Source organism: Gopherus evgoodei, chromosome 1, assembly GCF_007399415.2.
Source record: "Gopherus evgoodei ecotype Sinaloan lineage chromosome 1, rGopEvg1_v1.p, whole genome shotgun sequence".
NCBI classification, from domain to species: domain Eukaryota; kingdom Metazoa; phylum Chordata; order Testudines; family Testudinidae; genus Gopherus; species Gopherus evgoodei.
Window position 1 is genome coordinate 2,292,909 of NC_044322.1, and position 143,587 is coordinate 2,436,495.

The 143,587-nt window shown below is 46.4% G+C and overlaps 2 protein-coding genes and 1 pseudogene across 5 annotated transcripts; 2 read left to right on the forward strand and 1 right to left on the reverse strand.

Moving 5' to 3' along the window:
- Window positions 1-4,763: 4,763 nt before the first annotated feature.
- Window positions 4,764-66,413, forward strand: NUP98 (nucleoporin 98). Of its 4 annotated transcripts, none has more exons than XM_030555920.1 (33): window positions 4,764-4,898; window positions 13,283-13,386; window positions 14,271-14,372; window positions 14,497-14,676; window positions 16,261-16,400; window positions 17,586-17,693; window positions 18,481-18,658; window positions 20,489-20,655; window positions 20,868-21,011; window positions 22,385-22,520; window positions 27,106-27,198; window positions 27,927-28,067; window positions 29,206-29,339; window positions 31,045-31,232; window positions 32,398-32,514; window positions 34,050-34,357; window positions 34,825-34,938; window positions 35,983-36,121; window positions 36,475-36,652; window positions 37,372-37,536; window positions 42,190-42,366; window positions 43,209-43,365; window positions 44,230-44,653; window positions 45,632-45,861; window positions 46,344-46,613; window positions 47,682-47,839; window positions 48,587-48,730; window positions 54,336-54,478; window positions 55,365-55,586; window positions 58,224-58,465; window positions 62,347-62,501; window positions 63,116-63,227; window positions 64,756-66,413. In XM_030555920.1, exons 2-33 carry the CDS (start codon window positions 13,311-13,313, stop codon window positions 64,971-64,973), a joined length of 5,460 nt encoding a protein of 1,819 aa, XP_030411780.1. In that variant the 5' UTR covers window positions 4,764-4,898; window positions 13,283-13,310; the 3' UTR covers window positions 64,974-66,413. The 4 variants fall into 4 exon arrangements, with proteins under 4 accessions (XP_030411780.1, XP_030411799.1, XP_030411807.1 ...); XM_030555930.1 differs by having other exon boundaries at window positions 4,765-4,898; window positions 22,385-22,469; XM_030555939.1 differs by lacking the exon at window positions 27,927-28,067.
- Window positions 66,414-93,125: 26,712 nt separating this feature from the next.
- CHRNA10 (cholinergic receptor nicotinic alpha 10 subunit) lies at window positions 93,126-98,562 on the forward strand. The gene is made up of 3 exons (XM_030550629.1): window positions 93,126-93,691; window positions 97,937-98,172; window positions 98,338-98,562. The coding sequence occupies exons 1-3, from the start codon at window positions 93,184-93,186 to the stop codon at window positions 98,560-98,562; spliced, it is 969 nt and encodes a 322-aa protein (XP_030406489.1). The 5' UTR covers window positions 93,126-93,183.
- Window positions 98,563-116,488: 17,926 nt separating this feature from the next.
- LOC115645671 lies at window positions 116,489-118,327 on the reverse strand (annotated as a pseudogene).
- Between the last annotated feature and the right edge of the window lie 25,260 nt (window positions 118,328-143,587).

Here is a 143,587-nt window from a genome sequence, read left to right on the forward strand (position 1 = left end):
CCCTCGGCCTGCCCCACTCTGACCCTGCATCTGCCCTCCTGCTCTTCCAGCCCTGGGCCTGCCCCATGTTGCCCCCGCTTCTGCCCTGCAGCTCTGGGCCTGCTGCACGCTGCCCTTACACCTGCCTGCTCCCCCACGCAGCCCTGGGCTTGCTGCATGCTGCCCCCTGCCCCTGCCCCTGCAGCCCTGGGCCTGCCCCATGCCACTGTAAGCCACAGTGGGCCTGCAGGTAGTTGTGGCCCTTGGGGGCAGAGTCGCTGGGGTGTCTGTGGCAGGAATGCCCCCTCCTGCCTGGAGCCTGGCAGGAAGCTGTGTGGGCCAGGAGCCCTTCTGGCTACATTGGAGCTTCTTTCCACCAGCAAAGAATTTGGCCCTATGCCTCCTTTGCTCTTCCCTCCCTCATCTGTTCTCCCTCCCTCCTTCCACCACCTTGTGCTTTTCCTTTATAGGGCCCTGCCAAATTCACGGACTGTGAAATCTGATCTTTTGTGTGCTTTTACCCTATACAGATTTCACAGGGGAGACCAGCGTTTCTCAAATTGGGGATCCTGACCCAAAAGAAAGTTGTGTGTCGGGAGGTGTTGCAAGGTTACGTTAGGGGGGTCAGGTATTGCTACACTCACTTCTGCGCTGCCTTCAGAGCTGGGCAGCCGGAAAGCAGCAGCTGTTGGATGGGCCCCAGCTCTGAAGGCAGAGCCCTACCAGCAGCAGCGCAGAAGTAAGGGTAACAATATCGTATCATGCCACTCTCCATCTGTCCAGCTCTGAAGGCAGTGCCACTGCCAACAGCAGCGTAGAAGTAAGGGTAGCAGTACCGCAGCCCGTAAGAATGGCCATACTGGGTTAGACCAGTGGTGAGCTGGAGCCAGTTGTTAAATTTAGAAGCCCTTTTAGAACCGGTTGTTTTGGGACAACTGGTTCTCTAAGGGCTTTATTTAACAAAAGCTCTAGCAGCTGTCCACTCTGCCCTGGCCCCAGCTCACTTTCTCCTCCTCCCTTGAATGCTCTGCCTCCCTTCTCTTCCCCCTCCCCTGCTTCCCGCAAATCAGATGTTCGCGGGAAGCCTGAAACAAACAGCAGGCACACGGGTAAGCTGGGGTGTGGGGGTACGGCCGGCCCAGCCCGGCTGAGTAGCTCCCTCCGGTCTAGCACCTTCGACTGACCGCCCCTAACCCCAGTCTGGTCCCGGCTGAGCACCCCCGGCCCCAGCCAAGGGCCCCTGACTCTAGCCCCGCGGCTCCCTCCAGCCTGGCTCCTGGTCCCGGCTAAGCAGCCCTAGTCTGGTCCTGGCTGAGGGCCCCTAGCCGCATCCCATCCCAGCCCCAGCTGAGCACCCCCAGCTCCGGCCCTGCAGCTCCGGCCTGGCCCAGGCCCCAAGGTGCTGGTGCTGGGCCTCGCCGAGCGCCCCCAGCCCGGCCCCAGTCCCTGCCGAGCGACCCTGTCCTGGGCCCACCCTCGGTCGTGCAGCTCCAGGCAGCGCGGTAAGGGAGCAGGAGGGGGTGTTGGAAGAGGGCAGGGGAGTTTGGGGGGTTGTGGAGGAGTGGATGGGGTGGGGCGGTCAGAGAGCAGGGAACAGGGGGATTGAATGAGGGCAAGGGTCCCGGGGGGGCAGTCAGGAAAGAGCAGGGGTTGGATGGGGCGGTGGGGGGCAGGGGTTCCAGGGATAGTCGGGGACAGAGAGAAGGGGTGGTTGGATGGGACAGGTGTCCCAGGGAGCCATCAGGAATGAGAGGAGGGGTTGGATGGGGTGGCAGGGGACAGTCAGCGGATGGGGAAGGGGGATGGATGGGGCACGAGTCGGGGGGGCATCAAGGAACATGGGGGGTTGGATGGGGCAGGAGTCCCGGGGGCATGGCCATGACCCCCTCGTGGGGTGAGGAGAAGGGAACCTGTTAATATTTTGGCAGCTCATCACTGGGTTAGACCAAAGGTCCATCTAGCCCAGTATCCTGTCTCTCTACAGTGGCCAATACCAGGTTCCCCCAGAAGAGGGAATCATCAAGTGATCCACCCTTGTTGCCCATTCCCAGCTTCTGGCAAACAGAGGCTAGGGACACCATCCCTGTCCATTCTGGCTGATAGCCATTGATGGACCTATATTCCATGAACTTATCTAGTTCTACAATAACCTACAATAACCTTGCAGACTCTTCACAACTCCTTTTTGGGTCAGGACCCCTACAATTACAACACTGAAATTTCAGATTTAATAGGTAAAATCATGAAATTTACAATTTTTAAAATCCTATGACCGTGAATTTGACTAAAATGGACCATGAATTTGGTAGGACCCTATCCATTTGCCTTCCTTGGACTTAAGTTGGTTTTTAAATGGATTCCTTTAGACTGGTACAAATGGCAGTGTGGTCGCACTGAAGTTGGTTTAAGGCCTGGTCCATGCTCAAGTTTTGTACTGATTTCATTGCGTGCATGCGTGTTATTTTCTAGCAAGAGTTACATTGTGGTTATGTTGGTTTGAAGGTGCCTTATACAAGTATAACTTGTTCCCGGGGAAGGAAATACACGAACAGATTTGTTGACTATTACCTGTACGATGCTCATAATCTTTCAGAGTAGACTGGACATAAAGCACAATGCGACCACTCCCACCCTGCAACCCATCACATAATGATAACACCTAGCTCTTATGGGGTCACACCTGTTAAAGTTAAATGTTCATAAAAGCTTGCAGGATGGGTTCTTTAGCTTCTCAGCTCCTTGGAACAGGGGCCCCATCTGTTTTTCATAGAATCATAGAATATCAGGGTTGGAAGGGACCTCAGGAGGCAGGGGCGGCTCTAGGTATTTTGCCGCACCAAGCATGACAGGCAGGCTGCCTTTGGCGGCTTGCCTGTGGGAGGTCCCTGGTTTCGTGGATTCGGCGGCACGCCTGCGGGAGGTCCGCCGAAGCTGCGGGACCAGCGGACCCTCCGCAGGCATGCCGCCAAAGGCAACCTGCCTGCTGCACTTGCGATGACTGGCAGAGCGCCCCCCCGTGGCTTGCTGCCCCAGACATGTGCTTGGCTTGCTGGGGCTTGGAGCCGCCCGTCTGGAGGTCATCTAGTCCAATCTCCTGCTCAAAGCAGGACCAATCCCCAACTAAATCATCCCAGCCAGGGCTTTGTCAAGCCAGACCTCAAAAACCTCTAAGGAAGGAGATTCCACCACCTCCTTAGGGAACCCATTCCAGTGCTTCACCACCCTCCTAGTTGTTGGCCAAATAGGGCCCGTTTCCCCCTGGAGCTTACCTAATTACACCAAGGAGGCACGGAGGACAAGAAGACGGGTACCACACCTTTATTCTCGTTCAGCTGAACGGGTGTTTCTTCTCGACTAGTGCCAGAGAAGAACACACCTTACATGGGCGACATGAGCCCCTTTTATAATCAGCAACAAACAACTTAGTTTACGTCATTATACTGACCCATAGATAACAGGTTACACAGAATACATGGATTATTTTGGGGAGGGGGATACAAAAGACATCTGTTGCGGATACATTTATCATTTTGAAGGGAGTGTAAGGTACACATGCCTTGAACCCTGGCATTGAATATCTTTGAAGATACATGGGAAAACAGCTGCATATACTTTTGTGCCAAGCGGGCCAATTAGTAAATAGCTAACATGGTTAAATGTAAGATTAAATGCATGCCCTGTCCTTGATTCCCAGGTCCCGTCTATTATTCAAATCCCTAGGCCCATCCTTTAGCTAAAAGCAGAAAGAGCAGAAGTCGAAGATGCAGGCCTTTTAATTCTTAGGCCTTTTCTATCATAGTGAAATAGTGTTTCCTAATATCCAACCTAGACCTCCCCAACTGCAACTTGAGACCATTGCTCCTTGTTCTGTCATCTGCCACCACTGATCTCTCTATTTTCATAGTGCACTGAGTAGACTGATGGTGCTTGCGAAACAATGCAAGTGTGGTTGCAGGCGTGTCGGTCCCAGGATATTAGAGAGACAAGGTGAGACCAATTTAGTGGGATAAAAGCTATTCCCTCGCCTACCTCACCTCTGTGAGGCGATGACACACTTTCCTCACAGGAGGATCATGAGGTTTAAGGTGCATTCGGAACAGGGAGGCTGCAGAGGCGCAGTACGAGAGCACTGAGGGTGCTAGTCCCCGAAGCTTGTTTTTGACAAAGCGAGGCATCGGGCAGATCAGGCACTGGCAGGGGCGCTGCATTGCAGGGCTGCAGCTGGCTGCCTTGGGGTGGCAGCGTGGTCCAGTGGTTAGGGCAGCCAGCTGCTGGGGTTGTGGGGCTGCCTGTGCTGTGGGGTGGGCCAGGTTTGCAATGGGGGGGCTAGTTTACTCTGGGGCCCTTGGGGGAGCTACTGGCTGCGTTACTGTGGGGGTCACCCACGTGCCTCAGGAGCCCCACTCTTCCCTGCTGACGGAAGCAGCCCCCGCCCGGAGGCCTGCCTATGCTGTTGCCATGGGAACGCCGGGCTGCCTTCTGATTGGCGACAGCAGGGTTAAGCCCCACCCTTCTCCCCGCCCTTTAGAGAGGTGACTGAATGACCCGGATGTGGGGAAGTACCATCCGCTGGAAGAAGACGGAGTCTGGTCTTTTACCCAACAGCAACCGCTCTAGTTTTGACCAATGAGAACCCGGCACTCTCGTGACGTTCTAAACCCCCTTCCGCCAATCAGCAGGAGGAGCCTGGCCAGGGGTGGGACCTGCCTCGCTTTCAAACGGCGGCAGCCAATAGACTGACGGATCGGGGGGTGAGGCGGGCCAATGGGGCGCGCGGGGAGGCGGTGCGCGGTGGGAGGTAGGAGCGCGAGCGGAGTGTGACGCAGTTCCCCTCCCCGTGAGGCGACGGCGGACGTCGTGGCGGTAGCGCTCGGTCTCGGCGCGGTCGAGTCGCTCCCTCAGCGGAGCCCGGGTCCTCGGTAAGGAGCGGGCGGGACGGGCTCCGGGGCCGCGGGAGGGTCTCGAGCGGAGCCTGGCGCCCTTCTGGCTCCGGCTCGGACCAGGCCGCCGCGCCCGACTCGCCGGCCGAGCTCGGGCCTCTTCCTCCTGCCCGGGGGCTGGTCTCCCGGGTGCTCTGGCGCGCGGGACTCTTCTTCCCGCAGGGGAGGCCGAGGCTGCTCCGTTCCGGGAGCGGGGAGGGGGGCGCTGCTGAGTTTCTGCGGCGGGTCGTGCCTCCCCAGGGGCAGGGAGAGCTGGGGTGCGGGTAATGGGTGTGTGTCTGCCCCAGAACGGGGTGGGGGCTTGGCGGTGTGTTCTGCAGGAGGGGCTGGGGGTGTATATCTTGGGGGGGGCTTGGCGGTGTGTTCTGCAGAAGGGGCTGGGGGTGTATATCTGGGGGGGGCTTGGCGGTGTGTTCTGCAGAAGGGGCTGGGGGTGTATATTTTGGGGGGGCTTGGCGGTGTGTTCTGCAGAAGGGGCTGGGGGTGTATATGGGGGGGTCTCCTGTGGGGGGGCTTGGCGGTGTGTTCTGCAGAAGGGGCTGGGGTTGTATATTGGGGGGGTGTCCTGTGGGGGGGCTTGGCGGTGTGTTCTGCAGAAGGGGCTGGGGGTGTATATCTTGGGGCGGGGGGCGGGTCTCCTGGGGGAGTGGTGGGGGCTTGGCGGTGTGTTGTGCAGAAGGCCCTTGGGGTGTATATCTTGGGGCGGGGGGGGGGTCCTGGCGGGATAGTGGGGGCTTGGCGGTGTGTTCTGCAGAAGGGGCTGGGGGTGTATATCTGGGGGGGGGCTTGGCGGTGTGTTCTGCAGAAGGGGCTGGGGGTGTATATCTTGGGGCGGGGGGCGGGTCTCCTGGGGGAGTGGTGGGGGCTTGGCGGTGTGTTGTGCAGAAGGCCCTTGGGGTGTATATCTTGGGGCGGGGGGGGGTCCTGGCGGGATAGTGGGGGCTTGGCGGTGTGTTCTGCAGAAGGGGCTGGGGGTGTATATCTGGGGGGGGGGCTTGGCGGTGTGTTCTGCAGAAGGGGCTGGGGGTGTATATCTTGGGGCGGGGGGCGGGTCTCCTGGGGGAATGGTGGGGGCTTGGCGGTGTGTTGTGCAGAAGGCCCTTGGGGTGTATATCTTGGGGCGGGGGGGGGTGTCCTGGCAGGATAGTGGGGGCTTGGCGGTGTGTTCTGCAGAAGGGGCTGGGGAGTGTATATCTTGGGGGGGGGGTTTGTGGGGGTGACAGTGGGCTGTTTTCTCAGTGTGGGGGCGTGTATAGCTTTGGGGGGGGCGGTGGAGTGTCTCCTCTGAAGGCATCTGTGTTGTTGTGCTGTGGTTATTATGAGTCTTCTAGCTTGCACCCTGTGTCTGGTGAAAGCAGCTTGAGTTCCCCCATCCTGAGTACTGAAATGGTAATGGGATGGTAGCTGTAGGGCCCCTCTCTGACCTTGTTGCTTTTTTTTTTTTTCCCCTCAAATCAATGAGGATGGTTAAGCGGATCTTAAGGTCTATTTGTGCAGGTGTTTGGTTCTGATGAGGGGATTGGTCATGCTACAATGATTATCGATGTTCTAAAGATGAGTAACCGTAATTACATGTTGCCTTCGGGGATAGTTGTAGTAATCATTTAAGCCTTGATTTGTGTGGTGCTGTACAAGGTACAAAAATAAAAATTTTCAGCACATAGTAGCTTCTGGTGAAAAGCTACAGATGGGATGCAGTGGGAGACAGAGAAGGGATGTGCAGAAAAAGTTACATTAGCTACTCACTACTCATGAATGGCACCAGTTTTTAAATGAGAGAGAATGGTTACCTAGATAGGGTGGATTAATCCTGTGCATTTAAAGAGAGGATTTGGTTAAGTTTGTGCACCAGAGTACTTTTAGGGGTGGATAGGAGACTGTCATCTTCAGCTCATCTAGGAGGGAGCCTGGTTTAAAAATGAGGTTGGTTGTATGTTAAACCAGTTGTGGAGAAAAGGAGCTGAGAGATGCCCTTAAGATTAGATCAGGGGTCAGGAACCTTTCAGAAGCAGTTTGCTGAGTCTTCATTTATTCACTTTAATTTAAGGTTTCATGTGCTGCTAATACATTTTAATGTTTTTTAGAAGGTCTCTGTCTATAAGTCTATATATTATATAACTAAACTATTGTTGTATTGTAAAATAAGCAAGGTTTTCAAAATGCTTAAGAAGCTTCATTTTAAATTAAAATGTTGATCTTATGCAGCTGGCCCACTCAGCCTGCTGCTGATCTGGGGTTCTGTTCACCTAGGCCGGCAGCGGGCTGAGCGGGGCCTGCGGCCGGTACCCCAGCTGGCACGGATCTGGCAGCTAGAACCCCAGACCAGTAGCGGGCTGTGCAGGGCTGGCGGCTGGGACCCCTCGGCCTGCTGCTGTTCTGGGGTCCCGGCTCAGCCCACGTACAGTGAGTACCTATCTTCTTCCTGGTTCTGGTCCATTCTCTTCCTCTCTGCACTGAGCTGAGGGTGGGAGTGCACTGAGCACAGGGCTAGGGTGAAGGAGCAGCGTGGGGGGTGGGGTGAAGGGTCTGGCCAGGAGCTAGAATTAGGGAGGGGGCTCAGGGATGGAGCAGGAGGTTTGAGTGTGGAGCGCTTACCTGGGCAGCTCCCATTTGGTGCAGGTGGGAATGTGGGGGATGGAGTGTAGGAGCTCCTGTTTGGTGCTCAGGGTGGGGATGTGGGTAGTGCATGGAGTCTGGGGGGGCTGGATATGTGTGGGGGTGCCAGAGTCAGGGTTGGGGTCATGGGAAGGTGAAAGAGTCAAGCAGAGGGCTGGGTGTGTGTGAGGGGGGGTCTCAGGGCAGGGACCTGTGTGTGTGTGTGGGGGGGGGGTCAGGGCAGAGAGCTGGGGAAGTGTGGAGGGGGGTCAGGGCAGGGGTCTGGAAGGGATATGCTCCTATTCCCTTCCCCTTCCCTAAGGCCCTGACCCTGCTTCTTCTCAGGTAGCACGCTGACTCCACTCCTCCCAGAGTCCCTCCCTCCCAACCCCTGGATTAGATAAACTCAAGGGTAACTGTGAGTTAGGGGCAAGGGAGAATTGAAAGGCAAGTGTTTGTCAGTGGTTTACTGGAGGAAAGAGAAGTTATGTTATAGACATGGATGCAGCACTATTGAGTTGTCAATGTTTGAGTGGCAGGAACTATGGTAAAAATATAAATCTCCGGTCAATGGAATGTAAGCATATTTTTATCACCATACATAGAAAATAATTTAGTGTGGGTGTACTACTAGCCTTTGGATCTAGACCCTGATGGATAAGTTGGAACAGGCAAAATTTTTCAAGATTGATTGACTTCAACTAAGCTTGGAGAAATTGGTTGACTGTCATTTAGGAATATGGTTGGAAGCCGCACAAGTTTTTGTTTTTTTTTAAAGCTGTAAAAGATGATTGGTGCAGATTGTTCTGGAGCAAAGGAATGGCTGTTACTCATTTAAATCTTGGTTTGAGGGTCCTGTCTATGTAAGGAGAATTTTTTGAAACACCCCACCTCTCCCCAAACATCAGTTCAGCTCCATCAGTGTTTTATTGTTAACACCCTAGTGTAGATAGGCTACTGGCTGCTGCCACACTCAAGTACTTTGACATCAAGCTATTCGGAGTAGGGCAGTTTGGGACAATGCTTAAAACAGTGGCAGGACCCAGTGGGTATCTTCTGAGTTGCTGATGCAGGAGTTAACCATATTAAGAACATTTTCCTAGTGGAGACATGGCCTTAGTAACCCTAATTATCATTCTTGTGTGATCATACCAAGCAATACTACTGGCACACTAAGCTTCAGGAACAGCTGTTTCCGGAAAGTGAGGAAGCCAGAAGTCTAAAGGGAAAAGTTATGAGGTTGAAGTTGAATTGACATTTAGGCTGCTTAGGTGCAATGTAATCGAAGAAGGAATCTTGAACTTCAGAATTAGGAACCAAAGTTGATACAAAAATTAGTATGTACAGGAAGATATACAAGGTTGGCCTAAATAAATAAAAATCCTTTCAAATGAAGAAAAATTCACTTTTGAAATAAATTAAGCTAAACAAGAAAAAAGACACTCATTCCGGAATCAGAGTGTCCACACATGGAGTTACTCTGGAATAGCTGATCTGGTTTAAATAAACACCCTGCCTTATTCTTGAATAACTTTCATTTGTAGACAAGCCCTAAGAAGCCTGTAGAAGTCAGTGAATCGTTCCGTGTCTACACTAGAGTTTGAACTTGCAGTCTGCATCAGTTTTGGATAACTTTCCCACTACTCTCCTAAAGTGTACTGGTGGCTGTCTGAAATCTAGAATGCATTGCTTCTGGAAACTCTGGGTTAGGTACCCATAAAGTGCTGCAGTTGAGACAGTTTAAAATGGCAGTAGTAGGAGTATGTAACAATTGAATTGCTTCTGAACATGAAGTCAGCATGGCTAGAGTGGACGCACTGAACTATTTAAACTGGTACCACTATAGAATCAGAATAATAGAAATATATGATTGGAAGGGACCTCGAGAGGTCATGTAGTCCATCTACGTGCTCTGAGGCAGGACCAAGTGTGCCTAGACCGTTCCTGATAGGTGTTAGTCCAGCTTGTTTCTTAAAAACCTCCAATGATGGGGATTCTACAGCCTCCCTTAGAAGCCTGTTCAGCAACTTAATTATTCTTATAGTTAGCTTTTTCTAATATCTAACCTAAATCTCCTTTCCTGTATAGTAAGCCCATTATTACTTGTCCTTCCTTTAGTGGGCATGGAAAATGATTGATAGTCCTAAAATATGTTAAGGATGGGTGTTATCAGCTCCCCCCTCTTTTCTCAAAACCAAACATGCCCAGTTTTTAAGCCTTTCCTCACTGGTCAGGTTTCTCTAAACCTTTTTTTATTGCTCTCCTTTGCACACTCTCCAGTTTATCGATACCTTTCTTAAAGTGTGGTGCCTGGAACTGGACACAGTACTCCAGCTGAGGCCTCACCAGTGTTGAATAGAGTTGGACAGTTACTTCCTGTAGTCTATTTGGGTGTGTGTGGGTGTGTGCACACACATGGGAGCTTTGTGTGTGTCATGCTGGCTCTGCACAGGTAGCTGTCCCAGCAGACCTTGATCGAACTTCCCCAAAAGATCACAAATGTGGTTCTGTATTGAAGGCACTTGGCCAAGTTTATTGTCAACAAAGCATGGTCCTAGCTGCCTGGATCATTGTCTACATTTGCATTAGCACGTGTGTCTATGGCAGTGTACGTGGCTCAGTGAATGGTAGGACTTTCCAGTCCCCCTTCAGCTGGACAAAGACACACACCCTCTGCGACCCCTTTTCTTGTACACTGATACAGATAAGTTACGTATTGCCCCTCTGATGTAGTTATTTACCACCCATTACCTTGTACATGTTGATTTGATCAAAACATCTCTATCCATCACCCTATCATCCTAACCTTATCTTTAAGAGAGGCCAATGTGTCCCTGTATCACCTTCAGGGCGTGTGTTTACACCATAACTTCATTTCAAGGTGTTCTGGTCCTACTCTTCTGGCATGTGTTTCCTTGAAGACTTAGTGCCTAAGAGCACTTGTATTTTTTGCAACACTAGACCTGTTGTTGACAAGTTCATGTATTGGACAGTGAACCTTCAAGCAAGCATCTGCTTCGTAACTGGACAGGGCCTGACTTGGCCTGACTCTTGCTCACTCTATTTTCTTTCAGGAAGGCTTGACTTTACTTCAGGCCTAGCCTCTCTTTTGGTAACAGCATCATAGCTGTGTAAGAACAGTTCAGTTCTTTTAGTGTAGGTGTGGCCTTTCATCACAAGGGTGTAAAGGAGACAAGCAGAGGATAAGGAGACTACAGAGAAGCTAATATTGCTATGTGTGTCTTCATCATACAGGATAATAGGAGGAGTGGGGGAAAACATGTCATCTGCAGAGAGTAACCAGGGGATAGGCAAAGGTGAGACTTTCAGAGTTTTTTTTGAAAATGTTAGGGAACAACTTAAGAACTTGGCTGGCAATAAATTGCTGTGAATGGATGTTCCTGATGGGAGAACTTTGAAGAAACTAAAGAAGAAAAAATTGTTGAGCTGCTAACAGTTTATCATTAAATTATACCATACATTCGGCACTCTATCAACATACTGACTATGAATTCTTCTTTAGAAGACACCTGAGGTAATGGGCATCTTTGAGGTGTACCTTCACTGGGAAACATTAGAAACAAGGTAGGTGAAATAATATCTTTTATTGGACCAACTTTTGTTGGAGTGAGAAACAAGCTTTTGAGCTTACACAGAGCTCCTCTTCAAGTCAAGCTTTGTGTAAGCTCAAAAGCTTGTGTGTCTCACTAACAGAAATTGGTCCAATAAAAGATATATTGCCTCAGTCACCTTGTCTCTCTTGATATCCTGGGACCAACATGGATACAGTAACATTGCATACAGACTAGGAAAGATTAACAGTCTTCTGCACCATTGTACACTTAGTTACCAGTGTTAGAAGTAGGAGCACAGACAGAGCATAGGCATTTTTTAATGACAGTGGAAAAAACACCTGCACTCTGTCTATGCAGCAGCTTCTCCAGTTGGTAGCGCTGGTGCAGAAACATTTTGTAACTTTCTTATTGTGGACAAGGACCTTGGCTGGTGAATCTGCCATGTCTTTTTTTAATCAAAAGGTTAAGTTTATGCTTAGAATAATCTGCTAAATGTTATCTTGGTATTTGGGGTGCAGTGGGATTGGAGAAGCATTTCCTAGCATGTAGTAAATAAAATACTAGGGATGACGAGGAAAAATCAGGCCTGTACCTGTTAGTCTTTAAGGAACCAACTATGGTTATAGTTCTGTTAGGCTTTCCAAAGGCGATTTCCATAGTTCTTCAAAAGTAGTTAAGGAAATTCTGTAACAATGGGGTGAGTAGTAAATTCCAAAAGGTATCACAAAAGGAGGTCTTTCATGAACATAATGTCTGTAGAGTGCTTTTTCATTTCCTGTGTCTTGTTCAAGGTAGTCAACAAATAGAATGCTTGGAGTAAGAATAGAGAGAGTCAGTTCTCATTATAGAAAGCTTTTTATTAGTATGTTTAATATGCCCACTTCAGTCAAGTTATGTATATCACCACAAAGAAGTATATTTGAATGTTGCTAGTTCTGGACCTTGCACCTGGGGAAATGGGGTGGAGCAAAATAGATGGTGTTCAAAATGTTAGATGAAGTCCTGGTGGAAATAGATTGGATGCCAGAATTCAGGTGAAGTTGTCAGAAGAGGTGGAAAAAATATAGCTTACTCCTTGGTTATCATGGTGTACATTTAAAAACAAACAAACGAACAAAAAAGCCCACAGAAAACTTAGCAGACATCTACTAATCTTAAGTAAGAGTTATATGAATGGGGCCAAGCATCACCACTGAAGTCCAAGGACAGCAAATGTCCTAGTAAAGTTCTGCCCCCTGCTGTCCTCAGATGCTAGGAAGGTGGGGATGGGGGTACTTCTGGAATTTCTGCCATAGTGCTTGGAGGGCTTTGGTTGTTTTGTATCAGCTTTTAGCTAGTAAGGGTCTGAAATCTGAACATCCTCTTCTCCCCACAACTGCCTGAAAGGACAATGAGGTCCTTCCTTATTCCCAAAGTCTCCTGGAAGCTCTAAGGAGAGTGATCTTAGCCTCTTTTTTGGGGGGAGGGAGGAGGAAGGTTCCTCCTACCTTGTGAGTAATTACAGTGCCCGCCTCTGATGATTTGTCCAAGGAAGTCTGACTGTCATGATTTTACAGTTACTGCTGCCCATAGTGATCTAAATAGCACCACTGAAACTGCCTAGGGTGTCATTAATTCACTGTTTTGTAAAGCTGTGAACAGCAACTGAGGCACTAGAGATTTTTGTCTTTGGACCAAGGAGAATGTTGTATTGACTATGCTTGTTTCACATGTAGAGGGTTCTTGGTAACCATAATTAGACTAAAACTCTTTTGATGAAAGGTTAAGTTCTACATAAACTGATATTTTAGACTCATGAATGAAGCTACTTGGCTCATTGCAGGTTGCAAGTATAATGGACAGGAGCAGGGTCTATAAAAGTTTTAAGTGGAACTTTGTATTGGTCTTGCATGACAATCTGGTAACATAATCCACTTAGCTTTTTCACTGACTTTTCAAAGACTGAAAGTTCCCATGATCAGGTTATGTCAGCTTTCTCTGATTCCTACCTCTTAATTGAGTTTCTGATTGTCCTGAAGAATTATTCGTGCATGAGGGTAATGCAGGATTTCATCTTGGGTTGATGTATTTTGCGACTTAGGTACTCAAGTGTTCAGAACTTTAGTGCCACTGACTGTGGATGTAAAGAAGCTGAGAAGTTATTTCTCAGAATTGGGTTTGGACGTATCACTGAATTATCTGATTTCTTTCCAGGTTTATGAAAACCTGAAACATCTTGAAAATGTTTAACAAATCATTTGGAACTCCATTTGGAGGCAGTGCTGGTGGCTTTGGGACTACTTCAACATTTGGACAAAGTAAGTAATAGAGCTACTGTTCATTTTTTCATGAAGAAAAATTACTGGTAGTGGAAATAGTGGTTGGAAGTAATCTGCAAATTGGAACTGTAAACTCCAGATAAAGAGAGATGAATGGGGGTAGGAATTAGTTGGACATAATAGAATTTTGTATTCTTTAACTGACTCATTATACTGAACTGGATTCAGAAGTTGGTTTTCATAAACTGGCAAACAAATTAAGTGGATGCTATAATAGTTCTGTAATTCCATGTATACTCAACAAAGTGATTACTGGGTAGCTGTAGTAGTGATTCTAAGCTTGGGATAAGTCCAATCTTCGAAGGCAGTTCCTTCATGTTGGGGTTGAGGTACATTAGAAAGACAGTGAAGGAGAAGGGCACACTGCTGCCCGTGGTGAAGAAACTTTAGAATCTGCTGAGCCTATCAACCAGGATGCAAAATAGTGCTATTGTAAACAGGACATGCTTATCCCTTATGGATTTCTGATGTTCTTGTACTGGCTTAATGGCTGATAAAATGCCTTGCAGTGTTTCTAAATTTGCATTAATAAGTTTTATGTCTTGCTGCCTGTCAAGTTTAGCTATTCATTTAAGGAGTGAAAGTAATGCCAAATGTTAAAGTAAACAATGGAAATCTTGACATTTCAGTATGGAACAGGAATCTTTGTATTCCAATGTAGATGACTGACACTAAACACTCTTGTAGTACTTCATTTTTTCTAGAGTGCTGTAAAAATGTTAAATTGCATCACGCAGGTGGAAAACTGACACTGTGACTTGTTCATAGTCCTGGAACAAGTAACTAGGGAAAGCGAGGAGTACGTGGTTTCTGTGTGTATGTGCCCTTCTCATGATACAAGTTCTGTTGTTGTTGTTGTGTAGATGCAGGCTTTGGTACTGCCAGTGGAGGAGCGTTTGGAACATCAGCCTTTGGGTCAAACAATAACACAGGAAGCCTCTTTGGGAACACACAGACTAAACCAGGTATGGCTGAAATTGCTGTATAATTGAGTCCTCAGTAACCAGAATTAATCACTCTAACTTGTTCACATGGTGGTGTTGAAAATAGGTGTTTTTACTTTAATCCTGTTGTGTATTCTGGTTTCAGGAGGATTGTTTGGTTCAAGTACGTTTAGCCAACCAGCCACCTCCTCCACAAGCACTGGCTTTGGGTTTGGAACATCAACTGGAACTTCCAATAGCTTGTTTGGGACTGCCAGCACTGGTGGAGGTCTCTTTTCTTCCCAGAATAATGCCTTTGCTCAGAATAAACCGGCTGGGTTTGGAAGTGAGTAGAAACTACCGCATGTTTTCCAGCTCTGGTTTCTTGCTTTAAGTAGACATTGAAGGACGATGGTTAAACTAGCATGAAACACATGGCTGAACAAATGGTGCAGATTCATTATGACAGCTGTGCCTTCACTACCTTTTCCCTGAAGCTTTGCCAACAATAGCATTTACTGAGATCCACAGTACTCATAGGTGAACTGTTCTGCTCTTTATATAATATCTGTAGCTAGGACTCTGGGACATGGATCTCAAATACATTGGCTGATATTACTGTTTGCAGCTTGTCCAGTTACAAGACTCGATCTTCATACTGGATTCATTTCATTTTAGTTTTTAATCCCTGCAACAGTGTTCTTTCTAGTACAGGAATAAAATCACTCTTCAGTCCTCTGGCACTAGCATGTTAGAAACCCCTTTTATGAAATGTGCTATAAAGGAAGCTTTTTGCTATACAAGACAGCCCCTGCAGTTGCTGCCACAAACTCTTCTGAGCCAGAGGAGTTACTCCTTGCCCCTGCTTCCCCAAGGGACCAAGCTAATTCCTGAACTGCATGAGAGTCACTTCCATTGCCTCTTGAATTAATCTTCTAGCAAGAGCTCCATGCACATAGCGCACAACTTCCCTAGTTGTGGTGCCAGAAGCAGAGTGAAACGAGCTAGGATTGTTACTCTTTTGTTCTCCATTGCTTGGTATGTGGAATGTACTGAGCACAGGCTTGATTTCTGCTATAGAATACTGCTTCAGGGGAATGTAAATGCAGGGTTCCTGCGTTGGTATAAATCCCCAGCAGCAATGTTTTTACTTATTCCACTGATGCTCCTTTAGTGCCTTATGAAAAGCTTTCACAGAATCTCTTGAAAGGTTCTAGAGGATCAAGAAGCTTGTAGGTAATACAGGGAGTGTTAAACCAGGAACTTGGGGAGTTTTCCAAACAGGAGATGTCATCAGAGAAGCAGAATGACATCTGTGCCAAACAAGATTAAACTTGAGGCCTGTTTTCTTAATATCATGATGGTAGGAAGTTCTGCATCATCTTGAATTAGTTTGTGGCAGATACTTGATCCCACCTGTGTTCATTGATTCTGGCTGGTCTTTGCCACTGCAAGAGCACTGTTTGCATATAACTTAAGGCAGTTGTATCACGGTCTCCCACAATATAGTCTCTTCCCCAAAGAGGTTAACCTAAGTTAGGATCTAACGTGAAGAAATAGTGTCACAATAATGGTTAGGGGGGTGCAATCTGAATAGCTAGACAAGGTCATATGGCTGACTTGGTCTGTTTTTACATCTTTAACAACTGTTGATCTATAGGTTATATACATGACTGTCTCATGAAATCTATCCCAAGTTTGTCCTCTGCCAATGAAGTTGTGAGCTATTTCAAAGACATCTAAGTGGTATATGAAAGGAGGAGACAGAAGAAAAGGCTTTAAAATGCATGGTTCTGAAACTTAACTCTGTGTCTCAAATCTCAGTACTCTAGTGTGATTTGAATAAAATAATTGAGTTGTAATTCTTAAACACATTTGGAAATTCTCTAATGACTTTCATTTTAATATGGATTCTTTTTCTTATTTACAGACTTTGGAACAAGTACCAGCAGTGGAGGTCTCTTTGGAACCACTAACACTGCCTCCAACCCTTTTGGGGGTACATCTGGCTCTCTCTTTGGGCCAACTAGCTTTACTGCTGCTCCAACTGGGACTACCATTAAATTTAATGTAAGTGCTGTTTATTTTCTTAAAGTCTAACTTCTGCTTATTGTAGGGAACTTTACATTCTGCTATTCTTTACCTATGGAATAAAATAACTGATTCATAGGCAGTTGTAGAAGGCATCTGCACTTCAGTAGAACTATTGTAGTGGAGGCAGCTTGTGCAAGCAGTTGTCCAGAAATAATTCACCAGCTTGCTTTGGTATGGAAAAGTCTTGAATTATTGTATGGGAAACATAGATTAACTTCTCATCTAGATTTGTTAGAGCTGCATAGACCTAGAGTTTGTGTCTGAATTCTTGCCAGACAGACTTTATTACTAGCTGTCATTTAAAATAGAATTTTCAGAGTGCTGACAAATGTTAAAATTCTATTGCAACTCTCTTTATAATCAAGACTAAATTCTTGATTACAAATCAAGACTAAATTTTAAAATGCAGTGGAGACTAAGCTTTGTTGGTATGTTAGTGGTATGTTGTCCCCTTCGGAGTCAGTGCAGCTCTAGAAAGATTGATTGAAACACCAAGAATCTTTCTAGATTACTCTTTAGGATGAGGCTCCTTTAAGAGGTGCCTGGAATAAATAAACCTGAAGATTCTGTGGCAGTTGACAAGTGAATGATGGTCCGAAAGAGGAGAAACTGCAAAAATGGGGTAATAGTGAAAGATTTCAACCTCTGTCTGCCCTGGAGGGCAGCTGAGGATGTGGCTCATCCTGCCAGACACTCCTGTGACTGATCTTTACAAACTTAAAGAGGGCTGAGGGTGCACACAACGTACTGCAGCATCCTAATAGAAATGGAGACTTTTTACTGAAATCATCTCTCAGGAAATGATGAACTTCAACGGAATGGACAGAATAGTGAAAAGAAACTTGAGCATATGTGATCCTCCCTAGGATAGGGAGAAAGGTTGTTGGGGATAACTCTCAAAGGGTTTAGAGAACTATATCAGAAGTCTGGGGACATGTTGCCTTTAAGAATTACAAACTAAAAAGGCAAATTGCATTGAGTTCTGAGAATTATTGGGGGGAATTCAAGGCCACTGCTGCGCATAGCGCAGTGCTGTGCCATTCCAGTGCCTGTACTAAATGTAGGCATTGCATTTAGGCAGTATGTATCTGGACAGTAGACATTTACGCTTATAAAAACATAGGTGAACATGAAACAAATTGCGTATCTCTTTTCTTGCAGCCACCAACCGGCACAGATACTATGGTAAAATCTGGAGTTAGCACTAACATCAGCACTAAGCACCAGTGTATTACTGCTATGAAGGAGTATGAAAGCAAATCCCTAGAGGTCAGTCAAATCAAAGATTTAAACTTTTTTGCTGCCTCCCTCACTAAGCTTTGGTCTTATGACTTATATGGTACCTGAGCATCCTGACATTAAAATATTTAATTTTCAGTGCCTGCATTATTTTAATGATGATGTTCTTTGAAGGCTGTTCACTTTCTAAAGTGATATACCTGTGGCAGGCTGACTTGTCATCCAGTAGAGCAATTCGCTTTTCATTTGCCTCAGCTGGGCTTTTAAATGCTTAACGTGGCATCCTCTACAGATCTGAAAATAGCTCTTAGACTATCTTGGGATGAAAGGGAGAAACATACTGTAAAGAACAATTCTTCATTGGAGAGAGAATGAGAGGGTGATTAGCATGTAGGGGCTGTGGAGCTCTCTAGTATTCTTCTCTTTGGGGTCTTCGCTCTGAAAGCTCTTCACTTGAAAGGCAAATCGTTTGTAAAACTTCAACAAGTCTCCTAGTCAGAAGACCCTGTTAACTTTACAAGGTGGGTCATTGTTTATTTAAAAAAGTTTAACATGAACTAGCGAGTGTACTTAAGGAAACCTACTGTCAGAACTGGAATTGACTTAAGCATTGAATATTATTGAAACCTGTAACATCTCTAAAGTGGTAATACATTTTGAATGTTCCCTCTGTACATGTCGGAGTTTTTTTTTGAGGGGGTGGTGGGTGTCCAGTTCCTGAGCTTAATGCATTTAAGAGCTACAACGCAATTGCTCAAACTTGGTTTGTGCGACATGGTGTGACTGTGTAAAGAAAACTAGTGTGTTTTTTGGTTAGGAACTCCGTTTGGAAGATTACCAGGCAAACAGGAAAGGGCCCTCAAATCCAGCGGTAGCAGCGGCGGGGTTATTTGGATCCTCCACAGCTACATCCAGTGCAGCTACTGGACTGTTTGGCTCCTCCACCACTAATGCAGGTTTTTCATATGGACAGAATAAAACAGCTTTTGGAACCAGTAAGTGTTGACATACCTACTAGCTTTACTGTCACCATAGACCTTGCTACTTAGGAATTCAAGGCTACTTACCTTTTCCGCACTTTGCTCTTCGGGCAATTTACATTAGTAAACTCACTTTATACAACTAGATTATGACTGTTATCAAACGTTGGTTGTTAAACACTTGTGTTAAACAAATCTTGCATCAGTTCATGCACCAGTGTAGTGTCTTTCGACAAATATTGAGAGGGGATCTGACATTACAAGAAAGCTTACAGTCCTTGTGTGCTGTTAACAAAAAAATCACTGATAAATAGAACTCATTCATGATATTGGTAGTGTAATCAATCAAACGCATAGGAATGAAGTCCAGCCCAGTTCTGCTAACTAAGTTAGGACAAAACCCCCAATAGAAAATGTACTTAATGCTTGTAGGAACTTCCTTCCTTCATTAGAGCAAAATCAGGGTAACTTCTACTTCATTAGAGGAAAAAACCGTAGCCTCCTGCTGCCCTCTTACCACAAGCAGCGTGTGTGTACCTCCATTGCAGGGGTCTCTTGGCCAAAGAAAATAACTGAAAACCAAGCGAATGTAATTCACTTCTGTGACACCACTTCCATGATTTAATTTGCCCTGTGGAGTAAACAATCTTGTTAAAAAATCAGTGCTAGCGCAAAACGGAAATGTGTTGATGGGAAGAACAGCTCAAAGAGATTAGCTTGGTAACTAAGTTGCAATACAGAACTTCTGCTAACATTTCCCTACATTCAGGTATGCAATATTAGGGCAGACTTGTATAATTATAAAATCAGTGACCATAAACTCAAGATGGAAATTGCTGCAAACCATTGTATAAACACCAGTGTATGCCTGCCCCATCAAAGAATAAGATTTTGCTTGGGCACATTTTAAGGTTCTTGTGGATTGGGTTAAGTCAGCCATCCTAGAGTATGATTTTTGTACACAGTTCAAAACCTCCCATGAGATTGGCCATAGATTATTTTCTCTGTGGCCATGATGTCCCATGATGTCCAGAGGAACATATCAGGAAAGGTGGGGTTATGAGCACAAGAGACAAACTTTTATGAGAGCTGGAGCTAGACTAGAAATTATTGAAGAGATAACAATGGCTGTGAACTTTATCACTTTCCAAACAAAGTGCAAAACTCATTTCTTTGGATGTGGCTTGATAAGTTTTTGTGTTTGTGTGTACTTTCAGAACTTCCTGTCAGTCACACGCAAGCAGAATTAGTCAAGTTGTTTCTCCTAGAGGCTGAAAAAGAATAAAAAATTAATGTTTGGGAGGAGTTTAGACAGTCCTATGTATTGGCTGCTGTAGAAATTGCTAGATAATAGTAGACTTTGAACTTTTGATGTTGGGTGCCATCTGTAAGAATTGTTCCTTTTGCTAGCCTTTTTTGGTTGCCTTCTCTCCCCCGATGCATCAGGCTAGTCGGATGTTGACACCACAATCCAAGTGGTACAATACAGGTCCAGCTAACCATGTAAAACGGGTCTTTGGTCAGTCAGCTCTATGAGAGAATATGTATCACATTTGTAAGCTGTCACTCTGGAACAAATCCCAGGATTTGTTTAATACTAGCACTGATGATCACAGGCAGGTTTAAAAAAAAAAATCACATCTAACAGGTTACATGAACCATTAACTTTTTTTAAAAATTGGGATACAGTATTCATGATTTTCCACATGACACTGTTACTTGATTTTGAATTCAACCATCTATTTTAGATTACTGGTTTCTGCATTTATCTTACTCGACTCCAATGCATCAATTTGACTCCGGGCTCTAAGTCTGTAATCTGTGCTCTCATTTCCTTGATCATAGGTACGACTGGCTTTGGAACAGGAACAGCTGGGAGCCTTTTTGGTCAGCAGCCTCAGCAGACTACCAGTCTGTTCAGCAAACCATTTGGCCAGGCCACCACAACGCAGAACACTGGCTTTTCTTTTGGGAACACCAGCACTCTTGGACAACCAAATACAAACACGATGGTAAGAGAGTGAGAGCTAGTTGTATTTAAATTCTTCTGTAATATAGGTTCGTGAAAATATATTCCATTCTGCATCAAAGGGTTTATCATGGATTCTGATTATTAACTCTGATCTTCAGAGCTACTTATCTTTGCAATAGTCCAACAAGAGTGCAATAACTGTTCTTTGGAGTTAGATACCGGTCCTTTTTCAAACAAGATTTATGTTTGCAGGGTTTATTTGGGGCAACCCAAGCCTCGCCGTCTGGAAGCCTTTTTGGCACAGCTGCCAACACAAATGCTGCCACTGGATTTGGAGCGGGAACGGGAACTGGTCTCTTTGGACAAGCCAACACAGGATTTGGTGTTGGCGGTTCGGTATGTCTGTACCTTAGTAATGAAATTGACTAAGGATGTAAAAACGTCATTATTTTTAGAGGCCTGCAGCAGGTTTCTGTGCATCAATGTGCCCCTGCAAAGTAGTGTGATCTGAACTGTCAGGGTATTTCTAGTGACTTCATAAAACCACATTGCTTTTATAATTTCACTATAATCCCAGGGAACTAGAGCCTTAACTGTTATATTAAGGGTATAATATAAAATACATAGAATGAACACAGGTCCCATGGAGTTGCTGAGAATGTTATAGGAACTGACAGGCAAATGGCTAGTACTGTCCAGAGATGTTCAAGATGCTATAATATAGTGTCAAAAGCACAAATGACAAAAGTGCCCGAGTAATTGACCTATAAAATGATTGGTATTGAGTGTACACTTAGAGCTTGTCTTCTCTACTGGGGAGATCAGTGCTGCTGCAATTGATGCAGCAGGTGTTGATTTAGCGGGTCTTCACTAGACCTGCTAAATCATTGGTAGAGCACTCTCCGGTCGACTCTGGTACTCCAGCTCCCTGAGAAGAGTAAGGTAAGTCGACCGGAGAGCTTCTCTCATCGACACAGTGCCGTGAAGTCAGCCTAAGCTTCGTCAACTCCAGCTACGTTATTCACATAGCTGGAGTAGCGTAAATTAGGTCGATTTACCCTGGTAGTGAAGACATGCCCTTAGACATGACTAGAGTTGTTAGCAGATCCAAACCACTTCATGTCTGAGTATCTTTGTACTACATATGACACAAGAAATAAAAACCCTATACATATGTGGAAAAACTATTCTTATAAAATATCCTTAACTTCTAATATCACTAGTTCACATATGAATTTAATTTTACTTACTTTAATATATCGGTAATGAACTTTGCTCTAGCATTTACATGCTAACACTTGACTTCAGGCCCTTGGGTTGCTAAATGAACCGAACTGTAGCAGGAGTAATAAAGAATCTTGAGTGTCTTAGCTCTGCGCTTCTTCAGAGCATTTGTAGGTGCTCATAGTGCTGTGGTGGGCACATTATTTAAAATAAAAACTAATTCAACAGAATTTGGCATTCTGTTAGTGAGTTGGATATCAAACACATTGCTGGTTTTTTTCTAATAGACTTGTTAAATTCATTCAGCAATAGAATTCTCTTAATTCCATCTCACTGTAGCTGTTTCACTGTTTTCCTGACAGCCAGCTAAACCAATGCCCAAGTTTTGTGCGCAGTAGATAATGGGCCTCTCCTAATTTTGGATCAGGAGATTGTTTCCTTGGCAGCCTTAAATGTACCACGTGCATAGGTGCGTTTACAACAGATTTTCATAATAAGTGTAACATGGATGTCAGAATTTTAAAAGCATGTTGCTCTCCTTTCAGACCCTGTTTGGTAAGCCTGCTGGATTTGGAACCACCACGACCAGTGCTCCTTCGTTTGGTACAACTACTGGCAGCGGGCTCTTTGGTAACAAACCAACCCTGACTTTAGGAACCAATACAAACACTTCCAATTTTGGTACATATAAGAAAGTGAGATTCAGTCTCTTAAAGTTACACTGAATATACCACACACCAGGCTACTGAATCTTATACTAAATGATTGTGAATCTTAAAATTCTCAGGTAAGCTGTGCTTGATGCATATTGCTGAAGGGGAAAGCTTGAAGTCTTGGACAATGACTTGTTCCTCTTTTGCTTGTAAACTGATTTTGCATTCTATTTGTATGGGAGTTTCAGGTTCAGTATGCTACTGTCTTCTTGCAGACTTTGTAGACAGGACTCTCTGAACCAAATAAGAGGTAGATAGTTGAGTTTTTAAAACATGCACTGTTACTTAATAGCAAATATCATGTGGTGCATGTTATATAGTTTGAATTAAAACTTGTAGGTATGAATGGGAATACAATATACAAATTCTCCAAGAGGTTGTAAAGGTCAGGGTAGAACTTTATTTCTTGTTGCAGTTTCTAACGACTTCATTTACAACTGAACTAGTAACTTGTTAAAAACTGGACATTTCATTAATGTTGGCTCCAAAAGTAGGTAAAGTTGAGTGAATAAGAGGGTTATTGTGTAAGATACCAAGTTAGTGATGTCATTCTCTTTTTAATAAGTCCCGTGAAATCTGTTGTCTTTTGGTTTTACAGAGCTGAGACCAAAGAAGCTGCATGCTAAAATTGAGAGAAATAGTGGCTTTAGAACTACTGAAATGCTGCTTTATGTTGACACAAAATCCAAGTGTGAAATATAATTCTCTCCCAAAAGACAGATTCAGGCATCAGTCAAATGAGCTTTGAGTGGACAGTCCAGCAGGCATGGGATGGATTTGTGCTGGCCAGGCTTAAAGGAGGGATCTTTTGTTTTGAGAAAAGGTCGATTTTGAGTCCTGTGTTCCAGATTTTGTAGAAGAGTAATTGTCTAGCATTCTGTTTCTGGGCTGCTAATAATCTTGGTGTTTGAAGTATATACTTTCAGTAGCAAAAAATGTTGACTATAGCAAGCTTCATTCTTAACTGATTTGTTATACTAGCATAGATGCAACTTGCAAGAGGATGATAGTTCGGTATTGTATTTCTGCTGTTAGTGCTATTACTCTGACTCTGTTGCCCTTGCATGGACTAACCACCACCTTTTTAATTGGATGGCTTCACAATCTTCAGTTTAACCGCTAATCTGCCTGTTAGATTTGGATTACATTTGATTTAAATTAAAGAAATGGAATTGAACTGTGCACTCCTATGTACTTGAGTTGTGAACTGCTTTCTCAGTAAGAATCAGAGAGGGGTGTGTGTGTGGTATAAACAGTGTAAAATGGGACTTGTTTTGTCCAGTAGGGTTGAAGAAACTTTAAAACATCTTGTTCTGCGACCACATCTAGATCCTTTCTGGTTTTCAGTAAAATCTGAAATCTTGATATCTGTAATTGAAACATATCTTGGAAGGCAATACTGTTCTGTAATAAGTGTTTTTAATTGTGCTTGAATGGTGAACATTTATTATATTACTGTTAAATTTCTTTGCCATAGCTATCCTCTTTTTTGAGGAAATTTGGAATGGCAAATGCCAAAACTGCTCACTCTAAATATATTTTCTGAAACTGGACAATATAGATTTCTCAGGCCTGCCTTTAAGTTTTTTCTCATGTATTCATTTGTATTCAGTATTAAATATATAGACAACAGGATCTTTTCACAGAAGTTAATTTGCAGATGCATAGTCCCTATCTGATGCATGAACAACTACTGTCAATCTTTGGGGCTGATTATCATCTTAGACTACAGGTGGAAAATAAGCAAATGGAATTACTTACTAACTTCTATGCAGTTGCTGTTTTTTAAGGGTGTGGAATTGGGGGCACGGGATGCGGAAGCAAGGAAAATACAAACACCTGTGTGCAGAACTCTAAATACTCAAATGGCTGAGTCATCAGTCGGTTTATAAATCCTAGATCAGGATTTTGTGCAGTGTTCGGTTAGTCTTCAACCATCCCATCTTTACAGAAAAGTCAACTTGTTGTGCAGCTCTTCCAGATTACTCATTAGCTTTTGGCTATTTGTCCGTATTTATTTACTCTTCAGTAAGAACTCCATTTTTTTTTTAATGGCTGCTTGAAGGTATCTAATTGTGAAGAGATGTTCTCACTTGGGAGCACACTTGTCTTCCTACTATGTCCTAGTTTGATTCTTTGCTCAGTGATGTCTGTCTTGCTGATGTGCTGTCAAGGCTGCTTTTTCATTGGTGGTCTGTAATAGTAATCCGACCACTCTTCTCTCAGGCCAAACTTACCCTGAGACATCTAGATAAGGTCTGTGTCTACACTACGGGATTATTCCGATTTTACATAAACCGGTTTTATAAGACAGATTGTATAAAGTCGAGTGCATGCGGCCACACTAAGCACATTCATTTGGCAGTGTGCATCCATGTACCGAGGCTAGCGTCGATTTCCGGAGCGTTGCACTGTGGGTAGCTATCCTGTAGCTATCCCATAGTTCCCGCAGTCTCCCCCGCCCATTGGAATTCTGGGTTGAGATCCCAGTGCATGATGGTGCAAAAACAGTGTCGCGGGTGATTCTGGGTAAATGTCATCAGTCATTCCTTCCTCCGTGAAAGCAACGGCAGACAATCATTTCGCGCCCTTTCTCCCTGGATTGCCCTGGCAGACGCCGTAGCACAGCAACCATGGAGCCCGTTTTGCCTTTTATCACTGTCACCGTATGTGTACTGGATGCCGCTGACAGAGACGGTACTGCAGTGCTACACAGCAGCATTCATTTTCCATTGCAAGGTAGCAGAGATGGTTACCAATCGTTCTGTACCATCTGCTGTGCCATTGTAAATTGGTTATGAGATGATGGTTATCAGTCGTTCTGTACCGTCTGCTGCTGTCATGAGTGCTCCTGGCTGGTCTTAGCTGAGGTCAGCCGGGGGCGCAAAGACAAAAATGGGAATGACTCCCCGAGTCAATCCCTCCTTTATGGTTTATCTAAAAAGAGTCAGTCCTGCCTAGAATATGGGGCAAGTACACTGATTCTCTAGTACATCAGAGAGCACAGGCACTCCGTGTCAGATTCCGCAGAAATGAAGAGCTGCATGCCATTCACGGGGGGTGCCCCTGCAATGACCCCACCCATTGATTCTCTTCTCCCCCAACCTTTCTGGGCTATCGTGGCAGTGTCATCCATTTGTGTGATGAAGTAATAAAGAATTCAGGAATAAGAAACACTGACTTTTTAGTGAGATAAAAAGAGGGGGAGACAGCCTTCAGCTGCTATGATAGTCCAGGCAGTACAGAATCTTTTCTTTAGACATGAAAGAGGGGGCGAGCTGATGGAACTCAGCCCCCAGTTGCTATGATGAGGACGGTTACCAGCCGTTCTGTACCATCTACCGGGAATGACCGGGAGTCATTCCTATTTTTACCCAGGCGCCCCTGGCCAACCTCACCTGAGGCCAGCCAGGAGCACTCACGGGCTGATGACAATGGATAGCAGTCATATTGTACCATCTGCCACCGGGTAGGGGAGAGGCTGCTGCTATTCATTGCCGCAGCACCGCGTCTACCAGCAGCATGCAGTAGACATAGGGTGACACACGAAGTCAAGAAACGATTTTTTTCCCCTTTTCTTTCACGGGGGACGAGGAGGGGTGTAAATTGTCGACACATACCCTGAAACACCCTGAACAATGTGTTTCACCCTACAGGCATTGGGAGCTCAGCCAAGAATGCAAATGCTTTTCGGAGACTGCGGGGACTGTGGGATAGCTGGAGTCCTCAGTACCTCCTCCCTCCCTCCATGAGCGTCCATTTGATTCTTTCGCTTTCCGTTACGCTTGTCACACAGCACTGTGCTGTGGACTCTGTATCATAGCCTGGAGATTTTTTTCAAATGCCTTCTCATTTCGTCTTCTGTAACGGAGCTGTGATAGAACAGATTTGTCTCCTCATACAGCGATCAGATCCAGTACCTCCCATATGGCCCATGCTGGAGCTCTTTTTGGATTTGGGACTGCATTGCCACCCGTGCTGATCAGAGCTCCACGCTGGGCAAACAGGAAATGAAATTCAAAAGTTCGTGGGGCTTTTCCTGTTTACCTGGCCAGTGCATCTGAGTTCAGATTGCTGTCCAGAGCAGTCACAATGGTGCACTGTGGGATACTGCCCGGAGGCCAATACTGTCAACTTGCGGCCACACTAACCCTAATCCGATGTGGTAATACCGATTTCAGCGCTACTCCTCTCGTTGGGGAGGAGTATAGAAACCGGTTTAAAGAGCCCTTTATATCGATATAAAGGGCCTCGTAGCGTGGATGGGTGCAGTGTTAAATAGGTTTAATGCTACTAAAATCGATTTAAACACGTAGTGTAGACCAGGCCTCAGAGATGCTTTGTAAAACTCTAGTGTGGCTTTAAAACACATTTTCACCATCTGAAGGCCTTAAATTCTATTTGAGCTCCAGAAACAGCATGTGACGTTTATTGGGTATACTAATGATGGCAAAGTTGTCCTTAGCCAGGTGATGCTTGTTTGTTTAGAATCCTTTGCAGAGAAAGTTGAATGTTACCTTAAAAGTAGTGCACTAATTCTTTTGTACTCCTAGGTTTTGGTGCGAGCACTGCTGGGAATAGTATCTTTGGAAATAAGCCTGCAGCTGGAACACTCGGCGCTGGACTGGGAACAGGATTTGGAACAGGTTAATTTAAAAAAAAAAAAAAAAAAAAGCTTCCAGGGGATGGTGTGTAATACTGAGGCATCCATAATTGGGATTTCTTTCTAACTGTCATAATAGTTCAGGATCTGTAATGGCAGGTATTGGGGAAATCCAGAGACTGGACTGCCTCAGAGCAGAATGAAATTGAGTCTGCACTCTTTGAAATGTCTTTTTAGCACTCTGAGAGATCTCTCCTCCTCCCTCCCCTTCCCAGTTCATACAAGACCTTGTGTAATAGAAGATATTAATAAATAATGAGGATTCACCCAGGAATGTTATGCTGTCTAGTTAGCTACAGGTTTAAGAAATTTCCAGTACATTGTGGTATCTAGTCCTGTAACAACTTTCAACTCTGGTTAGTGAGCGTTTGGTTGTTTATTCTGCACAAACCTTATCTATATTGGAATTGGGCTTTCCTAATGTAAAGTGTTAGAATGGTAGGAGCTCACCAATGGTTAATAGTTAACTCTATGGTTCAGAGAGTGTATAGGATTAGATTAATAATTTGCTCTAATAACGTGATCAGAACAGGAAAGTTTTTTCCCTTGACTTGTAAGAATCCACAGATAACTTACAATGGGTTCAGTAAAACTTCTTTTTGCAATTCAACAAATGACAGTTGAGGGAATTCTTAAATGCGTGGACTAAACTTAATTTGTCTGCAAGCGCGTGATGGAACCTTCTGTAAACTGCTGCTGTCCTCTGTGTAGCTCTTAGTGCAGGGCAGACTTCACTATTTGGAAACACCCAGCCTAAATTAGGTGGAACACTGGGAACAGGAGCATTTGGAGCGCCTGGATTCAATACATCAACAGCCACCCTGGGCTTTGGAGCTCCCCAGCCTGCTGTGGGTAAGAGTGCAATTTACCAAGTTTAGTTACTTCAGTCCAAGGTAGTGGAACAGTATCTCTTGCAGATCCTGGGCAAGATAATGGAGGGGCTAATACAGGAGTCTATTTAGTAAAGAATTCAAAGAGGGTAATATAATTAATGCCAAATCAACATGGGTTTAGGGAAGATAGATCTTGTCAAGTTAACTTTCGTTTTTAATGAGATGTCAAGTTTGGTTGATAAAAGTAAGTGTTTGGTGGAATATGCTTACCCTACAAAAGTCTCTTTGATTTTGTATTGCATGACATTTAAAAAAACCCCAAACCTAGAACAATAGGAAATTAACATGGCAGACATAAGTGGATTAAAAACAGGCCACCTGATAAGTCTCAAAATGTAATTGTAAATGGGGAATCACTGAGTGTGTGTATTTTTAGTGCGGTCCTGTGGCATTTGGTCCATGGCCCTATGCTGCTTAACTTTTATCAAAGGCTTGGAAAATCATCACTTATAAAGTTTGCAGATGGCTCAAATTGAGGGAGTGGTAAATAATGAAGAGGTCACTGATACAGAGCAATCTGGATTGCTCTGTAAGCTAGGAGCACGCAAACTACGTGTTATAATATGGGTAAACGTATACATTTAGGACCAAAGAATGTAGGTCATACTTAGGGTGACTATCCCAGGAAGCAGTGACTCTGAAAAATTTGGGGGTCATGGTAGATAATCAGCTGAACAAGTGAATTTCAAGATAGTTGAACCTTCAGAGAAGGGTCTTGCACCAACATTAATCAGACTTGGAAGGGATACAGCACACTGGGCTTGAAACTAACAAGTGCAGATAACCATTAACAAGTTCTGCCAGGCCAAGTTAGGCTCCGGGCTAATCTGCACAACTCCCTTCATTTTAGTTTTGCACAGGTGAAACGGATTTGAACTTTGTAAATTATTCTGATATACAAGAAAGGAATAGAATTCAGCTGGCTTTACAGGGCTGACAGTGGTAAAAAGTCACTGAAGTCAGCAGATCCAACTGTGAATACCCACAGGGGACAGATCTGATAAAGGGGACACTTCTATATTCCCTAAATGTCCTGAGGTGAGTCTGAGTACTAAATACATGGTTAGAAAAGATTAATCTCTCCGACTTTTATCTAGCATTGACAGACCCAAATGTTTCAGCTGCCCAACAAGCAGCTCTCCAGCAGCACTTCAACAGCTTGACCTACTCACCCTTTGGAGATTCTCCTCTCTTCAGAAACCCTATGTCTGACCCAAAGAAGAAAGAAGAGGTGAGGACTCAAATACTTGAAGATATTTTTATGGATAAGATTATGTTTATTGTAACTTCTCTGTATGGATTCGTTTTAAAAAATGAAGATATGAACATTTAGGGGCCCATTTTCCTAATATCATAGTCTTTAGCCTGGGGTGTTGAGAAACTAAGTGTTATATAACTAAGGCTCCATGTTTGTCACAGATTCCATAACTTACTGTGACTTCTGTAGTAGCCCCATGTGGCTGTCGCAGGAGCTGCCTGAGTAGCTTGGGTAGTCCCCGGATCAATTGCACTGGCTGCTGCTGGGGCATTTCTCAGGGTCTCCAATCAGAGCAGGAGGGGAGCTTGGGGTTGGGGCTGCTGCTTACCTGCGGGGTGGGGGGGGGGGATCAGCTCCCCTAGCTCACCATGCTGCTTCTGCCTGCAGCCAGGCACTGCCCCCAGAGCTCCCATTGGCCGCAGTTCCCAGCCAGAGGGAGCTGCAGAACTGGGTCTTGGGGCAGAGCAGAAGCAGCATGTGGAGCTCTAGGGAGCTGTGGCCGCTGCTTCCCAGGAGCTGGGTAAGGAGCCTGCCCCAGCACCTGTGCGCTCCTCCCCAGCACCCATGGTGCTTCCTTGTGTCGTGACACACCCCCATCCCCCAGATTGTGCCTCCCTCCCTGGAAAGCACCCACAGTGCTTCTCCCCCTTCCCCCCCACCCCCCAGGACAGGTCATGGGCCCATGAATTTTTGTTTACTGCCCGTGACCTGTCCATCACTTTTACTAAACATACCCGTGACTAAATTGTAGCCTTATATATAACACATACATTCTCACTATTTTATCTGTAACAGACAGCCACTTGGGATACCTAACTGCATATGTTGTGGTCATATATTAGACTTCTGTCTTCAGAAATGCCAAGCATCTGGCATTCCCAATGAGCTCTGTGGCTGTAGTAGATGCTCAGAATCACTAAGGGCTGGTCTACACTGCGGGGGGGTCAGTGTAAGATATGCAGCTTCAGCTACGAGAATCGCGTAGCTGAAGTCGATGTATCTTATTTCAGCTTACTCCCATCTTCATGGCGTGGGATCGACAGCCGCAGCTCCCCTATTGACTCTGCTTCCACCTCTCGCCCTGGTGGAGTTGCGGAGTGGACGGAGCGCGGTGGGGATTGATTGTGTCTAGACGAGACGCGATAAATCGATCCCTGGTGGGTAGTGTGGACATATCCTAAAAATCAGGCACTTAAACAATTCACAGTTATAGATTATAAATCCGTGTGTGATCTCATAACATTTGTTTGGAAAAAAATTATTATGTAAGATTCTTGCACTTACTTTACCAGTGTGGGGAAAACTCACTCTAAAGGAGCTGCAGTATTGCTGACATAACTCACTAAGTGGGGTTGATTTTTATTTCTTAAACAAGTGGTGGTAGTTTAAGCAAGTCACCTGCCAAAAGCATTAATCACACCTCAAATTGAGCTAGCACTGTTGCTGCCAAATCAGTAACCAAACAGAGAATACAGGGTGAATGTCTGTAGTTAACTTATCTTACAACATCACTTCTGAATTCTTGGTTTTTAGTTTGTTTACTCAGGGCAGAGATTTTTTTTGTCCTGACAACAATATTGGTCTAATTTCTGTGAAAATAAACAAGAAAACGTTAATCCTGTTTAGTCTTCAGTTTGAAAATCTGTTTTTTGGCTACATGAGTTTTTCTTTGTCTCAGAGACTGAAACCAACTAATCCAGCAGCCCAGAAGGCTTTGACTACGCCAACCCATTACAAACTGACCCCGCGACCAGCGACCAGAGTGCGACCAAAAGCTTTACAGACAGCAGGATCTTCCAAATCTCACCTCTTTGATGGGCTGGATGATGATGAGCCATCTCTATCTAATGGTGCATTCATGCCCAAGTTAGTTTTCTTTTTTCTTTGGAGATCAGTTTCATTCAGAAAAATGTTTGTTTAATCTTCCACCTCTTTCCATGTGGCTCAAGCACTCATAAATCAAATATGTGAGTGCACTTGCTCTCATAGCAGTTGTGTGTGGCTTCTGGCTTTTAATGAAGAAAGGTTACTACTTTGGTACCGTTAATGCATCCTATTTCATGTGTAGATGCTTGCCAACATACAACCTTAGCACCCAGACTCTCCAGTTAGGTCAGTAAATTGTCCTTTGTATAGTGCCTTCCTATTTGGTAACCATGCAGGCCCTGTAGCTTTGTTGATATGGATAGCAAAGATCCAAGACTTGCATATAAGTCTGGCAGAAAATATACTTACTGTAGTGAGACAAAAGTGGTCTATCATAAGTAATTGTCAAGTACTTTTAGAATAGTTTGTCAAACAAAATGATCCTGTGACTTAATTGTTACTGTATGGGAAACTAGATTCTGATCTATTACTTGTGACTATAAAAGTGTTGCTTATTTCAATTAATTTACAATATGAAAGACCAAAATATAAATTTTGTCTTTCATTAATAAATGTATTCTTTTACAAGTAACTTCCCTCAGATTCCTACTGGTATCTTCCCAGCCTACTGCATGTATTTAAAAACTGTCATTACATATAGAATCATAGTCAGATAAACTTAACTCTTCCCAGTCAGCCCTAGACTGTGCTCTTCTGGAGTTGTAGTACAAAATTGCAGCTTCCTGTGTCTTCCAGTTTACCTTGGTTAAAGGTCTTTAGAAATGGCCTGTGTTCAATATAAAACATAGGCTTTAGAAAGCTTCCTGTTGTATGAGGGTGGCTGTTCTATTTAATATTAGCCCTGGAAGTCACTTCCACTCTCCTCTGAAGTGGTGTGGTGGTGAGGCGGACTCAGTGTTTGTGTAAAAACAAAAAAAACCACGCCCCCAACTCCCTCCTCCCCCCCATTGGAATAACAAACTGACACCTCATTCCCCTCTTGCTGACAGAACTTTGCAGTAGTTATGGCATTGTCATGACAGGATGCTAGCTAATGTAGCTTAAAGTTGGCTTAAATATTCTTCCATCCCTGATACTCTTGAGTCAAAAGTATGGCTCTCGTGTGCTGCAGATCACGGAGAACTGTTGCTTTGGTATATTTCAGGAAGAGCATCAAGAAGCTGGTTTTGAAAAATCTCAACAGCAGCAACTTGTTTTCTCCTGTCAGTCGTGAAGCTGAAGATCTGGAACCTCCATCTGAGTATCCAGAGAATGGAGAGCGGTATGTTTATACATGACACAGCTGATTATGCCACTAGGAAACCGTATTTAGTTAACACTTTCTCCTAAATAAATAAAGCTATGAAAAAGCGCTCTAAAATCTAAATCTATATGGTACATAACCCTCTTGCTTAGAAATAAGCTCATAGTTATTCGTGGGATCCACTGTCTTCAGTAGCTTAATACTACTACGAGAGCTATTTATAGACATCTTTGCAATGCTGATGTCATGGCAGTAGGTATGTTTTAAATATCCAAATAAGAATATGGACTGATAACACGCAATTTTTGTATGACTGATTTTTTTCCATCTAGTTGAAACTAAAATTCTTAATTGTAAAACAAGCTGTGTTTATAGAGGGACTTCAGTTCTAGGAGGTTAACAGATGTTTAAGCAACAAAGATAATCAGGGTTGTGGAACAGCTTTTGTACTAGAGGTCTATAAAATCATGAATGGTGTGGAAAAAGTGAATAAAATGTTTACTCTTTCCCTCAATACAAAAACCAGCGCTTGCCCATTGAAATTAATAGGCCGCATATTTAACTCTGGAAACAGGAAATAGCTTTTCACATAGCCCGCAGTTGTCCTGTGGAGTATATTGCCACAGGATGATGTGATGGCCAAAAGTATAACTGGATTAAAACAACTAGATAAGTTCACAGAGGATAGGTCCATCAATGGACATTAGCCAAGATGATCAGGGATATAACGGCATCCTCTGGGCAACCCAAAACTTGTGACTGCCAGAAGCTGGGAGAGGATCTCAGTAACTTTTTTCTGTACGCTCTCTCTGAAGCTCTGGGTCTGGCCGTTGTTTGAAGACAGATTGCTGGGCCAAATGGACCACTCGTCTGACCCGGTATGGCCGTTCTTACGAACAGTACAGGCTTCCTCACCAGTGTATCAATTAGAGCTGGGCAGGAAACTGTTTCCCATCCCTGGAAAACTACCAAGTTTTTTTGGGGGGGAAAATTCCCATCCAGACTTGCAAGCAGACAATCAGAAATGTTTGGGTCAGATCTAAATATCCCATTTCAACAATTTCAAAACACTCCCCACCCCCCACCCCAAATCTTTTGAAACAAACTTGTCAACGCTGACCCATTTCCGCAAATAGTTTCAGGTTCAACAAATGATTCATTATATAATGCCAAACATCTTGTTAAATTCCTGATCAGCTTTAGTCTCAGTTCTGACCTGGAGTCACCACCTAGTAAGGATTAGGGAAATACATTAGCTGTGTGCCCACTCAATCTGTGTTGCTGAGGCTTCCAGCTGTTGTGAACTAGGCATCACCACCCTAAGGTTAGCTTGCTCCTTTGGGCAGCAAGACATAATTAACTCTAAACCCATTTTTCCAAACCAATGTAATATATGTTCCAGGCACTGATGTCTAATGTTACATGTGACAGTGTACCTTCACGCAGCAGGAAGAATCTGGTGTGCCCTGTTGTGAGATGAGACACAAATGTGTTGTAACACTGACACAAGATTTCTTTAGAAATTAATGTGTTTGGCTTCATTCTTTCTTTAGGTTCAACTTTCTATCCAGATCTGTTGATGAGAACCACAGACAGGAGGGTGAGCGAGAGGAAGAGGATGATCACCATGAAGTGACTAGATTTTATACTAACCCGATTGCCAAACCCATCCCGCAGACCCCAGAGAATGCAGTGCACAAACACCAGAATAATGTGGATGATACCATTGTGGCTCTGAATATGAGGGTTGCCTTGCGGAATGGCCTGGAAGGCAGCAGTGAAGATGCTTCATTTCATGATGAGTCGCTGCAGGATGACCGTGAAGAAGAGAATGAGAATGTTTATAGTCTGCACCCAGCAGGTCAGATTGGCACTGCTGTGTGGTGCTGCTCTATCTTCAGTCTTCCTCCTTCCTGATTCTCTTGCTTGTCATTTAACTACATTCTTTGCTTTATTTTTAATGTATGCTGCCCTTGAATAATTTGCAGCTTTCTCTCCACCAAATGCCGTTCCTCAAAAAACAAATCTTCTTACCTTCTCCTCTCCCTCTTACCCAAGATGTTCCATGTTTTCATCTTACCTTAAATAAGACACTCAGTGCATGGAATTTTTCACTGTAAAGTAATATAAACTTGACACTGTTAATAAGAGGTCTGGATAGGCCCATCTGTACTCTGGCTTCTGTTACTTTGTTTGCTTACATTACATTGATTCCCAACTTCTGTTTAGGGCCCCTCAGCTGTCCTTCCGTTTTCTTGGCAAATGATTAAGAAAATTTCTGAAGTTAGTCTTGTCCTCATCTATGTGCTCAATTATTTTCTACTGCAGGAATTGTTTTAACAAAAGCTGGCTACTACACCATCCCGTCTATGGAGGATCTAACTAAACTTACCACTGACAGAGGAGAGTGTATTGTGACTGATTTCACTATAGGTCGTAAAGGTGAGCATAGAATCGTTATGGATATGTATTCTCCTGCCACCAACTCTCTTTTTAGAGATTTTAAAGCCCGGGCTTTGTATTTCTTCAGCATGAATGTAAAATAGCTGCCTTGCTTGGGAAATTTATCATCCCTAGGTGACGAAAGCTTTAACAAATCTTCAAATTGGCTGCACTGTCAAGTTGCATGAATTAGGCTACACAGTGAAACTAAAATCATAGCTTGTGAAATTCCAACACCTGGTATCTGAAAAGAACAAAACTTTCAGTAGTTCTCCAGATATTGAGGGTAGCTTAGGCCCAGAACTTGGACTTAATATTTTCCATAAAACTGTCTAGCTCAGCTTTATTGGCCAAGCTGAGTACTATTCATTACTTATTCACTTCTTGAGCTTCAAACTGGATTTTATGCAAATCCAATTATAATACCGTGATTATTGGGAAGTGGAAAGATTTGAATACTTACAATCTGATACTATCCCTGGACGAAATCATAACTTTGTAATTCTCAAGTTGTGTTTGGGAAATGGGTGCTGATCACAGATGCAATATGAGCTGCCAGGTTAGTACTGTTATCAAAAACCTTATGATTTATATAAAGGAATTGACTGTAAAACTAGTTTGGTTACACACCTACTTGGGGTCAGTCTTGCTGTTGTGTATGCACATAGGATATTGTGTGCAGTTTTAGTACTTTGAATTCAGCAAGGAGACCATTAAAAATGGAGGATGGGACCACCCAAGAGGAGTGACTACCTTAAGTGATCTAGAAAAGGTACTTAAGGGCCCAAATTCATTACTGAGAGGGAGCAGTGACCAACAGACTGAAACTATCATCCTTTTAGAATGGAAAAAGATAATAGACTATTCAATTACATGCTGTCAGTGGAATAGAATAACACGTTTGGTAATTTAAGGATAAGTCAGGTAAAATGAACAAAGGGTGAATACTTACATTGGAGAGTTTGCCAATGCACTTCTCTAGGGTGGTATTACAGCATTTGCTATTGGAGCAGAAGTACAAATTGAGTTTGGTTTACTTTCCAGGTTATGGATCAATTTACTTTGAAGGAGAGGTAAATCTAACTAATTTAAATCTGGATGAGATTGTGCACATCCGCAGGAAAGAAGTTATTGTCTATCCTGATGATGATCAGAAGCCACCTATTGGTGAAGGCTTAAACAGGTAATTCAAACATTTCGTGTGTTCTCATTGGAAGGGGAGGGGGTAGCCTGGTAAATGGATTTTGTTAAACCTGTCACCCATATTGTCATCCGTAAGGACCTCTTTCTATTTTAGCTATCCCAGCAGCCCGCAAATCTAAACCCTTTTTTCAGGCATACATCCGTGTTGTTAATCTTGGACAAAGCGTACTGGTCAGTGACAGCAGTGTTTCTGAACTAAAGCATGGTACATGGCTTTTTTCAGTGTTTGAGTCAATGCTTGTGGTTTGTTTTGAACTTGATGTGAACTTTTTTTGAATGCCTCGTTTCAAAGCTCAGTGATCTCATGCCCTTCCATGGTCTACATTTTAACAGACGAGCTGAAGTTACATTGGATGGAGTTTGGCCAACAGATAAAACATCTCGCTGCTTGATAAAGAGCCCAGAACGACTAGCAGATATCAATTATGAAGGCAGACTGGAGGCTGTATCTCGGAAGCAGGGAGCCCAGTTCAAAGAATACCGTCCAGAGACTGGTTCTTGGGTGTTCAAGGTAATGTTCATGGTTACTCGTTGCTGACTGCTCATAAACTGTATTACAGAAAGATCTGGGTAGAACAGAGGTCAGAATCCCTGATTAAATCAATAGATGTCAGTGCTGTAATTCCAGTGCCTTTATTCAACAGTTTTTATACTCATTTAAGGTTTTAAAGTGCTCTTCTTGATCCATTTAACTCATGAATTGTAGTACTAAAGTTTTTCAAGTAATACGCAGATCATTCTGACTATAATAGTCAAAGTGCAAACTGTCCAAAATAACTCCCAGGTGATTTGTTAAGAACTGAGCTTGCATATATGTGGTGTTCTATACAAAAATTGAACTCCCTCAGAGTTCATGTATGCTTCAGTATGCAGTTACTCATTAGAATATTTAAGGAGAGACTTTCAGACCGAGGGGCAGCTAAACATCCAGCTCCATATGAAGTCAGTGGTACGCCTCTACCTGATATAATGCTGTCCTTGGGAGCCAAAAAATCTTACCTCATTATAGATGAAACTGCATTATATCGAGCTTGCTTTGATCCGCTGGAGTGTGCAGCCCCACCCCCCTGGAGTGCTGCTTTACCGCGTTATAGCTGAATTCGTGTTCTATCGGGTCGTGTTATATTGGGGTAGAGGTGTAGTTGTGCACCAACTCCCATCTGTGCCTTTGAAAATCTTCCCCATGTCTGCATCCCTATTAGCAACATGTTGGCTTTTATCATTGTACAGGTGGCTCACTTCTCTAAATATGGCTTGCAAGATTCTGATGAGGAAGAGGAGGAGCATCCTTCAAAAATGGACGCAAAGAAGTTAAAAACTGCCCAAGTGCCACCTCAGGGGCAGCTGATACCCCAACAAATGGCTCTAAATGGCAAGCCAACATCTCCATCTCAGGTAGAAAAAAGTGACTTGAAGTAATCCATAAAATGAAGTTTGAGGAATAGCTATTTGCCCCAAGACAGAGCCGTTACTATTGCAAATGCCTTGGAGAAAGAAGAACGCAAAGCATTTTTAGAACCGAGCTTATTCAAACTGAGGTGGTACTTCTGGTCTCCTACAGGATATTTGCAAGCTCTATGTATACTTGGCCTGCTCTTCCTTGTCCTCACATCCTTTGTTTGAAATTAGCATTTTTGCGGAATCTTGGGGTTTTTTGGTAACCTGATCACTTCTTGTTTAGATCCCAGATTTGTAGGCTATGGTGCATTTGCACTAACTGTGGAAGAAAACATGGCTTTGTTGATATTCTCAAATATGTACAATATAATTCTTGCCAGTCATGCTGCCTCTAGCACCTAAAAACAAATTGCTTTGTGCATTAGATTTTTAGATTCTGTCTGTATCTTCATACCTCATTCTGCTTGCAAACTTGTATTCTGGTATTTTAAGAATGTACTCTATTAAATAAGATCTAAAGTTTTTACAGATTTGGCTATACAACTGATTTCTTAAAATATATTAGATCAGGCTGGGATGTGGTGCAATTGTTGCCTTCTGAAGTTTTTTGTACCAATTCGTTGTTTGGTCATAGTGTATGTATGTACTTGCCTTATAGGAAGGTGGCATTTTTGCCAATTCCTGGCACCAGCGTATGTAGCTATATCCTAAATGTTGAATGGTTACAAGCAATTGTCAGTTTTAAATGAAAATGGAACACTTTTTTCCACTTTATCTGTCTAACATGGGGAAAAAACTGCCGACAGTACACTAAATTACTGTATATACTCATTCATAAGTTGGATATTTTTGGTAAAAAAGTGACGCATCAAAGAGCAGGGAGGGGTTGGCTTATAAATAGGTCTACACCAAAATTTGATTTTAAACTCTATGGAATCATTTAATTGAATATCTAATACATTGTTGTTTTGTTTACCATGAGCGTCTGCAGGCATGGAGCCCCTTGGCTTGACTGGGAACGGCAAACCGTGGTCACTGGGAGCTGAGGGGCTGTGTGCCTGTGAACACTTCAGGTAAACAAAACATCCAGGCCCCCTAGTGGCTTACCCTAATGGGCCAGGAGCCAAAGTTTGCCAACCCCTGAAATACAGGATTGGCTTATAAAAGGGTCATACAGTTTTTGCTGTTTTTACCTAACAGTCTTGGGGGTCGGTTTATAAACGAATGGGCTAATGAACAAGTATATATGGTAGGTCTTGGTGTTAATGGAGTAGAAAAGCGTTTTATAATGGAGGTGTTCGTGGTACTTGTACAACCAAGCACTTATGTCAAAAAATTTGTCAGTACAATGTAGGGCTTAAGTTGAATGCAGAATGTAAAGGCCTTGAGCAGGATTCTTCTTGGTATCCAATCCTGCAGTCCAGTCCTTGGTGTCCAACCCTATTGCTATACTCAGTCATGTGCAGGAGAGCAGAATAAAAGGATGACAATCCCTAGCAGCTGAATTGCATTTTTAAGAGAGAGGCTTTTGTTTGAGGTCATAAGCAATTTTGATATTCCACTCATTAGTGAAAGCAGATCTCCAGGCTGGCAGGTCACTCAGGCCTGAGCTTTTTGACAGGACTATTTACCATGTCTTTTTGCCCCTGGTTCTCTTGCTGCTATTTTGTGGGTAAGGAGAGGCAGTGGCCTTGCACATAGTGAAGAACAGAATGAGCCCCTTAGCAAGAAATAACTGGCATCACATAGGCTGTGTGTGGGGAAGCCTTTTAAAGTGCACACTTATCTTTTGCTGACAGTCCCTCCAGTCTGGTCGTATTCCTTTTTTGTGCTGGTGATTCTTAGAAAACTGAATTGGGAATGCTTTTCTGCCTAGGGAAGGTTAATATCAGACAGAGGTCCCTGGAGAAGTGAACCCTTCAGACTCTACACTCTGTCATAATGCAGGGTATTTGGCCTGTGAGGGAAAGTTCTTTTCTTTTCGCATCAGCCTCCCTAAGTATAACTAGCACTGATGGCTTTCAGGAGTCAGATGGCAAATCAACTCTGCTTGTCATACAGGTAAGGAGGCACCAGAGGTAGGAGACCAGCAAAGATGCAGCAGTGCTGATAGTCTGGGCACAGCACCATATTATAGCGATCAATGGCACATCTTGTGGTACTCCTGTCTTTAGGCAACCAGGCTAAGCTTTTGTATTCTGCCCTAGTAAAAGGACCCTGAAGCACTGAAGACTGCATTTTCACCTTCTGTCTTGGTTCACTGGTCACTTAAGTGCAGTTTGTTCTGGTAAATCAAACTTTTGAACCACTTAAATTTCTGAAAAAATACTTAACTGGATGACTGGAAAGGAGTCTTATAGGTCTGTGTGTGTGTGTGTTCCTATTCCCTCCTCTCACCATCTCCAACAAAATGGGAAAAACAAGGATATCTGATTTTGTGCATGTTCACTTAACCGTTCTTGTGAACATCCCATAGAAATAACTGTTGTTGTGGGCTGTCCTTTTCTGTTAGGAGCCGAGATACGGTGTACCTCTTTGTGTTTTATATTGTTGCTGTAGGTTTATATGTTGTAAAGGGCAAAAAGTTGTCCAGACTTAATATAGAAACATCAGGAGACTATATAGTATGGATTTGAAACTCCTCAAATGGTTGGGATGAAGAGCCAGGAAATAAAATGCATTTATGATTAAGGCAAAGGTTTAGGACATAGATCTCGGTTCTCTTCCTAGTGCTGTCCTAGTCTTTATGGTTATATTCTAAAAATTATTTCAGAAATGAGGTTTTTTATATCTGTTCATTGGCCTTGAGTAAAGTGTCTCAGTGTGATGGTCTGATTTTCAGGTAAGCTGTGTTCTTTCTGGCTTGTGCATCATCGCAACTAAAAGATTCTGCATGTGAAACAGATTTCATCTGATGCACAGGAAGGAGCAGAATCTAATTCTCCCTTCCATTAATGACTTGGTTCAACAGTGTGAATGCAGTAAAGAAGTAAAATCATGTCAAGTCAACTGCTATGACTTGAAATGCACAAGAGTAAGAATATGCAAGTCTTAGTAACTAGCTAATTCTGATTGTATCTTGTGTGCTTGGTATAGTGGCTCCTTCACAGGGGGGTTGAAGCTTAATTCTTCATTGTTTGTAAAGTGCTTTAAGGTCCACATATGGAAGGTGCTATGAATTGTACAAAGAAACTTACTTTACTAAAATCCTCAGCTTTTGGATGGGTCAGTGAAACTTGTGCTTTTGATCATAAACATACTTAGTTTTGCAAATCTTATTAGCACGCTGTAAATACCTGGTCATGATTACTGCTAGGAACTTCTTAATAAAAACATAGTATGTGGCTGCCTGCTGTTACAACTTCAGGTTTCAGAGTGGTAGCCATGTTAGTCTGTATCAGCAAAAACAACAAGGAGTCCTTGTGGCGTCTTAGAGACTAACAATTTTATTTGGGCTTAAGCTTTCATGGGTGAAAACCCACTTCATCAGATGCATGGAGTGAAAAATACAGTAAGCAGTATATATGTTATAGCTCATGAAAAGATGGGAGTCACCTTACTGTGTGTGTGTCGTGGTGGTGGTGGGGGGTTGTCAGTGCTAACGAGGCCAATTCAATCAGGATGGATGTGGCCTGTTCCCAGTAGTTGACAAGAAGGTGTGAGTATCAACAGAGGGAAAATCACTTTTTGTGGTGACCCATCCACTCCCAGTCTTTATTCAGGTCTGATTTGATGGTGTCCATTCTGCAAATTAATTGCAGTTCTGCAGTTTCTCGTTGGAATCTGTCTTTGAAATTTTTTTGTTGAATTGCTACTTTTAAGTCTGTTGAGTGTCCAGGGAGATTCAAGTGCTCTCCTAGTGGCTTTTGAAAGTTACAATTCTTGATGAGTGATTTGTGTCCATTTGTTCTTTTGTGTAGAGCAGTGGTTCTCAAACTGGGAGTCGAGACCCCTCTAAGTCATGAGGTTATTACATGGGGGGGTTGCTAGCTGTCAGCCTCCACCCCAAACCCCGCTTTGCCTCTAGCATTTATAATGGTGTTAAATATATTTGAAAGTGTTTTTTTAATTTATAAGTTGGGGGTCGCAGTCAGAGGCTTGCTATGTGAAAGAGGTCACTAGTACAGAAGTTTGAGAACCACTGGCATAGAGACTGTCTGGTTTGGCCAATGTACATGGCAAAGGGGCAATGCTGGCACATGGCATATATCATATTGGTAGATGTGCAAGTGATCAAGCCCCTGATGGTGTGGCTGCTGTGTTTAGGTCTTATGATGGTGTCCCTTGAATAGATGTGTGGACAGAGTTTGTTGCAGGGATTGGTTCCTGGGTTAGTGTTTGTTTTTGTGTTGTGGTGTGTAGTTGCTGGTGAGTATTTGCTTCAGGTTGGGGGGCTGTCTGTAAACAAGGACTGGCTAGTCTCCCAAGGTCTGAGAGAGTGAGGAATCGTCCTTCGGGTTAGGTTGTAGATCCTTGATGCACTCCAGGATCTACAACCTAGAGTTTAACTTGGAACCCAGAAATGACCAGTGAATACTTCACTTCACTTGCAGGTGATTGTTGAAGCCAATGAATATTTTTGCATTCTCTCTTAACCGACCCAGAAACTGCTGTCCTCTAACATGGTTTCCATGTCTCTGGTGTCTGCAGAGCCCAGAAGTGGAACAGCTGGGAAGAGTTGTGGAACTGGACAGTGATATGGCTGACATCACCCAGGAACCAGCTCAGGATTCAATACTAGAAGATAGCATTACAGAAGAGCCGGAACTGGTGCCTGCTTCAACGCACATTGCATCTTCACTTGGTATAAACCCCCATGTGTTACAGGTGAGCAACTATAGAAACAGCAAGTGATCTAAGAGAGGCCCTGCTCTTGCTTTATCCATCTGCCCAATTTCTGACAAATCACTGTGGCTTGTCTTCAAAATGGAGCATATTTATATACAACTTTGAACATTACAATGTGTATTTCATCTACCATACCCAGGAGTCTCAAAAAGTTTTACTGTATTAATCACTGGTAAAGTGTTTTATGGGAGGAGGTAAAAAAAGGTCTGTTCTGATTAAAACAGAAGAATTGAAGTAAGTACTGTGATGGCCTGTGTTTGGTGTCCAGCCAGGACAGGCTATTTCACCTGCTCCTATGAAAATCTGGATAATGTGACCCCTAATGTGCTATCTCAGCTGAAAAATAGTGCTTAAGGTGCTATATATGGGTGACCGACTATTTAGCATTTTAATATTGGATCAAAGCAAAAATAATATAACTCCCCCACTTGCAGTACCCAGTTACTAGTTGGTTTTCAGTTTGAGTACTGACAACCTAAGCAAGGTCTGAGATAACATATCAGCACCTAAGATCATATTGATCAGTATTGGATATTAAATAGAACACCACCATTGTAGTTTAGCAGGTGACTTGTGTAGAGTTAAATCACTGGTTCCTCATAAAATGAGAACTAAAAGCAATCTATTATAATCATCCCATCAGATCACTTATGATCTAATTTGAAATTTAAGTTTCAGCATGAATGGATCAGTGGTGGTTCGTATGTAACTTTTTTAAAGGTGGCTTGTCTTTTTGGGAGATACTAGTTAGACCTGCTAGCCACTGCTAGTTTATATCAAGGGGTTGTTGTGCTAGCATAGTCTTGTTCTGATTATTTTAGATCATGAAAGCTTCCTTGCTCGCTGATGAAGAGGATGTAGACTTGATCCTGGATCATCACTTTGGCAAACAGCCTACAAAAATGGATACTTCTCAAGAGATCTGCTCTCCCAGGCTTCCTATTTCAGCATTGCAAGGACAGAAAAGACACTCCTCAGGTACTGTAAGGATCCATATGTCTGCACCAGGAGATAGACACAGGTGTTCACTTGAAAATAGTTTTAGTCTGGGAAAACCCAATGTTTAAAACTTGTTTTGGGCAGCTGGTGTCTCTTGTGAATTATCCTAACTTTCTAGATACTGACTCTCTTTCAAGTCTGATCTCTTAACAGTGTTCAAACTGGGTCATTATTTAAATACCCATTTGAGAGCATTAGGATGATATAAAGAGATTGGGTTTAATACCCTTACTGGCAGTTAATTAGTATTTTGCCATTAATTACACATGCAGCTCATTTTGACACCAGCAGGAATTGTGTGCGCCTAACTGACAACTATGACCACAAGAGAAAACGTAGCTTGTATATTTAAGAAAGTTGCAATATTGCCAACATTAGCACTGCACGGTCCACTTAAGTGAAGTGTGCTTGACTGGGGTGTTTCGTAAGGAGCCAATTTTAAGTCCAGTGGTACTTAATAGCAATGCTTACTGTTTCCTGAGGCACCTTTAGGTGACGAAAGCCATGTCTGTTAAAAATCTGTCTACGGCCACACACATTTGTCTGGCACAGAGGGACATCTGTTCTTTCTCTGAGGTACTTAAACACCCTTGTTGGTGTAGTGCTTAGTTTGTACCATGGCGTGGACAATTGTGCTATAGCCTAGTATGACTCTTCATGACCATAATTGTTGTCCCATTCATGCTGCAGTCAGCTGTGTTAAAACCAGGCATGCCTAACTGTATAGTAAATGCTATTGATTACTAGCTACTCTGAATAGTTTTGGTGGAATTTCAGAACATCTTAAATGACCTGTTAAATGCAGACCTTGAGTTTTCTTAAGTTCTCCAATCTTCCTTTCAGTTGGAGGGCTGCTGCAATCAAAATTTGCAAGTGTCTCTTTCCTCCAAAGTGCTTCTCTGCCAGATTTTCATGGACCAAGAGCTTCCTCTTTTGGCAATCCTCCATCTGCAGCCTCTTGGACTGGGCTTTCCCCACTACCCTCTGCATTCTCCATGCCCAGCGCAGCCCCAGAGGTGCAACTGAAAACAGTGGGTGCCTGTAGGCAGCAGGGGCTAATACCTCTGGAAAAATCTGTTACTTATGGAAAAGGAAGACTCCTAATGGATATGGCACTCTTTATGGGACGCTCATTTCGTGTTGGTTGGGGACCCAATTGGACTCTTGTAAATAGTGGAGATAAACTGAGTGGATCAAGTGAGCCCAAGGGTCTTCGCAATGACTCTATGGAATATGGATTCTTGCCAACTCCTGTTGCTCCTAAATCGTGAGTGGTAATCCATAAGACTAAGTATCAGAGGGATAGCCGTGTTAGTCTGGATCTGTAAAAGCAGCAAAGAATCCTGTGGCACCTTATAGACTAACAGACGTTTTGGAGCATGAGCTTTCGTGGGTGAATACCCACTTCCTCAGATGCATGCATCTGAAGAAGTGGGTATTCACCCACGAAAGCTCATGCTCCAAAACGTCTGTTAGTCTATAAGGTGCCACAGGATTCTTTGCTCCATAAGACTAATTCTCCCTTGCAGATATATTGGCGTATATAGAGAGCTATCTGTACTTGTCTTTAAAATGAACCTTGTTGAATCTTGTATTGGGTAAAAATTTATGGGCCTGTGATATATAGGTGGTCAGACCAGATGGTCTAATGGCCCCTTCTGGCATTAAGCACTATGAATCTGTGGAATAAATAGGGGCCCATATCTTCCCCACTGAGTGCTGCTAGTGTGGGTTGATGTTTAGTGGTGGGAATACTGGAGCACCTCCCCTTTCAATGAAACTTTCAGAGAACTTCCTGTCTGTTCCAGCGAGCTGCAGAATGTAGGTCAAGCTTGCAATGAAGTATGCAGAGACATTAGGCTAGTGCTTCCTGATGACGTGTCCATAACTCTAGAAATGTTTTTATAGTACTTCAGTTGTCTGAGTAGTGTCCCAAATAAGGGATGAAATCCTAGGATCAGGTTTCTTCGTGTCCTATGATTGAAGCACACTGTCAGTTTCAGGATGTTTGCAATTCATTCTGTAACCACAGCGTCTGCAATATGACCCTTATCTGTTCCTGGGATTGAGTACCTATTGAATATATTGAGATCCCATTCAGGTAGAGAAATGGGTTCTGGATTCATTATCCATCTGATGATGATCAGAAACAGGAGAGGTGTGTTTCTACATAACAAGACTACGAGGTGTGTAAAATAATTCTTTAGTATTGGAGGGATACAGATACTTCTGTTGTCTTCCCCAGACTTTCAGAATCTCCCTTCAAGGTTCATATAGAGAAGCTGACCTTAGAACAAAGGAAGACAGACGGAGACCAGCAGTTATACCTCATACCTCTGGAGATAAAGCTCAAACACAGTACTGTCCATGTAGATGAACGTTGTCCTCTCTTAGCAGCCAACCCAGGAGTGTCTGCCATCCATGACTATGCTGACTGGGTTAGAGACTTTTGTGGAGACTCAGTTGAAATAGAGCGTGAGTATCAAGTTATATACATTGGGGGAGCATAGAATCTAAGTGATAGAGCAGTTTAGTCCAAGTTCACTTCAAATAACTTCAATGCTGCACAATCTGAATAAAATGAAAGGAGAATTGGAAATACAAAAACATAGAAAGGAGCAAAACCGTCTTTCTCCAGGATAGTGTTTACTTCACATGTGCACTCTCCACAATCTGTTTTTACTCCAAAAAAGGTGTATTGACAGACATTTAAAATAGTTGACTGGTTGTGGCCACCTCCTTTCATTTTATTGACTTCAAAATGGCTGGATCAGATGCACGCTGGGCTGATGCATTGTGGGGTGCTAATCAGCTGATATAAATTTAAAAGTAAGTAGTCTAATCCTATGAATGTAGGACAAATATAGGACTGATACAACACCCTCTACAGCATTTTTCCAAATTCCTGGTACGTATGTCTGTCTCCTTTTGTGACCACTTAATTTTTTGTTCTCCAGCTGTGGTTAAGTACTGGTGTTTGACATGGATGTTGTGTGAGGCAATCTGGGGCCACCTAAAGGAGTTGGAAGCCAGCTTGGAGGAGCCCAGTGAGTACATTGTAACCCTGGAGCGCAGGAAAGCCTTCTCCCGCTGGTTATCACAGACTGCAGCAGCACGAATTGAAGAGGAAGTCTCACTGTCCCAGCATGAGAATCACATAGAGGCTGTATTTAGCTACCTTACTGGGAAGAGGATCAGTGAGGCTTGTAGGGTGGCACAGCAATCAGGTAAGAAGCTTACAGCTCACAGCTGACTTTGGGATTTACAGGGACTGCTGCATTTTCCCCCCATTGTTACCAAGATCAATGTTAGGTTCAGCCTTACTGTAGAAATTGCATGGTTATTGAGGAAAGTGTACAAGAGGGGCTAATCAGATGTTTCTACTGCAAGTATTTTTGGGGGGACAGAAAGAAACCGTGGGTCTCCCTCAGGATGGAATTTGGTGCAGGGCATTTTACACTTCAGACTCTAAGCCTCTGCTGAGGCTTTAGTGACTTCCTACTGAGAGAAACTGACTACTCAGAGTTTTACTAGCTTAAGGCAGAGAGAGGAATAGCTTAGCCACTTTCTGCTGATCTATCTGGGGAACCTTACAACTGTTTCTTGTAACTCATATTCCAGTGTTATAATGTAAATATGCTGTGTTCAGAGCCTGCCTTCTAGCCCAGTAAATCTGCCTTGAACCTTGCTGTAGTAAAGCAGCTGTAATTGGGCCAGTTCTTAGCTCTTTGTTCTGACAGTGTGTAGGTAGGAAGAGCACATGCTCTGGAAGCGGTTTACTTCCACCATTCTGTAATGGCTGTAATCTGTGTGAAGTGTACGCCAGAAACTTCCTCTCTCCTTGATTAGTGCAAATAGCAATGACCACTAATATAACTGATTACGGTGTTTGTTTTTACAAGTTTATAAATTAAGCTTCTAGGGCTGGGTATTGGTTTTTGAAGCATACTTGTTTGGCTTAAATGACTACTTCAGCTTTTAACATTACTGACCTTTTTCTTGCCTTCCTGCTTCTTTCTTGTGCTTATGGTTGATTCTTAAGGAAATCTAATTAGTCTAATTTTAATCTCCATACCTGTGACTTTTTAGAGTACCAGTTACTTCCATTTTTTTAAAATCCCGTTGTTCACTTGTGGCTGGTAGTTTTTCCTTCCATCCCACTGTGCTCACAGCAGTTATTGCATAAGGAACTAGAAAACAGCCTGACTTTTCAAGCCAACCAAACTGCATGTTGTAGGACTGTGGTCTGTGATGTCCCAGAGAACTCTGCTGACATGCTATTTTATTTCCTTTAGGAGATCACAGGCTTGCCCTACTCCTCTCCCAGTTGGTAGGCAGCCCGCAGGTTCGGGAGCTCCTCACAATGCAATTAGTGGACTGGCATGGATTACAGGCAGACTGCTTCATTCAGGAGGAGAGATTGCGCATCTTTGCTCTGCTGGCTGGGAAGCCCGTAAGTCTTGCTGACAATTTGTCACGTCTGTATAATTGAAAGCTAACTACTGCTAGATAGGAAAAATAAATGACTGTCTTGTAGACAAAGGGTTCTCAACCTCTTTATTTGAGGCCTACCCCAACATGCTATAAAAACTCCATGGCCTGCCTGTGCCACAACTGTTTTTCAGCATATCCAGTAGATTAAAAGCCAGGGCTGGTGTTAGGGGGGTAGCAAGCAGGGCAATTGCCAGGAGGCCCCGCAAATTGAAGTTGCTCAGGCTTTGGCTTCAAACCCATGCAGCAGGGTGTCCATTTCATCTTCAGTGTCATGTGACGGCACTCGAGCTTTGACTTTCTGCCCTCGGCCCCAGTGACTCTTAACACTGGCCCTGCTCTCTGGTATATTTTGGCAGACCCCCTGAAGCCTGCTTGTGCTGTCCGCCCACCCACCTCCCCCCGCCCGGGGTCCTTGGATTCTTGGTTGAGAACTGCTGTTGTAGACTAGCTTTTGTTAAGTGAGGAGCACAAGTTCTAGAGTCGCTGTTAAAAGGGGTGTTATACTGACTTCCCAACGCATGCAGACCAATGGCATGTGTCCAGTCTCTTAAATACAAAGGGTTTCATTTGGTCTCTTCCTAATGCATCCTTTCAGTGGTCAGTGTTGCTCATATAATCTAGTCAGAGGCTACAAAACTAGGCATTGCTCATTCTCAGTGTAACATTCACTGCAAACCTGCTGTAACCCTTGCAATCTGTTGTTCAGGTGTGGCAGTTATCTGAGAGAAAAAGCATTAATGTGTGCTCACAGCTGGACTGGAAGCGTTCTATTGCTATCCACCTCTGGTATCTGCTTCCGCCAACGGCTTCTATTTCCAAGGCACTCAACATGTACGAGGCAGCATTCCAGGTATGTCATTAACGCCTTTAAAAAAGGGAAGCATGGCTCTTCCAGGCATTGCAGCAAAGTAGGTGTTCTGCGTGCTCTTAAGAACATGGCTTATTGTTTAAAGGGCAGCATCCGTTTCTCATGAGGCTTGATTCAGGATTAGTTAGCAAATTGTGGTGGTTCAATCCTATCTTGACCAGAAATGGGTTAGCATTACAGCTAATCCTGAGGAAACCGAAAGTCCCATTTCATCACTCCTTTTACACAAAGGCTGCTTCTTTGAACAAATATCTAAACCGAACTTCAGATGGCATTTTGTGAACAGTTGGTGCAAGCCTTTCAAACCCACGACAAACCTCTTGTTGTTGTGTTTTGAATATTTGTACTTTGCTACATTCAAAGCACATAATTAAGTTTGTCGTCTGCCCAACCCTTTCCATTATAGACCCCTGTTTTCAGGCCCTGCTTGTTACTTTGTTAAACTTTAAACTTCAGGCAGAAATTTTGTGTTGGGTGTCTGCCTCAGGCTGAAATTTTTGGAAAACGTAAGGAAAATCAGTTCAGCTGTTTCTCAGGATGAGGTTTGGGAAAAATACATTGATTTACTAAGTTCTTACGACTTTCATTGTAAGCACCTCCGTGCTTTGGAGCAGGGACTTGAAATTTGGATAAAGGGTCACTCTGGTGTAAGGAATGTATCTTGTAACATCCTTGTGAAAATTTGGCCAGGTTATGAGCCTCTGAAAATTGCCTTTTTCATGCAGACTTTGAGTTTGGCAGGTAAATTCTCTGATTCCATCCATGGTCTGAACAGGCTTTTCCCAGCAGTCGGGCTGCAGTGGCACAGCACACAGACTGAGAGTGGGGAGACTCTGCAGTGTGCTCAGTGCTCCACCTGTTGGTGCCTTGGCAGCAAGAAGGAAACTATCTGACTGAAATGCAGATGGATGCAGAGACATCCGGAGGGCTGGCAAGTGGGAGACTAGGAAGAGGAACCAGTTAGTAGGTGGTAGATGAGTGGTCCAGGGGTGGACTAGGCTGAGCACAAGCTGGAGGAGTTGAAGAAGATGGTTCTGTAATTGCTAGAGTACTCTCCCTGAGAAGGTGAAGTCGAACCCTGGATTTCTGAATCTTTGCATTCCTCTGCTGTCAGCAAATAGCTGTGAAACCTAGGGGCAAAATGTGTTTCTGTTCTAGTGCCTGACTCTCAGAGAATGACAGCCTGGCAGCTACTAAAGCAGCAGAAGTCTCTGTTATGTATCAACAGGTTCTAATCCTTGTAATGAACCTTGTGTGATGTTCCCTTGATGGAATTTCTTCTTTTAATTTGGCTTTTTTAAAAACCTAGGAAATTACACACACACACACGGTACATTAAAAAAATGTCTGCAAAGTCAAGCACTCAAAAGTTAAGAAATGGTCCTGCAATTTTAATGTAGTTCTTGTGCATATGCATTATGATTAAAGCTGCAAGTTTGTCACGGAAGTCATGGATTCTGTGACTTTCTAGGACCTCCATGGCTTCTGCAGCAGCTGCGTATGGATGGCCCAAGGGCTGTCTGTGCAGCTTGGGCAGCCCCATGGCCAGCCACTGCTGGGGCACTCGGGCCACTGCCCTCTTACTTTCCCCTTCCCACCCAGCAGCAGCAGGAGTTTGGGTGCTTGTGAGAGGGGTCTCAGGGTTGGGGGCTGAGATGCAGGAGGAGTTAGGGCTCTGGGCTGTGCTTACCTTGGGGCGGGGAGGGGGCTTCCTGAAAGCTGCGACGTGTCCCTCCCATAGTTCCTAGCTCTATGCGTTGCCTCTGTCCGCAGGCACCACCTCTGCAGTGCCTATTGGCCACAGTTTCTGGCCAATGGGAGCGGTGGAACCGGCACTTGGGGCAGGGGCAGCGTGCAGAGCTAGGATCTGAGGGAGGGATATGTCGCTGCTTCTGGGGAGCCGAAAGGAGCCAGGTAAGGAGCCTGCCAACCCCCTGTGTCCCCCCTCCACATATCCTCCCCCAACACCAGCAGGGGGTCCCAGTCCCTTCCCCTCCCCCCTGAGCACTCGCGGGGCACCCCCCCCTCGCCCCAGATTTAGTTGGATATATTTAGTACAAGTCATGGACAGGTCAGCAGCTGTGAATTTTTGTTGACTGCCCGTGACTAAAATGTAGCCTTAATTACACTGCTCTACAGTCAAAATGCTTCTGAAATAAATGTAGTCCAACTTTACTAATTCTGGGTCACTGAGAAGGAAAATGATGCTTAAAATTGTTGATTGGCTCTAGTTTTCAAGATATGCTGTTGGGTCAGTATGTACGACCCTTGACTTGGGAATGGCGGAGGATAAGTGAGTTATAAAGGGAAGAGATCTCCATTTAAACCAGAAATGACTAAACTACATCTTTGACTGGATCTATGAATAAATATATGACTGGGTTTGGACAGTACTTGCTTTTTAGGCAAAACAATGAATGATGCAATCTGAAGCTGGTATTGCGTCATACATGATATGAACTGCATCATGTTATTCCTAGAAGTCATGGATGATGCAATCATAACGAAGCTTACATCACTCTGCTGAACAAATTGCCCTAGATCAGCTCTAGAAATCACAGTGTCGTGCTCTCTTATTTGTCAGTGTTTGATTTTGCAAAGGGACACATTTCTGTTTAGCCAAAGTGAGCAGAGATGCCTCGTACTTGTGTGAACAGTGCAGATAACTTCTATGTTTGTGGTGAAGTGACTTTTGCATCACAAAAGCACAGTTTAACCACTATGGTTAAGAAAGCCTATCACCTTTATTTTGGCTGCAAAATTGGAGATCAGGGCAAGAGGTGGGCCCCACACATATGCTGCAACACTTGTGCAACAAATCTTCGCCAGTGGTTGAAGAGGAAAAGGAAATCTATGCCTTTTGCAGTGCCAATGATTTGGAGAGAGCCAACAGATCATACCAGAAATTGTTACTTCTGCATGGTGCCTCCAGTTGGGAAAGGTGTGTCAAAGAAGAAAAAGTGGACTGTGCATTATCCAAACATTCCATCAGCTATATGCCCAGTACCCCATGGAGAAGGACTACCGGTTCCTGATGCACCAGAATCATTCTCACTTGAGTCAGACGAGGAAGAGGATGAAACTTCTGGTCCTGAACCATCAATGTCATAGGACCCACATTTTCTCCCATCCTCCTCCTCTGAACCACACCTCCTAACACAAGGTGAACTGAATGACCTTGTCAGGGATTTGGAACTACCCTAGAGTAAGGCAGAGCTGTTGGGCTCCAGACTACAGCAGTGGAATCTCCTGGCAGGCTATCAGGGCAAATGGAGCCCATCAATGCTTGCAGACTATTGCTGGACAGTGACAAGAGATGCTCCGTTTAATGAATACAAGAGACAAGCCAAGAAGCGCCGAGTAGACACTGAATAGGACTAAGCTATGTACAGAATAGTTTTTTGCCTTTTGTTACATAATACATTTTATTTATATAACCCTTTTGCTGATTTTTAGTGTTACATAAACAGGACAGGTGAAATATTATCCTGTAAAGCAACCATAAACACATGAAAAGACCTAGGTTTACAATTTGATTAAAACTCTATCTACACAATAGACATAGACATAAAATGTAAAAACTTACATATCTTAGAAACAGTAGCCAATCAGTTGTTTTAATTGTCATATTTGAATTCAGCACATCAAAATACATAATAAATATCACATTTTATCTCTGAAGCAGACGACTTCTCAAAAATTGTAGACCAGTGTTATGATAGTATGTGATCATGTAATTAGACTCTTTTCCACAGATCCTCCACCTCTTTCAGTGCACAGGATGATGGATGAATCAGGATTGTGTAGTGAAGGAAACTGTCTGTAGAATCCCTGCTTCTTTTGTTATATAATGAATAGACAGAGGATTGCGGGAAGAAAGGATGGTTTGCTTTTAAGTGATTTGAGCACATACATTCCACTGCAGTTGTATGTGCCCAGTGCATTCGAGTCAGACTTTTGCCTGCTCTCTTGCCAGAGAGATCTTTGACCCTGGTACGTGAGAATCTGGGACCAGCTCCAGCAGCTACAAACTTACTTCTGGGCTGCAATAACTCTGCCATGTTGTGCTTCTTGGACTGCTCTGAAGCCCTCTGGACATGTAGCAGCCACACAATCCCAGGAAGAAGTCACCTTCAACTCCTGTAGCCACTTTGAAGCTCCTGCAGAACCACTAAGTCACCCCATGTTTGGAGTCCACAGACCAAGAAGAGCCAGTGGAGGAACCCCTGGGTATTCCTCCTCGCATATTGACAATGGATATTTACAAAGCAGCCATGTGGCCATCAGTACATACTTTTCTAGATACTCTGCCATCAGTAAAGGTTTCCAGGTGATGCCAGTTTTGGCAAGTCAGTCTCTTCAAATAATCTCAAGTCTGACCACCTGCAAGAGTACTGATGGTGTGTCACAGTGGAATGTCTATATGCACAATCACTCATAAAACTTACTTGTACAGTAACTATTCTTCAAGATGCACACATACATGACACTCCCGTCTACTTTGGATATTATTTAGCAGTGCAAAGAGTTGTAGAGGGAGGCTGCAGCAGCCACGCCCTTTTTATGCGTTCAGCTCTGAGCCTGAGGAAAGTGGGGTGCATGCACCACCTAGTGGTACTATTGGCAAAAGTCTTTGACTTGCATGCCCCTACAGTGGAATGTATGTGCACAATACATCTCAAACAGTTTCTGTACAGGTAAGTAACTGGGGTTTTTGTGATTTAGGCAGTCAAATACTGCTATGGAGAACTGTCTGCTGTCCCTTCTTCTGCCACAGGGTTCATATTTGATGCCAGGCAAGCCATCTAAACCAGACTTTTCACAGGTAGGCACTGTGTGTTCCGCAGTTTGATTAGTAATGCATCTGCCTTGTTTCTCCATCTGTAAAATGGGGATAATACATCTCACCTGAAAGGGATGTTGTGAAGATAAATTCATCAATGTTTGTGAAGCTACAATAAGTGCTATAGAAAAATCCTTGAGGAAATCAGCTCTCTGTTCAGAGAATGGGTTTCAATAGCATTCAGCTAATAAGGCCTCGAGCAACACATTGAACAATGGAGATAAAACAAAATATGGGATGCTACTCAATGAGCATCATCCAGCTTGTGTACTGACTGAGGCAGTGGTCCTGTGAGGAAGAAGTATGATCAGGTAATTTCTGTATCCTAATGCATATGCACAAGGGGGCCAAATGAAGATTGCGGTGCAGCCTTCATTCTGTCACTTCCTTACTTTGATGTGCTTGATTCTGCAGCCTTTTAAAAAAATTACCTTGTGAATGCAACTTCCTAGCTTTTTAAAACAGCAAACTGAAAAAACTTTCCATTACAATGTAAAAGAGCCAGCTGACACTGCAAGGGCATTTTAAATAGGTGGAATATAGCTCCCAGAGGCGTCTACTAAAGGCTAGCTAATGGCCACTACACTGGCAGTCTCACATGTGGGTGTATTTTGCTGAAGCAGAAAGCATATCAGACTCATAATTCACAGGAGTTGAGGTTCTGAATGTGTGTGGTGTACGTAGCAGTGCTGTTCTATTTGGTTTGCTGTCACTAAGTGTAGTCTCTGGTACAATACTCTACAGAACACCCCGGAGTGTGAGAAATATGCCTGCTGTCCCTTGCCTCCCTACCTAGAGGGTTCTGGCTGTGTACTTGAGGAAGATGACAGCACAGAGAGACCCCTGAGAGATGTCTGCTTTCACTTGTTAAAGCTCTACAGTGACAGGTAAATGGGAATCCGAACACCAAAAGAGCCTTTATTGGGTCCATCACTCTTCTTCTGCAAATATAGAATTAATTAGTCATAGTTGTCTCCTCTCCGTATGATCTGTCCCTAAGTCCAAGATGTTGGAGGAAACACCACTGGGAGTGAATACTTCCCCACAGGTCTCTGAGGTTTGATTACTCTCCTTTACACCAAATTCCCTGCCTGCTGCAGTGCAAACAGAAGTAGTTCAATACTCCCACCATGCCCAGTTAAGATCCTAACATATAGCTTTTTGGGGAAAAAGCAGCAAGCAAAATTTTCCCAGACCCAAATTTCCAGCACTTTGTTCCCCAAATAAGACAACTGCTAAGTTAGTCGTATAGCCCATTTGTGTTTGGGAGAGAAGCTGGTCCTGAAAAGAAATGAGGCATCAATTTAGCATCTCTCTGAATGTTAATAAGCCAGGCCACATGAAAGCTTTCTTTTGACAGGTTTGGAAAGGATATTTTATTTGATCAGAAACTAGCAGCCCAGTATAGAAGTCTTGTCTGTAACTATACTTGTTCTCCTGTAACTTCAGCGTGTGTTCTGAATGAGGGTGAGGTATTCTTATCTTCTGATATGCAGTTGCCTTTTTTAAAGCTGCTGATAAAATAACGCAGCAGGTGCATATTCCTTAGAGGAAACATGACACTCTGGTGGCAAACTCAAAGAAGCTTGATAGAATATTAACTATTGAACTTGTGTTTAAATAGGACACTAACTTACTTCCAGAGGCATTCAGTAAAGAAAACAAAGGAATTGTCAGGAACTAAGTATCACCAGTACTTGTATTTGTTATGTGGGCCCAATGAACTACTTGTCTGCTTCTTGTTACTTATGTCCTAAATCCATCTCTCGGCAGATGCTATGATCTCAATCAGCTGCTTGACCCCAGAAGTATTACTTCCGACCCCTTGGACTACCGTCTTAGTTGGCACCTGTGGGAAGTACTTAGAGCCTTGAATTACACTCATCTATCAGAGCAGTGTCAAGGAGTGCTGAATGCCAGCTATGCTGCCCAGCTCGAAAGTGAAGGACTCTGGGAATGGGCCATTTTTGTACTGCTGCATACATCTAATACATAGTAAGTACAAGGCAGACTTCTCTTGATGTGTACCTTGGAAGGAGTATTTGTAGATGGGTACTCAAAATGAAACTGCACAGCGATTGATCGTAGTGCATCAGTTTTAAAATATGTGAGAATTACAAAGTGCCACAAAATTTCCTAGTCTAGGATGTCATCACTGCTAGTAAGTGCTTCGCAAAATGGCATTACAATTCCATATGCTGCCCGTACAATTACAACTATGGTGCTCACAATTTAACAAAATAACTTGTTCACCACTCACCTAGATTGCCCAGTGCAGCCTGTCTTTTTTTTTCTTTTAGACTGTAAGTTCTTTGCAGCAGGATTACATTGTTTTATATTGTGCTGAGAGCATTGTTAGAACTAAATAGTGATTGCTCCTCTGTGGGTTGAAACCTGGTCTTCTAGTTGGCATGGACTATAAAAATGGACTACACCACTGCTTTGTAGAATGCCAATACTCTTAGATCTAACTTATTTGAAAGGATAAGGAATTAGGAATACACAGATGATGACATCATTAAAATGACATTTTTTAGGGATGTAGTTTTTGTTCATGAATAAACTAAGTAGTGCCAATAGTTTCCTCGTTTGAGGAGTGAAAAGAGTTGGATTAAATTTTGGCTGGTTACCAGGACTTGGTGATTTCAGAACAGAGTTGTAGAGAATATGATTGAGAGGGGTGTTTAAAGGGACATAGTTGATTGAAAAATCACATGTCTGAAATGTGTAATTTTGCTAGAAAAAGGACAAGGTGGTAATATCTTTTATTGGACCAACCTCTGTTGGCAAAAGACAAGTTTTCAATCTTAGCTCTTCAGGTCTGATTAAGTTGTGTGACATCTGACATTACTGTAATTCATAAGTTAGCCAAAAATTGTTTTCAGTTCATTAATCTACACTTAGTTTTGACCATGGTGGGGAAAAAACCCTACAAACATCAGCAAGAGAAGGTGCACTTTAAAAGGAAAGTAAAATTGAAAAGGAGTTTTAATAACTATGATATTTCAAGGGTGCTCTTTCAAATTTATTCTTTTCATACTGACCACTTAAAAAAATATAATTTGCATTTCAAGGAAATATTGGAATCCTAAAATGTAGGTAGTCAGAGTGACAAAATAATCTAACTTCTGTGACTGTTACATAACTACTCTTAATACTGCAGAGCAATGATATTCAGACCTCAGTGGTTTAGGAGCCAAATTAGAGATCAGCATTACCGAAAAGAGCCACAGTTATGTGAATTCCTGGTTTCATTTACTATTTTATATTTATATGTATATACTCACAGCAAAATGACGGAACAAATATTCCACAATTGGTTAATAACATAGTAAAAAGATCCTGATTGGTTGTTGGTTAAATCACATAGCGTTTTAATATCATGTGCTGCAAAGAGCCACAGGAGATGCATTAAAGAGCCACAGTCTGAGTATCACTGTTGTAGAGCCAATCCAGTTATGGCCAAGTGAGCTGTGGGGTCTTCATCTGTCAAACCTGTTCACTTAGTTCTCATTTGAAGAATCTCTTTATCACCATAGATAGGAATTAGAGCACAGTTTAACACTCTTCAGTGGGGTCTCCTCTCTCATTTTTTATGTTGGAATCTAGGCTTGTTGGCATTTCTTAGGCCACGTCCAGACTAGGAATTAAAATCGATTTTAGATACGCAACTTCAGCTACGAGAATAACGTAGCTGAAGTCGAATTTCTAAAATCGAGGTACTCACCAGTCTGGATGGCGCCGCATCGATGTCTGCGGCTCTCTGTGTCGATTCCGGAACTCCGTTCGGATTGATGGAGTTCCGGAATCGATGTAAGCGCACTCGGGGATCGATACACCGCGTCCAGACTAGACGCGATATATCGATCCCCGAGCAATCGATTCTAACCCGCCGATGCCGCGGGTTAGTCTGGACGAGGGCTTAGTGTCACACATTTATGGTATCACCTTGATCACTTTTGCTTGTAGGTGTTAGGAGTACTGAACTCTCAGAACTGTCTGGCAACATCTACCTTACTTTTGTGTGTCATACTAACGATAAATGGATTAATCTGTCTAAAACAGTGGCCCCCAAACTTTATTACCTTATGCCTTCCCTTATCCCTCTCCGTGTTCCCTTCCACCCCACCCTCTGAGGGGCCAGGAGTGGGGCTGCAGCTGCGGGAGAGGGACATGTGGACAGAGGTAAGGGAGCCAAGGCTGGGGCCACTGCTGGGTGGTGGTCCATCTCCAGCCCCAAATGTTCTTGTGCACTCCATAGTTTGGGGACCCTTGGTCTAAAAAATGCCTTTAAAATGGCTGCTTTCTGCTAGAACTCTATTCCAGATAACTCCGCCCACTCACTTATCACTTCTTGCCTTTGTTTACACCACAGAATAGTATCATTCCCCTCAAAAGGCTTCAGTGCTAAGAACTGATATGCAAGGGGAAATTATGTATGGCTAACATGGATTGCTGCTTATGAATTTGGGAGTCATTACTTGCGTCATAGCTATAGACATCTTAATACTAATTACAGATATTTTGTGAGCAGTCACTTGTAATATGCCCATTCCTAGAGCTCTGATTTTTCGACGTGAAACATGAAATGATGGCCTGTTTGAATAGCTAGTTGCTGTCTGTTCCCATTAGCACACGTGAGAAAGCAGTGCGTGAATTCTTAAACCGCCACTGCGTGCTGTCAGAAACTCCAGAATCCTGGACAAAGGAGACTTTCCTGACACAAAAGCTCTGCATTCCACCAGAATGGATTCAAGAAGCTAAGGCAGTTCGGGCAAGGATGGAGGGAGATAAGCATAAAGAGGCCCTCTACTTGTTCAAAGCTGGACATTGGAACCAGTGTCACAAACTGGTCATCAGGCACTTAGCCTCAGGTGAGATTCGTCTCCTAGCTTTGTCATGCGGGCTTCTGCATGCTGAAAGTGGCTGTCAGTAACATTAAGTGGGTCTGCTAGCTGTATTAAAGTAAATCTGTTGTTTGGTACCCTGATATAGAAGTCCTCCATATAAAACAGAGCATGGGGGTGATGCATACTTAACCTAATGTGCCCCAGCCCTGACTTCCAGGGATCACTTCTGGGGTGAAGATAGTGGTCCTCATTCCCATTGGGCTCCTGGCCCCTGTGGACACTCCTTTTTCTAGGAATTGAGCTGGTACAACAAATTCACTTCTTCGAGTGATTGCACATGTCCATTCTACTTCAAGTGCGTGCATGCTCAGTACACCAGAGCCAGAGATGTTTCTAATTTGTGGTACCCATCGGAGCGACAGATGTGTCTTCAGCACACTTGTGCAACTGACTTAAGTTGTAAAGGGGAGAGCTTCCCTGGATCCACCTCTGACTTCTTCTTACCGCCTGTGGTCGGTAGCTGGACCATTTCGCTTTGTTTATCTACACTTTTCCCTATCAGTGGTTTCCTGTGTATTTCTGTATAGTTAACTAGTGTGTTTTCTGATTTAGAGCTACTTGTTCCTATACATAGCCTAGATTTTCTTTCTTTCTTGTCTTAGTTTTCTGGCATCAAGTCCCTCTTACACTGAGAGGGTAGACTTCAAGCTGGAGACAGAAAAGGACAGGGAGGTGAAATTGCGCCACGTGCTTACTGAAAGCTGACTTATTGTCCCCCTTCTGAGCCTTCCTGCTCTGGGTGCAAAATAGTGTACTTCCATCTCAGCTAGGAGTGCCTCTCTGGATGTTGCTCCCTCCTCAGTCCCCGAGAAGATAGTTGGAGGGAAGGCATTGATCCCCGTCTCTGGCACTGAGGTAAAAGCACAAGAAATCCGGGGAGCACTATTCTTCTAAGTTCAGTAAATCAGATCTTGGCACCAGGAATCTTGATCTCCTGTCATTTACCAGCAGAGCAGTGGAGAAGGCTGTCAAAAAAGCAAACAGGAGGTTAGGAATCATAAAAAAGGGGATAGAAAATAAGACTGAGAATATATTATTGCTCTTATATAAATCGATGGTACGCCTACATCTTGAATACTGTGTACAGATGTGGTCTCATCTCAAAAAAGATGTACTGGCACTAGAAAAGTTTCAGAGAAGGGCAACTGAAATTATTAGGGGTTTGGAACAGGTCCCATATGAGGAGAGATTAAAGAGGCTAGGACTCTTCAGCTTGGGAAAGAGGAGACTAAGGTGGGATAATGATAGAGGTATATAAAATCATGAAGGATGTAGAGAAAGTAGATAAGGAAAAGTTATTTACTCATTCCCATAATACAAGAACTAGGGGCCACCAAATGAAATTAATGGGCAGCAGATTTAAAACAAAAGGAAGTTCTTCACACAGCGCACAGTCAATCTGTGGAACTCCTTGCCTGAGGAGGTTGTGAAGGCTAGGACTATCACAGGGTTTAAAAGAGAACTAGATAAATTCATAGAGGTTAAATCCATTAACGGCTATTAGCCAGGATGGGTAAGGAATGGTGTCCCTAGCCTCTGTTTGTCAGAGGGTGGAGATGGATGGCAGGAGAGAGATCACTTGATCATTAACTGTTAGGTTCACTCCCTCTGGGGCACCTGGCATTGGCCACTGTCGGTAGACAGGATACTGGGCTGGATGGACCTGTGATCTGACTCAGTACGGTCACTCTTATGTTCTTATGTGGACTCTTACTGTGGTGCCAACATTCTCAGGGAAGCAACCATCAGACCAAGGTCTCAGGGCAATGTGGCAGCAAGAGACTTGCTTATGCTCCTGGTAGGGGATTCTCCAGGCATGCAGAAGGTAGGCCTATTGATATTAGTTTCTCCCCACTCTCCGGCACACTTGCTGCCAGCAGACTGATCCCATGTTGTTTCCAGGTAGGGGCAGAAGTTTGCAGTACTAGTGATGATCAAGTCCTCAGAACATTGCAACTCTTACTTGTCCTGTCCAGTCCAGGGGTAAGCCTAGTATGCTATGTCTCATGGAAGGGTAAACTGCTGTTTCCTGTCCTATTCCTCTGCTCCTGAAAATACTGCACAAGCTCCAGCAGGACCAAGCTCACATAATTTTTATGGTACCAGCCTAGCCTTGTCAGCATTGGTTCTCCAGTCTGCTAGATGTCTGTCAGGAGTCCAGTACCACTACCTCAGGAACCTGGCATAATATCCCAGAACCATGGTCAGATGTTAGATCCCAACCCATGCACTCTTCATTTTACAGCGTGGATGCTCTGTGGTTAACTCCAGAGTCTGAATGTTCTGTGGACATGGAAAACAGTCTTCTAAACATCAGGCAACTGTCCATTGGATATGCTTACATGATGAAGCAGAAGGATTTCTCCAGTTAGTCTCAGCAGATGGGTATTTTGCTGATCCTGGCTATCCAGCATATCCTGGATTATTTGCTTCACCTGAAGCATTAGGGCCTCTGTTCCCTTAGAGTTCACCTGGCAGCTATCCTCACATTCCATCCATCAATAGATGACAGATCAGAGATTTCTAACCCAATGATCATCAGATGCTCAAATGGTGTGGACAGGCTGAAGCCACACACAGGATCCCATCTGTCCATGGGACTTGAATTTGATACTAGCTGCACTTGTGGAGCTACCTTTCGAGCTGGTGGCCACCACTTCTTTCTTACATTTGTTTATGAAGGTAGCATTCTTGGTGGGCATTTTCTCCACTGCGAAGATGGTGAATTTCTGTGCCCTGGTTGCTGACCCTCCATCCGTCTTTTTTTTATTAAATAAGGACAAAAGTTTACTTACTTCCTCATCCTAAATTTCTCACTAAGGTGTTTTTTTCCCTCTAAGTTTCACTTTCACTTTAGTGAAGCCATATACTTACAAGAATATGGCTTAGGAAATAAGAATGGAGAGGCTTCATAGCTGAGATGTCAGAAGGGCATTGGTGTTTTTATTTGGACAGAACTAGGTCTATTTTAAGGTCTGCACAGCTGTTTATTTCAGTTGTGTGCATAATTAACGGCTTCTCAGTTTCTTTGCAACAGATTTCATTGCGGATTTCATCCTGCATGTGTCTGTGCTATGACAGTGCCAAAGTATCCCACCAGGAAGGGTGGTAGCTCCCTCTTTTATTTTGGGTCAGGTATCCATGAGATATTTGTAATGCTGCAACATGGTCATCATTGTATACTTTTACAAGACACTGTGCTATATCCCTGCAATCCAGGAATGATGTGAAATTTGGGTGAGTAGTTCAGTTGTTCAGGTAGACACTGAAACCCTTTTCCAGTCTCAGCAGTCCATCACCTGAAATGGAATGGACATCTTCAGTCACTTAAAGAAAAAAAACTGTTAGTAACTTCTTCTGTAACCATTCTTCAAGATGTCCACATGTCCATTCCATGACCCATCCACCTTCCCCTCTAAGCATGCTAATGGCACATGAGCTTCACCAAGCGGTACCATCAAGGGAAAAAGATCTCTGGCTCTGGTGCACTAGGCATGCACACGCCTGAAGTAGAATGGACCTGTGCAACACATCTCAAAGAACAACAGCTATAGAAGAGGTAGTATGGGTTTTTTGTTTGTTTGTTTTTTTTCCTCATAGGCCACAAATTCAGTAAAAAATTTCTGATCGTTACTGTTCCTGGCCAGATTTGAACCTGGAAACTAGGTGTAAGATTGAATTTGCCATTACTAGTCCTTAAGCTACTCCCCCTTTGACTTTCTAATGTTGTTTAGCTATTAGCCTTGATAGACACGTATCAGCCCTCAATCATCCAAGTATCCATCAGCTATACTGAAGGGTACCAGTTTAGAGCAACAGGTTTCTCATCCAGTTGTCATCTTCAGATGCTATTATTAATGAGAACTACAACTACCTGAAAGGATTCCTAGAAGATTTGTCCCCTCCAGAGCGAAGTACACTCATCCAGGACTGGGACACAGCGGGGCTGGTTTACTTAGACTACATCCGGGTCATCGAGATGCTTGACAGGATTCAGCAGGTAACTGTGTAAAAATTCTGATTCTTTCAGTGTTCATGCAAACAGAGTTTTTGTTTTATTTTTAAAATAGCTGTATGTTCACTGTTTAGTAAACGCTTAGATGCTCCCTCACAGACATGGGCATGTCAGTTGTGTCTTGCATGTGTTTGGACACTTAGAAATACACTAGGGGTTCCACAGAATAAGTGGTCTCTGCCCTGAAGAAGTCTTAATTCAACATGACAGAATCAGGTGAGGGGAAGGAAAGGGAGAAAGGGTAATAACGACAAAGGGTAAAACCATGTGTTTACCAATGGGACACCCAGACATCTTGATGGTGCTGCTGCTTTACCTTTTCCTCCCTCTATTTTTGCAAGTTGGACAACAGAAGTTAGTTTTCATCTGCTCCTTACAAACATGCTGCAAAACTAAAACTCCTTTGTGTTGATGGGTTCTTTGGCTTGGATTGGCACAGTCAAGAGCTTCAGACTTTATATTCTCTGCTAAGATATTTGTTCTAACTCTTATTGGCATGGTAGCCTGGTACAGGAGGCCCCAAAGAGCCTGCAAATTGTTCTTTTTAATTGAAGCCATTCTGCTATGTAATTGACTGACTGTCTTGGGTTTGCTTTCAGCTGGATTGTTCTGCATACGAGTTGGAGAGGTTACATACCAAAGTGACATCTCTATGCAATAGGATAGAACAGATACAGTGCCACAATGCCAAGGACCGATTGGCTCAGTCTGGTAAGGCTCTTTGTACAGTGTCATAGGTGTGCATGGCAATACACAGGGTGATAGTCAAGCTTCTCAAGGCAGGGATCTTACAACTAGGGGTGTAAAGGGTTAACCAGTAAGCATAGTCTTATTGGTTAACCGCCTTAATCGTTAACTCCTGTGCCGGCTGGAGGGGTGGTGCCCGGCTGGAGTAGCCCCAGCCTTAGCCGCTGAAATGGTTAACATTTAAAGAAGGTATTTTTAATTGTTTAAATAGTAAATTTTTCAAACAGTATTTACATCTCAACTTACAGCCTACCCTGACTAATAGTGGCCATCTAACCATAATGCCAGAATTTTGCTTTGGCTTGCATTTCCTGCTGTAGGGCTGGCAGCCTTGGCTGGTGCAGGTGATACATGTAAAGCAGCCACGACAGCAACATTTATCTGGCATTTTATTTTACTCTTTTTAATTTACTGTTCATCTGTGGCTAATCTGATAGGTGTGCTGTCCCAATGGCCCGTCAGTATTAAGTCCCTGTAGGGCTCTAGAGAGACTCAAAAACAACCTGCATATAAAACTACTAGCACTGGTACAAAATAAATTGATAATTCTCGGTACCACCGTGAACGTAACCACTCAGCTGCCAGATTGTGATAAATGACTGACGACCTTCTGTGTCTTTAGTCATAGCCACAAAGGCCCTAGAGACGTAAGAGTTAGTCGCAGAATTTAAGGCTAGAAGGGGACAACCAGGTCATCTAGTCTGACCTCTGGCCACCATCCCCACCCAGCACCTGTACACTAAACTCAGCAACTGATATGAGACCAAAGTATTACAGCATCCAGGAGAACAGACTATTGTGGGACACAGGGAGAGAATAAGAGGGACCTAGGTGCACCAGTGAGTGATTCCTGGAATATTCTAATTGTAGAGCCACTTAAGTTGAATGCCACCGCTCTGTCCAAAGGTATTAGCTCTCCAGAAGTGCCCTGAGCACCCAAGAATAGGTAAAGGCTACATCTTCACTGAAGAAGGGTATTTACTCTGGGATAACTAATGCATGTTAGCTCTCTCATTGTGAAAACATAAAGCAGGCAGGGCACTTTAGTTTTACGATGAGATCAAGTAGTAGAGGTCCTGTACAGCCTGGGGTATGGGGCTGACCTTGCCTAGCTAGCTTGCAGTAAACGCTATCAGTGCCATGTTTCTCCACTCCAGATTTTACAGCGAGGTAATTACCAGCAATAGTTACCTTGCTGTAAAAAGATGGAAAAACCCCCGAACACCTTTGGGTCAGTGAAGACAAAGCCTAAGTTCCCTGCTGGGAAGAGGCAGCATTGAAGAGATCAGTGATCAGAGCAGTGGAATGCTAAAGGAAGTATTTGATTGGACACAGAAGCTGCCTGACTCCAGATTTGACTTTTGCACTGCTGTTTAAATTAACTCCTGATGGAGAGGAGGTTTTCAAATACTCAACCTGTTAGACCTCTGCTACCTTCATTCTTCTGTGTGGAAGATGGCTAAATTCTCACTGATTCTCTGCTCACTTGCAGATATGGCCAAACGTGTTGCTAACCTGCTGCGGGTGGTCCTGAGCCTACAGCATTCTCCTGAACCTGCCTCTGACTCCACACCTGACGTGCAGCGAGTCCCACTTCGCCTGCTTGCTCCTCACATTGGTCGGCTTCCCATGCCAGAGGACTATGCCTTGGAGGAACTGCGCAGTCTCACGCAGTCGTATCTACGAGAACTGACTGTGGTGACTCAATGAGGCCTGCTTGCTTCTACAGACGGACTCTTTTTTATCATTTGTTGACCTTTACCCTTGATTTTGGGGTAAACCTCCCCATGGCAGCAGTCTCTGTAGCCACAGAGCTTTTCTGTAGAGGCGCAAAGTGGCTCCATGTATGGGCTAATGCAGGAATTTTTGTAACCTGGGGGAGCAGAGTAAGACTTGGACCTCTTTGGGGAGCATCCTCAATTACATGACAGCTTTTCTAGAACTAATAAAGCACTTCTTGCAGAACCCATCTGCAAGCCAGATTGTACCTGTGGTGGAAAAGTGATAGTTTGTACATTTGGTTTCTTGGCAGATATTTACTAATCTCATTAGCTACAGCACAGAGGACAGTGAAGCACGCTTCAGGACAATGATTTGGAGTGCACAGACTCAAGCTAGTGGTGCTGAACCAGTTAAGCAGATGAATTGTTGGTGTTTGAACCAACTGGATGACTTTTTAAACTGAGCTTTGTTGAATGGATTTGTTCTGTGGGTGGGGGAGAGTAGAGGATTGTAACTTCTCTAAAGCCAGGGTATAGAGAGTGGGGTTCTCCCTCTGTTTTAGCAGGGAGGATGGAAACCTGCCAATGTGTAAACCCCCTTGTTTTAAAAGGCAGGAAAGGAAGCTTCTCTGAGTCAGGCCAGAGGGAGCTGACACAGGAGTTGCATGTGCCTTATGGCCTGTTCTGGCCTCTGAAGGAAACAGGCCCAATGTGAGTTTATCCGTGTGTAGTTTATTGCAAGCCTTCAATAAAACAAAGGAACTTTGTCTTGACATGCTGGGTTTCATGAATCCAGGCCAGGTGCTTCTAACTGAGAGCAAACTCTGTGCTAGAATTAGAACACCATCAAGGAGGCTGGCTCACCTGAAAAGCAAATAGCCTGGTTATGGAAGGCTTTGGCATTTTTAAATTCGCTCAAGTTTTTTTTAAAAGCAGCTGCATGTGGGGTGGCTTCCTGTGTAGATTCAGGTACACAACATTTACTGCACACTCACATTGCTTCAGGGCTCTTTTGCACTAAAGGAAGCAGCTGCTCAAATCAGTCCATGTGACAAATTGTTTTTAGCCCAGAACATGCTGTTTTGTTTGTGTTTGCTGTGTAGCTGGATTACATCACTGAACAGTAATGTCATCAAGCGTAAGAACATCCTGCGAGTGAACTGCTGGTAACATCCAATTTACTATAGTTTGTACAGTCTTTACTTTTACTGTGTTTAGAAACTGATTATTTTTGGAAAAATAAAGCTTGTCTATTGGTCTACTCTGTAATATTGCTGTCTGCCCACAGCCAGCCAATCATTGATAATGCTGGCAGACAATGAGGTTTAACCTGTTAGGTGCTTCTACAGATTGGCTCATCAAGGGTCTTTATGCATGTGGATTATGTAAAGGTTTTTATTAAAATTATAAATAAATGATCTAGATTATTTTCCTGTCTGTTTTTCTGAAAATACTTTCTAAAAAAATGAATAAAATGTTTATAGCATTCCAAAGTTTTCTTTGCTTTTTAAAAATGGATTGGTTCCCAGGGAGAGATCTGAAATCAGTGCCTCTAGTTAAACATGTGTGACTTTCCCCACAAGTCCTGTGAGGAAAGTTCCCAACTCCAGTTGGGGCATGGGAAGTATTCAGCAGTAGTAATCCTAAAGGCAGACTGGTGGAGCCAAACTGGCCACCTTTTTGGTCCGATTCAGAGCAGTTACAAACTACTGGTGTGTAGGTAATTAAAGAATTTCTTCTTTTCATGGCATTAGGTTCCTTGTTTAATTTTGTTCTCAACATCTCAATTTTGTGCCGAGTGCTTATCTTTCCTCTTTTGTTATTAGTTTATCACCCTCCTGACTGCTGTCATCTCTAATTTCTCTGTAATAGACTTTCTATATCCCTCATTTTCCTCTGGACTTTTTTCTTCCATATCCTCTAGAAAATGACACAGTAGTCAAAAGTATGGAATGCTGTTGACTTATAGATATTGTATTTTCCACTTGGCATTTCATGTTTCCTTTGCTTCTGAGGCATGTAACTTAGTTGCTCAGTTCCTCATGGGCTTTGTCTTGGTATGCAAGTTTAGGCCAGATCTCACTTGGATATTAATGAGTATGCACTTGGAGAACCAGTTGTCCCTCACAAGCCAGAGTCAATCAGTGGAGGGGTCTCAGTTTTCAAAATACTTGCTCACTGATGTGGGTTCTTATAAAAAATTTTGGTTATTTACCTGCTCTCTTCTCTTCTCTTCTCAGTCTTGACTCCTATGTTAATTTCAGGAGTGTGAGGTCTGGTTCTTTTATATTCAGCGCCAGCACTCCCATAGAGGTAGGGGAGAACAGGGTGTGAGTGGTGCATCATTTAATATTTGAGTTGTCCCTAGCCTGCTTGCCAGAAGCTGGGAATGGATCACTTGATGATTCCCTGTTCTGTTCATTTTCTCTGGGGCACCTGGCATTGGCCACTATCAGAAGACAGGACACTGGGCTAGATGGACCTTCGGTCTGACGCAGTGTGGCCTGTCCTATGTTCTTGTGTTGTGTTCTAAGTATAGCACGTTACTGCAGACAAAGGGCTTGTCACGTGGGGAGTTTAAACTGGACTAAGTAGAGAATGCGGTTTGAAAATGTGTACACATGACGCAATTCATTGTAGTGCACTGACTGCATTTATTGCGAATTCTGGAGTCCTTTTCAAAGCGTTAACCTTGCTGTGAATCTGGTTATTCCAGTGTATTTGTATGCCTGCAAAGCTATTGTGAACTACTTTGGCATTGTTCTATATGCCTCAAGCAGCCACTTGGAGACATGCCAATATCTCAATTTTTGTCACCATCTTGGGAGACACATCGGTGCAGGAAGTTCTGGTGGCCAGCCACTGGAATAAGGGCCTTATTGTGGACATGGCTAGTTGAATGTTTGCGAGGGGCTTATGACTGAGATGCCAAACAATGCTGGATAAAGAGCAAACAGCTCAGGAGCACCTACATGAAAATGCTGGATAACAGGAAAAAATCCAGCAGGGGACATGTAACCAGTCCATTTTTTGAGGAGCTGCACAGGATTTTACATAACCACAAGGCCACCTATCCCAGGCAGCTGGTGGGGCCTCCCCCAAGGATGGACAGCAAGACTCATGGGAGGATGAGCACCAGGAGGCCAATAGAGCTTCCTGGAAAGCCAGGATATCTTCTGACTTCGGACCCTGATGCCAGCTAGGTAGTGAGCCTGTTTCTTACCCTGCAGTAAGCCAGAATGGGACTGAGGAGGATGATCCTATAGAGGGAACTGCAACATGTAAGTGTCTTCAGAATTTTTAAAATTTAATGTTAGTTTTTTAATTGTGCTACGCTGCTGTGCTCGCTTCTGTTTCAGCTGCTCCATGGCCACAGCCACTACAGGAGGATGTGACCTAGAAACCTTTCCGAGTCTGAGGTCACCACCTCCTTCCCTTCCTTGGCCCATGCTGTCCTCTTGGCGCCCCCTACCCAATCCACCTTTCCAAAATGGCATCTACTCTGACTAAGCAACATGTCCATCTCATGCCAAAGCCCCAACAACCAACCGTTCAGGCCCACATGCTGAAAAGCACAAGCCCATGTACCTATTTTCTTTCCCCCTCTAGCTGTCACCCAGTGAATGCACTGTCTCTCCCCCACACCCCCGCCGAACTCCCCATTTGCTACCTCAAAATAGTAGACCGCCTTACGGTGCTGCCCACAGCCCCTACCACTCCCTGCCCCCCCATCCCATCCCGTCCCCCTCCCCGGTCCATGGCAGATTCAGATAAGGAAAGCATACTTGTGTGAAGTGCAAAAGTTAATTTATAGGAAAAGAAGTTTGCTGTTCTCACTTACATGGACACTGAATGCCCGTAAAGCTATGAAGAGTACATTTCCCGGGGAGGTATAAGTGCCCTGTAACACACGCTCTTCGACTGGTCACAGTGTGTGCTTCACGTGATCATTGCAGAATCTTCTCCATTTTTCTCTACGCCTTTAGCATATTTGTTGGGGAGATAAGGTTAAAATTTAAGGCTGAGGAAAATGCCTGTTTTTGTTTGGTGAGTATGATGACTAGCTGCATGGCCATCTCCCCCGACCCGGGATTGCTCTTGACTCCCGCTGCTGCAGCATTTCTGGAGTGACCCTGTTGGTGAATAACGTTGGAGTGTATCTTGCTGGGCTGCCCTTTTGTTTTAATAAGATCATTCTCTGCCTTGTTGTCACGCACCTCAGTGTAATGTCATTGAGAATCAGGACAGCTTTACAGAGATGTAGAAGGGATTACTCGCTCTGTCTTGCTCCCCCCTGATTTATCCCTGTAAGTCCTCTGACACGACAATCCCCTCCAAGGCACAGCAAAACTGCAAAGCCAGACCAGGATCATAATTCCCCTCCCCAGACTGAGAACATATTTCATACACACCCCATTCCTCCAAGGCATAACTGCAAAAGCAAACAATGCATGCACCATTTAACTAGCTCCCAGGCTCCCCCTAGCCTGAGAAGTATCTCAGCGAACTAGAGCCAGAAATGCATCTTAAAAAATTGCTGGCCCAGCCTTGCTATAATCTGAACACTTGTCATTGTTTTAATACCCCTCAGCTACAGAACCTGCACTGCCTTAGACCTTCCTCAGCAGCTGAGTAGGGGGAGAATCGGAAAGCTCCTGATGAATGGTTCACAAACATAATTCGAGTCCCAAACCACCGCCCCCCGAACATGCAGAGAGGTGGAGACAGTGGCTGAGGACAGCAGGGAATCGCACAGGGAGCTTTCCAGTGAGATTATTGAAGTGGCAAATGAAAGTTTGGTCATGACCCTGCTTTCCCTGGCAACCGCCACAGACAGCATGGAAAAGGGGCAAGGCAGAGCCAACTCCTGGAGGCATTGCAAAGCCCAAGTGCCACATTGCAGTGTGGTGTTAATGAGGGCAGTGGGCAATGCAGTACTGCAAACCAACACCCAGCCATGTACTGTAGCCCCTGGACGGTACAGGCTACTTGGAACAACCAGGGCTGGATTAATCTTTTGTGGGCCCTGGATTGTGGCACACTGCCTCCGCCCCCCGCCTGCCCCACCTGCATGCTGCACCGAGGCTCCACTTGCAAGGGGGAAGGGGCTGGGGGGGGGGAGGCCAAATGGGAGCAGTACCTCAGGGCAGAGCACAGGCAGAGAAGGGGGGTGGGGCTGTGATCCAGGTGCTGGGGCTGGGGTCCACATGCCAGGGCCCTTTGAGTGTGGGCTTGGTGTCATAGGTGCCATTGTAAATAACAGCTGGAACAGCAGCAGATGCTACCCATCTTACCCCTGCAGCAGTGCTCCCAGGGACCATTCCCTTTCCAGACCCCTGCTCAGGGTCCTGAGGACAGTGGTGCCTGTGTCCCTAACCCTTTTGAGCCCTCCATCTGTCATAAACAGATTGTTAAGGGTTAATGCCTCTTGTACCTGTAAAGGGTTGCAAGCAGGGAACTGGACACCTGACCAGAAGGCCAATCAGAAGACAAGATACTTTTAAATTTGGGTGGAGGGAAGCTTTTGTGTGTGGTGTTTTGTCCATTGTGTGTTCTTCTCTCGGAGGGTCTGAGAGAGACCAGACATTACTACAGGATCTCTAAGTTTCTTTTCAAATAGTAAGTAAAAACAGGCGGTTTAGGCTTTTTGATTGTTTTACTCTATTTGCAATTGTGGATCTGGCTGGTTAACTTTTATATGTGTAGTTGCTGGGAATATTTTGATTTGTATTGGTACTGGGGGGAAAGTCTCTTTCTGGTGTCTGTAAGCTATAGGACCCTGTAATATTTACATCTTGAAGTTACAGAGAATTCTTTACTTTTTCCTTTCTTTTATTAAAAGATTTCTTTTTAGAGAACCTGATTGATTTTTTTTTCCCCCTTGTTTCTCTTGTTTTATTCCAGGGGATTGGGATAACTCACCAGGACGGGTGGGGGAGATGGGGGGTGGGGGAGAGAATCTCTCTCTGTTTTCCTTGAATCTGTTTGCCTCTTTATGGAAGGGAAGGGAAGGGAGATGCTTCTCTGTATGGTGAATTAAGAGGTTGGATCAGTATCTCTCAGGATAGCCCAGGGAGGGAAATTCTGGGTGGGGGAATGGTTTATTTCTCCTTGTTTTAAGAACCCAAGGGATCTGGGTTCTTGGGGTCCCCAGAGAAGGTTGGGGTGGTCAGAGTGCCCCAAAACACTATATTTTTGGGTGGTGGCAGTGCTATCAGATCTAAGCTGGTAATTAAGCTTAGAGAATTCAGCTGCTAGTATCTCATTTTCTGAACTTTAAGGTTCAGATCTGAGAGGGAATGCTATGACACCATCACCCCTAGTAACTTCAAGCCTTGGCACTCAAGTCCCCCAAAATAGAAGAATCATAGAAAGGTTGGGCTAGAAGGGACCTCGAGAGGTCATAGTCCAGCCCCTGGCACTGAGGCAGGGCCAAGTAAACCTAGACCAGCTGCGGCAGGGGTTTGTCCAGCCTGGTTGAAAAACCTCCAGTGACAGGGATTCCACAACCTCCCTTGGGAGCCTGTTCCCGTGTTTAACTATCCTCCTAGTTAATATTTAGGAGAAGAAACTAACCAAATCTCCCTTGCTGCAGATTAAGCCTGTTCCTACTTGTCCTACTTTCAGTGAACATGGGGAGCAATTGATCACCTTACACTTCATAACAGCCCTTAATATATTTGAGGATTGTTATTAGGTCCCCTCATCTTCTTTTCTCAAGACTAAACATATCCAATTTTTTAACGTCTTCCTCACTGTTAAATGTGTAGAAAACATGACTGTTGTTGCTTTTCTCTGGACTCTCCAATATGTCAACATCTTTCCTAAAGCGAGGCACCCAAAGTGGACACAGTACAGCAGCTGAGGCCTCACCAATGCTGAGCAGAGCAGGACAGTTGCTTCCTGCATCTTACTTACAACACTCTGTTAATGCACCCATAATATTAGCCTCTTTTGCTACTTCAGATTGTTGACTCGTATTCATTTAGTGATCCACCATAACCTCCTGATCCTTGTCAGCAGTACTGCTGCTTAGCCAGTTATCCCCATTTGATTTTTCCTAACTCCTAGTAGTTTTTCACTTGTCCTTACTAAATTTCATCTTGTTCATTTCAGACCAATTCTTCAATTTGTCAAGATTTGTTTTGAATTCAAAGCGCTTGTAACCCCTCCCAGTTTGGTGTCATCCTCCCATTCTATAAGCAGATTCTCAGCTCCGTTATCAAAGTCATTAATGAAAATATTGAGTAGTACCAGACCCAGGAATGAGCCCTGCAGAATTCCAGGGGCAGAACAGAGATCTATACTGATCTGTGACTTGAAGCCCTGACACCTCTTGTTATGCACTGTTGCACTTTGCTGTTTTGTTTTACTGCTGCTTTCATGAAAGGGTTCTTTGTGGATAAAAAACTTTTTTTTTTAAAAATCTTTTATTATTAAAAGTTGTTGCATTTTCACTTAAGTTGAAGGTTCATTTGTTCCTTACATAATAGTTGGTTTAATAATAAAAATCTTAAGTTTCATTTGGGAGGAGGCATTTTGCACAGAAAATAATTAAGTTTGCACTAATGAGGGCAGAATGTTACGCTCTTCAAAATGGAGTCCTTTGTAATACCAGACAAAAGCACGTCTGGTTTTTGTCTTGGTACCGGACACGAGACAAATCTTAGGGAAAAACAGGACTGTCTGGCTTAAAACTGGACAAATGGCCAGCCTACTTGCTGCTGGAGGAGCCGCTGCTGCTACACCCACTTGATGGTGCGGCAGGCCAAGTTGCAAGTCAAATTTTATCCAGATTTGGAGCTGAAATACACCCGAGCAGCATCTATGTATTTGAAGTTGTCAGCATAGCGGCATGGAGCACTGTTGGGTCCATGCTGGCCAACAACAGTTCAGAAATGGTGCTTGGCCACTCAGCCAGAGGAAGTATGAGGTGGAGACAAAGGAATCATGGGATTTTTCTTTTAAAAGAAATTGGAACTAGCCTGGTTTCTTCTAAGCATCCCACAATGCACTGCAAGGAAATCCCAGAATGTACACTGCTCAGCAACAGAGCGAAGGTGCACGGGATGCCCTCCAAGAATGCCTTGCCTTCAGTCCTCAGCACACTGTTGCTATGTGTAAACTATGTGCATTGACAGAGGGCACACTGTCCCATGTGCACCCTATTGCTGCAGCTTGCATACTGTGTGTTACCTGATACACAGCAAAAAGCTCTGGATTAACCCTTCTAACCCACCTCTGTGTAGAGAAACCCTAAGCCTATAATGCTACTGTCCACCTTGTCCTGGAGGCTGCTCAAAGACGGGGCTAGATTAAGGCAATCTGGGGCCTAGGCAGATGACACAAGGCTCCTAAACCTCCCTATGACTTAAGCCTGCATGTCACCGTGTTCCTGCCACTCCAAGGCAGAGGGCAATGTTGGGGTTCTTTTGTGCCTCACACACAGGCAGGGATAGCAGCCAGGGTCCCTGTCCAGTACTTATCTCAGCCACAAAGGTCTGCTTGGAGGGGCTTGAACATGCTGCATATCTGCTAGGGCAGGGGGTGTTGGCAGGGAGCCCCATGTGCAGTGGGTCTTGGAGTTAACACCCTATTGAGATGCGTGAGTCAATTTGTGCACCTCTCAGAACTATTGTTTTAGACTCTCTGCAGGTGGCCTGAGTGTAACTGATGCAGTGACATGGTTCCAAGCTGTGGTGGTGGCTCTTCAGTGACCCATGAGAATCTAGCTGACTGTTTTGCTCCAGACACTCGGAAGAATGTACAGAGTAGCTGTCATAGACTCATAGACTCCAGGACTGGAAGGGACCTCGAGAGGTCATCGAGTCCAGTCCCCTGCCCTCATGGCAGAACCAAATACTGTCTAGACCATCCCTAATAGACATTTATCTAACCTACTCTTAAATATCTCCAGAGATGGAGATTCCACAACTTCCCTAGGCAATCTATTCCAGTGTTTAACTACCCTGACAGTTAGGAACTTTTTCCTAATGTCCAACCTAAATCTCCCTTGCTGCAGTTTAAGCCCATTGCTTCTTGTTCTATCATTGGAGGCTAAGGTGAACAAGTTTTCTCCCTCCTCCTGATGACACCCTTTTAGATACCTGAAAACTGCTATCATGTCCCCTCTGTCTTCTCTTTTCCAAACTAAACAAACCCAATTCCTTCAGCCTTCCTTCATAGGTCATGTTCTCAAGACCTTTCATCATTCTTGTTGCTCTTCTCTGGACCCTCTCTAATTTCTTCACATCTTTCTTGAAATGCGGTGCCCAGAACTGGACACAATACTCCCGTTGAGGCCTAACCAGCACAGAGTAAAGCGGAAGAATGACTTCTCGTGTCTTGTTTACAACACACCTGTTAATGCATCCCAGAATCACATTTGCTTTTTTTGCAACAGTATCACACTATTGACTCATATTAAGCTTGTGGTCTACTATGACCCCTAGATCTCTTTCTGTCATACTCCTTCCTAGACAGTCTCTTCCCATTCTGTATGTGTGAAACTGATTGTTCCTTCCTAGGTGGAGCACTTTGCATTTATCTTTATTGAACTTCATCCTGTTTACCTCAGACCATTTCTCCAATTTGTCCAGATCATTTTGAATTTTGACCCTGTCCTCCAAAGCAGTTGCAATCCCTCCTAGTTTGTTATCGTCCTTTCTATGCCAACATCTAAATCGTTGATGAAGATATTGAACAGAACCGGTCCCAAAACAGACCCCTGCGGAACCCCACTTGTTATACCTTTCCAGCAGGATTGGGAGCCATTAACAACTACTCTCTGAGTACGGTTATCCAGCCAGTTATGCACCCACCTTATAGTAGCCCCATCTAAATTGTACTTTCCTAGTTTATCTATAAGAATATCATGCGAGACTGTATCAAATGCCTTACTAAAGTCATGGATGCCCTCTAGCTCTGCTCCCTCTCTAGAGGGGAAGGATGGTCTGGTGTTTAAGGGACTTGAGACCAGGATAAATTTCTCAGCTTTGCTGCAGCTGTGTGACCCTGAGTAAATCATTTAGCCTTGTTGTGTCTCAATCCCTATCTCGCTTGGGGGCTGTGAGCCAAATTTGGTCTCTGCATTCAGGCTACCTAGTCACTCCGTGGCAGTGACTTCCCACCCCTGCTAGGTTCTGCTGGAACTGTGGAACCATCGGACGCTAGCAGACGCGAGTGCAAGACAGAATTTCTCAGCAGCTGGATCCGGACAAGAGCAAGTGATCAATCTGAGAAGAGAGTGTGAACCTAGTTCAAAACCAAAACTACTTCCAATTGGAGGGAGGTTGGAGGTGAGGCTGTTGTTTCCTTAATACCTGTAGGGCAGGTGTTGGGTGCAGAAAATCAAGGTCACTAATTCTTGCCAGAACCAACCATCTCTGTAGTGACCAAGCTTGCGTGGGCCACGGAAGATGAGCTACACTCTCCCAAAGGGGTGCCTCCATCTGTTGGCAGGGCAGTCTGGGGAAGTTCTGCACAGCTCTTACCCCTCCTTGGCTTATGTGACTAGCCAGGACTCTGGTCTCAGGGGCATCTATTAGAAGCAATAATTACTTGAAAGGGAAGGTCCTTTTGTGAGTTTCTTTCCTTTGGAAAGAGGAAACCTTGCAGTCCTGTGCTTATATCCCATTCACTCCCCTGGAGAGGAGAGCTCTGTTTATGTAATGGATAATTAAATGTGACACCTGTAATTGTTCCAAAGGCAACAAGGAAGTTAGGTCACTTAGTGACATATCCTTTTTTTTCATTATCTTAATTGACTTCATGCAAATCCACCTGCTTCTCTGACTCCTGTGTAGTGGTGCAAAGGAGAAAAGTTGCAGGGACTTCAGGCTCAGGGATGAATAATTCACCACCTGTAAATAAAACCGTATCCTGCCTTAAAACTGATCAGCACTAGTGCTCATCTGCTGCTGCCTGGGATTAGCATATGAATGAAGCCAAGGAGATGTCAAGGGAGCTGCTCGGGGCTCTTTAAAATTGACCCCTAGTCGAGAAAGGGAGCTGCACCTGGTTACGGGAGGAGAATCTTTTTGAGCTGGAGCATCATGAGCCCACTCTTAACTTCATGAAGATCCTCTTCCAACAGCTCTAACTTCCTAGGCCTGCAAAGTGCAGGGGCTCTCTACTGCACCTGATGAGAAGGTGGAAGTGCCTAGTGTCGCGTAGTATCCCTTTGACAGTTCTCTAAGCCTCCACCCTCTGCATTTTAGCCCCCCATTAGAGATTGTTGCTTCTGCTGTCGTCCAGCAGCGGAGAGAAGAATTTCACTCCAACTTGCTCCTTCCCCTTAGCTTCCCCAGTCTGTTTCTCTTGGACTGTTAGCTTTTAGAGGCAGATGCTGACATGTACAGGGCAGAACACCATTTTGGCACCGAGATTACATACATCGGCTACGGCAAATGTGGTGCAGAGAGGAGAGGTCATCTTGTGGTGGAGACAGTGGCATGGGATTCTGGAGATGTGGCTTCAATTCCTGGCTCTGCCACGCACACTCTGTATCTCTGAGGGCAAGTCACTTTATCTCTCTGGGCCTCAGGTGACAGGGCAATGCTACTTGTCCATTGCTCTATTCTGTCCAAGTCTAAGCTATTTGGGGCTGGTGGTGTGTTTACAGCACCTAGCACAATGGGGCTAGGATATCGGACCACCCCAGAAGAGACTCTCGTCAGATAATAGCCCCGGTTCCCTAGTCATTTTTTTAAATCTATTGGTCTTTCTGACTTGCACCCAAGAGTTTTAAAAGAGCTGGCTGAGGAGCTTGCTGGTCCGCTTCATATTCAATAAGTCTTGGAGCACTGGGGAAGTTCCAGAAGACTAGAAGAATGCTAAGGTTGGGTCAGCTGTCTAAAAGGGTGAATGGAATGACTTGGGTAATTATACGCCTGTTGGCCTGACATCGATTCCAGGCAAGATAATGGAGCAGCTAATATGGGACTTGATTGATCAAGAATTAAAGGAGGATAACATAGTTAATGCAAATCAAAATGGGTTTATGATAGATACTGTCAACTTAACCTGATACCTTTTTTTTGATGATTACAGGGTTGATTCAAGTATTAGTGTTGAAGTCATATACTTGGCCTTCTGTAAGGCTTTTCACTTGGTACCGCACAACATTTCTGATTTAAAAAAAACTAGATGAATACAAAATGAGCATGGTGCATGTTAAATGGATTAAAAACGAAGTCTCAATGTAATTGTAAACAGGAAATCATCCCTTGAACAGGTCTGTTTCTAGTGGAATCCTGCAGGGATCAGTTCTTGGCCCTAAGCCGTTAACATCTTTATCAATGAGCTGGAAGAAGGCATAAAATCATCACTGATGAAGTTTGCAGATGATGCAAAAATTGAGGGAGTGGTAAATGAAGAAAACAGGCTGCTGACTCGGAGCAATCTATATCCATTAGTAAACTTGGTGCAAGCGAACAATATGCAAAAAGATATGAGGCTGGTTGTGGATAATCACCTCAACGTGAGCTCCCAATGTGAGGCTGGGGCCAAAAGAGCTAATGTGATGCATCCCAGGATCAGCAGGGGAATCTCAAGTAGGAGCAAAGAGGTTATTTTCCCTCTGTATTTGACGCTGGTGAGACCGCTCCTGGAATCTTGTGCCCACGACTGGGCGATTGACAAACTGAAGAGGGTTCAGAGAAGAGCCATGAGAATGATTAAAGGATATAGAGATTGACTTAAGGAGCTCAATCTATTTATCTTAACAAAGAGAAGGTTAAAGAGTGACTTAATCACAGTGTATAAGTACCTGCCTGGGGAACAAATATTTAATAGGCTCTTCAGTCTAGCAGAGAGCAGTCTAATACGATCCAATGGCTGGAAGCTGAAGCTAGAGGAATTCAAGTTGGAAATAAGGTGTGAATTTTTAAGTGAGTAATTAGCCATTAGAACAATTTTCCAAGGTTCTTGGTGGATTCTCCATCACTGACAATTTTCACATCAAGTTTGGATGTTTTTTTTCCTGAAAACTTGGCTCTTGGAAATCTGTGGTAGGTCTCTGACCTGTGCTATACACGTGGTCCCTTCTGGCCTTGGAATCGAGCAATCTCACTGCTATAACCATTTATCTCCATTGGGAAATCCAGCATTTATTCCCCAGGGTTTTTGAGAAGCCAGCCTTATTAGCAGCTTATCCACCATCTGAACTGTGATGCTAGGTGGTGAGGTTGTGCCAGCCATTGAAGTTAGCTTCGCTGTCTCTCCTTTTAAAGTAGTCAGCCAGCTTGTGAAACTCAAGGGGCGGGGGCTTGTTTCTCCTGTTACATTGGTTGTGTTAAAGACTGCTCAAAAGGTGGTGGTAAGAAACGGCTAAATAAGAGAAATGCCCCCCAAACAGCAGAGGGCAAACCTATCATGCCTGCAGGTATGGGAATGCCTGGAGACATGCCTGGCTCTGAAAGGTGAGATGTAATTGTTTCTGACACAGGGCCTTCTAGCTTTGAAGGATCTCAAGGCACATTGCTGGTACCAGTGAAGTGCCTGCTCGTGGTTAACTATGATACTTATTATATTATGATAGCACCTAGAGGCCACAGCTGGGATCAGGCTCCATTGGACAAGGCACAATATAGGGATATGGAACAGCTGCCATATGAGGTGAGATTAATAAGACTGGCACTTTTCAAGCTGGAAAAGAGAGAACTGGGTCGGGGGGGAGATATCATAGAGGTCTATAAAATCATGACTGGTGTGGAGAAAGTAAATAACGAAGTGTTATTTATTCCTCATAACACAAGAACTAGGGGTCACCAAATGAAATGAATTGGCAGCAAGTTTAAAACAAACAAAAGGAAGTATTTCTTTACACAGCGCACAGTCAACCTGTGGAACTCTTTGCCAGAGGATGTTGTGAAGGCCAAGACTCTAACAGGGTTAAAAAAAGAACTGGATAAATTCATGGAGGGTAGGTCCATCAATGGCTATTAGCCAGCATGGGCAGGGATGGTGTCTCTAGCCTCTGTTTGCCAGAAGCTGGGAATGGGCAACAGGGGATGGATCACTTGATGATTCCCTGTTCTGTTCATTCCCTCTGGGGCACCTGGCAGTGGCCACTGTCAGAGACAGCGTACTGGGCTAGCTGGACTTTTTGTCCTAGTATGGCCATTATGTTCTTAAGCACGTAATAAGAGACAGTCCCTATCTCAAAGAAGACCAGAAAGGGAGGTGTTATCTTTACTTGACGCACAGGCTCGGAGATTGCAACTTGCTCAACGCTGTGCAGAGTCTGTGGTAGAGTTGGAATTAGAACCAAGAACTTGCGAGGCCTTCGCTGCTGTCTTAGCCACCAGCCTTGCTTCCACTTTAACAGCCTATGATGATGCTGTGCAGCAGTGGGGGAGCGTGAGAGCTGACAGTTCAGATATTAATCTTGGTGAGGGTGTTAAGAGTGTTTATTTCCTTGCTAAATAACAAAGCTCTACTGCTATTAGCTCTATTCAGCAGGGGCTGTTTGCAAAATCAGGCAAAGGTGTTTTAGCGCCACCCGCTGTTCTGTGCTGAAGATTTCCTGACTGTTTCTTTTTCATCCATTATAGCACAAAACATAAGAACGACCCTACTGAGTCAGATCAGGGGTCCATCTAGCCCAGTATCCTGCCTCTGCCGTTCCCTCTGAAGCATTTGTCACTGGCAGATCATCGAGTGATCAATCCGCGGCGTCCAGTCCCAGCTTCTGGCAGTTGGAAGTTTAGGGGCACCCAATTTATGGACCTATTCTCCATGAATTTATATCATTCTTTTCTTAACCCAGTTATAGTTTTGGCTTTCACAACATCTCCTGCCAATGAGTTCCACAGGTTGGTTGTGCGTTGTGTGAAGAAGTACTTCATTATGTTTTAAACATGCTGTCTATTAATTTCGTCATGTAACCCTCACATGTGATGTCAGCGGTTCTCAGCCAGGAATACGCATACCCCTGGGGGTAAACAAGGGTCTTCCAGGGGGTACATCAACTCATCTAGATATTTGCCTAGTTTTACAACAGGCTACATAAAAAGCACTAATGAAGTCAGTACAAACGATAATTTCATACAATGACTCGTTTATACTGCTCTATAGACGATACACTGAAATGTAAGTACAGGTTGAACCTCTCTAATCCAGCACTCCCTGATCCAGCAACATCCGTGGTCCAGCAGAGGCACCGACCCCGTAGGTGCTCCGGGGCTGGAGCATGCATGGGGAAAAATTAGTGGGTGCAGAGCGTCCACTGGTGCCAAGCTCCCCTCTCTTTTCACTCGAGTTCACCTGTCTTCATACTTAGACTTGTTCATTCTGACAACTTTCAGCTGCTTCACTGCCTGCGTTATAGTTAACTGGCACTCTTTTATGTGTGTTCTTCACCTGGATTTTACCAGCTTCTTTCCTAGCCTCTTTATTATGGTAGAGTTCCCTCTTTATAAATTCATCCCTAAGGGATGTGTCTGTCCAAACTGTGTGCTCCTCTGCACCTCTTGGCTTTCCTAAATCTCCATCAAGAGGCACTGAAGCTTCCTCCTGTGTTGATGTTACCCATTAGGCGAACTAACCACAGCTCTTTGTACAAACCCCCCACCGGGTGATCAGTGATTCTTGAAGAGAGAGGATGGCATTACAGCCAGACCCCTTCTCCCCCCCCCCCCCGAGCTTGCAGCCGGCTGCCAGCACATGCAAGGATTCTGCATTCATGGCTCAAGCAGCTGAGCTGCTCTCTTGTTCCTGTCTGGGATACAATTTGGCAGATCGGGTTTTCCCCGCAGTGTCCCGAATGAAGCCAGCGTCTGATATGTCACCCTGAGCCCTGCACTTGCGTGCTCCAGTATTCCAAGGGCTCTTCTCCAAGGCACACTTTGGACAGCAGCAGGAACGCAAGGATGGATCTCAATTCCTGCCTGCTCTCTCTGGGCTTCCTGGGGATCTGTGTGTCGCCAGGTGAGAATTCGTAAGCTTGTTTGTTTGTAAACGCTCCTAGAAGAAAACCCTCATCTTAGGCAATCCAGCCTTTGCTGCCCCGTGGCTGGCTCTGTCCTGCTTGCAAGTGTTTAATAGTAGCAGCTGGGAAGCTGGCTCAGCGCAGCTACTCAGTGGCTGGGAGCCTAGTCTGAGGCATCTGCTCCGTAAGTAAATAATTTCCATGCAACTTGCAGCCTGTTTCAGAAATGTATCTTGGTGTGAGTCCCTATCCTAACAGCCAGCTTATGGTCCTCTGAGCAAACCATGCTCTGCACTTCCCCTGAGGAGGCTGCTTTATTCAATGTACCACCTTAGTGTAGTATTTGGTGAATTTTACATTCTTGGCTTTGCCAGGAACTGCAGCCCCTCAATTGGGCTTGAGTCGGGGTTAACTGCCCAGCACCAGCTCCCTTCCCCTGCTGCTGGGCGGGATGAGAACACAGACCATGAGGGAGGTGACGAGGTTTGCAGCCTTTCGCCTCCAGGCAGCCCAGGTCTTGGGAGACCCAGGCTCTGCCACAGACTTCCTGTGTGACCCTGGCGAGCCACTTGGCCTCGCTCTGTGCCTCAGTTTCCCATCTGTAAAAGGGAATCCTAGAACTTCCCTGCCTCCCAGGGGTGTTGGGCTCTCAGACCAATGTGTCGAGAACAGTTCAGAGATGACAGGGCAGGTGGGGCTGAGCCATGATTTCGTTAGGGCATGCATTTAATTAAATCATTTATCTAATGCATTGGTCCCATGCAGAACTGCCAGGCCTGAACGCATTGTGGGCTATGCTGTATTTGCTTGGCTGTTCTGGGCTCTGTATTCTGTTGAAGGGATGCCTTGGACTCTCACCTCTGCAAGTCCAGCTGCAGAGCCCGCCACTGCAATCAGCTAAATTGCAATTCAATCAGCTGTGTGAAAAGCACCTGCCTGTTGGAAAGGCACCTAGTTAGTATCTGGAAATGGGGCATCTTGATCTGTAAGCGAACCTTGCGAGATGTCAATAGTCGCGCCTGCCAGCGAAATGGGATCCTGGTCATTAAACTTTCAAACACAAGCAAGGCCAGAACTCTGCACAGCATCTTCCAAGTGGGAGCTGAAGCCAAGAGGCAGAAGGACTGGGCACTGAATTGTGCCCTGACCTCAGAATTGGGGTGAGACCCTCCCACCTTGCTCTGAGCACTGTCATTCAGCTTCCCTCCCATTGACTTAGCTGGGATCGGGCTCCTTTGCATGCCGTGTCACCCCCACTAAGATCTCTTCTTGGCCAGCAATATGCTGAAAGGGGAGGGGTTGCTCCCTTTGTTAAAATCCCCCCGTGCCACTGTCGGTGGGGTTCGCGCAATGCTTCTGCCAGCGTTCCTCGGCCTTTGCCTGCCAGAGGAGACTCACCCCCTTGTGGGAGGGGCACGGGACACACAGTCTGGAGAGCAAATCTTGTTGCCTTGGGAAAGTGCCAGTTTGCGGATGTCACTAACCGTGTCCCTGGGAGGTGCCGGCTTGTAGCGGATTGCTGGCTGCCGTGCTGTCCTCTCAGTGAGTTTGCCTTTCAGGAGCCTTGACCGAGATCAGGGCCGCATTGTGCTAGGTGCTTCACGTGCACAGACTGAGACACGGCCCCCGCCCGGCAGTGCTTCCAATCAAAGGGGCTGGGGAGAAGGAAGTGTGGCTATTCCCATGGGGTAGGTGAGGAGCGCGGAGATCTAAGGTCTCTCACTCAGTCTGTGGCAGAAGTGGGAACTCAACTCAGATCTCCTGAGCGCTGGGCCAGAGGAGTCACCCCCGCAACCGGCCATCCCCTGCATGTAGTTTTCAGGAACGAAGGACAAATAGCTCCTGTAGGTGGCACTTCACGTAAGATGTTTCTGAAGTGTGTAGAAGTATAGTCGTATCCTTTTAAACAGAGGGTGAGCCTTCTCAGTGTGGTGCTCACCGTGCTCTATAGCTTAGGGACCACCAGAAACCAGGCAGAGCTGTGCTTTGTGGGTAATAAGGCCAGACCAGGGGTGCTAGAACAAGGGGGCCATGACCTCCCATTTTTGAGTGACGGGAGGGAGGGGGCAGAGAGGAACAAGCAGATGCTGGGGTCCTGTGGGGGGGGAGAGCTGATGAGAGGGTGGGTCCTTGGGGAGGAGAGGAGCAAGCAGGGGGTGGGGCCTTGGGGAGAAAGGGTGGGGCCTTGGGAAGGAGATGAGCAAGCAGGGTCGGGGCCTTGGGGAAAAGGAGCCAGGGTTCAGGCACTGCTGGGCCCCCCCTCCCCCAACCTTTAGGGATCTTCTGCCATTCCTGGCCAGACGTGATGGGGAGCATTAGCAAACATGGTTACTGGGGACCCAGCTTTGTGGTTTCTTCATATTTTTTCATAAACCAAAGAAGATCCAACAGTGTCTTTTTTAAATGAGGCTTGTCATAACATTTCTTCCCAGATCTGGACCTTAGCGTCCGAAATATGGGTGTTAGCTGGTGGCAGCGATACCAGGTCCAAGCTGGTACCTAAGCTTGGAGGTTTTCATGCTAAGAATTATACAGTGCCTAGATCACTGTGGTCTCCTCAAAACCTTCCCTGGGGGACCCCAAGACTCAGATTCCTTGAGTCTCACAACAAAGAGGAATAAACTATTTCCCTTCCCCCTCCTCCCCTCCAGGTGTTCCCTCCCTGGGTTCCTGGAGAGATATACAGAAGCAAGCTCCGTGAATCTAAACAAAGGGATTCTACCCTCCCTGTTTCCAGTCCTGGAAACACAAGTACTGAGAGAGCTAATCTCTCTTCCCCCTCCCCCAGAGGGTATGCAAAGTCAGGCTTAGTAAATCTAACACAGAGATTTCCCCCCTGACTTCTTCCTCCCATCAATTCCCTGGTGAGCTGCAGACTCAATTCCCTGGAGTCCCCACTAAAGAAAAACTCCAACAGGTCTTAAAAAGAAAGCTTTATAAAAAGAATGAAAAAAAGGACATAAAAGGATCTCTGTAATAAGGTGACAATGTACAGGGTCAATTGCTTAAAGGAAAAAAATGAATAAACAGCCTTATCCAAAAAGAATACAGTTTAACACATTCCAGCAACTACACACATGTAAATACAAAAGAAAACAATATAAACCTATTGTCTTACTATCCTTGTACTTACAACTTGGAAACAGAAGATTAGAAAGCCTGGAGATTCCTGTGGTCACTCTGAGCCGAGAAAGAGAACAGACCAAGAACAAAGGACTCACACCCAAAACTTCCCTCCACCCAGATTTGAATAAGTCTTGTTTCCTGATTGGTCCTCTGGTCAGGTGTTTGGGTCCCTGTGTTAACCCTTTACAGGTAAAAGAACATTAACCCTTAGCTATCTGTTTATGACAAGGCTGCATCTCTGTTGGGTTGAGAAACTGTTTTTACTCAAGGGGGAAAGCAAAGGAATAACCCGTCCCCACCTCATCTCTGCAGTAAATGTGTCCTTGGGACATGGAATTAATCCCAACGGAAAGGGGATGACACGTGGGAAGCCATGCTGTCGTCTCGGCCGCCCAGCACCATCTGCGTCGCCCTACTTTGCCGCGGTAGGGTCCAGTGCTGTTGACAGGAATAAAGAGCCCATGTCATGCAGCAATGGAGTAGAGCTGCAAATTATTATTGTTAGTCATGTTTATGACGGTTGTGCTCAGGGACCAGCCAAGAATGGGGCCCCACTGTGCTAGGCTCTGTACAGAGTAGGAACCAGGCCCGGCCCCAGAGAACTAAGAATCTAAATAAACCAGACAGATGGAGGGTTGCTGGGGGATAGACCCATAAGCAGAGGGAACAATGTGATGGCAGCAAACAGCATTTAGTGTCCTGACTTTTCTAGGTGGGCTTAGTTGGGGGGCGGGAGGAGCTAAATGGAACGGGAAGCAGCAGGACAGAGGAGAAGTGTTCTTCAGTTGTTGGACTGAAGCGTAATGCGCAGAAGCAATACTTTGCATGGGGGGCATTTGTTCGGTCACTTAATTCTTGCTGGGCCTTGGGATTTAATCTTTGGGGTCTTTTTTTAGCCAATGGGACAAATACAGAGCTTGGGAATGGCGATGAATAATGAGAAGCTCAAAATTAATGCCCAAGCTGAAGGCAGCTTGGAAATATGCATTCATCTGCTCCGTGTGAGAGGCACAGCTAGAACTGCACCAAAAACCATCTGATCAACCCCCGAAATAGCTGCTGATCTGTACGGCCGTGTGGCCGCACTGCCAAGGACTGTGCAGAGACTGGTTTTGTTTTCGAAAATCCACGTAGAAAATGAAGGCTACAGCGCTTTCGGGATTGTTTCTGGGTGGCGCGAGGGTGACACGTTCCTTTGGAAACACTGGATTTAATTGGAAGGTAAAGTTTTGGGTGCGTGTCTGTTTCAAAGTGGCAGCCATACTGCCATTCAGAGTCAGCTGTTGGGCTGCTAGCGATGGGAAAGGGAGGCCTCTGTATCTCTTAACTAGGGGGCTAGTGAGCCTTGCCTGCCTTTGCAGAGGGTGTTGGGATCTACAGGTGAGAAGCTCTGCACAGAAGCTTATCAGAGGGATAGGCAGCCAAGCTCCCAGGACCAGCCGTGGGCCTGCGGCAGCAGAGCTGGCCTTGCCCTGGAATGAAAGTTGGGATTAGGTCTAAGCAGAAAGGTCCAAGAGCCCTACCTGGCCTCAGCCCTGCAAGCTGGTTAGAGCAGCTGGTCAGCACGTGACGCTGGCTGATCTCCCTGACGTGTCCGGTGGGAGGCTCAGGACAGCAGCAAGGTTCTGTGGGCGGTGGCTGCCTGAAAGCCAGGACACGTGCCCGCTCGCATGGAGCGGGTGCTTGTCCCCGCGATCCCCTCTCACTCCCAGCATGCGGGGCTAGGAGGCTGCACTTCTCCCTCGTTACTGGAGCAGCTCTTTGTTGCCTCTGTGCTGTAGGATTCAGAGCCATGGGGAGCTGGGCTTGCTTCTCCTGAGCCTGGCCTGCTTCTGCTCCAGACTGTCTTGCTGGGCCTGAATGCCACGGGCGATTCGTGGCCACTGGCCCTGGCATTCCCAGGTCACTACTGTGAACCTGGTGTGTGTGTGTGTGTGTCTTCTGCTGAAACGGCCTTGCCTGCCCAGGAGAGGGGATCTAGTTCTTCTGTGGGGGGAGCATGATTTCCCTCCCCCACCCCCCAGTCAGAGATCCAAATGGCCGCCTCCCTCAAGGCCCTGGCCCTGGCCCTGGCCCTGGCAGCTCTGAGTCAGCGAAGTGGAGAAAGGGGGTTGTCACATGGGCTTGAATCTGGGTAAACTGCCCTGCTCCACCTCCCTTCCCATGCTGCTGGGTGGGATGAGAACATGGGCAGTGAAGGAGGTGATGGGGTTTGCAGCCTTTTGCCTCCAGGCAGCCCAGGACTTGGGAGACCCTGGCTCTGCCACAGACTTCCTGTGTGACCCTGGATGAGTCACTTGGCCTAGCTCTGTGCCTCAGTTTCCCACCTGTAAAAGGGAAATCCTAGAACTTCCCTGCCTCACAGCAGTGTTGGGGCTCTCAGACTGATGTGTTGAGGACAGGCCAGGTGGGGCTGAGCCATGACTTCATTAGATAAATTATCCCGTTCCCATGCACAATGCATTAGGGCTTGGCGGTTCCTTGGGGTTGGCTGTCCTTGGCTCTGTATTCGAACTGGCAGGCGTGCCCCCAGTCCAGGGCTGTGAATACCTGGGTTCCCAGGCATTTCATAATGCAACTCCTGGACTTTAACCAAGCGAGGCCAGGTGCCTGAGAACAACAGACAGTATGGAAGGGTCACATGATGGAACAACAGAAACTCTTTCCCCTGGGGGTTGCTTCGACCCCCTGCTTCCCAGCTGGTGCCTACCAACTTGCCAGGATTTGTCTGTCTTTTTCATTAAATAAGATCAAACCTAGAGCCAGTCCTGGCACCAGACCTCCCCACAACATGGTACTCCCTCCCAGGCCTGAATCTCTCCCAGACCACCTGCCTTGAAATGTCCTGCCCTCTCCTGGGTCGCTCAGAGGAGTAATTAAGGTGCATTGCTCCTTCAAAGAGACAAAAGCCCAGTGGTTCATTGCTTTGACTGGAGTTAATAATCACTACACTTTCTAGTGACTAAGGGTATGTCTACACTATGAAATTAGGTCGATTTTATAGAAGTTGATTTTTAGAAATTGATTTTGTCAATTGCGTATGTCCACAGTAAGTGCATTAAGTCAGCGGAGTGCGTCCTCACTACCATGCCTAGCATTGACTTATGGAGTGGTGCACTGTGGATAGCTATCCCACAGTTCCCGCAGTCTCCGCCGCCCATTGGAATTCTAGGTTAAGCTCCCAATGCCTGATAGGACAAAAAATATTGTCGCGGGTGGTTTGGGATATATTTAGTCAGTTGCCTCTCCCTCCATGAAAGCAACGGCAGACAATTATTTTGTGCCAGACACCAGGGCGATTAGAAGAGCATAGCTAGGTGTGCTGCGCATCAGAGGCTTTGAAAACCAGTTTAATGACTGGCCAGGCTTCGGTGTGACAATTGTGTGTGTTTCTCCTTGATGCAAACCTGTCCTCTTTGTTCATTTTAATTCCCTGTAAGCCAACCACCCTCCCCCCTTTGAAATAAAGTAACCATTGTTTTGAAACCATGTATTTCTTTCTTTCTTAATTAAAAAAAAATGAGATAACGGACAAGGTAGGCTGGGTGGGGTGGTGGAGGAGGGAAGGACAAGGCCCACGTTGATTTTTACTATGGCTACAATAAGCAAACTGTTTTAATTACAGCCTTCTGTTGCTTGGGCCATCCTCTGGAGTGGAGTGGCTGGAGCCTCCTCCCACCACGTTCTTGGGCATCTGGGTGAGGTGGCTATGGAATATGGGGAGGAGGGGAGGCGGTTATACAGTGGATGCAGTGGGGGCTGCGCTCTTTTTGGCTTTCCTGAAGCTCCAACAGATGTTTCATCATCATCATCATGTCCATTTGCTCCTCCAACAGACACTTCATAATGTCCTTTCCTGGCCTCTGCCACTGAAGGCCTCCTTGCATCAAGCTGTGCCCTATCAATGCGGGAGGACTGCATAAGCTCGGAAAACGCGTCATCGCGAGGTTTTTTTTTTTTTTTTTTTTGCCTTCTAATCTGTGATAACCTCAGGGACAGAGATGATGGGGGGAGCATAGAAACGTTCTACGCGCTACGATTCTGGGGGGACTGCATGGTCACCAGTGCTGTTGAGTTTGCCATGCTGACCAAACAGGAAATGAAATTCAAAAGTTCCTGAGGCTTTTCCTGTGTACCTGGCTAGTGCATCGGAATTCAAAGTGCTGTCCAGAGCGGTCACAATGGAGCACTCTGGGATAGCTTCTGGAGGACAATACCATCGATTTGCGTCCGCACTACTCCAAACTCAACCCAGCAAAGTCGATTTTAGCACTACTCCCCGCGCCGGGGAGGAGTACAGAAGTCGATTTTAAGAGCCCTTTAGATCCATGGAATGGGGTTGGTTGTGTGGTCGCATTCATTTTTAAATTGACCTAACCCGGCTAAATTTGACCTAACCCCGTAGTGTAGACCAGGCCTAAGACTTGACAAAACTACAGTCTGGCTTTGAGGTAAGAAGCTACCACACCTTTCAGTGAGGTGGCTGGCCACTCCTTGGTCAGGAACGTCAACAAAGTCCAAAGTGCTCGGTTCCTTTGTCGTCTTAGCTGAAAGATCCCTTGGGGTTCTGTGCTCCCCTTGTGTAGTCCTGTGAACTTCTGAAGTGTTCCCATTCCAAAGTTCCTTGCCCCTACCATGAGGAACAGTGCCGGGATGTCTGATGGAGAAGATTCCAGGGCAGTTTCTTCCCTGCTGGTGCTTTCTACAATGCAAGCTCGTCTGTCCCTGCAGCCTCTGTTACGCCAACGAGTGGCTTGACTTGTGATTGTGATTGCACCTGGAGGGAGCCATCGGCTTTTCCTTTGTCTGGAAAAACCTGTTTCCCCGCTCCTTGGACTATACATCATAGTCCCATATTTCCTTCACATTTGTACAGCCCTCTGGGTGTTGACCGTATGTTGACCACTCCAGAATAGTAATGACCAGTGCGGTGTTGGTTTTCCAATGATGCCTTACACGACGCCTGTTGTATACTGATGGCTATAAGCGAGTTGGGGGGCACTGAACTGGTCAGGCCAGCTGAAACTCACTACCGGTTACCCGCGAGCCCCTTGCCTCAGTCCCAGCAATGCTCTTAGGCTCACAGTGACCATTGCCCTGCCCCACAGATATACCCTCGTTGGCAGCAGCTCTGCGTGGTCTCAGCTGTGCAGTTAGTTCAGGGGTTTGCATGCACAGTTTATCAATGCTGGGTTCTATGCAGCCCCGCTGCCTTTTGCTTCCCAGTTCCCCTCCAGCTTTGCTGTGTGTCTTTTTTATCTATTTATTTAGGGTGCTCGGGAGCTCAGGGAAAATTCGCTTACAAGCTGCTCCACGACTTGTTTGCCAACTACTCCAACGCTCTGCGACCAGTGGAGGACACAGACCGGGCGCTGAACGTCACCCTGCAGATCACCCTGTCTCAGATCATCGACATGGTATGTCTGTGAAATACAGGCCATTCCTTACCTGTGCAGGCCACGCGAGACATGTCACCTGCTGGGAGATCGAGGTCTCGCTCTGAGGGTTGCAGGACAAACAATCCAGAGGGGGGCTGAGGAGGTTACTCCGAATGTCACCTCCAAGTGCACCCTTTGCATCCCTGTGTTGGAGCAGAACCAGGGGCTAAATCCTGGGCCAAAGACACTCACCACTAGCCAGTGACAGTGTCCTAAACCCAAAGTGAGGGCTAACGGGAATTAATAACATGGCTGCAGTGGGATCTGGTCCCATCCAGCCCAAAGAGGAACTGATCTGTGATCTCCTGATGTGGTAGGTTTTCTAAGATAGTTTGACTCCGAGCCCCAATAATAGAATATCAGGGTTGGAAGAGACCTCAGGAGGTCATGTAGTCCAACCTCCTGCTCAAAGCAGGACCAATCCCCAACTAAATCATTCCAGCCAGGGCTTTGTCAAGCTGGGCCTTAAAAGCCTCTAAGGAAGGAGATTCCACCACCTCCCTAGGTAACCCATTCTAGTGCTTCACCACCCTCTTAGTGAAAAAGTGTTTCCTAATATCCAACCTAAACCACCTCCACTGCAACTTGAGACCATTAATCCTTGTTCTGTCATTTGGTACCACTGAGACCAGTCTAGATCAGGGATGGGCAAACTATGGCCCACGGGCCACATCCAGCCCGCGGGCCCATCCTGCCTGGCCCCTGAGCTTCTGGCCTGGGAGGCTCACCCCCGGCCCCTCCCCCGCTGTTCCCCCCTCATCTGCAGCCTCAGCTCATTTGCTTCGCCACCGCTGCAATGCTCTGGGCGGCAGGGCTGTGAGCTCCTGGGGCAGCGCAGCTGCAGAGCCCGGCCTGACCCGGTCTCTGAGCTGCATGGTAACGGCAGCAGCAGCGTGGCCCAACTCTAGCTGGGCGGCGCGGCTATAACGCTGCCAGCCACCGGCGCTCCAGGCAGCGTGGTGAGGCGGTTGGATAGAGGGCAGTGGAGTTCGGGGTGGTGGTCAGGGGGTGGGGTGTGGATGGTGGTCGGGAGTGAAGCAGGGGGTTGAATGGGGGCAGGGGTCCTGGGAGGGCAGTTAGGAAGGAGGGGGGGTTGGATGGGGCAGCAGGGGGCAGTCAGGAGACAGAGATGGGGCGGCGAGGGTCCGGGGGCAGTCAGGGGACAGGAGTGTGTGGATGGGGCAGGGGTCCCAGAGGGGCTGTCAGGGAACAGAGGTGGTTGGATGGGGCAGGAGTCCTGGGGGGGCACTACCTCCTCCCCTAATCGGCCTTCCAAACAATTTATAATCCCCGATCCGGTCCTCAGACCAAAGTTTGCCCGCCCCTGTTCTAGATCCATCCTCTTTGGAACCCCCTTTCAGGTAGTTGAAAGCAGCTATCAAATCCCCCCTCACTCTTCTCTTCTGCAGACTAAACAAGCCCAGTTCCCTCAGCCTCTCCTCATCAGTCATGTGCTCCAGCCCCCTAAGCATTTTTGTTGTCCTCTGCTGGACTCTTTCCAATTTTTCTACATCCTTCTTGTAGTGTGGGGCCCAAAACTGGACACAGTACTCCAGATGAGGCCTCACCGATGTCAAACAGAGGGGAATGATCACGCCCCTCGATCTGCTGGCAATGCCCCTACTTATACAGCCCCGAATGCCATTAGCCTTCTTGGCATAATGGCACGCTGTCGACTCATATCCAGCTTCTCGTCCACTGTAACCCCTAGGTCTCTTTCTGCAGAACTGCTGCCTAGCCATTCAGTCCCTAGTCTATAGCAGTGCTTGGGATTCATCCATCCTAAGTGCAGGACTCTACACTTGTCCTGGGTGAACCTCATCAGATTTCTTTTGCCACAATCCTCTAATTTGTCCAGTCCTGCACAGTCCCATGGATTTCCCTGGCATTCTTCTCAAGCTGAAAGCGAAGCATGCATCACCATTGGCAAGGTCCCTTGTGAGGGTGGCTTCATGGTGGTAAAGTGAATGACAAATGCACTGCCAGTTAGTATAAAACCAGTTTCTTTTTTCCCCCTCCCCAGAGGTGGCTGCATTTCACATGCAACTCTCCTTGTTCCAGGACGAGAGGAACCAGATCCTAACTGCCTACCTGTGGATCCGGCAGGTGTGGTTGGATGCCTACCTGGCCTGGGATAAGGACGATTACGATGGGATTGACACCATCCGCATACCTAGTAGTTACGTATGGAGACCTGACATAGTCCTGTATAACAAGTAGGTCAGCGTGGTAGCGAACTGCACCACTTCTGGAGATAAGGCTCCTGTGGCCTGGTGGGGGGATAGAACCAGGGACCCTCCAGCTCCATAAACACAGGCCGCTACCACCTGAGCCAGCGGTGGCTCTCTGTTAGCTGGAGGGGAGGTTACTGAAGTGCTTCTTTGCCGGCTGCAGCCCCTAGAGGGCGACAGGCTCACAGGCTGTATCTGGAAGAGAGGCTCCTGTGCACAGGTTAACAGGCTGCAGAGCGTAGGCATCCTGGAGCCGTGCAGAGACCATGTAATTGCACCCCTTGTTACAGGCACCCCCGCGGCATGGTGAGCATAACAGCTTCTGCCTTGGGCCATGGCCCCCTCAAAGGCTGCACAGATGTAGGGGGCAAAAACCTTCCCGGCACATTCTGCTGCTCGCTGACCTCATCTGCTTTGGTCTCATCCCGCACCTTCCCCGGTGCGGCCAGGCGAGAGGGATCAGCTCACTGAGGCCCGACGGTGCCTGGGTACAGCTGAGCGGCCGCGCACACTGGCAGGTAAAGCCCACGCCTGCCAATCAGAGCAGCTGAGTGCAGCGGGTGGTGTCCCAGGCTGATCTGTCACCCTTGAAGGGGAGAACAGGAGGGAAGCTGTCAGAAGGCGGGCATGTGGCTGTTTAAAGACTGGACACCTCTGACTGAGAAGCCCAGAACTGGACCTGGCTTTATCTTGTATCTGTTTGCAGACTCCAGGTGATTTTTATTGGGGGGGGGAGGGGCTCCTCAGAGCAAAAATTTCATGACTCATTTGTTTAAAAACAAAATCAAGGCCCACAGGCCCCTGGTCCTGAGTGACCCTCTAATAACACCAAGCCAGCCAGGGCTGGCTTTAGTAAGTGTGCGGCCCAATTCGAACAGTTTTGAGGGGGCCCCGGCAGAGATGACTTAAACAAACAAACAAAAAAAACATGTAAAAAAACACGTGTGGCTTGTACTCATCGGGTGATGCTCCGAGTCTTCGGTGGCACTTCAGCGGTGGGTCCTTTGTTCGCTTCAGGTCTTCGGCAGCACTGAAGGACCCGACACCAAAGTGCCACCGAAGACCCACAGCAAGCAAAGGACCCGCCGCCGAAGACCTGAAGCGCCACCAGGTGAGTAAAAATTAAAAAGGCACCTCTAGCCAGGGAAGGGATTCTCACTGGGCACGGGGCCTGATTCGGGGGAATTGGTGGAATAGGCCTAAAGCTGGCCCTGAAGCCAGCCAGTGACCAAGTGACCATACGAAACACACCTGTGTTGGCCACTGAGTGCTCACGAGGGACCCTACTGGACCAAGCCAGCGAGCTCTGTCTCACATTCGTGAGCAGCCCTACAGGAACAAGCCCAGCAGAGCAGAGGAGGGGCTAGGCTAGCTAGGGCTGTGCAGTCTTGTCTCGTATGTAAGGACTCTTCCCCCCACCCCCCCATCTGTGTTCCCTGTCCCTCCAGTGCCGACGACCAGTTCACAGAAACCATGGAGACCAATGTGGTGATCCGCTACGACGGGCAGGTGATGTGGGACTCCCCTGCCATCACCAAGAGCTCCTGCAAGGTGGATGTTTCCTACTTCCCCTTCGACGGGCAGCAGTGCCGACTGACCTTCGGCTCGTGGACCTACAATGGCAATCAGATCGACCTCCTGAATGGGCTGGACACTGGCGACCTGACGGACTTCGTGGAGAACGTGGAGTGGGAGGTGCTGGGCATGCCGGCCAAGAGGAACGTCATCATCTACGGCTGCTGCTCGGAGCCCTACCCCGACATCACCTACACGCTGCTCCTCAAGCGACGTGCCTCCTTCTACATCTTCAATCTGCTCCTCCCCTGCATCATGATCTCCTTCCTGGCCCCGCTGGGCTTCTACCTCCCAGCCGACTCTGGGGAGAAGGTCTCCTTGGGGGTGACGGTCCTGCTGGCGCTCACCGTCTTCCAGCTGCTGGTGGCAGAGAGCATGCCGCCCTCCGAGAATGTGCCACTGATTGGTGAGTATCTACCTCTGCCTGCAGCTGGATGGGCAACTGTGGAAGCCCTCTATCCACTTAGCAGGTGCAGCATGCGACGCAGAACGGGTACGCTTTAAACCGGGTCGCCATTCATGTTTTTCAGCCATGCAAGGATCAGCTCTAGGGGCATGGTCCATTCCAGTCCTCAGCCTCTTCGCTAAAACTGTCTGCAAGTGGCACACTGCAGCCATGGTGGAATCCCAGCTTCCATTCTAGTTCCCCTTTCCTGCCTTACCTAGGGACCAGGGGCACTCTCCATTGCTTGCAGTCTTAAACATAAGATGATAAAAGGGAGGAGGTGTTGCCTTATATATTAAAAATGTACACACTTGGACTGAGGTGGAGATGGACATAGGAGACGGAAGTGTTGAGAGTCTCTGGGTTAGGATAAAAGGGGTAAAAAACAAGGGTGATGTTGTGCTAGGAGTCTACTACAGGCCACCTAACCAGGTGGAAGAGGTGGATGAGGCTTTTTTTAAACAACTAACAAAATCATCCAAAGCCCAAGATTTGGTGGTGATGGGGGACTTCAACTATCCAGATATATGTTGGGAAAATAACACTGCTGGGCACAAATCATCCAATAAGTTCCTGGACTGCATTGCAGACAACTTTTTATTTCAGAAGGTTGAAAAAGCTACTGGGGGGAAGTTGTTCTAGACTTGATTTTAAGAAATAGGGAAGAACTCGTTGAGAATTTGAAAGTAGAAGGAAGCTTGGGTGAAAGTGATCATGAAATCATAGAGTTTGCAATTCTAAGGAAGGGTAGAAGGGACTACAGCAAAATAGAGACCATGGATTTCAGGAAGGCGGATTTTGGTAAACTCAGAGAGCTGATAGGTAAGGTCCCATGGGAATCAAGACTGAAGGGAAAAACAACTGAGGAGAGTTGGCAGTTTTTCAAAGGGACACTATTAAGGGCCCAAAAGCAAGCTCTTCCGATGGGTAGGAAAGATTGAAAATGTGGCAAAAGACCACCTTGGCTTAACCATGAGATCTTGCATGACCTACAAAATAAAAAGGAGTCATATAAAAAATGGAAACTAGGTCAGATTACAAAGGATGAATATAGGCAAACAACACAGAAATGTAGGGGCAAGATTAGAAAGGCAAAGGCACAAAATGAGCTCAAACTAGCTATGGGAATAAAGGGAAACAAGAAGACTTTTTATCAATACATTAGAAGCAAGAGGAAGACCAAGGACAGGGTAGGCCCACTGCTCAGTGAGGAGGGGGAAACAGTAACAGGAAACTTGGAAATGGCAGAGATGCTTAATGACTTCTTTGTTTCGGTCTTCACTGAGAAGTCTGAAGGAATGTCTAATAAAGTGAATGCTTATGGGAAGGGGGTAGGTTTAGAAGATAAAATAAAAAAAGAGCAAGTTAAAAATCACTTAGAAAAGTTAGATGCCTGCAAGTCACCAGGACCTGATGAAATGCATCCTAGAATACTCAAGGAGTTAATAGAGGAGGTATCTGAGCCTCTAGCTATTATCTTTGGAAAGTCATGGGAGACGGGAGAGATTCAAGAAGACTGGAAAAGGGCAAATATAGTGCCCATCTATAAAAAGGGAAATAAAAATAACCCAGGAAACTACAGACCAGTTAGTTTAACTTCTGTGCCAGGGAAGACAATGGAGCAAGTAATTAAAGAAATCATCTGCAAACACTTGGAAGGTGGTAAGGTGATAGGGAATAGCCAGCATGGATTTGTAAAGAACAAATCGTGGCAAACCAATGTGATAGCTTTCTTTGACAGGATAACGAGCCTTGTGGATAAGGGAGAAGCGGTGGATGTGGTATACCTAGACTTTAGTAAGGCATTTGATATGGTCTTGCATGATATCCTTATCGATAAACTAGGCAAAGACAATTTAGATGGGGCTACTATAAGGTGGGTGCATAACTGGCTGGATAACCGTACTCAGAGAGTAGTTATTAATGGCTCCCAATCCTGCTGGAAAGGTATAACAAGTGGGGTTTTGGCTCTGTTCAATATCTTCATCAATGACTTAGATGTTGGCATAGAAAGTACGCTTAATAAGTTTGCAGACGATACCCAACTGCTTTGGAGGACAGGGTCAAAATTCAAAATGATCTGGACAAATTGGAGAAATGGTCTGAGGTAAACAGGATGAAGTTCAATAAAGACAAATGCAAAGTGCTCCACTTAGGAAGGAACAATCCGTTTCACACATACAGAATGGGATGAGACTGTCTAGGAAGGAGTATGACAGAAAGAGATCTAGGGGTCATAGTGGACCACAAGCTAAATATGAGTCAACAGTGTGATACTGTTGCAAAAAAAGCAAACGTGATTCTGGGATGCATTAACAGGTGTGTTGTAAACAAGACATGAGAAGTCATTCTTCCGCTCTACTCTGCGCTGGTTAGGCCTCAGCTGGAGTATTGTGTCCAGTTCTGGGCACCGCATCTCAAGAAAGATGTGGAGAAATTGGAGAGGGTCCAGAGAAGAGCAACAAGAATGATGAAAGGTCTTGAGAACAAGACCTATGAAGGAAGGCTGAAGGAATTGGGTTTATTTAGTTTGGAAAAGAGAAGACTGAGAGGGGACATGATAGCAGTTTTCAGGTATCTAAAAGGGTGTCATCAGGAGGAGGGAGAAAACTTGTTCACCTTAGCCTCTAATGATAGAACAAGAAGCAATGGGCTTAAACTGCAGCAAGGGAGATTTAGGTTGGACATTAGGAAAATGTTCCTAACTGTCAAGGTAGTTAAACACTGGAATAAATTGCCTAGGGAGGTTGTGGAATCTCCATCTCTGGAGATATTTAAGAGTAGGTTAGATAAATGTCTATCAGGTCTGGTCTAGACAGTAATTGGTCCTTCCATGAGGGCAGGGGACTGGACTCAATGAACTCTCGAGGTCCCTTCCAGTCCTAGAGTCTATGAATGTATGAATCTCTCTAGCAGATAGGCTGTAGTTCAATCAAGTTATGGGCTACATACAGAAATTGAGTGAAATCTCTGGCTTGTGTTCTGCAGATCAGATTGGATCATCTCAATGGGCCCTTCTGGCCTTAGAGTCTATAAATCTAACCAAACATACACCCCAAACATACACCTTTCCATAGTAACCTTTCTATGCTTGGTTTCACTCCCAAATATACATTTTTTGTTTTGAATGTCTGAGCCAAATCTGCTCAGGTTTGTTTTTTCAGGGTTTTCTTTGAGCAAGTGGAAAGGGGGTGGTCCCCTTTTATACCCTTGTGTTTCATTTAGAAATCTTGTGCTCGGAATACCTACATTAAAACCAAATGAAATTAGAAGCTTCAAACTTGGCTTGTTTGATAGATCTCATTGAGATCAAAGACTCAACCCAAGTTTGAGGCTCATATGTTTGAGCCTACTTGAAAGTGGACAATTTTTAAAATCTAAAATAGCATTTTGCAAGATGGTCTGAAGTTTTGGGTGCTATTATTTATTTTTTTTTTTTTGCACAAAGCTTTTGTTAAGGTTATTGCAGTTCAGGCTGAAATTACCGTTTTGAAATGCTTGTGACCTTACAAATTCTGCTGTGATTTTTCTATCTGATTTTGATTTTTTTTTAAATTTTGATCTCCAAAATGTTTGAAGTGGGTTTATAAGGTTCTAAACTCTTCCTGCCGGCATGTGCATCCTGAATTGGGATGACTCAGACAACTGCAGATTTAAGGAGAGGTTGGTGTTTGAGACAGATAGGCAGCCCCCGTTAAGTTGGGATGGCTTCAGTAGGCGTTGGTTTAGGTGGGCTGCATATGGGAAATCTTGGCAAAAGCTTGGCTGTATCCTGTAGATTTCAGGAACACCTTAAAAAAAATCAAGCCAAGTCTGAAGGCTGCAGGCCAGATCCTGAGGTGCAGCATGGTTGCTTTGCACCACACTGACACGAGAGTCTGTATCTAAAGCTGATGTTCCCAGCCACTGAAGGACCATCCCCGTGCAAGGAGTTCTTGGATGGCCTAGAGGGTCCCACACCAGTCTCTTTTTGCTGCTGGTGGAAGGGACTTCTCTGGAGGATAGAGGCTATTCCTGGGACTATAACAACCTGCTTCTTCATAGCTAGAGAAGTTGTTCTTTAGCTTACATGGTAGGAGCTTGCGTTCTGATGTTGAAAGTCCCCACGTCCCATTCCTCTGGGTGAGCAGCAGTGGCTGGGCCTGCAGCCGCAAGTCCCCCACTTCCTGGGTCAGTCACTGCACGTCCCTCCTTCTTGTCTTCTAGGGAAGTATTACATTGCCACCATGACCATGATCACGGCCTCCACTGCACTGACCATATTCATCATGAACATTCACCACTGCGGCCCAGGAGCCAAGCCCGTGCCCAAGTGGGCCAAGAAGTTCATCCTGCAGTACATGGCCCGGCTATTCTTTGTCTACGAGGTGGGGGAGAGCTGCAAAAGTCCCAAACGGCAATTGGGCCACCTACCCACAGTCCAGGTGGTGAGTGGCAGGGCCGCCAAGGAGGAGCAGAAGGCCCAGACAACGGAGGATGACTCGGACGTGACATGCCGGGAGAAGTCTCCGCAGCAGGAGTTGGTGCCGCAGAGGCTCAGCAGTGCCTCTGGCCAGCAGGACTGGAAAGAGACCGGGACACGTATGAAGCTAGAGTGTGGCCGGGAGGGGCAGCAGCACCAAGTCTGTGGGAAGACCCCGTGCCTTTGCCACCACAACAGCCTGCTGAGGAATGTTGAGTACATTGCCAACTGCTTCCGGGACCAAAAGGCAGCTCAGAAACAGAGTGGTGAGTGGAAGAAAGTGGCCAAGGTCATGGATCGCATCTTCATGTGGATCTTCTTCGTTATGGTCTTCTTCATGAGCATGCTCATCATGGGCAAAGCCATCTGAAGAGCCCTTGGCATGCAACGCCCGCTAGTTAGCTAGGATCTTTCGTCTCACTCTGTTGGAACTGCGGGAGCACACGGGTGGGCGGCCTGGGACGGTCCATCCTGGCGCTGCTGTGGAAACCATTGCACGTGAGGTCTCACTAATAGCATGTTCTCTTAATTCCGTAGAGAGAGATTCTTTGGCAATCGTAGAACCCGTCTTCCCCCAGAAGAGCAGCACCTGTTACTGCTGCAGCCACGTGGCTGGTTTGAAACCATCACCACCTCATGGAGCACCAGGGAGCTAAAGGGGAGGGGTGGCTGAGGTGGGGAGGGAGGGTCAGGAGACAGGACTCTTGGGACTGTTCCTTGGTTCTGAAAGTTTTGGGGTAGTGGTTAGAGCAGGGGAGGAAAACTGAGAGCTGGGACTTTTGGGTTCTGTTCCCAGTTCTGGGCAGAGACTGGGGTCTAGTGGATTGGAGTCAGGGAGGGGCTAGGAGCCAGGACTCCTGGGTTCTATCCCAGCTCTGGTTGGCAGTCTGTAGCCTGCACCCCAATGCAGCATGTATCATTCTAACATGTTCAGTCACTTCTGCAAGAGCTCAGCGGGGGAGCGGGGCCTGGAATAAAGAGACCAAAATAAAATCTCTGCAACGTCTCCTGTGCATCGTCCTTGGGCTAGAAAGTCCAGCAGGGACCGTATGTCATGGCCCCCAGGCAGTACCTGTGCACTCAAGGGCTTTGCCGTAGGGGCCCTGACACTGTCATGTGTGCAGCCAGCCTGTCCAGCTGGGCAGAGAGAGCTAATGCCACTGGCAATGCAGCAAAGGATCCGGGTTGTGGCTGTTTCCAGCACATCGACCTTCAGCTCAGCTCATTCCACCTTCCGTCCCTTCTTTGAGCCCACGCCAGCCAGCGCTCGGATACAGACACAGGCCTCTTCTCTGGGGCAAATGTTCCATGTAACCCCCTGTCAGCTTAATTATCTATTTCCCTGTTGCAAATGTGGCTACTGATTCTGTGGCTGGATGGCCTCTCCCCATTGCAATTCTCCAACCTGGGGTGCCTTTTACACTGCTCCGCTGGGAGAGCCACCACTCCTGGTCTGCTCACAGCCAGCCTCCAGCGTGCAAGATACACTGTGTGAGTGCTCTGCCCAGCCTCCCATGAATTACATCAGCAAACTCCCAGTCCCAGACATTCCCCCAGGAATGCCCAGCACCTGCCTGGACAATCCCAGCTCATTATAAGTTCATCATTTTATTAATGGGGAATGATGTGCACAAATCCTCTTACCACCAAGGGAGTTCCCTAAACACTTTAATCCAAACACACTGGTCTAGGTAAAACAATAAACTAAACGTATTAACGACAGGAAGAGAGATTTTAAGTGATTGCAGGTAATGAGGCATAAAAGTCAGAATTGGATACAACGAAATAACTTCTTAGTTGCTTTTGATCTTTTAAGTGAATTCACAGATAAGTCTCTCTCACCACTTCTTCCCACAGTTTTGCTGGCTGTCTTTCAATCAGTCTTTCCACAAATCATAGAAAAGTGACAGCTGATCATAGAATATCAGGTTGGAAGGGACCTCAGGAGGTATCTAGTCCAACCCTCTGCTCAAAGCAGAATCAGTCCCCAACTAAATCATCCCAGCCAGGGCTTTGTCAAGCCTGACCTTAAAAACCTCTAAGGAAGGAGATTCCACCACCTCCCTAGATAACCCATTCCAGTGCTTCACCACCCTCCTAGTGAAAGTTTTTCCTAATATCCAACCTAAACCTCTCCCACTGCAACTTCAGATAGTTACTCCTTGTTCTGTCATCTGATACCACTGAGAACAGTCTAGATCCATCCTTTTTGGAACCCCTTTTCAGGTAGTTGAAAGCAGCTATCAAATCCCCCCTCATTCTTCTCTTCTGCAGACTAAACAAGCCCAGTTCCCTCATCCTCTCCTCATCAGTCATGTGCTCCAGCCCCCTAAGCATTTTTGTTGCCCTCCGCTGGACTCTTTCCAATTTTTCTACATCCTTCTTGTAGTGTGGGGCCCAAAACTGGACACAGTACTCCAGATGAGGCCTCACCAACGTCAAATAGAGGGGAATGATCACGTCCCTCGATCTGCCGGCAATGCCCCTACTTATACAGCCCAAAATGCCATTAGCCTTCTTGGCAACAAGGGCAAACTGTTGACTCATATCCAGCTTCTCCTCCACTGTAACCCCTAGGTCCTTTTCTGCAGAACTGCTGTCTAGCCATTTGGTCCCTGGTCTGCAACAGTGAATGGGATTCTTCCATCCTAAGTGCAGGACTCTGCACTTGTCCTGGTTGAACCTCATTAGGTTTCTTTTGGCCCAGTCCTCTAATTTGTCTAGGTCCCTCTGTAGCCTATCCCTACCCTCCAGCATAGCTACCACTCCTCCCAGTTTAGTGTCATCTGCAAACTTGCTATAGGGTGCAGTCCACACCATCCTCCAGATCATTAATGAAGATATTGAACAAAACCTGTCCGAGGACTAACCCTTGGGGCACTCCACTTGATACCGGTTGCCAACTAGACATGGAGCCGTTGATCACTACCCGTTGAGCCCGACGATCTAGCCAGCTTTCTATCCACCTTATTGTCCATTCATCCACCCAATAGTTCTTTAAATTGTTGGCAAGAACACTGTGGGAGACCATATCAAAAGCTTTTCTAAAGTCAAGGAATAACACATCCACTGCTTTCCCCTCATCCACAGACCCAGTTATCTCCTGTGATGGGGCAAGGCCAGATGGCTACAGTAAAGTACTGAGAAACAGGTATAACATAGCCCCAGGCTAAACAAGTCCCTAGTACTGTGGTAACCAAATGGCAGTTGCTCCAGGTTAGTCAAGGAACCTGGGGCCAATTAAGATCTTTCTAGAAGGCAGTGGAGATAGCTACTTTAATTAGAACACGTGCAGCCAATCAAGGCAGGCTAATCAGGGCGCCTGGGTTTAAAAAGGAGCTCACTCCAGTCAGGCAGGGAGGAGCCAGAGGAGAAGGAGTGTGTGTGAGGAGCTGGGAGCAAGAGGTGCAAGGAGCTGAGAGTTAGAGAGTGTACTGCTGGAGGATTGAGGAGTACAAGCGTTATCTGACACCAGGAGGAAGGTCCTGTGGTGAGGATAAAGAAGGTGTTTGGAGGAGGCCGTGGGGAAGTAGCCCAGGGAGTTGTAGCTGTCATGCAGCTGTCACAAGAGGCACTATAGACAGCTGCAATCCAAAGGGCCCTGGGCCGGAATCCAGAGTAGAGGGCGGGCCTGGGTTCCCCCCAAACCTTGCAACTCCTGATCAGACACAAGAGGAGCTGACCCAGACTGTGGGTTTCACAAGAGGGGAAGATCACTGAGGTGAGCAAATCCGCCAATAAGTGCAGGACCCATCAAGGTAGAGGAGGAACTTTGTCACACTCCTCATAGAAGGCAATTAGGTTAGTCAGGCATGACTTGCCCTTAGTGAATCCATGCTGACTATTCCTGATCACTTTCCTCTTCAAGTGCTTCAGAATTGATTCTTTGAGGACCTGCTCCATGATTTTTCCAGGGACTGAGGTGAGGCTGACTGACCTGTAGTTCCCTGGATCCTCCTCCTTCCATTTTTTAAAGATGGGCACTACAGTAGCCTTTTTCCAGTCATTGGGGACCTCCCCCGATCACCATGAGTTTTCAAAGATAATGGCCAATGGCTCTGCAATCACATCCGCCAACTCCTTTAGCACCCTCAGGTGCAGCGCATCCGGCCCCATGGACTTGTGCTCTTCCAGTTTTTCTAAATAGTCCCGAACCACTTCTTTCTCCACAGGGGGCTGGTCACCTCCTCCCCATGTTTTGCTGCCCAGTGCAGCAGTCTGGGAGCTGACCTTGTTTGTGAAGACAGAGGCAAAAAAATCATTGAGTACATTAGCTTTTTCCACATCCTCTGTCACTAGGTTGCCTCCCTCATTCAGTAAGGGGCCCACCCTTTCCTTGACTTTCTTCTTGTTGCTAACATACCTGTAGAAACCCTTCTTGTTACTCTTAACATCTCTTGCTAGCTGCAACTCCAAGTGTGATTGGGCCTTCCTGATTTCACTCCTGCATGCCTGAGCAATATTTTTATACTCCTCCCTGGTCATTTGTCCAATCTTCCACTTCTTGTAAGCTTCTTTTTTGCATTTAAGATCAGCAAGGATTTCACTGTTAAGCCAAGCTGGTCGCCTGCCATATTTACTATTCTTTCTACACATTGGGATGTTTTTTTCCAGCAGCCTCAATAAGGATTCTTTAAAATACAGCCAGCTCTCCTGGACTCCTTTCCCCTTCATGTTAATCTCCCAGGGGATCCTTCCCATCAGTTCCCTGAGGGAGTCGAAGTCTGCTTTTCTGAGGTCCAGGGTCCGTATTCTGCTGCTCTCCTTCCTTCCTTGTGTCAGGATCCTGAACTCGACCATCTCATGGTCACTGCCTCCCAGTTCCCATCCACTTTTGCTTCCCCTACTAACTCTTCTCTGTTTGTGAGCAGCAGGTCAAGAAGAGCTCTGTCCCTACTTGGTTCCTCCAGCACTTGCACCAGGAAATTGTCCCCTACACTTTCCAAAAACTTCCTGGATTGTCTGTGCACCTCTGTATTGCTCTCCCAGCAGATATCAGGGTGATTGGAGTCTCCCTTGAGAACCAGGGCCTGCGATCTAGTAACTTCTGCTAGTTGCCAGAAGAAAGCCTCATCCACCTCATCCCTCTGGTCTGGTGGTCTATAGCAGACTCCCACCACGACATCACCCTTGTTGCTCTAACTTCTAAACTTAATCCAGAGACACTCAGGTTTTTCTGCAGTTTCATACCAGAGCTCTGAGCAGTCACAGTGCTCTCTTACATACAATGCAACTCCTCCACCTTTTCTGCCCTGCCTGTCCTTCCTGATCAGTTTATATCCATCCATGACACTACTCCAGACATGTGAGTTATCTCACCAACTCTGTTATTCCCATCACATCATAGTTTCTTGACTGTGCCAGGACTTCCAGTTCTCCCTACTTGTTTCCCAGGCTTCTTGCATTTGTGTAAAGGCACTTAAGATAACTTGCTGATTGTCCCGCTTTCTCAGTCTGAGACAGGAGTCCTCCCCTCTTGCACTATCCTGCTCGTGCTTCCTCCTGGTATCCCATTTCCCCGCTTACCTCAGGGCTTTGTTCTCCTTCCCCCGGTGAACCTAGTTTAAAGCCCTCCTCAATAGGTTAGCCAGCCTGCTTGAGAAGAACGAGCTCTCCAGATAAATCCATAAGGCCATCACTTTGTCCTCCTGCAGATCCCCTCCAGCTAGCCTCCGTCATGATGCCCTGCCAGTCGAGCGACGCTAGGCGGGTGGCAAGCTGTGATGGCAGAACTTGCACACAATGCCTGCTCCTTTCACGGTCTCATCCTCCCCTGCCCGCCCCCCCCATTTCAACCACCTGTTGCATCCTGTCAAAAGCAAGATGGTTCGGGCAATTCCCCTCCTCACACTGGTCAGCACAACGGGGCCCTGGTCACTGATCGGGCCTCTAGGCACTATTGCAATGGAAATAATAAAGATACATTGCAAGGCATGAGAGGGCAATGCAGGGAGAGGTGAGATTTATGCTCAATAGGAGAAAAATGTATCCATGTCTGAGACTGTGGAAGAGTCTCCTGGGGAAAGCGTGTAAGCCCTTTTCCTGGGGACATTTAAAATCAGACTGGACATGCCCTGGAGAATACGCAGAGCAATTCTCCATGGGGCATGGAATGGATGGAAGCTAATAGCCTTTCTGTATCTAACATATATATACCTCTGTGGCACTGAACATAAGAACGGCCATACTGGGTCAGACCAATGGTCCATCTAGCCCAGAGTCCTGTCTTCCTACACCTGGCATTGGACATTGCCCCAGAGGGAATGAACAGAGCAGGGAATCATCAAGTGATCCACCTCTCTCGCCCATTCCCAGCTTCTGGCAAACAGAGGCCATGGACACCATTCCTGTCCATCCTGGCTAATAGCCATTGATGGACCTATCTGGACTAGAGGTGACTGGAGCAGGAAGACTCTGGGAAGCCGTCTCACATTCATCTCACGCAGAAGGTGAGCTCCTTTATATAGGGGAAAAGGCAGTACGCTGCATTTATTGAGAATACAACAATTAGCATATGCTTTTCAGACACACACACACACACACACACACACACACACACACACACACACACTCCATGCACAAAGTCCCACCAGTCGATGTTATAGTTACCAGTACAGAGTATGGATCAATCTAGTGGCCAGCCAGATTGGTCGCAGAGGGGAGCCGGGCTCTGTCGGTCGCAATCCGATGCTACTGGAGTTGTTGGCAAGACGAACCCAAAGCCCCATGGCAAAGCACCCTGTTCTTATAGTCCTTTTTCCTTTGAAGTCTATGGATTTTGCTGTGTCAGTTTACTCCTCAGTAGGTGTTATCTTTTGATGGCCCAAAACACCTCCAGGAGGGTCATCCTGTCTGGTTTCGATTTAATTAATTATCTTGTGTTTTAAGGGTGCCAGCCCTAACCTCAGGATTGTCTCCTCAATCATGGATGCGTGTTGATGGTTCTCTGGTGTCTCTGTCTCTTGAGTCTCTTCACTCCTCCTTCCTTGGCCATCTGGCTTTAACAATGGCCTTCACACTTCATCTTTTCCTGATGCATGCACTCCTCATTCACACAAACCGTTCTTTACCTTCAGAAGGTAACAAATAGCAGTGTTTTATGTTGAACAAGAATGGCATTGTAAATTAGGCTTTATTAAATCTTGCAACTATCTTTTCCTACATTGGGGCCCAGGCCTTCAAAATTCCTCTAATTTAATTAACACAGACACAGACAAGATCCTGTCTGTTGCTTGTGAGGCATGAATAAAAAGAAAATGGTTAATACAAGTATCCACTATTCTATTCTATTTTATTCTAATACCTTAATTCTTATTAGAAAACATACACAGTATATAGCCAAAACATAACCAATTATATAGCACAGTACCATGGCACAACAATGCTTCGGCCATCATTCCAGAGGACATACTTCCATGCTGATGATGCTTATTAAAAAAAAATGCGTTAGTTAAATTTGTTTAGTTTTAGTGTTTAGTTACTGGTTTCCCTTTTCCCCTAGGTGTCCCCTTCAGTACGGACCTCAGTCTAAAGCCATCTTTGGGGTCTTGGTATGCCGGGATCTGGTGAGGTAAGGATGTAAGGGGACTTTGCATGGTGGATAACCCTCTGTGAAGCTGCTTCCCAACCCCAGGGTTATGTCCATGGGAAAAAATCCACCCCCCTCTTGGACTGTCCCTGAGATCCCCACTCCCAGCACTTGGACCTTGCTCCCTCCCTGCCTCCGGCCTTTCCTAGAGGGTTGTGATCTGCGCTCTATGGGCTAAGAGATGTCTTCTCCCAGCAACTCATTTACAGCTGCTTTCTTTGTTTTCCCAACCCAGGAAATTTCCTCCTCACCTCTGTCAGTTGAGTCATTAGCATTTCCACAGACAGCCATTGATTCAGTTGGACCTGCATCCTGTCTGAAAGAGACAGAATTAGTTGTCACAAGCACGTCAGGAACAAAGTCCTGAAAAATCGAGTGCTGGATTGGAGTACCCTCCGTCACCCCCTCTCTATCCCGGAGAGGTGAGTTGTGTGACTGCTCCCCTCCGGCAGGCCAGTTACATAGTTCCCTCTCAAAGCCTGAGGCACAGGTTGGGTGCCTGGAAGCACAAATACTTCATCATCCATTCTGCCTTGGCATCCTCCCCCATGTGATCAGTGAGGAGACATTCTTGTACCCCCACTATTCATCCCCCAGTTTTCTTCTCTGGGTCCCCCTCTAGGACACATACCCCTATGTTTTCTAGAGTGAGATCTCTCCCCAGGTCAGCCAGGAAGGGCTCAGACACTGCTAATAGCCTGGACAGCTGTCTCAGTGGCAGGCTCTCCACCCTTCCCTCTTCCTGAGATGGTGTTATAGGATCATAGGACTGGAAGGGACCTCGAGAGGTTATTTAGTCCAGTCCCCTGCACTCAAGGCAGGACTTAGTATTATCTAGACCATCCCTGACAGGTTTTTGTCCAACCTGCTCTTAAAAATTCCCAATGTTGGAGATTCCACAACCTTCCTAGGCAATTTATTCCAGTGCTAAACAACCCTGACAGTTAGGAAGTTTTTCATAATATCCAACCTAAATCTCCCTTGCTACAGATTAAGGCCATTGCTTCTTGCCCTATCCTGAGAGGTTAAGAAGAACAAATTTTCTCCCTCCTCCTTGTAATGACCTGTTATGTACTTGAAAACTGTTATCATGTCCCCTCTGTCTTCTCTTCTCCAGACTAAACAAACCCAATTTTTTCAATCTCCCCTCATAGGTCATGGTTCTAGACCTTCAATAATTTTTGTTGCACTTCTCTGGACTTTCTCCAATTTGTTCATCTCCCCTCATAGGTCATGGTTCTAGACCTTCAATAATTTTTGTTGCACTTCTCTGGACTTTCTCCAATTTGTTCACATCTTTCCTGAAATGTATTGCTCAGAACTGGGCACAATATCCAGTTGAGGCCTAATCAGTGCGGAGTAGAGGGGATGAATTATTTCTTGTCTTGCTTACAACACTCCTGTTAACACATCCCAGAATAATGTTTGCTTTTTTCCAACAGTGTTACACTGTTGACTCATATTTAGCTTGTGGTCCACTATGACCCCCCAGATCCCTTTCCGCAGTTCTCCTCCCTAGGCAGTCATTTCCCATTTTGTATGTGTGCAACTGTTGTCCCTTCCTAAGTGGAGCACTTTGCATTTATCCTTATTGAATTTCATCCTATTTCCTTCAGACCATTTCTCCAGTTGTCCAGATTCTTTTGAATTTTAATCCTATCCTCCAAAGCTCTCTACCTCTCCCAGCTTGGTATTGCAAACTTTATAAGTGTCCTGTCTATGCCATTATCTAAATTATTGATGAAGCTATTGAACAGAACCGGATGCAGAACCAATCCCTGTGGGACCCCACTCGTTATGCCCTTCCAGCATGACTGTGAACCACTGATAACTACTCTCTGGGAATGGTTTTCCACCCAGTTTTTTATCCACATTATGGTAGTTCCATCTAGTTGTACCTCCCTTGTTTGTTTATGAGAAGGTCATGTGAGACCATATCAAAAACCTTACTTAAGTCAAGATATACCACATCTACTGCTTCCCCCCATCCACGAGGCTTGTTACCCTGTCAAAGAAAGCTCTCAGGTTGGTTTGACGTGATTTGTTCTTGACAAATTAATGCTGACTGTTACTAATCATCTTATTATCTTCTAGATGTTTGCAAATTGCTTAATTATTTGCTTCCTTATCTTTCCGGGTACAGAAGTTAAACTGACTGTTCTGTAATTCCCCAAGTTGTCCTTATTTCCCTTTTTATAGATGTGTCATGGAGTATGGGGGAGTCCGGTCCTGCACCCCTCTTCCTGGGACTCTCAGCGAGCCAGAAAAACAGAAGGTTTATTGGACAACAGGAATGCAGATTACAGCAGAGCTTGGAGGCACAACCAGCACCCCTCAATCAAGTCCTTCTGGGGGTTCAGGAAGCGTAGTTCCCAGTTTGGGATTCCCTGAATTCCAACCACTCAGCCCAAAACCGAAACTGAACTAACTCCCTCCAGCCAGCCCCTTCCTTTAGTCTGGCTTCCAGGGCAAAGGTGCTGACACCCCTCTCCCCCTACCTGGCTCAGGTTACAGGCTGAGCACCTGTCCCTCACCTAAAGTCACCCCCTGCTCTCTCATCCCCTACACAGACAGTCCCTACTGCATCAAATCTCTCCCCCCTTTGAGACTGAACTGAGCGGGGTCACTCTGCCCAGTGACCTGGGGAAGTTCAGGGCCCCCTCTCCGGGACAACGCGTCCGCTGTCAGGTTGGCTCTTCCCTTCACGTGGACCATGTCCATGTCATAGTCCTGCAGGAGCAGGCTCCACCTCGGGAGCTTGGCTTTAGCTCCTTTCATCTGGTGCAGCCAGGTCTGGGGAGAGTGGTTGGTGTACACGGTGAAGTGTCACCCAAAGAGATATGGCTCCAGTTTCTTAAGGGCCCACACCATGGCCAGGCACTCATTCTCGATGGCCACGTAGTTCTGCTCTCGGGGTAGCAACTTCTTACTCAGGTACAGGATGGGATTTCTCTCCCCCTTTTTATCCTCCTGCATTAACACCGTCCCCAGTCCTGTGTCTGAGGCGTCGGTGAGCACCATAAAGGGCTTGTCAAAGTCTGGGTTTGCCAGAACTGGGCCACTAACCAGAGCCTCCTTCAGCTCCCGGAGAGCATTCTGGCACTGCTCGGTCCAGACCACCTTGTCTGGCTTTCCCTTCTTGCACAGCTCAGTGAGGGGGGCAGCTATGGCACTAAAGTGGGGCATGAACCTTCGATAGTACCCCGCCATCCCAATAAAGGCCTGGACCTGCTTTTTGGTTTGGGGAGCAGGCCAGTCTCTGATCACCTCCACCTTGGCTGGTTCCAGCTTTAGGCAGCCGCTCCCCACCCGATGGCCCAGGTAAGATACTTCAGCCATCCCCACCTTGCACTTCTGAGCCTTTATGGTTAACCCAGCCTCCCGGAGTCGGTCCAGCACTTGTTTAACCTGGGACACGTGGTCCTCCCAGATCCGGCTTAAGCCACAGATATCGTCAATATACGCCATGGCAAAACTCTCCATCCCCCTCAGTAGCTGATCCACCAGGCGCTGGAAGGTGACCGGTGCTCCCTTGAGGCCGAAGGGCAGGGTCAGAAACTCGTAGAGCCCCAGAGGGGTGATAAAGGCCGATTTCAGCCTGGCATCTGCGTCCAGCGGCACTTGCCAGTAGCCCTTTGTAAGATCCATGGTGGTGAGGTACCGAGCACCTCCCAGCTTGTCTAGGAGCTCGTCAGGCCTGGGCATGGGGTAGGCATCAGATACGGTGATGGCATTGAGCTTTCGATAGTCCACACAGAACCGGATCGTCCCATCCCTTTTGGGGACCAGCACCACTGGCGAGGCCCAAGGGATGGAAGACGGCTGGATCACCCCCAAAGCCAGCATGTCCCTGACCTCTCTTTCTAGGTCCTGGGCAGTTTTCCTGGTGATCCGAAAAGGGGAGCATCTTATAGGGGGATGTGACCCGGTCTCCACCCAGTGGACAGTCAAATTAGTGCGTCCAGGCTGGTTAGAAAACAGCTGTCGGTACAGATGCAGCACCCCTCTGATCTCAGCGTGCTGGGCCAGGGTCAGCTGATCAGAGAGGGGAATCGCCTCCAGGGGGGAACCAGCTTTTGTCCCAGGGAATAGATCCACTAAAGGGTCATCTCCCTGCTCCTCCCAATGTCCACACACGGCCAACACCACATTCCCCCTGTCATAGTATGGCTTCATCATATTCACATGGTACACCTGGCGGTGATGTGTCTGGTTTGACAGCTCCACCATATAGTTTACCTCATTCAGTTGCTTGATAACCTTGAAAGGCCCTTCCCAGGCAGCCTGGAGTTTGTTTTTCCTCATGGGGATGAGAACCATCAGCTGATCCCTGGTGGCAAAGGCGCGGGCCCTCGCTGTGCGGTCATACCAGACCTTCTGCTTCCTCTGGGCTCGGGCTAGATTCTCCCTGGCCAGGCCCATGAGCTCGGCAAGTCTTTCCCGGAAGGTCAGGACATACTCCACCACCGACTCTCCATCGAGAGTGGCCTTCCCTTCCCATTCATCTCTCAGCAGGTCCAGGGGCCCCCTTACCGCCCTCCATACAATAGTTCGAAAGGCGAAAACCCAGTAGATTCCTGGGGTACCTCCCTGTATGTGAACAGCAGGTGAGGTAAGTACTTGTCCCAGTCCTGCGGGTGCTGGTTCATAAATGTTTTTAGCATCATCTTTAGCGTCCCGTTGAACCTTTCCACCAGCCCATTGGACTGGGTGTGATACGCTGAGGCCCAGTTGTGCAGGAACCCACATTTCTCCCACAAGCACCAGAGCAGGGCCGACATGAAGTTGGACCCCTGATCCATTAAGACTTCCTTGGGGAACCCCACCCAGCTGAAAATGGTCAGCAGCGCATCTGCCACAGTGTCTGCTTTAATAGAGGACAAGGCCACTGCCTCGGGGTAGCGAGTGGCGAAATCTACCACCACCAGGATGTATTTCTTCCCCGACTGGGTCATCCTGCTGAGAGATCCCACTATGTCCATGGCCACCTTCTGGAAAGGCTCTTCCATGATGGGTAAAGGCCTCAAAGCCGCTTTCCCCTTGTCCCGGGCCTTCCCCACCCTCTGGCAGGGGTCACAGGATTGGCAGTACTGTTGGACATGGGTAAGGATCCCAGGCCTGTAGCAGCCTCTGCCTGGTGCACCGGATCCCTTGGTGCCCTGCAAGAGGGATGTCATGGGCCAGGTACAGTAGTTTGTGGTGAAACTTTTGGGGAACCACCAGCTGCCTCCTGAGCCCCCATGCCTCTACTTCCCCAGGGGGAGCCCATTCTCGGTACAGGAACCCCTTCTCCCACAGGAACCTCTCCTTGCAACCCCTTCTCATGGTCTGTACCGCACTGAGGTCAGCCCAGTCCCTGGGCTTCCGCAAGGAGGGATCTTTTTGCAACTTGGCCTGGAACTCAGCAGCTGGGACAGGGATGGGGACCTGCCCCTCGCCAACTCTGACTAGGGGTCATGACCAGGGCACCCCCGGCATTAATTGGCCAGTCATCGAGGTCCCCCTCCATTAACACCTCTGTGGGCAAATGTGGGTGTAACCCCACGTCCTTGGGTCCCTCCTTGGCCCCCCACTTCAAGTATACCCTTGCTACAGACACCTTGATTGAGGTCCCGCCCATGCCCATCAGGGTCAGGTAGGTGTCGGGCACCATCCCATCTGAGGCCACCACCTCAGGCCGGGCCAGTGTTACCTCTGCGCCTGTGTCCCAGTACCCAGTGACCTTCCTCTCATCTACCTCCATGGGAACAAGGCACTCTCTCTCCGGAGGGGCAGCCCTGCACCCGCCCTGTAAACCAAAAACCCTGAGTCTGGAGCATCCAGTCCCCCAGAGGAGCTGACCTGGGGACCTCTTCCCTCCTTCACAGGTGGTACGCTGCCAGCCTCATTTTCCTGGGAATGTTGCCCCTCATCCGACTGGGTCTTTACCCAGTCAACCCTCTGCGGGTTGGGTTTGCTCGGTCTGTCCCTGAGCTTGGGGCACTGGGCCCGTATGTGGCCTCATTGGCCACAGTGATAGCAGCCCATGTTTCATGGGTCCCATCGAGTGGGTGGGATGGACCTGATGCTGGATGTTCCCCGTTGGTGGGGGTTCTCCATAGGCCCCTGCTGGGAGGTCCCATGGTGACTTTCTCTCTGCGTTGAGGAAGGCCTGCTCCTTTGAGACTCCTTCCTGTTATCCCCTGCCCGACTGTTCAGAAATTGGTCGGCCAGCTGGGCTGTGTGGTGCGGGTTCTCCGGCTTCTGGTCCATCAAGCACAGCCTCAGGTAGGGTGGGCACTGTGCATACAGGTGCTCCAGTATGAATAGGTCCAGCAGGTCCTCTTTAGTTTGGGCCCCAGCTGTCCACTTGCAGGCGTACCCATGCGCCTGGTTGACCAGTTGTAGGTATGTGACATCACGAGTTTTATGCTGACTACGGAACCTTTTCCGGTACATCTCAGGAGTCAGCCCAAACTCGTGGAGCAGGACCTTTTTGAACAGTTCATAGTCCCCTGCCTCCACCCCTTTCATTCGGCTGTACACCTCCGTGGCTGTGGAGTCCAGTAAGGGGGTGAGAAACGGGATCCTGTCTGCAAGGTCAACCCTGGGCAGCTCGCAGGCATTCTCAAAGGCCATCAGGAAGGTATCTATGTCCTCCCCCTCCTTACACCGGGCCAGGAAGTACTTATCAAAGCTCTTTGTAGGCTTGGGTCCTCACTCACTCACTGCAGCCTGGGCCCCGCTGCTTCTCAGCCAGGCCAGTTCCAGCTCATGCTAGCGCTGGTTCTCCTTGTGTTTACGCTGGTTCTCCCACTCCTTCAGTTCCTGCCTCCTTAACTCAAGCTCTTCCCTTCTCAGCTCCCTGTCATGTTCCATCCACATCCGTTCCAGGGACTAGGAGCTCCGCCGGGACAATCTCCTGCTGGCCACAGGGGTTAGGGTGCCCTCGGTATTCACTGGGCTTCCCCCAACCCCTCCTCTAGGTATAGGTGGGCAGGGTCTCGGGGTGTTCTCGGCAGCAGTCTGACCCTTCCGAGCCATGTCAGGCCCCGGGGCCCACGCTGTGTCGCTGGGCAGCTTCCCTCAGGGACAGAGCTCAAGCGATCCTTCTCCTCCAGCTGGGCAATTAGCTGTTATTTGGTGGATCTCCCAATGCACAGCCTCCTCTGCTTGTACAGCTCCACCAGGTCTTTCTTAAGGTGCTTAGCATACATCTTCTTGCTGGTCACTTGCCGGCCTGTGCTCTCAGCTTCCCACTGGTTCCAGGGAGACTCCTCATGCACCAGCCCTTTTTCAGGTCACCCCCTTTCTGCCAGGGTCAAGCTGCAGACTCCTCTGACCCTGAGTCTGCTCCTGCAATTCCCCTGGGGGACCCTGTTACTGCAAAGTCCTTTGCTCTGGTCACACACTCCCAGGGGTTAATCGCCTCCTGAAACTGTCGCTCTCTGTCTCTTCAGCCCACCTGGTCCCCGTCAATCCCCCTTCATTTTACTGCTCCCCAGTCACTTACTGCAGGAAGCGCCGTCCACGGGGTGCAGTAGATCCCGCCTCTGCCACCAGCTGTCATGGAGTATGGGGGAGTCCGGTCCTGCACCCCTCTTCCTGGGACTCACAATGACTCTCAGCCAGCCAACAAAACAGAAGGTTTTTTGGACAACAGGAATGCAGGTTACAGTAGAGCTTAGAGGCACAACCAGGACCCCTCAATCAAGTCCTTCTGGGGGTTCAGGAAGCTTAGTCCCCAGCTTGGGATTCCCTGAATTCCAACCACCCAGCCCAAAACCGAAACTGAACTAACTCCCTCCAGCCGGCCCCTTCCTTTTGTGCGGCTTCCCGGGCAAAGGGGCTGACACTCCTCTCCCCCTACCTTGCTCAGGTTACAGGATTAGGTCCTGTCCCTCACCTAAAGTCCTCCCCGACTCTCCCATCCCCCACACAGACAGTCCCTACTGCATCACAAGATGGGCATTAGATTTGCCCTTTTTCAGTCTTCTGGAATCTCTCCCGTCTTCCATGACTTTTCAAGGATAAACGCTAATGGCTCAGATATCTCCTCAGTCAGGTCCTTGAGTATTCTAGGATGCATTTCATCAGACCCTGGTGATTTGAAGACATCTAAGTTGTCTAAGTACTTTTTACTTGTTCTTTCCCTATTTTAGACTCTGATCCTACTTCATTTTCACTGGCATGCACTATGTTAGATGTTCACTCGCCATCAACCGTGGTGAAAACTGAAACAAAGAAGTCATTAAGCACCTCTGCCATTTCCACATTTTCAGTTATTGTCTTTCCCCCCTCATTGATTAATGGGTCTACTCTGTCCTTGGTCTTCCTTTTGCTTCTAATGTATTTGTAGGATGTTTTCTTGTTTCCTTTTATGTCCCTAGCTAGTTTAATCTCATTTAGAGCCATGGCTTTTCAAATTTTGTCTCTACAAACTTGGGGTATTTGTTTATATTCATCCTTTGTAATTTGATTGAGTTTCTACTTTCTGTAGGACTCTTTTTTGAGTTTTAGATCATAGAAGGTCTCCTGGTTAAGCCATGGTGATCTCTTGCCAGACTTCCTATCTTTCCTACGCAGTGGGATAGTGTTGCCTCCTGCTGCCTTGCTAAAGAAACCCACATCCATCTCTTCAGTGGTTTCTATCCCCTATTCATCTGTGAAGTGCTCACAGCTAACAGCCTGAACAGTTGTCTCAGTGGCAGGCTCTGGGCTCCCTTCATTGGGCTCCCCTCTGGGACACATCTCCCTTTGCTCCCTAGCATTGGGTTTGTCCCTTGTTTGGCAGCAACACGGACATTTTTCTTCCTGAGGCAGCACTGCCTTCAGCTGCAGGGCAGGAGCTGGTCTCAGCCACCACCACCACCCCTGGGAGCATGTAGCTTCCCACTGCTGCAGGGGAATCTAGGAGACTCTCATTCCTTCAGCAGTTCCTGGGACTTTCTCCTTTCCCTCTGAGGTCCCAGCAGAATGCTCTTTCTTGCTACAGGCTTACTCTCACCTCTGCTGATATTGGACATTGGACTGCAACAGAAGGATTAATTCTGAAAGAACTCTTTGCAACTCTAAAGCTCACCATCTCTACCATGAAATTGACTTAAGAATTCTATTAATGTCTATGTATAATGATGTCTGGTAACTGCAGTGTGGAAGGAGGTGTTGGATCATTAACTGGGGCTGCCTTCTACCCTCAGGCAGGTTCCTTGTCAAGCTGCGGCAGCTCCCATCCCAGCTTCGTCATAGAGGGAGCCCAGCTGCGGGGGTTGGGTGGGGGGTGGAGATTGTGATGGGATGTACCTCTGAGGTGAAGCCTGGAAGCTGTTGGAACTGCTGTGTCCTATTCAGCTGGGTTGGCATCTCTCCTGGTGACACACAGCCAGGCCCTGTTGTCACCCAACATGACAGCAGGTGGTGCCACATACCCAACTGAGTCACCTGAGTGTTTAATCTAAGTCACTCATGGACCATCATTGTAGGCACCAGCCAACTTCCCAGCTCCCCAGCTGTACCCCTACTGGAATATAAACCCAGAAATAGACCATCTTGCACTGCAGTGATCTGTACAGCATAAACTCATTAAATAGTCCACTCCCAACTCGATGTAGGGAAGATGTTCACCACCCTTTGTTAATGGAGCTAAGATTCCCAAACACTTCATTCAAAAACACACTGATTAAGATAAAACATAAATCAGGTTTATTAACTACGGAAAGACAGATGTTCAGTGATTATAAGTGATAACAAACAGATCAAAGCGGGTTACCTAGGAAATCAAACAAACTTGTAATTTAAGATTTATACAAACTAAATAGGATTTGAATCAGCAATATCTCACCCTGACTGATGATACAAGGAGGCTTACAGATTCTTGAGGCACAGGCTGTATCTGCTCTTCAGCCTGGGTTCCTCTCCCCCATTCAAAGTCTGTTATCTTCCAGAGCTTCTTGCACGTGTTGAGTTGTGGGGGAGTGAAGACAAGTGATGATGCCACTCCCCATTTTTTTATAGTTTCTTCTAGCTTGCTGGAAAGTCTGTGCATGTGACACATGTGGCGGTGCCCCCACTGGCCAAACATTCTCCATTGTCTCCATGTTCCCTCCAAGGAGGCTTCCTTATGCAGATTTCCTGTGCTAGTGGATTCTTCCCTGGATGAGTGTTGACAACAGCAATTAACACTGTCTGGCTACTCCTTTGACATACCTGAAAGGCTGGTTTTGGGTGTTTCCAGCCTCACATCACACTTTAGTAACTCACAGATAGCAGGATTTTATAGCTTCACATACGAGAGCGCATACAACCCAAGGGGATATCAATGTTTAGCGGATTAAGACTTTTAGAATGATACCTCACAGGGCATACTTTGTACAAAACATACCAAAATTACATCACCATGGGGTGCTTTGGGGTGCAGAGTGTCACAGGGATGATCCAGAGAGTGACGGGGGTGGGTTGGAGAGGAGTGAGTGAGGGGTAGAACCTGAGGGAAGAGGCAGGGCAAAGGGGCAGGGCCTCAGACTTCCAGTTATCAGCAATTAGAAACATGGCAACCCTATCAGTTGTACATAGGCAGATTCCCCAGTTTGTTCCACTGATACAGCACAGTAACGTCAGCAAAGGATTATGTGACTGGTCAGCCAGTGATTCTGGGAAGAGGGCCAGCACCATGTCACCAGACAGCTCAGCACAGAGCTCAGTCTGAGATCCAGAGAACCACGAGAAAACTTTAGGTCCCTTTATGAGTAAAGGACTGGAGCAACCTATCCTGGATCTGTTGGGTCCTCACCCCATAGATGATGGGGTTTAGCATGGGGGGCACCAGGAGGTACATGTTGGCCATAAGAACGTGCAAATGCAGGGGCACATTGTGCCCAAATCGTTGTGCAAGGGCGGAGAACAGAGCTGGGATGTAAGAGGCTAAGATGACACAGAAGTGGGAGCTGCAGGTCCCAAAAGCTTTGAGCCAGGCGTCCTTTGTTGGGAGTCTGAAGATGGCCCTGAGGATCTGGGTATAGGACACAGCAATAAAAAACACATCCATACCAATCACCAAGAATATCATAGAAAGGCTATGGTAACTACTGACGCTGATGTCAGCACAGGCCAGCTTCACCACAGCTATGTGCTCGCAATATGTATGAGGAATGATGTTCGTTCTGCAATATGGTCACCGCCTTGCCAGGAAGGGATAGGGCAGTATGAGCATGATGCCGCGCAGCACCTCTGCCAGGCCAATTTTGGCCACCACAGGATTTGTCAGGATGGTGGAATGTCTCAGGGGATCGCAGACGGCCACGTAGTGATCAAAAGCCATGGCCACAGTGTCATAAACAGATAGCTAAGGGTTAATGTTCTTTTACCTGGAAAGGAGTAACCTGAAACACCTGACCAGAGGACCAATCAGGAAACAAGACTTTTTCAAATCTGAGTGGAGGGAAGTTTGTGTCTGAGTTCTTTGTTCTAGTGTTCTGCCTGTACTCTCTCTCGGCTATGAGAGGATTTCTGTCTCCTGCTTTTCTAATCTTCCGTTTCCAAGTTGTAAGTACAAAGATAGGTTTGTTTTTTTTGTATTTACATGTGTGTAGTGCTGGAGTGTTTTGAATTGTATTCTTTTTGAATAAGGCTGTTTATTCATATTTCTTTTAAGCAATTGACCCTGTATTTGTCACCTTAATACAGAGAGACCATTTTTATGTATTTTTTCTTTCTTTTTATATAAAACTTTTTTTTTTAAGACCTGTTGGAGTTTTTCTTTGGTGGGAATTGAGTCTGTAGCTTACCAGGGAATTGGTGGGAGGAAGAAGTCACGGGGAAATCTGTGTGTTAGATTTACTAGCCTGACTTTGCATTCCCTCTGGGTGAAGAGGGAAGTACTTGTGTTTCCAGGACTGGAAACAGGGAGGGTGGAGTCCCTCTGTTTAGATTCACGGAGCTTGCTTCTGTGTATCTCTCCAGGAACCCAGGGAGGAAACACCTGAAAGGGAGAAGGGAAGGGAAATGGTTTATTCCCCTTTGTTGTGAGACTCAAGGAATTTGGATCTTGGGGTCCCGGGAAGGTTTTTGGGGGGACCAGAGTGCCCCAAAACACTCTAATTTTTTGGGTGGTGGCAGCTTTACCATGTCCAAGCTGGTAACTAAGCTTGGAGGTTTTCATGCTAACCCCCATATTTTGGACGCTAAGGTCCAAATCTGGGAATAGGTTATGACACACAGGGATCCCAGACTGCATCATAGAGAAGCTGAGAATGAAGTACAGCTGGGTCAGGCAGGCACTGAAATTGGTTTCCTTGGAATTGAACCAGAAGATGCTCAGCATTTTGGGCAGGATGGAGGTAGACAGGACCAGGTCAGTGACGACCAGCATGCAGAGGAAATAGTACATGGGCCCATGGAGGCTCGGCTCTGTCTTTATGATGAACAGGATGGTGAAGTTCCCCAAGATGGTTATGATGTACATGGTGCAGAAGGGGATGGACTTCCAGATATGGGCTGCCTCCAGGCTAGGAACACCCAGCAGGATGACTGTGGAGGGGTTGGTGAAGTCAGTTGAGTTGGAGTCTGACATGGAGTAGGAGAGAAGGTGTCCAATCCTGAGGCATAATGGTGCCTCCTGCATGTCCCGTACGTTCCCCTGACTTCCTGTATGTGCTCAGGATCTAGGGTGATGGTCACAGGACAAACACTTGGATGGAGAGACAATGTTAATATGAGACACTACATGCACTACTGGAGGCTGTTCTCATGGATGAAGCAGATTGGTTGCTCTTCACACACTGAAAAATGACATTTTCGTTATTCAGATAAGTGAATTATGAACAACTGACCCTACTAATGCCAATTCTATATTTTATGGGGCTCCCTGTGTCAATAACTCCTACACATTGTGGGGTGGGAAACCCTTAACATGCACCAGCAGGAAACAATAGTGGATACTGGTTTTTCCCTTATTGTTCCTTAGGCCTTGTCTACACTGCCATGTTTTTTCACCAAAAGGCAACATTTGGTGAAGAAATAGTGGAGGTGTAAACACTACAAAGCCACTCCTCAGTTTGTGACATTATAAAGGCACCTTGATGAGAGTTGTAAGGCTTTTTACGCAAAAAATTTGTCTCCAAAGTGCCAGTGTAGATCCTGTGATTGATTTCATCAGTGTAATTGGCCTCTGGAAGTCATCTCACAATGCCCATCCTAACCCCTCTGGTCAGAAGTTTCATCTTTGCTGCCCTGCATCCAGGTAAATACTTCCCGCTCCTCCCTGTTTAAAGGCCTAGGAATTTTGAAATTCCTTTTCCTGTTTGCTCAGTTTGGAGTGTTCACATCACAGCTTCCCAGGTGGCCATGGTGGCTCCATGCAGCAAATGGTCTCCCACTTGGACCACTGTGGAGCTACTAGATTTTCTCAGTATTTGGGGAGAGGAGGTTGAGGAGTCCCAGCTGTGCTCCAGCTGTAGGAATTTCAATACCTATGGGCAGATTTCTTGCAGCTTGTGGGAAAAGGGCTATGATTGGGACATGCTACAATGCAGAGGAAAATGAAGGAGCCGAGGCATGCCTACCAGAAGGCAAGGGAGGCAAACAGTCGCTCCAGTGCTGCACCCTAGACCTGCAATTTTTATAAGGTGTTGGACATTATTCTTGGCGGTGATTGACTTCCACCGCCAAGAGCCCTGTGGCTATTTCAGTGGGGCTGGAGCAGACGGAAACTGCACCTAACCCAGAGGAGGAAGTCATCGATGAAGAGGTGGAGGCATTAAAAGATGTGGTGCCCATGACGGGGTTGCCCAGTGCTGCATCCAGTCAGGAGCTGTTCTCCACTCTGGAGGTGTCCAGCCAGTCTCGGCAGTCACAATCAGGTGAGCCAGAAGCAGGAGATAAGGCCCCTGGTAAGTGGTTTTGCTCTGTGAAGTGCAGAGTTGGGTTGAGGGCAGAGAAATGTACAAGGCTGGCTGTGTTTGTGTGTGCTTGGCATTTCCCCGTGCAGCTAGGCAGTATGGCAGAACGGGGTGTTGATGCACACCAAGATTTCACTGGAATCTTCCAGAGAGATCTCTGGGAAGCCTTCCTGCAGGTACTCTGCAATCCTCTGCTGGAGGTTCCTTGGCAGAGCTTCTTTGTTCCTTCCCGCATTGAAAGACACTTTCTCCCGTCATTCTGCAATTGCTTGAGTAAAGACCAAAGCAGCACACAGGCGAGCAGCATAGGGACCGGGGCGGAAACCACAAGCATGTAGTGGATGCACCATAGTGGATGCACCCTTGCTTCCTTCCTTACACTCAGGAGAGAGATATCTGCCACAATGTCCCCCCCTTTGGAAAAGGGTGGGAAACTTTTGAGTGTTTTCCCCCGAGAAGTGCCCTGCGATGCCTTTCATGTTGCTTTTCTCCCACGCACAACGTCCTTCGCCCCGGGAACACTCACCATTCTTACAGTATTCACCAGCATGTGTTTGTCAAACATCAGCGGGAAAGTGATTCGTGTTTTACGAGCAGTGTATTTTAATGTAGTGCTTCAGTGCTGTATGTGTACTTACCAATAAGGCTTCTGTTTATTGTTACTTGTGTTTCACTAGATATGTCCTTGAAAGGAGGCACCAGTAGTGAGCTGGAGCCAGTTCCCACCAGTTCCCAAGAACTGGTTGCTAAAATTAGACCTCTGTGGAGAACCGGTTGTTAAAGGGCCAGGAGGTGGGAAAAGAACTCCATTCTGCAGGCTGGACCGTCCTGTTGCTCCTAGGATTCCCAGCTGGGGAGGCTGAGGTTCCCCTGGCCCCTCCCCTGTTTCCCCCCAGCTGCAGCATGGCCAGCTGCCTGCATCAGCTGGGCAGCTCAGCTGAGCTCCTGAGTTGTCCTGCTGCTTTGAGCTGCAGGCAAGGTAATGTGGGGGCTGCGAGCTTCAGGGCTGTTGAGGGGGGGCAATTTTCCCCAGGCCCTGCAGGGGCCCCCAGACCCATGACTATGTCTCCCCCCGCCCCTCCCCTGCTTCCCTCCCCCCTTAAATCAGAACTTTTTATAGGAAACCGATTGTTAAGATTTTGGCAGCTCATCACTGGGAGGCACCCCTTCCACTCCAACCAAGTGTCTCCACCGAATTAGAAAATGCCCAAGATGGAGCAAAGAAGATATGTTCTGGGAGGTGCTGCAGTACTTTGATGCAGACAAGAAAGAATGCAGGCAGTGGAGGGAAAGTGACAATTAGGAAAGAAAAGAAAACGAGGCAGACACTAGAGATGCAATGGAGATGCTGATAAAAGTTTTGGAGTGGCAAACCACCATGCTGCAGTCCCTCCTGCTGCTCCAGACTGAGCAGATGGGTGCCTGCCCTCCCCTTCAGCATATTCACAACTCTTTTTGCCATGTCCTCCCCAAATTCCACCCACACATTCCTTTCTGATTTCTGGGACTTCTCACTTCACCATTTGTTCCTTCTCTGCAGACAGCTTTTCAAATGAAAGCTGCACTTATGCTCAGCTGTGTGTGTGTGCATGGTGTGGTGGGGTTTTTTGGCAATAAAAGCAAAGTTATTTGAATAATCAGCACTCTTGATTTGTTTCCGTTGAAGCTACGATAACAGATGGCAGCAGCAAACCAACAGGCAGTTTTATCATTTCCTTACATTGAACCCTAGACCTGAACAATCGCAAATGCTTTCTACTCTACCAATAGTAGACTTCATTATGCATTACAATCCCAAGCATAGCAACAAACATTACTCGTTCTTATTTTTAAAGTGCTGCTGCAAAGTCTCCCTGATCTGAATTGCCTCCCATTGCGCCTCTCTAATAGCCTTGGTGTCCCACTGTTCAAAATCAGCATCCAAGTGTTCTGTCTCAGCAGTGCACCCCTCAGCAAACTTTTCATCCTTACCTTCACAAATACTATACAACGTGCAACACGTGGCTATGATCCGGGGAATATTTTCCTCACTGAGGTCTAACCTGTCATAAAGGCATTACCAGCACGCTTTTAATCTGCCAAATGCACATTCCACGGTCATCCTGCTCCTACTCAGTCTATTGTTGAAATGCTCCTTACTGCTATCCAGGTTTCCCATGTATGGCTTCATGAACTCAGGCATTGAGGGGTATGCCAAGTCTCCCAGGATCACTATGGACATTTCAACATCCCCTATGGGGATCTTCTGGTCTGGAAACAAATTCCCTGCTTTCAGCTTTTTGTAAAGGCCGGTATTCCTAAAGATTCATGCGTCATGCACTTTTCCAGACCACTCTGCGCTGATGTCAATGAAACACCCATGGTGAGCCACAAGTGCCTGCAACACCATGGAGAAGTACCCTTCTGACTGATATATTCCATCACAAGGTGTCCGGTGTCAGAATATGCGGGCCATCCGTCGCCCCTCTGCAGTTGGGGAAACCCATTTCTGCAAAGCCGTCCACAATATCATGCACGTTGCCAAGAGTCATGGTCTTGTGCAGCAGGATGTGATTAATGGCCCTGCACACTTGCATTAACACAGCCCCAATGGTTGACTTCCCACCTCCAAACTGATTTGTGACTGACAGTAGCAGCCTGGAGTCGCCATCTTCCACACTGCAATCGCCACGCAATTCTCCAGTGAGAGCGAAGCTCTCATTTGGGGTGTCCTTATGCTGTATGGCTGGGGTGAGCTCAGCACACACTTCCAGGAAGGTGGTTTTCCACATCTAAAAGTTCTGCAGCTACTGCTCGACCTCCCATACCTGCATAACGATGCAATTCCATCACTCTGTGCTAGTTTCCCGAGCCCAAAAGCAACGTTCCACCATGGTCAGCTGTTCCGTGAATGCCAAAATCAATCTACCACTGCTGCTATTCACATCAGACACCACATCAGGCACCTGTGACTCCCGTTGCCTTCGCAACTTCAAGACTGATTCCACTGCCATTTGCGATGTTCTACTGACAGCTAGCAGAGCAGTGCAGGATCCATTCCAGCAGATAGAGGTGGCGGGCTGAACAGAAAATGAGGGACGTTGATAAATGCTGTGAACTGGAGACCGAAGCACATGGAATACTGGGACAGAAAGCAATGCATCATGGGACACTGAGCCCAGATCCATGATCTGTAGCATCAATTATGATCTGTGGCTTCAGTGTGGAATCAATTCTGAAGCACTTAGAGGAGAGGAAAGTGATCAAGAATAGTCAGCATGGATTCACCAAGGGTAAGTCATGCCTGACTAACCTAATTGCCTTCTATGATGAGATAACGGCAGAGTGGTTAAAATGAGGAGGCCAGGGCAGGCACACTGATTGATCTGGAGATTTTGGTGAGCTGGGCCTGTGCATAATAAAATGTTTTGATACACTCAAATGTAAAGTTATCATCTTGAAACAGGGAATGCCGGCCTGATCCTCAGACTAGGGCTCTGTACTATGGGTCACTGTGGACACCCAACTCATCATGAGATCCCAGTGGGATGCTGTCGCCGAAAGGGCTAGTGCAATCCTTTAATGCATAAAGAGTAGAGTGGGGAGTTGAAGCAGGGGAAGGATTTTATCTCTGCAAATGTACTGATGTAATCGACTCTGTCCAGTTCTTGGGTCCTCATTTCAAAAGGGATGTTGAAAAATTGGAGAGGGTGCAGAAAAGACCCACAAAAATGATGTGAGGTGGGTGACAATGCTGGTTAGACAGAGAGATACTTAAAGAACTTGATTTATTTACCTGATATAGAGGTATCGGGCTCTTTCATCTTGTGGAGAAAAGCAGAGCGAGGCCCAGTGGCTGGAAACTGAAGTCAGGCAAATTCCAGTTGGAAACAAGGGCCAAATGTTTAGCACTGAGGGACACTAACCACTGGAGAACACTGCAAAGAGAAATGGTGGATTCTCCAGCTGTGCATGTCTGCAGACCCACAGTGGATGCTTTCCCAAAAGATCTGCTTGAGGGCTTGTGTACACTTAAAATCATACAAATGCTCTGTCTTACTGCTTCAGTGTAGACACTACTTACACCGACAGCATGGGTTGTTTTGTCAGTGTAGGCAATCCACCTCCCTGAGAGGTGGTAGCTAGTTCAGTGGAAGAATTGGACACAGTACTCAGTTGAGTACTGTGTCCAATTTTGATCTTGACTGTATAGAAGGTTGGAGGGAACCTAGAAAGGATCCAGAGGGAAGGCACAAAGATATTCCAAGGGATGCAGTGCAAACCATATGAACAAGCTAAAGGAACTAAGTGCGTTTAGTTTGGAAAAGAGGAGATTGGATGGGGGACAGGACAGCAGTCTTCAGATACTTGAAAGGCTTCCTTAAAAAAAGTGAAGAAAAGTTGTTCTCTCTTGCCGCAGAGAGCAGGGCCAGAGGCAATGGGTTCAAACTACAGCAGAGCAGATTTAGATTAAATTTCAGGAAAAACCTCCTAACTGTAACAACAGGATGAAAATGGAACAGATGACTCGGAAGGTTATGGAAGCTCCTTTGCTGGATGTATTATAAAGGAGGAGGGACAGCCATCTGCCTCAGATGGTTTAGGCTGAACACTTCCTGCATCTTGGCAGGAGGTCAAAGTAGATGACCCTTGTGGTTCATTATCGTACAGTGTCTCTGAGTCTGCAATGTAAAATCCTGGTGTGAACCAGGTCTTGGCGACACACAAGTTAAGGGTCTCAATGGAGGAGTAACTGGGTGAAATTTAATGGTCTGTGTTATACAGGAGGACAGACTGGATGATCAAATGATGCCTTCTAACCATAGACCCCATAAATCTATCAATAAAGAAAGTAGATCAAACATTTCAAGTCAAAGTTGCAGAAACTATCAGAAGTCTGCATCCCAAGAAAGAGGAAAAAATCATAGGTGGGAGTTGTAGACCACACTGGATGAACAAGCATCTCAGAGAGGTGATTAAGAAAAAGCAGAAAGCCTACAAGGAATGGAAGATGGGAAGGATTAGCAAGGAAAGCTACCTTAATGAGGTCAGATCATGTAGGGATAAAGTGAGAAATGCCAAAAACAATGTAGAGTTGGACCTTGCAAAAGGAATTAAAACCAATAGTAAAAGGTTCTATAGCCATATAAATAAGAAGAAAACAAAGAAAGAAGTGGGACCGCTAAACACTGAGGATGGTATGGAGGTTAAGGATAATCTAGGCATGGCCCAGTATCTAAATAAATACTTTTCCTAAGTCTTTAATGAGGCTAATGAGGAGCTTAGGGATAATAGGAGGATGACAAATGGGAATGAGGATAAGGAGGTAGATATTACCACATCCAAGGTAGAAGTCAAACTCGAACAGCTTAATGGGACAAAATCAGAGGGCCCAGGTAATCTTCATCCAAGAATATTAAAGGAACTGTCACATGAAATTGCAAGCCCATTAGCAAGAATTTGTAATGAATCAGTAGACTTAGGGGTTGTACCGTACGACTGGAGAATTGCTAACATAGTTCCTATTTTTAAGAAAGGGAAGGAAGGTGATCTGAGTAACTATAGGCTTGTTCGTTTGACATCTGTAGTATGTAAGGTCTTGGAAAAAATTTTGAAGGAGAAAGTAGTTAAGGACATTGAGGTCAATGACAATTGGGACAAAATACAACATGGTTTTACAAAAGGTAGATCGTGTCAAACCAACCTGATCTCCTTCTTTGAGAAGGTAACAGATTTTTTAGACAAAGGAAACTAAGTGGATCTAATTTACCTCGATTTCAGTAAGGCATTTGACACTGTTCCACATGGGGAATTATTAGTTAAATAAAAATTGAAAGGTGGATAAGGAACTGGTTAAAAGGGAGACTACAACGGGTCGTATTGAAAGGTGAACTGTCAGGCTGGGGGGAGGTTACGAGTGGAGTTCCTCAGGGATCAGTTTTGGGGCCAAACTTATTTAACCTGTTTATTACTGACCTTGGCACAAAAAGCGGGAATGTGCTAATAAAGTTTGCAGATGACACAAAGCTGGGAGGTATTGCTAACACAGAGAAGGACCGGGATATCATACAGGAAGATCTGGATGACCTTGTAAACTGGAGTAATAGTAACAGGATGAAATTTAATAGTGAAAAGTGCAAGGTCATGCATTTAGGGAGTAATAACAAGAATTTTAGTTATAAATTGGGGACACATCATTTGGAAGTAACAGAGGAGGAGAAGGACCTCGGAGTATTGGTTGATCACAGGATGACTATGAGCCACCAATGTGATATGGCCATTAAAAAAGCTAATGCAGTTTTAGGATGCATCAGGCGAGGTATTTCCAGCAAAGATAAGGAGGTGTTAGTATTGTTGTACAAGGCACTGGTGAGACCTCATCTGGAATGCTGTGTGCAGTTCTGGTCTCCCTAGGAGGGTGGTGAAGCACTGGAATAGGTTACCTACGGAGGTGGTGGAATCTCCTTCCTTAGAGGTTTTTAAGGTCAGGCTTGACAGAGCCCTGGCTGGGATGATTTAGTTGGTGTTGGTCCTGCTTTGAGCAGGGGGTTGGACTAGATGACCTCCTGAGGTCCTAAATGAAGGACTCTGCACTTGTCCTTGTTGAACCTCATCAGGTTTCTTTTGGCCCAATCCTCTAATTTGTCTAGGTCCCTCAGTATCCTATCCTTACTGTCCAGAATATTTCCAATTCCTCCCAGTTTAGTGTCATCTGCAAAGCATAAGAGAGATCCAGATCCAGGTAAACATTATACAATACCTGCACACCATTCCCTGCCAGTGCGTCCGCACCACCCTGGAGCATCATTGAGATTTGGCCAGAGCCCTTTAGGTTGTCATAGAATCTTAGAACATCAGATGTCCAAGGGCCACTGCCTGCTACTCCTGGCTTCTCATCCAGCTGGAGTCTGCCTCTGCTACAGCCAAAGCCCTGCAACCAAAGAGTCCCTTCTGCCTGTGTGCCTCTCTCCTGCCCCAGCTTCTTCTGGCTCACCTTACATCTGTGTTTTTAAAGGGCTGGAGAAACACCTCCTCCCTCTCTTCCATCTTCTGAGGAAATTCCATTCCTTCCACGCCCACCCCACTGCAGAGACTCTGACATTACCTTCTAAAGTTAGGAGGAGCTAGAGCCCCCCCACCCCCAACTCCCTAAACAGCACATCTAACCCGCAGGGCTCCCTCTGCTCAAGCACAGACAGGGGGTTCTGTAACATGGCATGTAGCCTGCCTGCAGATACAAAGCAACCCTGGCTGAGCAAGGGCTGGCTTCGGTTAATAACCTGGTATCATGAATATAGGGGGAAGAGTAGCAGCCTTTGTGTCCTTGGCAGCTGTACAGGATTGGATTGCCTTATCTGTTAAAGGTTAAGCAGTTCAAATAAACTAGTTGGCACCTGACCAGAAGGACCAATGAGAAAAGAAAATACTTTCAAATCTGGGAGGAAGGATTTGTTTGGTGTTCTCTTTGGGTTGTTCCCTCTCTGGACAGAGGAAGAAGCCAAGCGGGCATAACATCTCCTGAAAATATACCTGGAATAGTCCATCTAAAACCATAAAAACTGTGAGTAGGGCAAGGAAATGTGTTAGGTTATCTTTTTTTTTTTGGCTTGTGAATTTTCCTATGCTACATAGATAGTTTCTTTCATTCATAGCGAATCCTCTGGGTGTAAAGTTACCTTCTATCCTAGTTTTGAAGGTGTGGTTCTTTTACTTTTTTTCTTTATAAATAAAGTTCTTCTTTTAAGAACCTGATTGATTTGAGTGTCCTGAAGACAAAGGGTCTGGCCTGTGCTCACATTGCTAAGACAATTGTTTGGTACCTCTCCTGCCATCCATCTCCATCCTCTGACAAATATAGGCTAGGGACTCCATTCCTTACTCACATTGCTAAGACAACTGGTTCATAGTTTATTCTTAAACCTCCTCAGGAAAGGGTGTGAAGGGTCTTGGAGTATATTTTGTGGGATAGGGATTCCAAGTTTCCCTTTCCTGAATATTTTGGGTAAATCACTTGGTAGTGGCAGCCGTATACTGTCCAAGGACAAGAAAAGGAATTTGTGCCTTGGGGAAGTTTTAACCTAAGCTGCTAGAATATAAACGTAGGTGGTCTTTCATGCAGGTCCCCACATCTGTACCTCAGAGTGTGGGAGGGGAACCCTGACACCTGGCATTTCCTCCATCCCTGCAGTAACCATATACTACCCTTTTGAAATAGAAGTTCCAGTTTTCATCCTTAATTGCTGGCTTCCCTTTGCCACTGAACCGGGTTTTTGGCCAAAGTTGTCCACTTTCTTGATTGTGGAACTGTGACATTTTAGCTATCTAATAAACAGTTCTTAAAGAACCCCCAATTTTCATTTCCATTTTTCTGTCTCAGTTTTTTCTCCTCAACAGTTTTCCTGACAATTTGCCTCAGCTTTAGAGAATAAGCCCTTTTGAAGCACTAGGTGCCCGTAGATGTTACTGGTTGGGACCTGTTCTCTGTTTGTCCATTTGAATGTCATCAGTTCCATTCTTTATTTTCCTCTCCTCTATCGCATGTCCCCTTCTTTGTCTCTTCTCTAAACTGAATAGTCCCAGACTTTTCATTCTGTCCACATATGGCAGCTGTGATTGTGCAGGACTGAACCCTGTAACGCCTCCTGCTGGTTGTCTCTGGGAATTAGCTCGTCCAGCCTTCAAAGCACCCTCTGCAGGCCAGGGTCCTGCAGCCACTTGACCCCCATGTCCCTCTCAGACCCGGTGCCCCATTGTCTGGGGTGTTGCCCCCTGGCCATACACCCCTCCGTCTCAGGGTGTCCTCTACCCAGGGAACCCCCACCCTCTATCCCCACCTCGCCTCCGTATCAGGCTACTGCCAGTTATTGCCTAGCCCCGCACCCTGGGGCAGACTGCAGCATCAGCCACTCATCATAGGCAAAGGGGTTTGGACCTGGTGCCTTGGCCTACCCCTGGGTTGGCCTCTGCAACCCCCAGTACCTGTTGGCCTTGTGCTAGGCTGAAGCCTGGGCCTTTCCAGGCTGGAGCTCCCCAGCTCCTCTGCCTTTCCCCAGCCCTGCTCCACTCAGGTACCCTGTCTCTAGCTCCCTGCAGCCAGGCCCTTCTCTCTCTACAGCTAGAGACTGTCTGTGCTTCTAGCCCACTGCCCTCTTATAAGGCCAGCTGGGCCCTGATTTCACTGGCTACAGCTGCAGTTGCTTCCCCCATCAGCCCAGCTGTTCTCTGCCACAGCCCTCTCCCTGGGCTGCTTTAAGCCCTTCAGAGCAGGAGCCGGGTAACCACCCTGCTACACAGCCTTCCCAGTTCTCATAGACTGCCTTGGAAACCCCCATTCTATCTACTATCGCTGTTATAGAGATTCGGTGACCAAAACTTGAGTGCATGTCCACAGCAGGTGTTTCTCCACCCTATTCCATAAGCATGTGAACATTGTCTTGTTTTGGCTACTACTGCGAATGAGGAGGTGTTTCCATAGAGACCAGGTCTTTTTTCCCTGAGATGTGTTCCAGCTCAGACATTTCCCCCAACAGAACGCTTAGCAAAGCTTTGGTTTTTTCCCACTCTCAGATTTTGAGCAACTGAGTGAATGGCAAACTCAGAACACCCTGGGTTCTCTAGTGTACCATTCACTGAATTAAGCAACAATGAGGGATAATGAATGTTTCCTGCTGGTGCCTCTTAAAGTTTCCCACACCACGAAATGTAGGATTTATTGACACCATAAAATATGGAATTTGCATTAATAGAGTCAGTTGTTCATAATTCATTTCTCTGAATAATGACGGTTATTTTACAGCAGGGGTGGGCAAACTTTTTGGCCCGAGGGCCACATTGGGTTTGCGCAACTCTACGGAGGGCTGGGTAGGAAAGGCTGTGCCTCCCAAAACAGCCTGGGCCCCGCCTCCTATCCACCGCCTCCTACTTCTCGTCCCCTGACTGCCCTCCTCAGAACCCCCAACCCATCCAACTTCACCTGCTCCTTGTCCCCTGACTGCCCCCTCCCAGGACACTGCCCACTATCCAAACACCCTTCTCCCTGTCCCCTGACTGCCAACCCCTATCCACAAACCCACCCTTGGCAGCCCCCCCGGGACTCACACTCCCAACCCTTCCTGTTCCCCATCCCCTGACCACTCCCCTTACAGATCCTCCGCCCTCTCCTCCCTGACTGCCCCCTAGGATCCCCAGCTCTTTTACTTAACCTCCCCACTCCCCACCCCCTTACCAGCAGCTGGAGCTAGCAGCTGTGACATCTGGCTGCGGGGGAAGAAGAACAACGGTGGAAGGGCCGGGGACTAGGATCCCTGGCTGGGGGCTCATGGACCAGGCAGAAAGGTCCTGCGGGCTGGATGTGGCCCGTGGACTATAGTTTGGCTAAGTCTGTTTTACAGTGTGGGAAGAGCAAACAATCTGTTTCACCCATGAGAACAGCTTCCAGTAGTAACATTGTGTCTTCATCGAGGCATTTGTACTGCGACTATTGTCCTAGACCTTGGGCACATAAAGGAAGTGAGGAGACTATAACCCAGAAAGTGGGAGAATCAGAGTCAAATCCCTGCTCCATTGAATGTTTATTTGTACAAGAGCTCCAGCTGGAGATACTGAGAGCCCAGCTCAGAATAGCCATTTGCCTGGTACTCAGGGCACTCACATAGGTTGCGGAAGTCCTCTGTTTATGTCTCTTCTGCAAATTGGCTAGAGCAGAGATTTTGGATCTGGGTCTCCCACATCTTTCTCGAGTCTCTCATGAGAAAGTGTTGATGCACCTGGCTTCAGGAGAGGGCTCACAGCTGTCAGTCCCACATGGAAATAGTCACCTTTCTCCAGTCCCTCAGCCAGGCCTCTAGAGACACGAAGTGGGAGTTAGGTGCTTAAGGACCTTTCTGAACCATTAGAAAACCTCTTGTTGAATCATTCCCCATGAGGTCTCCGTACTCAGCTCTGATGGTGGTTCAGCTGGGATCCCACTATTGTTGGGCTTGTCAAGCTAGCACACAGGAGCACATGGAGAATGGAGTCTTTGGTTATGAGATTACCATTTATTGTAGCAGGGACTCAGCCAAAAGTGAAAGCAAAGCTGTATCACTCTTTCACCTCCCCCACATCCCGAGCAGTGATCCTGAGGTGTCTTTGCATTTCTCCTTTATTGTAAGCATTAGCCCTCCCCCTACCCAGGCAGGCAGTTCTGGCCTTGGTCTTGGCCCAATAATTATCCTCTAATTATCCTGCTAAATTCTCCACTCCTTTTTGTATTTTCCTTAGCTTATGCCCACTGCTGTCTTATAAGAGCGCCAATCGAGCGCTTCAGCTGTTTTTGTCAGTGCACACCTGCAAGCTTGTGGTTTGAGGGTTTTCCACATGTGTCACGGATCGTCTCTTCCAGCATTTTACCAGACAGACTCGAGGAAGCCTAGAGATAACTCCCCACAAGATCTATCAGTTAGCCAGTTCTCATTCCATCTAATGAGTGCTCTAGTGACACTGGCTAGGTCTAGTTTGGTAATCTGAATGTCACGTGGTACTAGGTCAAACAGATTGCAATGGTGTAAAGCTATTCCATCTCCCCAGTTCCCTATATCATCCACATTTGTGATTCCCTAAAGCAATCGTGAACTGTAGTACTCCTTCAATTCCTTATTTTCTAAATATATTTTTCCATTATTATGCCCAGGACTGATGTCAACCTAACCACCTTTTAATATCAAAACTCATCCCTTTTTGAATACTTTCATAACATTAGCAGTCTATCAGCCTTCTGCGATGTTCTCTATTATTTATTACAAATGAACTTCACCGGTGCAGAGATCTCCTCAGAAAACACTTTTAGGACTCCTTGGCTGCTTTATATCTGGGAATGCTGATTTAAAAATACAGATCCCTAGTAGGTGCTATTTACCATCTGTCATAATTACCAGTGGAAGGAAAAGACGTTCATGTGAACTGCATGCATCATCCTGCTTCTTTCCAAATGCAGCATAGAAAGCTTTATTGAACATTTTTCCCATTTCTGCATCATTATGAACAGTGTTACCATCCTCATCTAGTAAAAATCTATACCACTCTGTAGATTTCCTGTTTCTAATATACTAAAAAATATTCTCCTTATTTCCTAAGCCCTGCCAGCCATGGATTTGTCTCTGATGTCTTTTGCTTCCCTCATCCATTTTCAGCATTTTATAATTTCTCCTTTCTATGAACTGCTATCCACTTTGCCTAGTTTAAATGCACCAATGGACAATCTCTTCCTGTCAATAGATGGAGGACTTTGTGTTCATTCTCCTGGACTTCTTTGCATTATTTGACTCTGTTGACAATGAGATGCTGCTGTGTCACCCAAGAGGCAGCAGGAGTCTAGCAGGATGCACTAAAATGGTCTGAATCCAGGGAGGGACACAACCAATTACTGGTAATGGGAAACTGCAACTGCAGCACTATATCCCTCCTTGGTGGAGTCGCACGAGGATCAGTTCCCTCTCTGGGGCCTTTCAGAATCTCCAGGCAGCCATTGTGGGAAATGGTCACACAACATGGACTCAAATGCCAGCAATGTGCACATGATACCAAGCTCCTGCTCTGCTTTCTCTACACCAACACCACGTTCACCAGGATGGAACAGGGGGCTGAAGCTGAAAACAAGAACGACAGAGGCGATGCCAGTGGGCAGAGCAAAGCATTTTGAAGGGTTGGCAGCCCCGGTACAGCCTCTTTTGGATGAAGTTTCAGGAAACATCTGAGCAATAGTTTTCCTGCTGGGATAATTAAACCACCCCGAACCAGCAGCAGTAGCTCTGTCTCCCACTGACATAACACTATGCACACTGGTGCTTTTACCAGTGAAACGTTTGTTGGTCAAGGGAGTGGTTTTTTTCACACCCCGACCAACAAAAGTTTTACAGACAAAATTTCTAGTATAGGCAAAGCTTGAAGACTTTCAACTCCTTGGGGGCTTTCAGTTGTTCCATCTCCAGGATGGCTCCTTCCTTCTTTCACCACAACCCTGTTACCTCTGCCTTCTCCTCTGGTCTCCTTCCTGGTACCAGGAGTTCTCGGGAATTTATATGTAACCCTTCTGCCCCTCTAGTTGGCAGCAACAAGGGCCGGGTTCAGTATCCAGGGGTTCCGTTTCAGTAACACAATGCATAACCGGCTCGAGCCCCCACCCAGTGACCTGGGACACTCACATACCACACCCCCCTGGGCGCCTCTAGGAGGCAATACTTCCCCTCTCGCAAGCACGGAGTCTGAGTGTAGCAAAATCTTTTTTAATAAAGGAAGGAATCAATGTGGCATCCCATTGGAGAAACACCACAAACAGGGTTATAACACAAACCATAAACAAAAACCCACCTCCAAGTACGTTTGCCACTGTCCTTTTTCCGCTTAGGGTTTTAAGTCCAATCACCCCAAAGTCCAACAACCCAAAAGTCTCTGGTCAATGCCACCCCAGAGTTCGAGAGTCTATCTGTAGAGGTCCCCCCCCCCAGCCTGGGTAGAAAGGGGCACCTTACGTGGTCCGGGGCCAACTGCCCTGCCTCTCCGTGGGTTCTGCTTCCGCCTTCTCCACGAACTGCTCCGCTTTACCAGCTGCTCCACTCTGCTCCTCCAGCCATCCTCAGGAACTGCTCCGCTCCACCAGCTGCTCTGCAAAACTGCTCGGCTCTGCTCACTCTGTGGGCCGCGCCACCCGTCCCACAGCTACTCCGCTCTGCTGCCACCAGCTGTCCCGTGATCCGCGCCAGCCGTCCCCGCAACTGCTCCACTCCACCAGCTGCTCTGTTCCACAGCATATCTTCAGGCTCCCCCACTAGTTAGCACAATGCTCAGTGCTCTCAGCTCAGTCATTTCAGCTTTTTTGTGATTTCAACTCTTAGTGATCTCAGCTCTTAGTAGGGGAGCCCCAGTGCTAGTGCACCATTAGCCCAAAGGGCGTTCAGCTCAGTAACCTGTATTTAGATTCTTGAGAGAATAAAAAAAATCAACTCTGACATTCCACAGTGGAGAGAGGAGGAGGTGCAACCGGTGCTTCTAGCTCCACAAGGAGACTGCACCACCAGGCACAGATACCTGCTCCCAACCTCTCTCAATTCTCTGGGTTTTGGATCCCATGTCTAGCCAGTACCACCCAACTGAGGGTAAGCAATTTGTCACCAAGCAATCCCACAGCTTGGGAGTCTGGGATAGGGTGGGCGTGCCTATGCAAATACACTCTCTGAACTTCTTTCCACCAGATGTCAGTGTAGAGCTTATCCTGACTCTGCTTACATCCTCCCCCCAGCCAAGAATTTGTCGTCCCGACAAATCACATTCCCTACTATACCAACTTATTGGTCCCCTCCAAAAGGCATTAGATAGCCCACTTTAGCTTTCACAAACCTGTGTGCTAAATGTATAGGCTCCTCACTAATCACCCCAGGTGCATCGTAAGTTAACCGTTTCACTGGTCTTATTACCCTGTCTCACCTATTAAGAATCTCTGTTGCTATGGTAGGGGGGACATCCTCTTGAGTGCCGGATGGGAAGGTTTCCTGTGAGTTCCCCTCAGATACTGGCATAGGCTCCTGCATTTCTAGTTCTAACAGTGGAGGGTCGCAGGTGCTCTGGACATCCTCCATCTGTATGTCACCACTGTCCAATAGCCTGTGTAAGTCATTACACGGGGGTCCCACCAGTGGCTAAGGGATGTCAGGAATGGGCCTAAATACTTCTGCCATAGGTTTTAGGGCGGAAGAGGATGTGCTCTCTTCTGATTCAGCGGATCGAGACTGAAATCTTGTCTTCATCCCAGGATACACCATGGTTGTGTCTTCCTCCTCAGACTCACTGTCAGATGTGCCGAGTAGGGGTAGGTTAGCTGCAGGAGGCCGGCTGTCCACATTGGAAGGCGGCTTTGGTACAGCACCTTCGTTCTGCCCAGTTGCCCTGTTGTGGCCCATCTCATAAGGGCTGCCTACCAATTCTCCCACAGGGAGCAAAAGGTTTCTATGCACGGTTTTGGTCTGCCCTGGACCCTCTTCAGGTTTTATCTTGTAGACCGGCAGGTCTCCTAGCTTTTCCATCACTAAGTAAGGTATTGCCTTCCATCTGTCAGCTATCTTGTGTTTGCCAGCAATACCCAAATTTCGCAGCAGGACTCTGTCCCCTGGCTGGAGCTCTTGCAGACGTACCCTAGCATCATATCGATGTTTGTTGCGGCCTGCATTCTTCTGAGCTGCAGATGTAGCTAAGTGATAAGCATCCCGCAGCTTTTCTTGTAGACGGGATAGATATTGCTGGTGAGTTTCATAGCTATCTCCATCCTCGGATACACCAAAGCACAGGTCTATGGGTAATCTTGGTTCTCGCCCAAACATTAAGAGATATGGGGTGACTCCCGTAGCGTCGTTCTTTGTGGCATTGTAGGCGTGCACTAGAAATGCGACATGTTGGCTCCAGGTTGCCTTCTGCTCTGGCCACAAAGTCCCTAACATATCTAAAAGGGTTCGGTTGAACCTCTCTGGCTGAGGGTCACCCTGTGGGTGATAAGGCGTTGTCCTTGACTTTTTAATTCCTGCTATCCTCAGCACCTCCTTTAGAAGCTGACTCTCAAAGTCTCGTCCCTGATCCGAGTGTATCCGGGCTGGGAATCCATAAACTGAGAAATATTTTTCCCATAGTACTCGAGCGACGGTAGTGGCCTTCTGATCACGTGTGGGATATGCCTGCGCATATCGCGTGTAATGGTCGGTCACTACTAGGATGTTCCCAATATTCCTCTTGTCCACTTCTAAAGACAAGAAATCAATGCAAACCAGCTTCAGAGGTTTGTTGCTGGTGATGTTCTTCAGATATGCAGCCCTCGTGGGCAGAGTTTTCCTTTGCACACATCGCGCGCAGGTCTCACATTTCCGGCGAACATCTTCAGCCATCCGTGGCCAATAGAATCTACTGCGGATAAGTTCCAGGGTCCTCTCCATCCCTAAATGTCCAAAGTCATCATGCAGGGCCCTCATGGCCAGGGCTCTGTAATCTTTTGGCAGCACTAGTTGATTCCGTTGCTTTTGTAGAGGGTCTGTGGCCGTGCGGTGTAGCACTCCCTGAATCAGTTTTAGTTTGGTCCATTCTCTCAATAGTAGTTTGCCCTCTGGGGTAGGTGGGACAACCTCAGCTGGGCCTCGCCCCTCTCTTTTGGCAAGTAGTGTATCACGAATGTCAGCATCTTGTAGTTGGGCCTCTTGCCAGTCAGCCGTATTGAGCATGGGCAAGGGAGATTGGTCCAAAGCAATATAGTTCACTGAAGCAGAAGGCACGCCTTCAGGGGGTAGGCCCAAAGCTTCAGCAACACATCCATGAAGGCTCTCAGGGGACTCCGGCTCTCGGCGACTCACACTGCAAATAGCTCTCACGCCATCCGTGGGTATCACAGCAACGTCAGGTGCCTGCGGACGTCTGGACAAGGCATCTGCATCTACATTGCTCCTCCCTGATCGGTATTGAATGCTGAACTCATAGCTAGCCAAGGCGGCCACCCATCTCTGGCCTGTAGCATCCAATTTAGCACTTGTTAACACATAGGTCAGTGGGTTGTTGTCTGTCCACACCTGGAACTGAGCACCGTACAAGTAGTCTCGGAATTTCTCAGTGATGGCCCATTTCAAGGCCAAGAACTCCAGCTTGTGGATGGGGTAGCGAGTTTCACTGTCAGACAGTCCTCGGCTGGCAAAGGCTACTGGTTTGTGTTTGCCTTCCACTTCCTGATACAGTACTGCTCCCAGACCCTCCAAACTGGCATCAGTATGCAGGATAAACGGTTTGCTTGGGTCAGCAAAGACTAGGACGGGAGCATGAGTTAAGCGAGTAATGATTTCCCGAAAAGCTCTCTCACATCTTTCATCCCACCGCGGCCCAAATGGTTCGAAGGGGCCATAGTGTCTCTGCAAAGGCGGCTTTGGAGGCCTCCGCTTATTTTGGGTCTTAGATTTGTTCTTGTTGGACTGGTATCCCCTGGTAAGATCATTCAGAGGTTTTACAATCGTAGCATAGTTCTTCACAAATCTGCGGTAGTAACCACTAAATCCAAGAAACGTCTTGAGTTCTCTGTAGTTAATGGGACGTGGCCAGGTAGTGAGTGCTTCTATTTTATCGGGGTCAGTACTCACACCCTCTTGGGACACGATGTGACCTACATACTTCACTGAGGTTTGGCAGAACTGGCATTTATCAGTTGAAAGCTTCAAACCGTATGCCTCCAACCTGTCGAGCACTTTAAGAAGTCTTTCTTCATGTTCCTCCAGGGTTCTTCCAAACACAATCAGGTCATCCAAGTAAACTAACACCTGCAGTAAATTCATGTCTCCCACGACTTTTTCCATAAGACGTTGAAATGTGGCAGGTGCTCCAGAAATCCCTTGTGGCATGCGTTCGAACTGATAAAACCCTAATGGGCAGATGAAGGCTGTCTTCTCCTTATCTTCTTCACTTAGAGGGATCTGGCAGTATCCACTCCGAAGATCCAACACAGAGAACCACTGACTACCCAGCAAACAGTCCAAGGCATCTTGTACTTGAGGCATGGTGTACTGATCAACTGTAGTGCGCCTGTTTAGGGTGCGGTAGTCAATACACATCTGGATTTTTCCACTCTTCTTACGAACGACCACAATGGGTGAGGCATAGGGGCTTCGTGACTCTGTGATGATACCATTTGTGATCAGCTCTTGAAGATGATGGCGCACGTCTTCCATCTCAGAGAGGGCAATCCTTCTAGACCTCTCCCTGAAGGGTCGGGGATCTTGTAGCCTGATATGGTGTTCCACTCCCTTTGCACATCCCACGTCCCACTCATGTAGTGAGAACACTTTGGATCTCTCGCAAAGCTTCTTCCTCAGACGATCCTTTCACTCCTCAGACAGCGGTGAGTCCCCGAAGTCAAACTTCGCAGGATCTATCATTGGAACTTCATCTTCACACTGGGGTCTCACAACGCTTTCAGGCTCAAAAATGTCTGCAATCTTCTGCCCTGGTTTTACAAACACATCACGGCGTGTTTCATTAGCAACCAGTATCGTCACCTCCTCCTGGGCTTCAGCAGGTAGGGTTATGACTCCACTGAGAACCAGCACTCCTTCTGGGAGCCCTCCCTTGGTTGGCTGCTCTATCACAGCTAATGTTCCCTTACTGCCTTTTAGGCAGGTACTCCTGACAATCACCTCCTTTTCTGACATGGCAGGCACCACTAAAGGGACCGGGCCCGCATACCTCAGTGCTCCGACTGGCAAATCAGGCATCACTTTTCTCGTGTCCTCAATTTTTCTGTAAGCCGTGGCACAGTGTGTGTGTATCACCAAGGTATTCAGATATTGGTCTCCTGCTCGCTGTCTGCAGTAATCGGCCAGTATCCTAAAGAGGCTGGAGTTGGTCCCTATTAGCACAGACACATCAGAGGCTCCTTTGGGGTCAGGGCATATTAAAGCTGCAGTGTCCACCTCCTGTCTTACCCCAGCAATCTCTTCTGGGAATTCCAGGTGTACTATGACATAGCCCTGATAAGGGTATTCATCCATGCTGAGGCCACACAGACCAATGCCAGTCAGTGGCTGTATGGGCAGGTGCCTCAGCATCTGTTGGTAGAATGACTGAAATATAATAGTCACTTGAGATCCAGTGTCAAGCACGGCTTTACGCTCCGCCCCTTCAATCCTCACCATGACCTCTGCTCGAGGCCCTATCAGTCCTGCAGGGATCCCAGCTGGTTGGTCTCTTCTGGGGGAATCTTCAAATCCTCTAGGCCTAGGTGGTCTCCGTCCCCGGACCTTCTGGCAGCTACTGGATTTCTCCCAACTGATCCTCAGCTTTTCATACACTAAGGAGGGGTTCTCTTCCTTATGGCAGTTAGCAGCACTGTGCCCATCCTGACCACACCGGTAGCAAAAGAAGTGTCCTTTCTCCATTCGGCGAGGTGGGACGGTGACTCTAGATACTGACTTCTCTATCATCACAGTCTGAGGCTCCTTATTCCTGGAAGTCTTAGCTTGGTCAATGATGCTTTGCAGCTCAGCTATCCATTCTGTCAGGACCTGCATTTGTTGGGCAAGTTCCTCTGTGGTGCTCACCATCAGTACACTGGCCATTGACGGTGGCGTCGTACTGGCTCGTTCCAATGTTTGGGCTTCCCAACACTCGCTGGCTGCCTGCCTTTCTTCTTCTTCCCTGACCTCCTTTATCAGCTGGGAGTAACTTGGGGGATGTTCCTGCCGTTCTCTTAGTCGGAGATGAAGTAGGATCGGGTTCCAATACTGAGTCCCTCTTACAACTTGAGCCAGTCTGGTCTGATCCATCTGCTCAGCAGTCACTGCTCCCCTCATAACAGCTCTCTGAAGTAGTCTCTCCAGCCTCTGTATATAGGCTGAAATTTTCTCACCCCTTTGCTGTCGGGAATTAATGAATTTACAGTAACTGTCCTCAGGGCCCTCTACGCTCCCAAAGGTATTATCAAGGGCCTCTAGGCAGTCCTTCACACTGACCTCAGGGTCAGTGAGCTTCAGGGTGCAAATTACATCTAATGCTGGGCCACTAAGGCTCTCTATTAGACATCGTCGCTTTTCTACATCGGGTACGGCCCACTCCTGCAGCATTTCAGTAGTATGCTCCGACCAGAGTTCAAACTCCTCTTCCCCATCAAATAACCTTAACTTACGACAAGAGTTTGACGTAGCATATGCCAACACAATCTTTTCCAATATATGCCCCAGTGCTTTTGCCCAATCATAGGCTGAGTCTGCCGCCGCTGAGCTAGAGGCTGCAGGACTGGGGCCCACCAAACCCGACATATTAGCCATTATACAAACAGTAGTTTCCTCAAAATATAAACATAATTATTTCCCACTACAGTGGAACACTCAACAAGTGCTTGCGAGGGGTACTGACCCAGGGATCCCGGACGAGCCCCCCAAAATGTAACCCTTCTGCCCCTCTAGTTGGCAGCAACAAGGGCCGGGTTCAGTATCCAGGGGTTCCGTTTCAGTAACACAATGCATAACCGGCTCGAGCCCCCACCCAGTGACCTGGGACACTCACATACCACACCCCCCTGGGCGCCTCTAGGAGGCAATACTTCCCCTCTCGCAAGCACGGAGTCTGAGTGTGGCAAAATCTTTTTTAATAAAGGAAGGAATCAATGCGGCATCCCATTGGAGAAACACCACAAACAGGGTTATAACACAAACCATAAACAAAAACCCACCTCCAAGTACGTTTGCCACTGTCCTTTTTCCGCTTAGGGTTTTAAGTCCAACAACCCAAAAGTCTCTGGTCAATGCTACCCCAGAGTTCGAGAGTCTATCTGTAGAGGTCCCCCCCCCCAGCCTGGGTAGAAAGGGGCACCTTACGTGGTCCGGGGCCAACTGCCCTGCCTCTCCGTGGGTTCTGCTTCCGCCTTCTCCACGAACTGCTCCGCTTTACCAGCTGCTCCACTCTGCTCCTCCAGCCATCCTCAGGAACTGCTCCGCTCCACCAGCTGCTCTGCTCCATGAGCTGCTCTGCAAAACTGCTCGGCTCTGCTCACTCTGTGGGCCGCGCCACCCGTCCCACAGCTACTCCGCTCTGCTGCCACCAGCTGTCCCGTGATCCGCGCCAGCCGTCCCCGCAACTGCTCCACTCCACCAGCTGCTCTGTTCCACAGCATATCTTCAGGCTCCCCCACTAGTTAGCACAATGCTCAGTGCTCTCAGCTCAGTCATTTCAGCTTTTTTGTGATTTCAACTCTTAGTGATCTCAGCTCTTAGTGGGGGAGCCCCAGTGCTAGTGCACCATTAGCCCAAAGGGCATTCAGCTCAGTAACCTGTGTTTAGATTCTTGAGAGAATAAAAAAAAATCAACTCTGACATTCCACAGTGGAGAGAGGAGGGGGTGGAACTGGTGCTTCTAGCTCCACAAGGCAACTGCACCACCAGGCACAGATACCTGTCCCCAGCCTCTCTCAATTCTCTGGGTTTTGGAACCCATGTCTAGCCAGTACCACCCAACTGAGGGTAAGCAATTTGTCACCAAGCAATCCCACAGCTTGGGAGTCTGGGATAGGGTGGGCGTACCTATGCAAATACACTCTCTGAACTTCTTTCCACCAGATGTCAGTGTAGAGCTTATCCTGACTCTGCTTACATATAAGACGGAGGCTCAGTCTGCACTCGAAGGAGGGAGGCGTGAGTAGAACTAAAGCAGAGAGCCACGCACTCCTAGCTGTGTGTCTGGTGCAGCCACCACTCAATGGCTGGTTCTCGCTTGGCCCTGAACATGTGCTCTGCTCTTAAAGGCCCAGGACACACTTCTAACAGCTATAGCAAGGCTGTGCATTTCCGCTGTCTCACACCCACCCAGCAGCCTATGTAATCACCCAGTCTCAGTGCTGTTACTCCCCCATCTTCCTGCACACTTCTTTTCCGGTTGTTTACACGGGAGCTGTGCCTTTAATAAGCTCCTAGGGACAGGGTGTGACAATGTGGCCTCTGGTGGGACACTACTGAGAGTATTGATTCAGGACAAATTGCTTGGAGCAGGGCAGTCACAGCCCAAGGCTGGGTTCCTTCACTACAAAGGCACCAAACCAGTTTTCCAGTATCACCCCGAGCATCATTCCTTATGGAGATGAATGGTTATGAACACCAATACCCCAGTAAAAGAAAAAAAAAGTTTGTCCCGATCCCAATGGACCAAGCCCCTGACCCAGGTCAATATATAATTCAGCCTTCACCAACAAATCACGCTGTTGCCAATCCTTTAGAATCTAATATCTAAAGGCTTATTCATAAAAAGAAAGAAATATAGATTTGAGCTGAAATAGGTTAAATGGAAACAAATACATACAATAATTGTGAAGTTCTTAGTTCAGGCTTGTTTCAGGTTTGATGGGATTACTGCTGATTTAAACCAATCAAGTCTCTGGAGTACAAACATCTCAGCTTGGATAGGTCCTTCAGTCCTTCGTTCAGAGCATCAGTTTGTAGTAAAGTTCCTCCAGAGGTCAGAAGGATAGAAGAGAAAATGGATGGGTTTCAAGGGCCTTTAATAACCTCTGCCAGGTGGAAGGAAACCCCTTTATTCTTACTGTGGAAAATCACAGCAGCAGTATGGAGTTTGGAGTCACCTGGGCAAGTCACATGTCCATGCATGACTCAGTTTGCGGGGAGAGCAGCCATTGCTCACATGCTGCCTTGAACGTTCCCAGGAAGGCTCCTCAGATGTGGATTGGAGTCTCCCAAGGTCCAATGTCAGTTAAGTGTTTCTTGACTGAGCACTTACCCAGAATAGTCCTTTCTCAAGAAGCTGACCAAATGCTTCACTCATGTTAGTCAGAATGAAACACATTGGGATACAAGTATATAGCCAATATTCATAATTTCAGATACAAACAGGATGCACAGTTACAGACAGCATATTCCTAACCAGCAAATTACAACCTTTCCACAAACACCTCCTTTGTACAAGCTTTGGGGTAACTATGGGATCTTGGTTGCAACAATGGTCTATAGAGTCACAGTTCCTGTCAATGACGTCACACAGGGGCTGTTTCTCCTGTGTGCACGGAGGGCCTAGCACAATGGGCCCTGAACTGCAGCGGAGCCTCTGGAGGCTTCCACAACATAAATAGTGATAAAGAAAAAGGCTGCTAATTGCAAGTATCCATGTGCCAGGGTGGCACTGGACATCCCGATATGAATACATTCAACAGAGATAACAAGGAACAGGCTGACCCATCTTAAAGACAGGGTCAAAAGGATAATATGATGGACTGACTGGTTTCTTCGGACCACCATGTATGAGGAGAGAGGCAGCACCCCAACATGCAGAGGGGTTGTACTTCAATATGTCAGGAGTGATGTGTAACTTATTTGTACCTGTGTATAAAAATGCATCCCTGAGGCAGTGTCTTTGTCCAGCAGAGGGGGCAATGGAGAGTCCGACCAATGACTGAGCTGTGTCCATTGTAAGGGAGCACATCTGCACTAGCAGAACTGTAGATAACTGATCCGGGGAGCTAGAGACTGTGTTTTGTTTGACAATAAACCTGGCCAGGTGCCTTTGTACCTTATGGGAGTCTGTGGTCACTGGGGGTTCTCTCGAGGTCTGCTGTGTCAGCGATCTGCGCAGAGCCGGGGCAGTATGCAGAGGAAACACACGCACGTAGCCAACTGTTATCAACACTGGATAGAGCAGAGCACCACACCAGTGACGTTTGACAACACTCACAAACCCCAAATAGTTCTGAAAGCCTCAGATTCACCTTGAGAGGATGGGGAAGGCTCGAGATCCCTCTTCCAGCCTTTCTTCTGCATCCCACCCAACAGACAGTCCATGCAAGAGCGAGAGTCCCTTTCCTTCTTGGCATGAGAGAGGGACTTTGGTTAGGGCAGGGAAGTCAGGACTGCTGGGTTCTATCTGTCATCCTGCCATTCAAGGTCTATGTGACCTTGACCGGTCATGGTTCCCTCTGTCTCAGTTTACTTCTCTGTATAATGGGGATACGTTCATACTGAAGTACTGATGTTTCTGAGTCTTTTTCAAATCCTTCAATGAAAGGTGCTTCTCAGCATGATGATAGTTACTGAGGAGAATTACTAATCTCTGATATCTTAGCAATAACTTTCTGCCTGCAAAGTGTTTGTGTCTCCCCTCAGGCATCTGTCTCCAGATCTATTTGTTTATTATCTACTTCTCCATCCTGGGTATTGACAAGGTATTAGACTCTATGGAGATCTAGGACTAATCCCTTGTTTTTCTTCCTAATCAACTAGAATTTTTACATGTATACAAACACACAGAGCAGCCAATTTCTGTCTGACTCAGGGGAGAGCCCAAGAGTTCTCAACTCCTTTTGGGAAACTTCCTTAACTACTATTTACTCCTAAAGCTGGATAATTAGAACAGAAGCACAGACCAGCTGATCTCCAGCCTGTTTGCATCCAGATGCTGCTTCTCACCGG

Bases quoted from the DNA above. Each gene is read 5' to 3' on its own strand.
- CHRNA10 (XM_030550629.1), top strand. From the start codon at position 93,184: ATGGAGACCAATGTGGTGATCCGCTACGACGGGCAGGTGATGTGGGAC. The intron at 93,692-97,936 runs GTGAGTATCTAC...CTTGTCTTCTAG, and splicing joins CGAGAATGTGCCACTGATTG to GGAAGTATTACATTGCCACC. The intron at 98,173-98,337 runs GCCAAGGAGGAG...TGTGGCCGGGAG, and splicing joins AGGTGGTGAGTGGCAGGGCC to GGGCAGCAGCACCAAGTCTG.
- NUP98 (XM_030555920.1), top strand. From the start codon at position 13,311: ATGTTTAACAAATCATTTGGAACTCCATTTGGAGGCAGTGCTGGTGGC. The intron at 34,358-34,824 runs GTCAGATTGGCA...TTTCTACTGCAG, and splicing joins TTATAGTCTGCACCCAGCAG to GAATTGTTTTAACAAAAGCT. The intron at 36,653-37,371 runs GTAATGTTCATG...ATCATTGTACAG, and splicing joins CTGGTTCTTGGGTGTTCAAG to GTGGCTCACTTCTCTAAATA.